The sequence below is a fragment of the Podarcis filfolensis genome, assembly GCF_964270895.1.
Source record: "Podarcis filfolensis genome assembly, chromosome: 6".
NCBI classification, from domain to species: Eukaryota; Metazoa; Chordata; class Lepidosauria; order Squamata; family Lacertidae; genus Podarcis; species Podarcis filfolensis.
This window is the reverse complement of record NC_139609.1, coordinates 98726865-98855438: the sequence shown is the minus strand read 5'-3', so window position 1 is coordinate 98855438 and position 128574 is coordinate 98726865. Positions and strand designations below refer to the sequence as shown.

At 52.7% G+C, this 128574-nt stretch overlaps 10 protein-coding genes and 1 long non-coding RNA gene across 15 annotated transcripts; 4 read left to right on the top strand and 7 right to left on the bottom strand.

Annotated features, from left to right (window-relative positions):
• Nucleotides 1-10850: 10850 nt before the first annotated feature.
• LOC310765242 (E3 ubiquitin-protein ligase RNF182-like) lies at nt 10851-15966 on the bottom strand. 2 transcript variants are annotated; one of them, XM_083620018.1, is made up of 2 exons: nt 15847-15966; nt 10851-13399 (listed from the first exon to the last, which is right to left on the bottom strand). In XM_083620018.1, the coding sequence occupies exon 2, from the start codon at nt 13371-13373 to the stop codon at nt 12606-12608; it is 768 nt and encodes a 255-aa protein (XP_083476144.1). In that variant the 5' UTR covers nt 13374-13399; nt 15847-15966; the 3' UTR covers nt 10851-12605. The 2 variants fall into 2 exon arrangements, with proteins under 2 accessions (XP_083476144.1, XP_083476143.1); XM_083620017.1 differs by lacking the exon at nt 15847-15966 and adding an exon at nt 15046-15773.
• A 6498-nt stretch (nt 15967-22464) lies between these two features.
• On the bottom strand, nt 22465-34573 carry PCIF1 (phosphorylated CTD interacting factor 1). 2 transcript variants are annotated; one of them, XM_083618600.1, is made up of 16 exons: nt 34437-34573; nt 31828-31966; nt 30463-30587; nt 30118-30312; nt 29073-29200; nt 28775-28929; nt 28524-28671; nt 28019-28102; nt 27571-27670; nt 27317-27479; nt 26815-26987; nt 26610-26696; nt 26187-26371; nt 25870-25963; nt 25505-25680; nt 22465-23551 (listed from the first exon to the last, which is right to left on the bottom strand). In XM_083618600.1, the coding sequence occupies exons 2-16, from the start codon at nt 31949-31951 to the stop codon at nt 23305-23307; spliced, it is 2184 nt and encodes a 727-aa protein (XP_083474726.1). In that variant the 5' UTR covers nt 31952-31966; nt 34437-34573; the 3' UTR covers nt 22465-23304. The 2 variants fall into 2 exon arrangements, with proteins under 2 accessions (XP_083474726.1, XP_083474727.1); XM_083618601.1 differs by having other exon boundaries at nt 34093-34509.
• Nucleotides 34574-47510: 12937 nt separating this feature from the next.
• PLTP (phospholipid transfer protein) lies at nt 47511-63550 on the top strand. 2 transcript variants are annotated; one of them, XM_083618726.1, is made up of 16 exons: nt 47511-47788; nt 51129-51259; nt 51515-51614; nt 51805-51933; nt 53477-53632; nt 54975-55038; nt 55209-55272; nt 56675-56766; nt 57608-57784; nt 57921-57980; nt 59574-59738; nt 60883-60950; nt 61046-61088; nt 61425-61488; nt 62844-62920; nt 63239-63550. In XM_083618726.1, exons 1-16 carry the CDS (start codon nt 47526-47528, stop codon nt 63344-63346), a joined length of 1761 nt encoding a protein of 586 aa, XP_083474852.1. In that variant the 5' UTR covers nt 47511-47525; the 3' UTR covers nt 63347-63550. The 2 variants fall into 2 exon arrangements, with proteins under 2 accessions (XP_083474852.1, XP_083474853.1); XM_083618727.1 differs by lacking the exon at nt 47511-47788 and adding an exon at nt 48899-49050.
• Nucleotides 63551-66189: 2639 nt separating this feature from the next.
• CTSA (cathepsin A) lies at nt 66190-77783 on the bottom strand. The gene is made up of 15 exons (XM_083618858.1): nt 77711-77783; nt 77414-77586; nt 76430-76544; nt 74694-74744; nt 74206-74292; nt 73965-74120; nt 72633-72724; nt 72069-72153; nt 71824-71915; nt 71479-71557; nt 70502-70650; nt 70303-70378; nt 70032-70121; nt 67191-67295; nt 66190-66756 (listed from the first exon to the last, which is right to left on the bottom strand). The coding sequence occupies exons 2-15, from the start codon at nt 77584-77586 to the stop codon at nt 66673-66675; spliced, it is 1434 nt and encodes a 477-aa protein (XP_083474984.1). The 5' UTR covers nt 77711-77783; the 3' UTR covers nt 66190-66672.
• A 6616-nt stretch (nt 77784-84399) lies between these two features.
• Nucleotides 84400-89442, top strand: NEURL2 (neuralized E3 ubiquitin protein ligase 2). Its single transcript, XM_083620173.1, has 2 exons — nt 84400-85122; nt 88519-89442. Exons 1-2 carry the CDS (start codon nt 84435-84437, stop codon nt 88632-88634), a joined length of 804 nt encoding a protein of 267 aa, XP_083476299.1. The 5' UTR covers nt 84400-84434; the 3' UTR covers nt 88635-89442.
• A 780-nt stretch (nt 89443-90222) lies between these two features.
• Nucleotides 90223-91964, top strand: SPATA25 (spermatogenesis associated 25). Its single transcript, XM_083620172.1, has 2 exons — nt 90223-90358; nt 91104-91964. The coding sequence occupies exons 1-2, from the start codon at nt 90238-90240 to the stop codon at nt 91898-91900; spliced, it is 918 nt and encodes a 305-aa protein (XP_083476298.1). The 5' UTR covers nt 90223-90237; the 3' UTR covers nt 91901-91964.
• A 401-nt stretch (nt 91965-92365) lies between these two features.
• ZSWIM1 (zinc finger SWIM-type containing 1) lies at nt 92366-96331 on the bottom strand. 2 transcript variants are annotated; one of them, XM_083620170.1, is made up of 2 exons: nt 96263-96331; nt 92366-94462 (listed from the first exon to the last, which is right to left on the bottom strand). In XM_083620170.1, exon 2 carries the CDS (start codon nt 94329-94331, stop codon nt 92802-92804), a length of 1530 nt encoding a protein of 509 aa, XP_083476296.1. In that variant the 5' UTR covers nt 94332-94462; nt 96263-96331; the 3' UTR covers nt 92366-92801. The 2 variants fall into 2 exon arrangements, with proteins under 2 accessions (XP_083476296.1, XP_083476297.1); XM_083620171.1 differs by lacking the exon at nt 96263-96331 and adding an exon at nt 94583-94891.
• A 6667-nt stretch (nt 96332-102998) lies between these two features.
• Nucleotides 102999-106481, bottom strand: ZSWIM3 (zinc finger SWIM-type containing 3). The gene is made up of 2 exons (XM_083618589.1): nt 106167-106481; nt 102999-105882 (listed from the first exon to the last, which is right to left on the bottom strand). Exons 1-2 carry the CDS (start codon nt 106319-106321, stop codon nt 103821-103823), a joined length of 2217 nt encoding a protein of 738 aa, XP_083474715.1. The 5' UTR covers nt 106322-106481; the 3' UTR covers nt 102999-103820.
• Nucleotides 106482-106777: 296 nt separating this feature from the next.
• LOC310764912 lies at nt 106778-107208 on the bottom strand. The gene is made up of 2 exons (XR_014549350.1): nt 106948-107208; nt 106778-106828 (listed from the first exon to the last, which is right to left on the bottom strand). It is a non-coding gene; the product is annotated as an uncharacterized lncRNA (long non-coding RNA).
• Nucleotides 107209-107317: 109 nt separating this feature from the next.
• Nucleotides 107318-112597, top strand: ACOT8 (acyl-CoA thioesterase 8). The gene is made up of 6 exons (XM_083619081.1): nt 107318-107608; nt 109260-109396; nt 110314-110539; nt 111312-111469; nt 111923-112114; nt 112234-112597. Exons 1-6 carry the CDS (start codon nt 107454-107456, stop codon nt 112350-112352), a joined length of 987 nt encoding a protein of 328 aa, XP_083475207.1. The 5' UTR covers nt 107318-107453; the 3' UTR covers nt 112353-112597.
• SNX21 (sorting nexin family member 21) lies at nt 112504-117050 on the bottom strand. The gene is made up of 3 exons (XM_083619039.1): nt 115820-117050; nt 114921-115075; nt 112504-113821 (listed from the first exon to the last, which is right to left on the bottom strand). The coding sequence occupies exons 1-3, from the start codon at nt 116094-116096 to the stop codon at nt 113150-113152; spliced, it is 1104 nt and encodes a 367-aa protein (XP_083475165.1). The 5' UTR covers nt 116097-117050; the 3' UTR covers nt 112504-113149.
• Between the last annotated feature and the right edge of the window lie 11524 nt (nt 117051-128574).

Sequence of the window (128574 nt, the reverse complement as noted above, 5' to 3'; positions counted from 1 at the left end):
CATTTCCAACATTTATTGTCAGGCACATGGTAAATCTTTGCAAGCTTGACTGGGGTTATGTACCACCTATATATCATTTTCATAATGTTTTCTCTTAAGGCATTACATGCCGTAAATTTTATCCCGGTGGTCCACAACTTTTCCCAATCAGCAAACAAAATATTATGACCAATGTCCTGAGCCCATTTAATCATGACCGATTTAACCGTTTCATCTTGTGTATTCCATTTCAGCAGCAAATTGTACATTTTGGACAAATTCTTAGTACTGGGTTCTAACAGTTCTGTCTCCAATTTTGATTTTTCCACCTGGAAGCCAATTTTACTGTCCAGTTTAAACGCTTCATTTATTTGATGGTAGTGGAACCAGTCTCTCACCTTCCCTTTTAATTTCTCAAAACTCTGCAATCTCAATTTGTCCCCTTCCTTTTCCAAAATTTCCCAGTATCTTGGCCACTTGGACTCCATATTTAACTTTTTAACTGCCTTAGCTTCCATTGGCGACAGCCACCTTGGAGTTTTATTTTCCAGCAAGTCTTTATATCTGTCCCAGACATTTAGTAGTGCTTTTCTGACAATATGATTTTTAAAACTTTTATGTGCTTTAACCTTGTCATACCACAAATATGCATGCCACCCAAAAATGTTATTAAAACCTTCCAAATCCAAAATGTCTGTGTTTTCAAGAAGTAGCCATTCTTTCAGCCAGCAGAAAGCTGCCGCTTCGTAGTAAAGTTTAAAGTCTGGCAGGGCAAACCCCCCTCTTTCCTTTGAATCCGTTAGTATCTTAAATTTAATTCTGGGCTTTTTGCCCTGCCAGACAAATTTAGATATGTCTTTTTGCCACCTCTTGAAACAATCCATTTTATCAATTATTTGCAATGCTTGGAACAAAAACAACATTCTTGGCAATACATTCATCTTTATAGCTGCAATACGGCCTAACAAGGAAAGCTTCAAGTTGGACCAAATCTCCAAATCTTTTTTCACTTCTCTCCAAGTTTTTTCATAATTATCTTTAAACAAATTCACATTTTTAGCTGTCATATTTATACCCAAATATTTCACTTTTTTAACCACAGTCAACCCTGTCTCATTCTGGAACCTTTCCTTTTCTATCTGTGTCAAATTTTTCTCCAAAACCTTTGTCTTAGACTTATTCAATTTAAATCCTGCCATTTGACCAAACTCTTGAATTATTTCCAAAACTCTTTTCGTGCTAGCTTCTGGCTCTTGCAATGTAAGTACTAAGTCATCTGCAAATGCTCTCAGTTTATATTGTTTAGCTCCGACCTGAATCCCTTTAACCAACTGGTCCCTCCTAATCATATTAAGCAAAACCTCCAGGACCGATATAAAAAGTAATGGGGAGATAGGGCACCCCTGGCGTGTCCCTTTTTCAATCTTGAACTCTTCTGTAACCACATTATTTACAATTAGTTTGGCTTTCTGTTCAGAGTATATTGCACCTATACCATTTTCAAACCCTTGGCCTACCCCCATCCCCCGGAGGTTCTTCAACATAAAACTCCAAGAAATGTTGTCAAAGGCTTTCTCGGCATCCACAAATATCAAAACAGCTTTAGTGTTTATGTTCACTTCCAGCTTTTCCAATATGTCAATTATATTCCTTACATTGTTCGACAAGTGCCTTTTTGGGAGAAAGCCCGCTTGGTCCCCGTGAATCTCCTCCATCAAAACTCTCTTCAGTCTTTTTGCCAAAATATCAGCAAAGATTTTGTAATCCACATTCAATAACGAGATGGGTCGGTAGTTTTTAAGTTGGGTCTTTTCAGTCTCTGTCTTTGGTATAAGTGTAATGTAGGCCTCTCTCCACGTATCGGGTGCCCTTTTCCCCTCCATAATCTCATTGCAGACTTCCTTCAAAGGTTGTATCAACCCTTCCTTCAAAACTTTGTAGTATTTGGAAGTCAGTCCATCCGGTCCAGGGGATTTGCCCAGCGTCATGCCTTGAATGGCATCTTCTATTTCTTGTGCTGATATCTCCTGGTTCAATATTATCTTACTTTCATGCGAAACCTTTTTCAGCCCATTTTCCTCGAGGAACTGTTGTATGTCCATTTCTTTTTGCGGCCCTTGTGTGTAAAGTTGTCTAAAGTAGTTCTGAAAACAATTCCTAATTTCCGCTGGGTTGCTTATGTTTTTTCCTTCCACTTCTATATTTGTTACCGTGTTGAGTTTTTGTCTCTTCTTTATTTGCCAAGCCAGTAACTTGCCACATTTATCAGCAGATTCAAAAGTCTTTTGTCTCATTTGTTTAATTTTCCACTCTAATTCTTGATTCATCAGTTCCATATATTGTGTTTGATGAAATTTGATTTCTCTTAGAATCTCTTGGGATTTTGGCTTCGATCTTAATTGTTTTTCCCCTTCTTTTATCTTTTCCAAAATTCTCTCCTTTTTCTCATTTTGCTTTCTCTTCTTTAAAGTATTTTGCTGAATCAAAAACCCTCTCATCACGGCTTTGCTTGCGTCCCATACTATTCTTTTTTCTACTTCAGACCTTAAGTTGATTTCAAAATAGTCTTTCAAGGTTTTTTGGGCCTTCTTGCAGATCTCCTCGTCTCTAAATAAGGTGTCATTCATTCTCCATCTGAAGGAACCAGTTGTTGTTTGCCTCATCACCATCTTTACAGCATTATGGTCGGAGAAAGTTTTTGGGCAGATTTCTACTTTTTTTATATTCGGAGCCATACTGCTAGTCACCCAGATTTGGTCAATCCTTGTCCATGTCATTTTGGCTTCAGAAAAGAAGGTTCCCTCTCTTTCTAATGGGTGTTTTGTTCTCCAAATATCAATCAAGTCCATATTGTCAGTCATTTCAAAAAAAGTCTTTGGGAGTCTTCCATCTTTTGTTATTACCTGTCTTTGTGCCTTGTCCATATTTGTTGAAACCACTCCATTCATATCTCCCATCAAAATTAAGTTGTAATCCATATGGTCCATCAAAATTTCATGCAACTTCTTAAAAAATTCAGCTTTCCCTTCGTTTGGTGCATAGATTCCCACTATCAAATACTTCTCTCCTTGAGATTGGATTTCAATTGCCAAATATCTTCCTTGATCATCTTTAAAGATTTGTTTCGGTTGCAATTTTTCTTTTGCATAGATCACCACTCCTCTCTTTTTTACTCTGTCTGAAGATATAAATTCCTCTCCCAGTCTTTTATTTATTAATAATTTTCTGTGTGCTCTTGTCACGTGGGTCTCTTGTAGGCAAATCAAGTCCAATTGGTCTTTCTTTAAGGCATGAAATATACTTTTTCTCTTCCTGGGAATATTTAAGCCATTACAATTCCAGGTTAGAAGTTGCAGAGCCATGATGGGATTATTTACTCCTTCCTCCTACAGCTCCCTGTTTTTGTTCCTCGTCTGTCGGTGGTACCGTGTTCGTGTCCAGTGATGGATGCCCTTGTCCTGGAAATGTCTCTTTCTGTAGGTCTTCTTCGTGTTCTCCCAAGAACTTGTCTTTATCACTTACAGTCTTTATTCTTCTCTTCTTTCCCTTATATTTAAAAGACAAGCCTTGGGGAAATTCCCACCTGAATGGTATGTAGTTCTTCTTCAGCAGTGTCACCAGGTCCTTATAATGTCCTCTTGCGTCCAAGATACTCTTAGGGATGTCTTTAAAGATCTCAATAAAAAAGTCTTCAATTCGAAGGGCTGTTTGGTAGTGCAGGTTCAATATTTTATCTCGCTCCTCCTTTGATCTTAAGGTAATAAGACAATCTCTGGGTCGATTTCTCTTCTGTCTTATTCCCAATCTAAATGCACTTTCTATCTTAAAATCTTCTTTCTTCAGCTCCTGCTTCCAAAAATCAGAAAATTCTTTTGTCAAATCATCCACCAAGTTCTCTCCTTCCTTTTCCGGCACAAGTCTGATCCTCAGGTTCCTCTCCTTGCGTTGCATATCCTGCATAGAGAGTGCCAGTTCATATTCATCCAATTTCTTGTAAACTGGTGGAAATTTTTCCTCCGCAGCAGTTGCAATTTCCTTAGCTTCCTCGGCTATCTTTCGTGTTATAGATGAATCTTCCAATAATTTCCCAATTGCTTCTGCATTTGAGTTCACTTTATTCCCTAGGTCAGTTATACTTTTAGTATTTAGGTCAATTTTCCCAGAGATTTCTTCAATTTTTTTATTTGTTTCAGCAACTTGTACTTTAGTTTCAGCAACTTGCAATTTAGTCTCCGCACCTTGCTTTTTTAGTTCCTCCAAAGAGTCATTTATCTTCTCCAATACCTTAGCAAATGATTCTTCTGTAGACATTGCTTTCACTTTTGGCTTTGCAGCCACTATAGTTCCAGAGGCTCCTGTTACAGAAGCCCTTCTTTGCATGTAAGTATCAATTTTGTATTGTCTGCCAGATCTCAAGGTTGTTTCTTGTAACTCCCCTTTCTCTTTACCATCTGCCATAACAAAGTCTTTTAGTCAAGGTCATTCCCAGACTTTGAAACTCACAAACAAAGTTCTCAAATTTTAAACTCCACTTGTTGCTGAAACAATTTGTAGGTCCTCTAGGGGGCGTAGAGTCAGTTCTATGCTTCTCAAAGTAATCCCACACTCTTCAAAAAGGATAAAAACAAAAGTTTCCTAGTCCCTTTCAATTTTTCTTTCCTTTTTCAAGGGGATCCCAGTCAATAGTGTCCTGTAAGTAACTTTGTAATACCACAGAAACAGTGTTTCAAATTGGAAGTAACCAAAGTCAATTTGAGATATTTTTTAGCTTCTTATAGCAACAGTCCTTAGCCGGTTCCTTTTCTCCGGCAGTCCGATCCCAGGTTAAAGAGCAGCGATACTTAATCCAATTCTTTTGAATTGGCAGGGAAACACTTTTAAAATCTTCTTCCCCCCCCCTCCTGCCTTCGGGGGGGGGAGTTCTTTGCTTTGGTGGTGGATTTCTTAAATCCCGCAAGTTTCCTCTCAAGCAGTTACAGCTAGAGTGCCTTTCGCTTTGATCTTGCTACAGAACGGAAAGCAGACTTCCTTTTTAGTGCTTATCCGTCTCGGTACCCAATTTCTTAATTTTAGAGTCCAATTTCTACTTTAGCAGTCAATCCTACTCACGGATAGTTGTTCTTTTAATCCAATTTCCCGGGAAGAAGTCAGCGCTCTCCGCTAATGGCGACGCGGCTTCGCTTCGCAGGCTGGGTGAAGACGACTCTCAGCACCGCTCCAAGACCCCTCCGCTCCTCCGGAGCCTTTAAAAAGGCTATTTCGCAGCGTCGGGGGGGCGCAAAGGTGCCCGCCGAGTCTCCAGTTCACAGGCAACGCGCCTGTGATTTTTAGGGGTCCCCGCTTCGCCGTAGCTGACAGGACCCGAACCCACGAAGCAGATCTCTCCCGGAGCTCCGGTTGAGATCCGCCATTAAGCGCCGGCGCTAACCGGAAGTCCCGGCGCTAACCGGAAGTCACGGTGCCCGCCTCTCGACCTCAGCAAAGGTGGCAGCGCCATCCGCAAAGCTCTGCCCGCCCCACTCAAGCAGGAGGGGCCCAGAGTGTGAATAACCGGAACTAACTGTGTCCTGGTAGAGCCAGGGTTGGTGCAGTGGTCAAAGCTGATGAAAGGACCCCAAGGTCCTTGAGGGCAGCTGCAGCCCCAGTGGCAAGGCTGGACCCAAGAGCACCCCACATCCTTTAGGGGGACAGATGGACCACCACTCAGGAGGGCAGAGAAAGCCTCCATTCATTTCCATCATGCCTTTTCTCTAAAATGTCCCACACGCCACAACCTTTCTCTGCCTGGCTTTGCTTTCAGGGTGGACCAGGTTCCCATTGCATGGACCACATTTCAAGCACGCTTCAATTTCTGTCTCTTTCTTCTGTGCAGGCTTCTGTCGTTGACTCAGCCTGCATCCACGCATGCTTCTTTCCTCCAGCAGGGACAAGTGTCCCGTTTTCAGCGGGGCATCCTGGATCACAGAAGCCAGTCTTGGCTTTGCCTTGGATCCCAGAATGTCCTGTTTAAGACGGGCACCCTGGCGCGAGTCAGCAGGGTTGTGCTAGTGAGCGCCAGAGAGCCTTCCGGGATCGCTTTGGGAATCATCAGGGTGGGACCAAAGCGCCTCCGGGAGGCTGCAGTGGCAGCGGCAGGAGGCAGCGGCGATGGGGGCAGAGGAGGCAGCAGGTGAAGGGGGCAGGCAGGCAAGGGAGGGGCTGGGTGGGCAGCGGTCTTGGGCGTGAGCAGGCGAGTGACAGGGGTGGCAGGATGGTGCGGGGTAGGGGTGCAGGTGTGCCCCAATTTGCCCTCCCGAAATGTTGGGGAGTATGCAGGGAGCCGGAGCAGACCGGAGGAGCCAACATTTCCCTGTTAACGGAGAAATCTGAGGGCTCCCTTGGACAAAAAACAAGGACACCAGCCAGGAATAGCAGAGCAAAACAGCAGCCAGTCAGCTTGGTCTTGATTGAAGACGGTCGCGACAGGACTCCCACCTGCCACCAGGTGGAACAAGATGGAAGCCCCCAACAAAAGAGACCCCAAACTTTTATTAGCTGCTAATCCCCATGTTGTGGGACGCGGGTGGCGCTGTGGGTTAAACCACAGAGCCTAGGACTTGCCAATCAGAAGGTCGGCGGTTCGAATCCCCGCGACGGGGTGAGCTCCCGTTGCTTGGTCCCAGCTCCTGCCAACTTAGCAGTTTGAAAGCACCTCAAAGTGCAAGTAGATAAATAGGTACCGCTCCGGCGGGAAGGTAAACGGTGTTTCCATGCGCTGCTCTGGTTCGCCAGAAGCGGCTTAGTCATGCTGGCCGCATGACCTGGAAGCTGTACGCCGGCTCCCTTGGCCAATAAAGTGAGATGAGCGCCGCAACCCCAGAGTCAGCCATGACTGGACCTAATGGTCAGGGGTCCCTTTACCTTTTTAATCCCCATGTTACACCGCCCCCCAGACTACATCACTCATACATCACGGTTACATCATGAAAGGGGAGGTCTGGTGGCAGTAATCTGAGCATCCTGGACCCTGCCCCATGGTTCTCCTTGCCCTCCACCAAACACCCATCAAGTGTAACAAAAGAGATATTTACATTTCCCTGTTTCCCAGCCAAGTTCATCCCACCCTTTTGTCTTCATCTGGGTTTGTTATTTCTGGAATGGCTACCTGTCTGGCACTCAGGTATCAGGATGCCAGGGATTATCACTCAGCTTCTGAGTAGCTGAGCTCATGTGTCTATATGAATTTCTGAAGTTTTCCCAGTGAGCCAGTGCATAGATACATTGATCAGTGAATTCTCACTTTTGGTATCGTGCAGCAAAGGCCCTTTGAATAGATAGGAAGAAACTGTGATGAAGTGTTTTGTGGGGACAAACCACAAAAGTTACAAAAGCGATGGTGCTGGTTTTGGTAGTGGGCTGCGTGTGCATGATATCTGCTGGAGGGGCAACCCCCCCAACCTATACATAAATTCCTGCAACACCAGGAGTTGTTTGGGGATCCTGTTTCTCACAGCTGCTCTTGCCTTTGTGTGCTCCAGGTCTCTGCCCCCTGCGAGCTGCCTGGCGGACCCCCCCTGCTGTGGCCGGCGCCCTTGCTCTACTCGCCCCTCCTGCGGCCAGGCACCCCCGAGGACCCGTCGCGGGGCAAGGCGGCCGCCTCCCGAGAGAGCACGACGGCCCTCAAGGCCTGGCTGGGCCAGCACCCCAAGAACCCCTACCCCAGCAAGGGAGAGAAGGTGCTGCTGGCCCTAGTCAGCCGGATGAGCCTGACGCAGGTCTCCACCTGGTTCGCCAACGCCCGCCGGAGGCTCAAGAAGGAGAACCGGGCTTGCTGGGCGCCCCGGGCCCCGAAGGCCGAGGGAGAGGCGGAGGAGGAAGAGGAGGACAGCGAGGGAGAGGCCGGCGCAGAAAGAGCAGCCCCCAGCACCCCTCCGCCGAGGACAAAGCTCCCCCAGAGTGGCTCTCTGGCAGAAACAGAGGCCCCTTGGCTGAAGGCCGGGCGGTGGCAAGGCTTACCTGCGTCTCCTCCACCCGCCACTGCTGAGGTGCAGGAGTTGCCCGCCAAGCCCAAGATCTGGTGTGTGGCTGAACTGGCCACCAGCGCCCAGCCTGGCAGGGGGGCTCTTTGAGAAGCTGCAGGGCATCCAAATGGGGTGAGAGGAGACCCCTTTGTCCAGCTAGGGAAGGAGGAGCCCTGGAAAGGCTTGTCTGGCTGGTGGGAAAGCAGAAGAGAAGAGCTGCTGCTGTTGTTCTTGTTCTTCACCTGTCCTTCAGCCTAAGGTCCCAGAGGGGCTTACAATAATTAAAACATCGTGTGAATACAGTTGAAAGTAGCTGGGATAGTCGACTCTCCTTTGTTTTTCAAGCAGAGTTTGGGTGGCCACCTGCCAGGGGTTTTTTAGCTGTGAGTCCTGCATTGCACAGGGTTGGACTGGATGACCCCTGGGATGCCTTCCAAGTTGAAATAAAAAAATTAAGGTCTTATATATATATATATATAATAAATGTTCATAAATGTACCAACCAAGCACTGACATAGATCAGCACAGGAAGACCGACCTGAAACCATTTTGACTCCCAAACTGACCAAATGTTTTCCCTGCAAGGAGGGAGGGGGTCAGGGAACCTTCCCATTGTCTCGGGAATTGGGAAATCACCATCTCAAAGGGTGACAGACTACCAGGAAAGGCAATCAGATAAGACGTTAGACAGGAAAAACAACAACACTCAAATTTCTGTTGTAGACCACCTTTTCTGTGATGAAGGTATGATGTTTGTGGACAGTGCTCTTGGGTTACACCCCTTCTGTGATGTATGTATGATGTATGGAGGGGTGGTCTTGAGCTCCAGGGCAGGGAATTTAAAATGTCTATATAAGGGCAGGCACACCTAGGTTCTGGGTCCTCCTCCTTCTCCTGTGTGAGAGGGGAGCACCCTGTTGCAACAGTTCAATAAAGATCAGGCTTACGAGCTGCTTTGCTTCTTAATATTCTCTGGTTGGCCTCTGTTATTTTCTCCAACCGATGCAGAACCTACAAAGGACTCTACATGGACTCTTGTGTCCCCCAGAAGGGAATGAGGGCAGATTATGTTTACAACGAAGTCTACAATCCTAGAATTACAGAAATAGGGGGGATCCCAAGGGTCAACTAGTCCAACCCCTGCAATGCAGGAATGACAGCTCAAGGAACCTTGAGAGATGACTGGCCAAACTCTACTTATAAACCTGCAACAAGGAGAACCCACCACCTTCCAAGAGAGTCCATTCCACTGCTGAACAACTTGCACTGTCGGAAAGTTATTCCTCATGTTCTGATGCAATCTCTTTTGTTGCAATTTGGATTCTATTAGTTTGGGACCAAGCCTGCTCCATCTTCCATAGGACAGACCTTGAGATATTTGAAGGTGGCTCTCAGATCTCCTCTCAGTCTCCTCATCTCCAGGCTAAACACGCCCAGCTCCTTCAACCGTTCCTCATCAGGCTCGGTTTCCGGCAGATTAATGGAAGAGGTGCAGATTTAGAGGAATGAGTTGCACACTTTTTCATCCTGAGGTGTGACGATGGAGGGGATCTGTTTTGACAGTTTGTGTTGGTGCTAAAAAGTGCCCTACATAGAGCAGCTTGTGAGGTTAAACCAAGAGGGAGGAAGTGAAAATTTGCAAACATCCCTGGGGAAAAAGAAAACCAGCTCTGCATGACCTCTGTTGGATGGAAGGGTCATGGCAGCTCCAGGTTCCTCTAAGCCATGGGTAGACAAACTAAGGCCCGGGGGCTGGATCCGGCCCAATCATCTTCTAAATCCAGCCCACAGACGGTCCGGGAATCAGCGTGCTTTTACATGAGTAGAATATGTGCTTTTATTTAAAATGCATCTCTGGGTTATTTGTGGGGCATAGGAATTGGTTCATTTTTTTTCTTCTCCAAAATATAGTCTGGCCCCCCACATGGTGCCACTGTATTCTGCTCTGGTCAGACCTCACCTGGAGTACTGTGTCCAGTTCTGGGCACCACAGTTCAAGAAGGACACTGACAAACTGGAACGTGTCCAGAGGAGGGCAACCAAAATGGTCAAAGGCCTGGAAACGATGCCTTATGAGGAACGGCTAAGGGAGCTGGGCATGTTTAGCCTGGAGAAGAGGAGGTTAAGGGGTGACATGATAGCCATGTTCAAATATATAAAAGGATGTCACATAGAGGAGGGAGAAAGGTTGTTTTCTGCTTCTCCAGAGAAGCGGACACGGAGCAATGGATCCAAACTACAAGAAAGAAGATTCCACCTAAACATTAGGAAGAACTTCCTGACAGTAAGAGCTGATCGACAGTGGAATTTGCTGCCAAGGAGTGTGGTGGAGTCTCCTTCTTTGGAGGTCTTTAAGCAGAGGCTTGACAACCATATGTCAGGAGTGCTCTGATGGTGTTTCCTGCTTGGCAGGGGGTTGGACTCGATGGCCCTTGTGGTCTCTTCCAACTCTATGATTCTATGATTCTATGATGGTCTGAGGGACAGTGGACCGGCCCCCTGCTGAAAAAGTTTGCTGACCCCTGAAAGCCTACTCTCCAACAGGATATCAGCTCCCTAAATCTCCCTCCGTTGCCCTGGCAATCCCCATTTAACTCTGGGAAGAAGCACTTCCTTTCTTATGTCCCCAAACTTTTCTCCATCCACTTTCCCCCTGCAAGGCATCATTGTAGAAACGTGTATCTCTCACTCGCCTTTTAAAGCCCCAAACACCGCCCCTCATAGGAGAGTCTCTCCACCCCCTTGATAATTTGGGCAGACTTTTCCCAAACCTTTCCCAGTGCTTTTGAGGTGAGCAAACGGAACTGCACACTTTCACTCCTCATGCGGTTGCGCCATAGATTTGCAGAATGGCATTACAATACTGGCAAGTTTCGTTTTATTTCATTTATTTCTGAACCAATGGAGGACACAGACAACAGGAGGTGCTGTTCTGCCAGTTTTCACCAGGCACCGGGACTTGCAAACCAAAATAAGCAGCTTTTCCTTTAACCCTTTGGTGAGTGTCACGAAAGGAGCAGACCAGGACTTGGCACTGAGCACTCAGGGGGAGGAGGATGTGATGAAGGCCAGGGGTCTGACTCCCCTAGGTGGGACACCCTTTCCCCTTTTGCCCCTTCAGGCTTGCCCCTTGAGCCCGCAGGTTGCTAAGGATGCTCTGCAGAACTTGCAGGGAGTCTCTCTGGCTTTTGAAATGACCTCCTCCCCTGTTTGTAAGAGGTCACCAGTCTCCCTGGACCCACTGGGTGTGGGGTGCTCTCCCCTCTGGGGAAATTGCCCATGTGCAAGGGGTTGGACTAGTGGACCTTTTAGGTGCCTTCCAACCATACAAGTCTAGGATTCTACGTCAAGGGGCTGGCAGGTTGCCACAGTAGGACATGCGATGAGCCAACGTGGTGCAGTGGTTCGAGTGCCGGACGAGAATCCGGAAGAGACCAGAGTTCAAATCCCCACTCCAGCCCTGAAGCCCACAGGGTGACCTTGGGGGCCAGTCGCACTTCCTCTCAGCCTGGCCTACCTCACAGGGTTGCTCTGGGGATTAAGTGACAATGGGGGTGGGGTGGGAACCATATATGCCCCCTTGACCCCCTTGGAGGAAAAACGTGGTCCCTAAAGGCAAGAAATAAAATAAAATAAATATATAAGATGCAGGGGCCAGCAGAAGACTGTTGGCTGTTCCCACGTCACCCCCAGGCCCAGTTGCTCATTGGGGTGGGGGCCGCATCCTGTCCCCCTGCCATTCCCAGTTCCACCAGAGACACGTGGCAGAGGGGGTTCCCCCCCAGGGTCCCCACCAACGAGGCAGCTTCTCAACAGGGCAGAATCTGTTTCCCAAAAGAGCAGCAGAGACAAAGACACCCCCCCTCCAGCTCAGAGTCCTCAAAGCGTGCTCAGGAAGCTGAAAGGGCGAGGCAGGGAGGCAATGGGCTTCTTCCAACTGCTGTTGACAGGAACACTGCCCTGGCACATGGAGGTTCTACTTAGCCGTGTGGCCAACAGCGCCTGAAAGGCCCCTCCCTCCTCTTCCTCCTCCACAGAACTGTCTGCTCCTTCCTGAAGGGGGCCGGTGAGCAATAAATTCGAACAACCTGCCAGCTATAAATCATCCGGCTGCCTCAATGTGGTTGTACTTGAGAACTCCTAATTTTGTCAGAATGAATCGGATTTGAAGATCTTATGATTTGTGGACCGAGATCTCTGACAAACAAACATCTATGTGTGAAATTATGGCATTCTTGCCTTTGCAAATATCTTTGGAGACAAATAAATTTCTCGGACAGCCAGGTTGCTACACAGTTCTCACGAACGCTTGGCCAGTCCTTCGCCATCCTAAGAGTCCATTGTCCATGTCTGAAGAAGCACATCATCGCCTTTCCAGCTCTGAAACACGGGAGGGCTCTCTTCCGAGGCTGGCACTGCCCTTGGTTCGGTTGGCGACCGGACCGCAACCAGGCCGTTGCAGGGAGAGGAGGGCAATGCTGCTGAAATCTGCTTCCAGGAAGGGCGGTTGGGATGGCACGAGATTCGGGGAGGACAAGGAGGGCGAGTTGTCTCTTGGGTGCTGGCAGGAGGCTCCGGGAGACCTGGCATTGGCCCCTGCCCTCCGGATCTCCCCCACTGCCCGACTCAAGAAGGCAAGTCGAAGATCTCGTGGCAGAAGCACTGGCAGAGGCTGTAGAAGACGCAGAGGATGAGGGTGGAGGGCACAAGACTCACCAGGACGATGCCCAGGTTGAGACGCTCCACCAGCAGGAGGTAGATGCCAAAGGGCAGAGAGCTGAAGTAGACCAGGCAGAGGACGCCCACCAGGAAGCGCGGGAAGGCGCGCCACGTGGCGCAGGGCTGGCACTTGCCCAGGGGGCCGTAGCAGGGCAGCGAGGTCAGGCTGGGCGGGCGGTAGAGGCGCATGACGTCCAGGACCCCCACCCCCTCGGGGGCCGCCATGTCCTCGGGCACCTCCAGGAGGGTGATGACCAGGCAGTCTGAGGAGGAGCTGTGCCCGCCCTCTGCAAAGGGCTCCAGGACGCTGGGGCACAGCAGCACCTCCGGGGAGGGAGCCGCCCCCCCGGCCCTGGCGCCCCCTCCTTGCTTCCGGGCCCTCTCGCGGCAGCTGAGCAAAGCCAGGACCTGCCCGTCGTCCTGCAGGCGCCCCACGTCCCTGTCTGGCGGCAGGGGCATCTCCTGGCGGCAGAAGGGGCAGCTGAGGGTCCCGGGCGGCTCGCCCACCTCCACCATCTTGCGCAGGCAGCGGGCGCAGACGCGATGGCGGCAGCTCAGCAGTTTGGGGCGGCGGCTGCGGCCATCAAATCGCTCGTAGCAGATCTTGCACTCCATCTCGTGGGCTGCGAAGACCAGCGGCTGGGGGGCCACCGCTTTGGCCTTGCCAGGGGACATGGCGGCCTTGGAGGAGGGGAGCCTGGCTGCGTGGGGGGCAGAGAGAGCACAACACAAGAAGGTTAGAAGAGCTCCGGTGGGTCAGGGCTCATCCAGCAACCTGCTCTCACCCTAAGAATCCAGATGAGATTCCCTGCCTTTTCCCCTCGTGAGATGCAGGTAGACTGTCTCTAGGCTTGGAGGTTCCATAAAAGTATAAAATGACGCCTGCTGGTTGCTGTGCATGCAGAAGGGCACAGGCTCAGCCCCTGGTGGTCCTGGCATCCACAGGCAGGCGTGGGGATGCCCTCTGCCTGGAATGCTGCTGCCAGCCTGTGTCTACAATACTACACTAGACTGCACAGGATAAAGCAGCTGCTGCCTGCACCCCTGTAAGACTTGGCAGGTCTCAGATGGTTACCATTAACCCTTAGGTCTAGGAATTTTGCAGCATTATTATATCAAAACACTGCTTTTTTAAAAAATGGAGGAAATGGCAGCATAAGATATTCTTTAAAAAAATAATAATAATAGTTACAGTGTCAGACTAAGATCAGGGTTCAAATCTCCCATTCGGAAATGAAGCTCACTGGGTGACCTTGGGGGCCAGTCGCTGCCTCAGCCTAACCTACCTCAGAGGGTTGTTGGGGGGATTAGACTAGGAGGCGGGGGGGGGAGCTGTGCGTCACCTTGACCTCCTTGGAGTGAAAGGTGGGGTGTCAATACACTACAATAAATAAATAAGAAGGAAAATGTCCCTTTTCTCCCCTTGAAGAAACTCTGGGAAGGTATGCATATTCTGAAGTGGAAATATATTATTCATTTCCCCGGTTTGTCTCTACTGCTGGGCCTTCCCATCGCTGGTTTGGCTGGGTCACATCCAGGCTCCTGCCTGGGCACCAGGGCGCTGTCTCAGGAGGCCATAAGAAGAGCCTGCAGGATCAGGCCAAAGCGGGGGCCCATCTAGTCCCCAGCCCTCTTCTCACTGGGGCCAACTAGATGGATTCCAATGCAAGAGCCCCATTCTCCCCTCCTGTGGCTTCCAGCAACTGGTATTCCGGCCTCCACTGGGGAGGCAAGGCAGAGCCATCCTGGCGAGGCGCCATCGAGAGCCCTCTCGTCTTCCTCCTCCTCCTCCCTGAATCCGCCTAACCCCCTTGGAAAGGGTGCTGAGCCCCACGGCCTCCTCCGGCTGGGCGTCCAGCAATGGCCAGAGCCCCCCCCCCGTCCCCCCGTCTTGGCTGGGCTGCTGAGCGGGACGCATCTGGCCTCTGGGCACACGCGCGCAATTGCGCGCAGGCTGGCTGAGAAGCAGAGCGCCTCACCTGATGCCAAGAACGGGGGGGGCACCTGTGGCCCTCCAGATGTGCCTGGGCTCCAGCTCCCATCCTCAGCCCCAGCCAGCGAGCTCAGGGAGGGTCACAGAGGACAGAGGACCCCCCCACACACAAAAAAACCACCATCCATGCAACCGTGTGAGAAGCTTGCGGCCCTTCCTCCCGGGGTTGGGGAGGGGGGATTCTCTCCTGCCTTGCCCAGCTGCTGGCTTCGGGCACCCCCTCGCCCAGATCGCGCCCCCCCCCGTCGGTACCGCTGCTGGGAGAGCCTGGCCGGGCCCCAGGCAGCACCGGGTGGAGTCCTTCCTCGCCCCCCTCCTTCCCCAGAGCTCAAGGTAACCCATCCCTCTCCCTACCTGGTGCGCGGAGGGGCGGGCGGGGGTCGTCCCGCCCGGGGGTGTCCCGCCGGCCTCCCAGAGAGGCGCTGCCCGCTCCGGCTCCGGCTCCTGCTGCAGCCCCGGGCAGACGCTCGCGCGGGCCGCCGGCAGCCACCGCCTGGCCGTTGCCATGGCAACAGAGCCGGGATGCAGGAGGAGGCGGAGGAGATGGAGAGGATGTTGATGGCTGGTCAGGCTCAGGCGCCCTCCCCGCTTCCCCCACCCCGGATGTACGGCCTGATTCCACCCCCAGCTCCGCGGATATGCGGGGATCAAGGCCCCCCCCACTCAGCAGCACAGCTGGGGGTCCCGCCGACCCAGCGCACCCCATCCTTTCCCCCAGAGGCCCCCAAGTTGCTTGGGGAGGGGAGAGGCGACGCAGACTGCCGCTGCCTTGCGCATCCTTCGCAGGGCGCTGCCCCGCTTCGCCGTGGTGACAATGGTGCCATGGTGGCGCTGCCCGCCGTTGTGCTCCTGGGGGGCCTTGGGCCACTCACTGCCTCTCTGCCCTACCTGGTCGGCTGGTGCAGAAAATATTGCAGGTCGGGGGAGCGAGCCACGGGCGCCCTCCTGTGCGCCTCAGAGGAAAGGTGGGAGACCCACTGAAAGGGGTTGGTTGGTGGAAGAGGACGCCTGAAGACGCCAGAGAAAATACTCCCCCAAAAAAACCCCAGCACCTTCTCTCATTATTATTCAAGATTGCACCTCCCCTCTCTAACCTCAGTCTTGGCCTCGCCAATTAAAGGGAGCATCTAAGGTTGCAAGCCACATGCTACTTACCTGAGATTAGGCCCCATTGAATTCAACAGGACTTGCTTCCTATCAGACCTCTTTCTGAGTGCACCCTCAACCTATTGAAGCCAATAGTCATGGCAACTTACATCCATTGGTTTCGAGGTACAGCGGTACCTCTGGTTACATACTTAATTCGTTCCAGAGGTCCGTTCTTAACCTGAAACTGTTCTTAACCTGAAGCACTGCTTTAGCTAATGGGGTCTCCTGCTGCCACTGCGCGATTTCTGTTCTCCTGAAGCAAAGTTCTTAACCCGAGGTACTATTTCTGGGTTAGCGGAGTCTGTATCCTGAAGCATATGTAACCCGAGGTACCACTGTACAATAGGTGCCACAATCTATTTGTCTGTACCTACAAGCACACACAGAGTAAATCAAAATAGAGATATGTGGGCGATTTGGTCTTGAGAGTTAGTGGGAAGTAGCAGTCAGGATGTGTTGGGTCAGGAAGACCAGAGTTACAAGTCCTCACTTGGGTGACCTTGGCCCTGTCCCCACCAGTCTCACAGCAGAGCCGGCCCACCGATTAGGCAGGGTGAAGCACCGGTCTCAGGCGGCAGAAGTGCAAGAGGCGGCACCCCAGCTCTTGCCAAATGCAGGGGGGCATTCCACCAGTGGCGGAAGGGGGGGCAAGGGGCAGCACATTTGTTTCACCTCCAGTAGCCAACAGGACGGGCCACCCCTCCTCGCAGGGTTGTCATGAGGAAAGGAAACTGGAGTGAGGAAGCATGCAAGGAACCTTGGAAGGGAAGCAGAAAATACCGTATTTTTCGCTCCATAAGACGCACCTGACCATAAGACGCACCTAGTTTTTAGAAGAGGAAAACAAGAAAAAAAATATTCTGAACGAAACAGCAGTGGATGTATGATTTTTGTGGTTCAAGCTGTGGCCACTGACATGTGATTTGACTGTGAGTTTGGGGTAACCCAATGCAAAAATCCTGAGGATCCATGTGGATCCGTGCTTTGTAACCACATTTTTGCGCCATTGGGGCCCACGAAACAGTGGATGTGTGATTTTTGTGGTGTAGGCTGTAGCCATGGACATGCTATGTGATCTGATGGTGAATTTGGGGTGACCCAATGCTGAAATCCTGATCCATGGGCATTTACCTCCTCCCTCTCAGGCAGCCTCCTTTATCGCTAGTGTCCCTTATCTCCCTCCTGATCACTTGCTGATCAGCTGCTTCCTTTCAACACCCCCTTCCTGCTTTCTAAAAAAAAGAAAAAGAAAGCACGATCTGCTTTTTGCCCCTGGGCAATTCGCCTCCAGGGACCACGCATTTGCTCCATAAGATGCACAGACATTTCCCCCTTACTTTTTAGGAGGAAAAAAGTGTGTCTTATGGAGTGAAAAATACGGTAAATGGAGAATAAATAACCAAACCAACAAGCCAGGAACTTCTCCACTACAGACTTGTGGGAGCAAATCTGTCCAGAAGTGCCCGAGAGATATAAAATTAAGGAAGGGTGGGTTCAGGGAGTTTTGCTCAAATGAAATTGGGAAGATGGCAACTCAGGCTAGACAAGAGGGAGTCCTTCACATACTCGAGGAATTTGCCAGAGAGACATAGCAAAGATGACGAGGTGCTTCTGGGCCTCCAGAGAAGGATAGAACAACTGTCAGCCAACCACCATTAGCTTTCTCAGTGAAAATGGGCCAGAGGCAGGTCTTGAGGTCACTTGCTTGCCCACTGACCAGGGAGCAAGGCAGCAACCCTGTGAAGGCAGACACTGCCTACCTCTCCATCCTCCATGTGCAGCAGCAAACCCATTGATGTTTCATGGAGGGCTGCGAGGACCCTTCGCAAAACAAACGAATTCTGCACTTGCGTCATTTCCCGCTTGCGTCATTTCTTATTTTCCATAATTTATTCCAGTTTCTGGCATTTGGTATACTTTGGTTAGTCATGGAGGAAGGATGCTGCACTACTCACTCTACCACCCCCAGTATTATTCAGGCACTTCTCTGGCTTCTGAAGCTCCCGCAGGTTTCACCACCCATCTGACATGTTTCTGCAGGCATACTAAGGACTAGTAACCTGCTTTAAAATAAAATGGAAGCAGAGATGCACATGAACTTACATTTCTGCAGCCTGTGGAATTAGGCCACACATATGCACAATCATGGTTGCATTCGGTTTACACCTTAGATAAAATTATTTCTGAAATATAGGCGATGTAAGAAAACAAAATTATTTTTTCCTATGTGGCCTGCAACCTCCACACCAAACAAAACTGGATGGCGACCCTTGCTTTTTATTTACTCGATTTATACCGAATTACACTTCAGACACACTCCGTGCTCCTCCCCATAGTGAAACCGACTCCCTCAGAAGCCGGTGGATTCTCCTTCCTTGGAGGTTTCTCAGCAGAGGTTGGGGGGCCACCTGATGGCGTTTCTTCAGCTGTGACGCCTGCATTCCAAGGGGTTGGGCTAGATGACCCTTGGGTGGCCTCAATCAATCCTAGGGGAAGAGGCAAGGGTGGCACAGGGGATGCAGAAGCTGGGCTCAGGCCCATCAGACACGGCCTTTGGTCAGACTCTCTCTCCCCCCCCCCCCCCCGCGCAGGTTCTCATGAAGTCAGAATAAGCCCAGACCATCGTGAGAAATGATGCAATAAGCAATTCAGTGAGATTCCACATGAAGGCACAGCTGGGCAGACCAAGGTTGCGCTAGAAGTGGTCTGGACTGCTCTGTTTGAAATCATACCAGCGCAAGTAGATAAATAGGTACCGCTCTGGCGGGAAGCTAAACAGCGTTTCTGGTTTCCCGTTGCACCAGAAGCAGTTTAGTTCTGCTGGCCACATGACCCAGAAACCTGTCTGTGGACTAACGCCGGCTCCCTTGGCCTGAAAGTGAGACGAGCGCCGCAACCCCATAGTCGCCTTGGACTGCACTTAACCATTCTGCCCTTGTCAGGCCCCCGTCCTCAGAGTTAAGAGCTGTCCTCTTAGAATGGTTAAGAGCTGGAAGGGACCCACTTCAGGGCAGCACAATTTAACAAGGATATTGAGAAGCTGGAATGTGTGCAGAGGAGGGCAAGCAAGATGGTAAAGGGGTCTGGAAAGTATGCTTGATAAGGAACAGTTGAGGGAGGTGGGCATGTTTAGCCTAGAAGACACTGAGAGGCATGAGGTTCACCTTCAAGTATCTTAAAGGCTGCCACACAGAGGAAGCACCACCGCCATAAACTCAACAGGAAATTACCGTATTTTTTGCACCATAACACTCACTTTTTTCCTCCTAGAAAGTAAGGGGAAATGTCTGTGCGTGTTATGGAGGGAATGCCTACGGGTGGCGGGGGGATCTGCTGCAGTCGTGAGCAGAGGATCCATGGTTCCCCTTCCTTCCCTCCTCCGTGGCTCGCTTTGAAAAAGCAAAGCGGGAGAAGAGCCGCTGAGTGGGGAGGAGAGTGGGACAGAGACCCTGCTTCTTTAAAGGAGCAAAGCGGGAGAGGAGAGGAGCCGCTTACACGAGTGCAGGCTCTCTGTCCCTCTCTCCTCCCCACTCAGCTCGCTAAATAGCAGCAAAGTTTTTCAGCTTGCTAAGCCGGGGATGAGCCGGGAGGAGGGAGAAAAGCAGAGCCTGCTTGCTTTAAAGGAGCAAAGTGGGAGAGGAGAGGAGCCTTCTCTCCTTATACCCCTCTTCTGCATTATTAGCAGCATCCTTCTCCACCCACCCCACGCATGCTCCTTGTCCCCTGAGTGCTTTTCCTTCCCTCCCCACTTAAAACGTGGTTACAAAGCACGGATCCACATGGATCCTCAGGATTTTTGCACTGGGTCACCCCAAATTCACCATCAGATCACATAGCATGTCCATGGCTACATCTTGCACCAAAAAAATCACGCACCCACTGTTGCCTGGGGCCGCAGTGGTGCAAAAACGTGGTTACAAAGCATGGATCCACATGGATCCTCAGGATTTTTGCATTGGGCTACTCCAAACTCACTGTCAGATCACATGTCTGTGGCCACAGCATGAACCACAAAAATCATACATCCACTGTTTCGTTTAGAATATTTTTTTTCTTGTTTTCCTCCTCTAAAAACTACGTGCGTGTTATGGTCAGGTGCATGTTATAGAGCGAAAAATATGGTACTTCCCGTATCTTCAGAAGACCTTGTGGCTCCTTTTCACAACCTCCCCAGCATCCCACATATGGAGCAAGCTTCTTCTCTTCTGCTCCGGAGGGGAGGACATGAACCACTGGCTTCAACTTACAAGAAAGGAGATTCCGACTCAACATCAGGAAGAACTTTCTGACAGTAAGAGCTGCTGGACAGTGGAATGGACTCCTTCGGATGGTGATCCTTCCTTGGAGGTTTTAAAGCTGAAGTTGGATGGCATGCGTATTTGTGGTATGACAAAGGGGAAGTACATGAAGGATTTTATAATCATATAGTTAGGAGATCACTTTTAAAGGTTGGGGAAGATATAAAGATCTATCGGAATAGAAGACCTCGTGGTGGGGGTGACCAATGGAAGCAACATCAATAAGGAAAGTAAGCAGGAAAGAAAAATGGCCTCCATATAGAGATATTTTAATAGAAACAGAAGGGAAATTAAAATTGGAAGAGCTTGAGGATATTCAAGAATATGTAAATGATTGTCTGCAGTATTATCAATTAAATTAGATATTTAAAGAAGATAGTAAGCAAGGGTTTGGCTATACTTTATCCAGATTTCAAAGAGAAATTATAGATGATAACACAAAAACATTGAAGAAGATGTATAGTCTACTGTTAGAGTGGGAAACCAAAGATGAAGAGGTTAACTGTGCAATGAATAAATGGGCTCAAGATTTAGTACATAACTTACAAATGGAAGATTGGGGGAAAGTATGGAAATTGAAGTTAAAATTCACTGATTGTATAGCTCTTAAAGAGAATTACATGAAAATGATGTATAGATGGTATATTACTCCTGTAAAAATGGCAAAAATGTATAGAACAAGCTCCAGTAAGTGTTGGAAGTGTAAAGAGAAGGAAGGCGCGTTTTATCACATGTGGTGGACTTGTAATCAAAAGCTATTGGGAAACGATTTACAATGAAATGAAAAAAATGTTTAAGGTAACTTTTGTTAAAAGACCAGAAGCTTTCTTGCTAGGCATTATGGGTCAAGACTTGCCAAAAGAGTGGAAGAAACCATTCACATACGCTACAACAACAGCTAGGATATTACTAGCCCCAAAATGGAAAGACGACAAGATACCAACGAAAGAAGAATGGCAAGTAAAACCGACGGATTATGCTGAAATGGCGAAGCTTACTAGAAAACAATAGACAAAGACAATAGAGGTTTTAAAAAAGATTGGGAACCATTTATGATGTACCTACAGAAACACTGTAAAGAAGTAGACTCACTAGCAGGGTTTGACTAAGCACTCACAATTAAGAAAACTAGCATAAAAGTTAAGAGGCAATAATTGGGAAAATAATAAAGCGTAAGATGTAACTTGGGAAATACGGTATAAAAATGATGTGAATGCAATAATATTTAGCTAAAAGATTACAAATTAAGGTAGAACAAAATAAGCAGAAGAAACAAATATTTAGAGAACCAGAAGAGGAAGTTGAGGGAAGTCAGGGGTTGGGGGAGACTGGGATTTGCATATGGTTTTTTGTAATAATGATGATTGTGTTGAATATAAAAATGTAAAGTTTAATAAAAACTATTAAGAAAAATAAAAATAAAGCAGAAGTTGGATGGCCATCTGTCTTGATGCTTTAGTTGAGATTCCTGCATTGCAGGGGGTTGGGCTAGATGACCCTCAGAGACCCAACTCCACGATTCTATGATACTATGGCTACACAAAAGTGACAGGGGTGGGAGGGGAGGCTTTAAATTCCCCCTGCCCTGAAGCACTTCTGGGGCAGCCAGGATGCTATTTCCAGCACTTGGGGTGGGGGGAGAGACAGGGTTCTTTCATATCCGGGGAGCAGCTGGCTGAAAAGAAGAATTGGCCGCCTTGCAAAAGCTCGCCAAGAGCCAGGGCATGCCTTCAGAGGGAAGCACCCGACTGCTCAAGACAGTCACAAAGCCCAGAGCTTGACATTTGCTCTCAAAATCATTGCAGGCCTGGATTATGTTTGCAGTCAACAAGTCTTCCGTCTAGCCATCGCCAAGCAGGGCTTGAGGGGCTGCCCACTAACAGGTTTCAATGGTTCAAGCAAAACACAGAACAAAACCTTCCCAAACTTATTGCTGCTGGGTGCAGCTGATGGTGCAGAAGCTGAGCTGAGGAGGAGACATGAACAACCTTTGCATGTGAAAGAGATGCTGGTCTCTGGACCGAAAGAGATGTTGTGTATCAAGCCACTTAGGATGTTAGTGTTGGTTACACCAACATCCACACACCCTTGTCTTTTCCACAGCATCAAAGCAATTCCCGCACGTCAGCTGAGCAGGAGGAGCAGGAAGAACAAGAGGTACCCCCCCTTTTACGCACACAAACACACAGCCTGTCCTCTCATCTAGCAGGCACAAGAGACACCTTTCCCTCTTCCAAGCTTCCCGTGGTTTCAACTCTACAGGATCAGCACCTTGTGAGCTGACTTTCCCGAACTCAACCTAACATAGGAAAAGCAGCCAAGGCCTGGGGGGCACCGTAATGCTGGTTTTAATGTTCCTAAGAACTGGGAAACAAAATCAAAAATAGACTTTTCCTTTGCTCTTTTGATAAAAGTAATAAAATGGTTAGCACTGTTAAATTAAAATCCTTTAAAAAACACAAAACCCCTCTGCTGGTCTCCAAGGAAGCCCGGAGCCTCGGATAAAAACTGCGATGACTAAAAAAATGGCAGCCAAGACCTCTGTACACACACAAAGGGGGGCGGCCTTGCCCCAGAGGTTACAGTAAACAGCTTCGGTGAAAACACGCAACTGGTACAGCTGGGGAGGAAGAGAGGGGAGGAGGCGGCATGGCCTTTCGGCGCGCGGAGTCGCCACACGGACAGGTATTTACAGTATAGACACACGGCTGGAGCAGCGCAAAGGACACCGCAGGGCACGGCGCCGCCAGCTTCCCTCTGTTCGTGCTTCTTTCCCCTCGTGGAAGACTGCCCACATCCGGCTGCAGCACTGGGCCACCCCTTGGCCTCCAACACGGCAGGCCGGGCAGCCAGACCCTCACCCCGCTGTCCGTCCCACCTGCCCCGTAGGATCCGTGGGGGAGCTACGACGTGGGCGGCAGGCACCTCCTCGCCCAGCACACCTCAAGGAGGCCAGGAGCCGGTCCTGCCGCTGCGTGGAGCATACAGGGGCAGGGGAACGCCCCCCAGGGAGGGAGGAGGAAGGGCCTGAGGGGCTGGAGAGGAAGGCAGACGTTGCGGAGGAGCTGATCCCCACCTCCAGCACTGTGGGGCCAGCCCCCTCCCTCTCCCTTGGGAGCAGAGTCCTCTCCCACCGCCGCTGCCCGTCAGCCCAGCCAGGAGTGCGCTAGTTCGGGGTGGTCTCCCGGCTGGTGCTCTGGTCCTGAACTGTCTCTCGCTCCTTCTCGGAAGCTGAAGAGGAAGACGAGGAGGAGGAGGAGGAGGCAGACGAAGCCAGGGTCCGCCCCGAGTGCTTATAGGCCGTGACGAGCTCCTGCAGTCTCTCGGCGTTGGGCTCCCACTTGGCGAAGCCGGAGTTGTTTTGCAGGAAGAGGACAGCGGTGTTGTGCACAGCTTTGTAGTACATCTCCTCCCTGGAACAGAAGACAGGCGGTCAAAGCTGCCCCTCGGAGGAGACGGGGGACCACCCTGGGACACAATGCAGCAACTGAACAGGGGCACAGAGCTGGATGGGAGATGCAGCTTCCGTTTTGCATGGAGAACATCCAGTTCAGTCCCTGAAACCTGCTGTGAAAGGGATCTCAGGTGACAAGGCTGGAGGAGAGATGGCCAGGCCAGACAGGGGGCTCCTCCTTCTGTCAGTGGCCACCGCCTTCACCTCAGGGAAGAGAAGCAGTGCTGGGTGAAGCACCCCTGAAAAGAGCCCATATTTGCTATAATAGCCCGAAGCTTGGAAGGGTACTCAAAATCCCCTGCTCTCCGCTTTCTGTGGGTTAACGGGTTCCTGATCCACGAGCTCACTTTGCCTGGTATTCCATGACTTCTAAGCCCTGTTTAGGGAAGTTTTTTAAATGTATGATGTTTTATTGTGCTTGTAATTCTGTTGGGAGCCGCCCAGAGTGGCTGGGGAAACCCAGCCAGATGGGCAGGGTATAAGTAAAATAATAATAATAATAATAATAATAATAATAATAATAATAATAATAATAATTGCTATTAGCAAAGAGGCACTTTGTCAAAAGCTTCCTCAAAGTGCAAGTACACTGTGCCAACTGGATCGCCTCTATTTAGAGGCCTGTTGACAGTTTTGAACGATTCCAATAGGTTAGTGAGAGAAGCCTTGCCTTGGAGAAGCCCTGCTCATTCTTCTTCAGCCAGGCTTGTTCTTCTGTATGCTTGGCAATTCTACCTTTAACGCTTTCCACCAGATTCTCCAGAACAGATGTAAAGCTAACTAGCCCCTAATTTACCAGATTCCCCCTCTTTGCAACCCCTTTAAAAAAGGTGTGGCATTGGTAACTCATTAGTCCTCGGCCACAGAGGCCAATCTTAGGGGACAAGTTACATAGTTGTTAGAAGAGCAGCGATTTCACACTTGAGGTAAGAACTCAATAGGAGTATAGCATCTAGATCAAGGGAAGTAATAGTGCCACTGTATTCTGCTCTGGTCAGACCTCACCTGGAGTACTGTGTCCAGTTCTGGGCACCACAGTTCAAGAAGGACACTGACAAACTGGAACGTGTCCAGAGGAGGGCAACCAAAATGGTCAAAGGCCTGGAAACGATGCCTTATGAGGAACGGCTAAGGGAGCTGGGCATGTTTAGCCTGGAGAAGAGGAGGTTAAGGGGTGATATGATAGCCATGTTCAAATATATAAAAGGATGTCACATAGAGGAGGGAGAAAGGTTGTTTTCTGCTGCTCCAGAGAAGTGGACACGGAGCAATGGTTCCAAACTACAAGAAAGAAGATTCCACCTAAACATTAGGAGGAACTTCCTGACAGTAAGAGCTGTTCGACAGTGGAATTTGCTGCCAAGGAGTGTGGTGGAGTCTCCTTCTTTGGAGGTCTTTAAGCAGAGGCTTGACAACCATATGTCAGGAGTGCTCTGATGGTGTTTCCTGCTTGGCAGGGGGTTGGACTCGATGGCCCTTGTGGTCTCTTCCAATTCTATGATTCTATGATTCTATAACTCTCTGCCACCATCCAGATCCTGCCTCACGACTCCCTTGCTGTGAAGGTTAGGCTCAGGCGCAGGAGTCGGGCCTGCAGATTCGGCAGAGAAGACAGGTGCAAAAAACGCTTCTCTGCAACCTACTTCTGCCCCCTTCAATGGCCTTTCTTCCAAAGGTCTAAACCGCCTCCTTGACGAGCCTCCTGCTACTAAGGTATTTAAAGGTTTGTTTTGTTGCTGGTCTTCTACGTTTTTAGCAATGCGCTCCTGGAATTCTTTTCAGATCCTCTACTGCCGGCTTGCATTTCTTCTGCTAAAGAGATTGCATTCCTTTTTGTTCTCTGATCGCTCACCGCATCTGGGTGACGGGGGCAGGGGAGAAAGAAGGGGCAGGCTTGGGATTCTCAGCTTACTTTTTGCAGACATGCTGGGAGCCGCTGCGATACTCGTGGTCGAAGGCGGGCAGGATGAGCTGGTGGCGCTTGAACCGGCTCTGCTCCATGCGCGTGAGGGCCGGCGTGGGAGGATCCCGCCACTCTGGGATGAAGACGATGAAGGACAGGGGCTCATTGGAGGCCTCCAGCAGCTTCTAAGGCAGTGGAGAAGAACAAGCACCCTCAGCCTCGTGGGCAAGGGGCGAGTGGCGCTCCAGATGTGTGGGGCAGGGCAGGGGGAGAAAGGAAGACCCCACCCGACAGTGAAGCAAGAAGGATGGACCAGGGAGGCGATGTGACCTTGTAGCAAAGCAACACCCCCAAGGGGGGAGAGGGGAGCATACCTCAAAGTGGGACACCATGGCATCCATCAGCTCCTCACAGAATGGAGGGTTTGCCTCAAACGAGCCACTGATGGGGAAGAAATCCAGGCAGGGACTGAAGGAGAAAGATGCAGCAGGGCCCATGAGGGAAGGGGAGGCAGAAAGAACTTGGGGGAAGGTATACCCAACCCCCGAACCCACAACCAAAGCCACGGGCGACCTCAGTCTAACACAGCAGGCAGGGGCCCCCATCTGTCCTTCCTCCTCCTCCTCCTCCTCTCCCCCTTAGGGCACCCCAAGCCTCTTTGGGCTCCCGCCAGCCCCCTTCTGGCACTCACCCCCTCGAGCCGAAATAGCCGTCTGTGTCCAGAAAGGCCGAGCAGTACTGCTTGAAGTAGCAGTTCAAGGGGGAGGCAAAGCACTCAAAACTCACGCCAAAGAGCTTGTGCAGGGCTTCGAAGATGTGCACCGGGAGCGCCCCCTGCAGGCCGGTCCCCTCGTAGAGCCCGGTGCCAAACATCATCTGGGGGGAGAGCAAAGGAGAGTGTTCATTACTGGATCGCCCTTAAAGTGAAACCCCGAGCCACCTGCTCCGAGCCCCTAAGCCCCGCAAGAGCCCAGGGCCCGGTGGTCTCGCCAGGGTCACAGGCATCTGCCCAGGGAAGCTCCTCAGCCGACTGAGGGGACACCTGGCCCACCAGCCTGGAGAGACAGCCCCCCACCTGCCCCCATCAGCCCAAGCTCAGCAGGGCAGGGCATACCTGATATCTGCGGAGGAGGCACCACACTCTCGGCAGGAAGCGCTCAAAGGCCGAGTCGTCGATGCAGCTGTACCGATAAAGCAGCCACTGAGGAAGAGCAGAGGGGGAGAAGGTGATGCCGGGGTGCAAGGGGTGTGGGTGGCCTGACCCTGACCCTGACCCTGCCCCCCCCCCGTCTCACTCTCCTCTCCCTGCTGCCACCTACCAGCTTGCTGAAGTAGCTGCGGCTGACTTTCACCATCTCTCCCTTGTAGCGGACGCACACCACGTTGTTCTCCACGTGGATCTCCACGTTTGGCAGCGGGGGGGAAGGGGCGGCCAGCCTCACCGGGTAGCAGTAGACGAGCCGGTCCTGCACCTCTGGAGTCTCTGCCTCCGCTGCAGGTTGAGGGGAGGAGTCAGGGACACCCAGGCCACGCCCACGCCGGCTGGCGGAAGCAGGGCAAGGGGCAGCTCCCATCCCAGTCCAAGTGCCCCTGACCCAGTTCTCCCCAACACAAAAAGCTGCCGGGAGTCTGCAGCCTCAGCCAGGGCAAGCGGCTGATTGATTTAGGACGGATTTGCTGTTATTGTTTATCCCACCAAGGAGAGGAAGGAGGCACACATGGCTCTCCCGGTGAGTTTCCCAGGGCCAAGTACAGGATTTGAATCCAAAGCTCTTGACGACAACACCACCCGGGCTCACGTTTCCTCTTGCTTGCGCCTACCAGAGATGTTGTGCTCCTTGAGGATGGCCAGGTGCTTCTCACGAATGCGCTTGACGTACTCCAGAGAGATGTGGTAGATCTTACTGCAAATGCCCTCCACAGAGTCCTTGGCTGCCGCCGACACGTGGGGCCCACACTGCTTACGCAGGTGCTCCAGGCGGTCCTGGGGGGGGGAGGGAGGGCTGTTACACATGCTGGAGCGCCCCCAGGTGCAGACAGGGGGACACGCTCTGCCCCTACAAAATGCAACTGACCATGTAGTCTTCCTTTGAGGCGGAGTGGTCCCGTCGCAGCCAGCTGAAGGTGTCCTCCACATTCCACTTCACCACCTTCCTGCTGTCTGGGGAGGCACTCCTGCAGCACACAGAGGGCAACATGGCTGAACCCGTGGCCAACAGAGCACCTAGCTCTTCTCCCCGCCTTTAAAACTGAACAAGGACTCAGCAACAGCTTTAAACACATCCTGCTCTCTCCCTCTCAGTGCTCCGCCTTTTGGCTACTTCCCTTTTCCTTGCGACCTTCCTCCACCGCACAGTTTCTGGTGAGTGCCTGACTCTCCTTCCTTTTAATCATGCTGCTTGCTTTCCTTCACACACACACACAGCCTCGCCCATTTTGCACTGATTTTTGCAAGCCCGCCAGACCCTGTTCAGCTTCATACTCTCCTAATGACAACAAGGACAGAAATGCCAAAGTTCCCACCTGGACTCAATGAGCCTCTTTGCAGCCTCAGCGTATTTGAAGAGCAGCCGCTTGGCTTCCTCCCGGAATTTGATGCGGGACAATCTGCAGGATACGTAAGAAGGTGGAATCACAGAATGGTAAAGTTGGAAGGGACCCCGAGGGTCATCTAGCCCAACCCCCTGCAATGCAGGAACAACAGCTAAAGAATCCCAGGCAGGGGCCACCCAACCTCTCCATGAAGACCTCCGAGGAAGGAGAGTCCATCGAAGTCCAACCCCAGAGAGACACTGCTGCGAAGACAGGGATAGGGAACCCCTGAGCACAAATGCCCTAAGGAGAGCTGACTGGATCAGGCCAAGGGCCCGCCTGGCCCAGCAGCCCAGAGGCAGGAGCTGAGCAAAACAGCAACTCTCCCCTCCTTCGATTTTCAGCAACTGGCCTCTGCGTAACAAAGAATTTGGAGGAGACTCCCAGGGACCCTCCTTCTCCCTCCCACCTTAGGAGCACCACCTGCCAGCAGTACCTGATGGGAATGTCATTCATGATTTCTCTGAACATGGAAGGAGACACGACCGGTTCACAGTTGCTCGGCAGCAAAGGATCCGTCCCTCTGTCCACCACTTTCCGCTCCAGCATCCAGCGGTTGAAGGATTCCCGCGGAGGTTCAATCCCTGGGGAAGGGAGGGAGGCAGGCTGTGGGCTCTGGGAAGAAGCGCCCAGCACGAGGCAGGCGTCTAGGGAAAAGGGGGCGGGAAGCTTGCAGGCAGAACTCACCCTCTCGCTGCTGGCAGAGCTCCCGATAATGCTGGCGCAGCTTCAGCATCAGCTGGGACCGGAGAAGCTCCACTTCTGGGTGGGGGCTCAGCACCTCCGAGGGCGCCCTCTGCTTGATCACGGCGTTGGTCTGGATGTCCAAGTCCCAGTACACTCTGCGGGGGGGGCGGGGGGGAGAACAACAGGTTGTGAACTGCCTGGTCGCTGTGGGTGGGGCTCAGCAGCACCCAAGTCCCTTGCCCAGAGCCCACCTCCACACCAGTCCCCTCCGGGGGCAGAGCAGGCGGACGCGACTCACTCGGTGGGTCGCAAAAGAGCCGCCTGCTTGTCTTCAGGAGAGACACCAAACATCTTCAGCAGAGCCGCCCCAGGGGCGTTGGAGGAGTTGGGTGTTGGCTGAGTAGGGGCGTTTGCCGGGACATCCACCTGAAAGTGAGAAACGCCAGGTCACCTTGGGAGAGGGCGCAGTGCCAAGGCCAGGCTGGCCAGGGCAACACCCATCTCTCCTCTTATTGCAAGGGACGGAACTGAATCAAAATTGCTACCAGAGATCTCTTGGTTCCTCCCACAAGGAATAAGATAAGGGCAGGACAATAAGGGAGCAGAAAGGCACCCGGCCAATTTGGATACCAATAAATATTAAGAAGAGGAGGTGCTCATGCCCCTGACGACTTCAACCCACAGGGAGACGTGTCTGCAGACAGCTGCTTCCTGCCAAGAAGTTGAACAGCCAGCCAGCCAGCCCCAGTTTCCGGGGAACATGCCACACCCATTTGGCCTGGTTCCCTCTGCTCTGAAAGGCTCTGCAAGTTTCTGCAAGAAAGTTTCTTCAGAAGTTTCTGCAAGAAACAGAAGCAGCCCTGCCTGCCACCTAGGGGAGAAACGCCGTTCAAGCTTCAGTTTGACTGGTGTGGAAATTCTGCCAAACCCATTATCAGGAGGCAGAAGTACGGTCTGGCCACAAAACTGGCAGGAACCGGTTTAGGAGGAGCCTAAGGCAGAGTGTTAGAAGCATGAAAAACAGCTCCAGATAAGATGCAAGGAGGGCTCTGCATGTACAGCGAAAAAGCTTGGGTTGAGTGAGTGTTTCCATGGACTTGAAAGGTTGCATGAGGGAAGGTCCTGGGGTGTCAGGAGGGGGCTGCCGGGAGTATCAACAGACTGGATGATGCCCTTTTCCTTTATAGGCTGTGTGTTACTGGAGGCCCTTGTGGACTCTGCCCGGTGATGGATTTCTGAAGAGAAGTCTGGCCAAGTGGGAATCTGCTTTAAGCCTCTGTACTGAATCCCCAAAGGCAAACTCCTCCCACACCTGGGGAGCCTTTGGTGCCCACCAGGCCTACCTTGGGCTTCTTCACGCTGTTGCCGCTGGGCTGAACCTCCTCAGAGAGTTTCCGCTTTCGCATCTTGTTTTCAGAAGTGGCGGCAGCAGCGGCGGCGGCGGCGGCAGCAGCAGCAGCAGCAGTAGCTGCAGCAGCCGCATCGCCAACTGCCCCTTCTGCAGGCATCGGGGTGGCGTTCAGGCCCAGAGGGTCAGACTAGAAAGCCCAGAAAGAGAAGAGTTAGGCCACCAGGAGCCCTCCACACCCCCCCAATGCAGGCAGCTCTCCTTTCTCGAAACCCTCCAGGCGGCCAGGCCTCCCGCTGGCTGCGGACTCCCCTCTCCGCCTGCTCAACAGCCAACTCACAATGACGTCGTGCTGCCCCAAAAGCGGCATCTCCCAGAGCGACTGGTTGGTGAAGCGGTTGAAGTAGTAGGGGCGGCTCTCCCGCTTGCTCCAGCACTTCTCCCAGCCGGCCTGCACCAGCTCATCTGAAGGACAGCAGAAGAAGAGCTGTTATCACTATTTGTTAGATATTCATTTATACCCCGGGACTCAAGGCTGCTTACAGTTAAAAAAACAAGAATCGCTAAAAACCAAAAAAGCAATAAATAAAAAACAATTAAATGTTAATAGAACTATATACGCGCATGAAATAATTGCGATAAAAACAGCATGGCACCAGGCCTTTCATTAAAAAGCAGGCAGTCCCCCAAAGCCTTTTGGAACAAGGAGGTCTTCACCTCCCAGCAGAAGGACAGCAAAGAGGAGGCTGGTCTGGCTTCTCCAGGGAGGGAGTCCCAGAATCTTGGCTCAGTCGCCATGGAGAAGGCCCCCTCCCGTGTCCCCACCCAGGGGGAACTGAGAGAAGCGGCCTCTCCTGAAGATCCTGAGTCCCAGGCAGGTTCATATGGGAGCATAAAGTCTCTCAGCCATGCAGGGCTTGACAGGTCATAAGGAGCACTTTGAATTGTGCCTGGAAACAGGCCCATGGTTCTGCTCTAGCAAGGGAGTCGTCTGCTCCCTATAACCAGCCCTGGCCAGCAATCTGCTTGCAGCTCTTTGAGCCGGTTGGAAGTTTCTGAGCCCTTTTCAAAGGCAGCCCCACATGGAGCGTGTTATAGCAATCCAAAAGGGACGCCACAAAGGCGTGTCTCACGGTGGCCAAATCAGGCACCTCAAGGAACAAGGGCAGCTGGCAGCCTGGCTTCAACTGTGCACATCCACTCCTAGCTGCAGCACAGACCTGAGGGCTCAATCCTGGAGCACGTCCAAGCGGCAAACTTGTGTCCTCGCGGGGAGTGCTACCCCATCCAGCACAGGCTGCATCCCTAGAGCCATGGGTCAGAAAAGCTTGGGGGAGAGGGGGCTGGGCACCCATATGCAGCTTCCTTCCTGCTTTCTGCCCCCCCTCCCCAACCCTGTGCCATGCGGGGCTCTCCTAACAGCCAACAAGAACCTGGCAAATCAGAGGCCACTGTAAACAGATGGAAACATGGACAGGATTTTGATTTCACTTGTAGCGTAACAATTATCATGGAAAATATGGATTGATATAAGAAAGTTTGGAGAAGATGAAGCGTTATATGATCAAAATGGGACTCCAGGGAAGGGGTGGGTGGAAGTCCCAAGATCTGAAGGAATCTCTTTATATGGATATGTAACTGGTGTTTTTTATAATGTTTTATTGTAAACAGCGAATGAGAATTAACTCAAAAACAAAGCAAGTACCTGGCAAATCCTGGACCTGCCGGACAGGTTTGGGGGAGCTGGGCTGGTTCTGGTGGGAGGTGCTGGGCGAGTGGCTCATCAGAGCAGCCTCTTCCCCAGAGCTGCCGTGGTTCTCATGGGCCATTTCTCACCATTTGCACTGGAGGAGACAGAAGGAAACGCTGTCACAAAATGCCCTGTTCGCACAGCCACTAGTCCAGACCGGAAGAGCTCTTCATGCGCAGCCCTCTGGGCCAGCCTGGCAAAGCAGGCAGACAGGGAACACCACAAAACCCACAGGAGCATTTATTTGCCCAGACACTGCAGACTAAGGTAGCTAAACTCTGGTCCTTTGGATGGCACCGCACTCCAGCTCCCATCAGCCCCAGCCAAGATGGCTGCCGGCACATCTGGAGGGCAGGAGGGTCATTCATGACCAATAGGGCAACGAGCACAAAAGGGAGGGGACACCCTAGTTATAGCTTCTGGGCCGCAAACCCCGCTGCCTGTAGGCTGGCTATTTGTGCACAAGTCAGGATGAGCCACCAAGAGGGTGGCTGTTGGGCACAATGAAGTGGTTCAGATCAAGAGGCGCCAGCCAGCCCTCCCCAGGCCATCTCCCTTGGGGATGCGCTTCCTGCCCATTCGCTCTCTGCTGCCGAATTCTGCTGGAGCAGGAGCTGCAGAGCCCTGTGTGCCACGCCAACCCTGACTCCTTTCCCTATTGTTAAGGCATCACCAAGATACCATCTTCTCCACGGAATCCTTTCTATGGAGTCCTGGGCTGGGGCCAACCCAATCTGGAGGCACACGGGAAAAGTTCTCTTGGAGCCTTGAGAGCTTTTGGTCGTTTTAAGCCACGCTCCAGGAACACCAGCCGGACTGTGGGCACACTGCAAGGCATGAGTGTGCACTGCAGGGCACGAGGGCAGGCGGGTGGGCTGTCTGCATCTGCCTTGCCTGTATGACACTAGGCTCAGTCTGAGAGGGAGCAGGAGTCCCTCAAGGGGGCAGCCCAGGGAGCCCGCTTTTGCTGTCCAAACAGCATCCAAAAGAAAATGACTCAGCATGGCTGCCAGCCTGGGCTCCCCTTTGAACTTGCCTGCTCTTGAAGCCTGGTTGTAGCAGAACAGAGTAGGAGTTCCACTACAGATCTCCAGGCAACCTCAATAGCTCTGCTTGGTTGCGCAAGACACCTGCTCGGGCAGCTAGGTGATTATTCAACTTAAGACACAGGCAAGCCTGTGTTGGGCAGGGAGCGGGGACAGCTTCATTAGGCTACCTGCACCATTGGTGACCTTATGCTCTCGTTTGCCCCCTCCCATCAACTCACTCCAAGTTTAACAGTCAGAACAGAGCACTGTGCATGAAGGGCTGAATCGGGGTGGAGAACCTGCTGCAGACTCCAACCCCCAGCAGCCTCAGGCAGCGAGCTCAGGAGTGACAGGAGCTGTGGCCAGAGGACACCCTTGGGCTACCTAAGCACATAAGGTTTCGTCTGATCACATATCTAATGCCAACCACATTCCGCCAGCCAGCACCCTTTGTGCCCAAGTCTGTTATACCCCTGGTCCCCAGGATACAGAGGGAATTATGCCAACGGACACACAGAACCCCCTGCTCCTTTAGCCCCCAAAGGGATTAGCATAACTCTGTATTTAAGAACTTGCCCGGCAGACAGAAGTGAAAAGGAACTGTATGTGGGCAAAGGAGTGTGGCAATCGAAGAGGGGCAAGGCCGGCACTCAGCCCTCCTTTGTGCCCAGCAAAGGAACCACGTGGGCTGCTAATGGATGAAAGCCTCCCTCTGCCCCCTGCACAGAAACACAGCAGAGAAATGCAGGTCTCAATCCCTCCTCTGCTACACCCCAGCAAGCCAGAATGTGTTTATTTAGAAAGCTCGTAACTTTTGTGGGCTTATTCACAAGGCTGAACTGCCACCAGGGCACAGCTACCTAGTATTGTACATGGCCCATAGTATGGTAAGAGTCTGAAATGTTTTGAAAATCCAGGCCGTGCCCCCAAGGAGCTTACAGCTTAGAAGCGGCAACCGCAGAGAAACATTCCTGCTTCCTGCTCTGTGGAGAAGCCATTTGGAGTGTGGAAATGGGCACTGGGAGCAGCAGCTTGGAGCCCGACCAGTCCAAGGAATTATTTGGGATGCAGAAGGATTCCTCCCAGAAACTGAGAAAACTGCTGTTTGGAGAGGGTGCTGGGAACACAGAGCTCCCAGCACCCTTCCCAAACCGGAGCACCCAGGATTCCTTGGGAGAAGCAGCAAAGGCACCTTGACTTGTGTGTCGGACGACTCTGTACACTGGGGGAAATCTGCAAGAGGCTTTAGTTGGGGGCAGCAAATGCCTCTGGACACCGGCTCCGGGGAGATCCCCAAAGTGGGGAGAGGGCTGCGTGGGGTGCTCAGCCGCCCCTTTGGGGCATCGAAGCCTCCATTCCTTGCGACTACAGCGGAGGGCACGGATCTGCCGGCCAGAAGGAAAAACAGAACACGGGAGGAGCTTCTGGAGGCCCCGTTTTAATGGGAGGGCGGCCGCCTGGGAGACACCGGGAAGGTCCATGGGCTGCAGAGCAGCAGCAGGAGGAGGAGGAGGAGGAGGAGGAGGAGATACCCACAGGGGGCGGCCTCCGCCAGGAACCAGAAGCTGCGGCGGCGAGGGCGACGATCCTGGGCTGCTGCTGCTGCCGGAGGAGGCTAGCGGCGGCTGGTGCGGGGCGCCGGGGCCAGGTCTCCTTGGGGCTCCGAGGGCCGCGGGCCGGCGGTGGGGCGCTGCGGGGCTGCAAGGCAAGAGGCGGCGGTGAGCGAGGGGCGGGCGGGGAGAAGCCATTGGCTCGGCGGCCGGCGGAGGGAGGATCGGGGGCTGGGCCGCCCAGCGCAGCTGCAGCCAGAGAGAGGCAGGCGGGCAGGACGGAGGACGCAGCACCGAGGGCGGCAGGCGCGCACGGAGAGGAGGCCGAGGCGGCTCCCGGGCGCTCCCTTCCCGGCCGGGCGGGCGAGAGGAGCCGCAGCCCCGCCGCTCTTCCGCCGAGGAGCCTCCGCCAGGGGGCGCTGCCGCTCCTGGCCCCGGATAAGAGGGGAGGGGGAGCCGCCGCACACAGACACCGGCGCGCTCCCGCCCCTCTCGGCCGCGCGCGCGTCTCCTTCCAAGATGGCGGCGGCGTCGCCCTGGGCGGCCCCTCCTCCCCGGCCCGCCGCGCCCCCGCCCCCCCGCGCGCGCGCCCCCGCCTCCCGGACCCGCGCCGCGCCGCCCTCACCTGGGGCCGGGGCGCCGGGCTGCTGGGGGCCTCTCCGCTCTCCGCCGCCCTCCCGCCGCCGCCTCGCCCGGGCAGCCGCCGCCGCCATCTTGTCTTCGGGACCCGCGGCCAGCCGCGCGCAGGCGCCGGACACACCCCGCCGGGAGCACTGCGCAGGCGCCGCTCGGGGGGCGCGGCGGGGCGGCGCAGGCGCACTAAGGGGCCGGCGGGGGGGGGAGAGAGAGAGAGACGCGCAGGCCGGAGCCGGGGTGGCGAGTTCGAATCCCGTCCGGGGGGCGCAGCTCAGAAAATAAGTTGATTCTAGAATGAGGTTGGAAATCCTCCCCCCCCCCCCCCGCGAAGAGTGCGCCCCTGGAGCCGCGGTGCTGACGGGGCCACAGCGCTGCCGGTTGCATCAGCTGCTGTTGCAAGTCTGGGTCAAGTTCAAGGTGTTGCAACTGGAAGCTGAAGCTCGGAGCGGTTTACCTGCGAGGGGGCCTGACTCACCGACGGTCCCTTGAGCGCCTCCTTCTGCAGAAGGGGCTCCTTAATTCCCCTTACGCCTGGGCAAGAACTTGACCTTTCAATACTACTACTACTACTACTACTACTAATAATAATAATAATTTATTTATACCCCACCCATCTGGTTGGGTTTCCCCAGCCACTCTGGGCAGCTTCCAACAGAACATTAAAATACACCAAGCTATTAAACATTAAAAGCTTCCCTGAACAGGGCTGCCTTCAGATGTCTTCTAAAAGTCTGGTAGTTGTTCTTCTCTTTAACATCTGGTGGGAGGGTGTTCCACAGGGCGGGTGCCACCACTGAGAAGGCCCTCTGCCTGGTTCCCTGTAACTTGGCTTCTCACAGTGAGGGAACTGCCAGAAGGTCCTCAGCACTGGACCTCAGTGTCCAGGCAGAACGGTGGGAGTGGAGACGCTCCTTCAGCTATACTGGGCCATTGAGGGCTTTAAAGGTCAGCACCAATACTTTGAATTGTGCTCGGAAACATACTGGGAGCCAATGCAGGTCTTTCAAGACCAGTGTTATGTGGTCTCAGCAGCCGCTCCCAGTCCCCAGTCTGGCTGCCGCATTCTGGATTAGTTGTAGTTTCCGGGTCACCTTCAAAGGTAGCCCCATGTAGAGCGCATTGCAGCAGTCCAAGCAGGAGATAACCAGAGCATGCACCACTCTGGCGAAACTGTGGGCAGGGAGGGTCTCATCCTGCATACCAGATGGAACTGGTAGACAGCTGCCCTGGACACAGAATTAACCTGTGCCTCCATGGACAGCTGTGAGTCCAGAATGACTCCCAGGCTACGCACCTGGTCCGGTAGCTGAAGCTCGGAGCGGTTTACCTGCACGGGGGGCCTGACCCACCAACGGTCCCTTGAGTACTGCCTCCTGCAGAAGGGGCTCCTTAATTCCCCTTACACCTGGGCAAGAACTCAACCTTTCAATAATAATAATAAGAATTTATTATTTATACCCCTAAACAGCAGCAGCAACTCCACTTTGGAACTCCCTGCCTCATGACACCAGACACTCAACTGCACTCCCTTTGACGCCTGCGAAAAGCATTTTTGTTTAGACATGCCTGCCCAAATATTTACAAAGCTAATGCAAGTTTTAATCTGTTTTAGTCCAGTGTTATTTTAACTTTTAGTAAGCCTTACATTAATGTTGTTAGTTTTTCAGGGATCAGTTTATGGTTTTTTTTATTATAGACTGCATTGAGGGGGGCTTTTACAATCAAGAGGTGCATAAATTTTATGAAATAATAAATAGATGAATACAGCTGAGCTTTTCCCTAGTGTTACCGGAATTTATGGAAAGGTGGGGTGGAAGTTTTTTTGCTTTTTTCAGGGATCATTTTATGGGTCCCTCCCAATAAACTGCTTTGAGGAGACTTTTTTACAATCAAAGAGGTGTATACATTTTATGAAATAATAAATAGATAAAGATGGCTGCACTTTTTCCTGCATCCAAATGGCAGTTTCATTTCATTGGGGGGCCCTGTTGATTTTAAAAATGAACACCTTATTTTTATATGCTGCATGTCCTTCGGTGGTCAGATGGGGCCATAAACATTTGCTGTGCAAAAGGAAATGGAGGGCAATAGGGCATTTTTACGGAACCCTTTGAAGAAGCTGCTCCTGATACCCAGGAGTGGGAACTGTTTTTCCTCCTCCTCCCTCAGAGGCAGGGCAGTCCCTTAGAAAAAACGGATTTGGAACTTGCTAACGGGAGCAAAAGTCTGGGTGGCTTTTAAATGTTGCAACCCTGGTCCTCCTCGAGGAAAGAACAGCTGCAGGCGGACTGGAAGTTGGCAGAAAAAGCGGAGCTTCCACAGTCTGTTTATATTTGGGTCAGTAAACAGTCCAGGAGTCACTGAGCTCTTGGTTTCCGTTTATTGACGAAAAGAAATCAAGAAACGAGATGTGGCTGGGGGTATCACGTAAAGCCTTTCCAGTACCCCGTCCATTGTCACGATAGCTTAAGGCAGGGGTCAGCAAACTTCTTCAGCAGGGGGCTGGTCCACTGTCCCTCAGACCTTGCGGGGGGCCGGACTATATTTTTTGGGGGGGGAATGAATTCCTATGCCCCACAAATAACCCAGAGATGCATTTTAAATAAAAGGACGCATTCTACTAATGTAAAAACAGACTGATTCCCGGACCATCCGTGGGCCATATTGAGAACGCAATTGAGCCGCATCCGGCCCCCGGGCCTTAGGTTGCCAACCCATGGCTTAAGGTTACCAGATTTTTTTCAATGAATCCAGGGACACTTTTCAACTTCCTACTAAATAGATAGATTTTGCCAGGGGGCTGATTTGTAAATCCAGGGACTGTCCCCAGGAAACAGGGACATCTGGTAACCTTATGATTGTTTGAAGAAGAAGAAGAAGAAGAAGAGTTTGGATTTGATATCCCGCCTTTCACTCCCCTTCAGGAGTCTCAAAGCGGCTAACATTCTCCTTTCCCTTCCTCCCCCACAACAAACCCTCTGTGAGGTGAGTGGGGCTGAGAGACTTCAGAGAAGTGTGACTGCCCAAGGTCACCCAGCAGCTGCATGTGGAGGAGTGGAGACGTGAACCCAGTTCCCCAGATTACGAGTCCACCGCTCTTAACCACTACACCACACTGGCTCTCACCTTGCCCTGTGTTGATAACCCTGCGTTTGCCCTTGCGTTTGACCTTGCCCTGCGTTGGTAACCTCATGGTTGAATTCCTGCACTGTGCTCTTTGTGGGGCTACCCTTGGGCTCGATTCCGAGGCTGCAGCTGGTGCAGAACGCAACAGTTAGCATGTGGGGGGGGGGGGGAATTACCGCCAGCATATTCTCCTTTGGCGATCACTCATAGCCAAGCAAGATTGTCTTCCATGAACACAAGTCTTAACAATGAGTCCTTAAGTGACTGTGGAGGCCAATTCTGGACCCACACGTCCTTCCACAGTGGGGACATTGGATTCCAGGCGGGACCTGATCATGGTGTGGATTTGCCAAGCGCGCCTTCCTCTCTGCATGTTTCTCCCTTGCGTCCTGAGTTTGAGTGTCTTCAAAGCCCGTGACACCTTTGGTGAAGGCTGTTCTCCAACTGCAGCGCTCGCAGGCCAGTGTTTCCCAGTTGTCAGTGTTTATACTACATTTTTAAAGATTTGCTTTGAGACAGTCTTTCAATCTCTTTTGTTGACCACCAGCATTACGCTTTCCATTTTTAAGTTCGGAATAGAGTAGTTGCTTTGGAAGAAAATAATCAGGCATCCGCACAACATGACCAGTCCAATGAAGTCGATGTTGAAGAATCATTGCTTCAACACTGGTGATCTTTGCTTCTTCCAGTACACTGGCATTAATTGGCCTGTCTTCCCAAGTGATGTGTAAAATTTTTCAGAGACACCGTTGATGGAATCTTTTGAGGCATATAACTCCCTACTTGCGGGATTTGCAATGGCTGTCAATGCACACTGCTTGTCATGTTCAAGTGCCTGTGCAGCTCAGGACCTGATTGCTGGGAGAGAGAGAGAAAGAGAGAGATACTGCCTTGTCCCATACACACCTAGTTGATCACTGCAGTCGGTCGGCAGGAGAGGCTTCCCTGCAGTGGCGTAGCGTGGGTTGTCAGCACCCGGGGCAAGGCAAGTAATTTGCGCCCCCTAACCCGTGGATTTGCGCCCCCTAACCCTAACCCCCAGATGTTGCGCCCCCTAACCCTAACCCCCAGATGTTGCGCCCGGTGCGGCCGGCCCCCCCTGCACCCCCCATGCTACGCCACTGCTTCCCTGCCAAATATGTCAGAAGCCCGTTCCTTAGCAGGGCTTGTAGTGCAGCTGCCCCTGTTCTGTGGAGCTTCCGGCATCCACAGCCTGCAGTTTCGGGAAACAATTGAAGACATTTTTCTTCCAAAAGGTTTCCCTGGCTGGATAAGCGGGTCCTCTGGCCAGGGTTTTAGTCTTGTTAGAAGCCTATTTATTGTTTGCATCTTACTTTATTTATAAAGGCGTTTGTATACTGTATCGCTCAATCACAAAACACATCAAAGCAGTTTACAACGTTACAAAAAATAAAAGCATGAAAAAATAAAAATAATTTAAAAGCAAAAGGGGTTTTGACTGGTTTTTGATGGATGCAAACTGCCTTGAGAGATGGGCGTTTAGAAGGAGATTAATGAATCAATGGTCATCCCCCAGTAGTTACTTTGGGAAGAGGGAGAAAATATTGACCCTTCTCAGCTGCTGCTGCTGCTGCTGCTGCTGCTGCTGCTGCTGCGTCTCTTCAGGGACACTGGACTCTGCTTTCACCTGAGTCAAACCCACTGACCCATCCAGCTCAGGATTGTCTGCATGGAGTGGCAGTTGCTCTCCAGGATTTCTTGCCCAGCCCTGTCGAGATGCCACGGACCGGGACCTTGGGCTGGCAGTGGATGCTTTGCCCCTGAGCTGTGAGGGCCCTTCTTTAAGGGGGCATTTTGAAAGCATCCAACTTGGGGGCTGCATCCCCTTGTGTGCGCTGCTCTGCAATCTGCTAAAGCTGTTTCCAAAAGAGCTGCAACATTGGATGTGACTTAGAAATGTCTCCCTATTGTTGTTGTTGTTATTCCTTGTGGGTTTTGAAATTTGCTTGGGGCAGCCATGAGGCAGAGAATCTGCTTAGCCCTCTGCCTAAAAGCTACATCCCCAAATTGTTATAGTAATAATACAGTCATACCTCGGGTTACAGACACTTCAGGTTGAGTTTTTTCAGGTTACGGACACTCCCAAACCCGGAAGTACCGGAACGGGTTACTTCCGGGTTTCGGAGGTCACGCATGCGCAGAAGCACTAAATCATGCTTTGTGCAGAAGTGCCAAATCGCAACCTGCATGTGTGCAGAAGCGCCGCTGCAGGTTGTGAACGTGCATCCCGCACGGATCATGTTCGCAACCCAAGCATCAATAATAATAATAATGGGAGCCCAGTATCTCTTCCACCACCTCCATGGGGTGGAAATAAGCTGGTGGGGATTTTGATGGGGGAAATGGCTTCTATTAATTCCCCACTCTTTTGCTCTTGGCTCAGCCTCATCCACAGTGGTTCCTCCCTCCCTGTTGCTACATCCAAATGAAGAAATTGAAGCCCACGGGGACCCACCTGCATCAAATCTGGCTCTTGTGGTCAGAGCAAGGCTGGTGAGAATGGGCTGTTCCCCCACTGGCCCTCCCAGAGTGAGTCATTTCGTCCACAGCTATTTTGGTTTGCAAAGCCTTTCATCTCTCTGCCCTGCTGTGGTCCCTGCACCCGCAGCCGGTTTGCCTTGGGCTCTCCTTTGCCTCCTGCATCTCTTCCAGCTGGAGGCCGTCTTGCAGAAGGGCAGCCCTCAAGAAAACGCTCCAGGCTTGGCCAGTAATTTCCAGGGCGGGGGCCTCTGGCACGCTCAGCCTTGTCCAAACCGTAGACCTCCTGGGCTAAATCTGCCACTGGCTGAGCAAAAGCCCCGAGGCGGAAAGGCCACTGGAAAGTTGGAGGGGACAAGGAGGAGTTTTGCTTCAACACAGTGCTGGGGATTTTTACTGTCTGCAATAAACTGTTGGTGGTGATGGTGTATTTTTGCGTGTAATGAATTAGCATCAGTGATTTCCAAGGTGCGCAGTTGTGCCTGGGGCGCGGGGGACACTAAGTGGCAGGGAGGCCTATCAGACTTGGAAAAATTCAAGCTCATCGATTTTCTTGAATTAATTAAATCCCTTTCACTGGATTTTGAATTAACGTGCAATTACTTGTTACTGTTTTGAATGTTATTGTCTTCCCTGGTGGGTCGTGCAAACCCCTCTTCTGAATAATGTTTTTAATAGGGTAGGGGGCACTAGGGATGAGTTTAACCAAGGGGGTGAGGCCAGATAAAGTTTGGGAATCCTTGAATGAGTTGAGCAGACAGTTCGGATGCAGAGAAGCAAGCACACAGGCCTTGCTCAAAGCAAAGAACACCTGAGCAGCACCTGCAAGCTCTGCTGGCTGAGGCTGATCGGAGCCCAAAACTGCTGGGGGAGGCCACTTTTCACTTTGACATTTTTTAACGTGCCATTTCAGCTTTGTACTAAAAGGAAGCAAACATTTGTCAGCCCCGACATCTCGTTTGTCTGCATTATTCTTAACACGTTGGCTGACCCATATACCGTAATTGCTGGAGAATCATCTGGCTACCATTTCAAAAAGCTTTTCACCTGTGATAGGGCTGTCGTCAAATGTTTTGGAGGCGTGTCCCCCCCCCCCGATATTTACTCTGATATTACAAGCCCCATCCAAGGCAGGGCCTCCCCCAGACATTTTGGCACTTGAGGTTAACCACAAAATGACACATTCCCACGCCCACCAGGGAAGATGATCTGTTTTGGGAACAAGGTGTGTGGAATCAATTCAATCCTGTGGGTCTTCCCTAGAGGTAGGAGGAGTCCAGCAGTGCGGCAATGCAGGGGGGGGGGGACTGCCAGGAGGCCGCAGATTCAGCCTCCAAGAGGGGCAGCACGGCTGTTTCTGCCGCCGCAAGCAATGACCTGGCCTCTAGGCTTCTTGATGCAGCCTAGAATAGCATTAGCCTTTTTTTTTTTTTTGCTAATGCTTAGTTAGTTGTTTCAGAAGAGCCTGCTGGATGAGGCCAGTCTATTACCTATTATTCTTTTATAAAAGTATATACCGCTCAATCACAAAACGTATCAAAGTGGTTTACAACGTTATAAATGTTAAAACCATACAATAAAAGTATTAAAAACAATTTTAAGAAGCAAAGCGGTTAAAAGCATCAATAAACCAATTGTGGGAGATGTGCTCTTAGTCAACTACATGGACCTGGAGAAATAGGAGTTTTCTTTTCTTTTTTGAAGATAATCTTTATTAATTTTATGATTATACATATACACATTACTTTGCATTTACATTTACTCCTAAGAGTTGACTTCCCTCCTTCCTTCTTCGGGCTTTTTTATGTCGTCTGGCATAGTTTTTCACATTGTCTTTATCAATTTTGTATATTGTTCTTCTTCTTTCAACTTTATCCGTACAGTGTCTGTATACAAATAAATCTTCCTGTATATACACGTCTTGTTGTTTGTCTATATTCATTTACAGATACAATTAGTTACATTGATTGTATTTTACATTTTAATTCATATTGTCCTTAATAGGAGTTTTCAGCAAGCATTTAAAAGTTGGCACAGAAGGTGACGGCTGAATCTCACAGGGGCCAGCAGAAGCCCACATGGGAAGCGCACAAGCAGTGGGATTCAGAAACATCTCTGCCTCTGACTGTGGAGAAAGGAGCATGGCCATTCTCTCCTGCTCCATTGTTTTGTCCAACCCTCTTTTAAAGTCATCCAAGTTAGCAGGCATCCCTGCCTCCCATTTCTCTTCAAAACTTAGTGAAAGGAGCTGGAGAAGAAGAGTTTGGATTTGATATCCTGCCTTTCACTCCCTTCAAGGAGTCTCAAAGCGGCTCACATTCTCCTTTCCCTTCCTCCCCCACAACAAACACTCTGTGAGGTGAGTGGGGCTGAGAGACTTCAAGAAGTGTGACTGGCCCAAGGTCACCCAGCAGCTGCATGGGGAGGAGCGAGGAAGCGAACCCGGTTCACCAGATTACGAGTCCACTGCTCTTAACCACTACACCACACTGGCTCTCCACACTGGAGACGTAAAGTGGCAAAGGAGCCCCTTCCAGCCCCCACTGGAGATGCCATTGGGGACTGAACCGGGGACCACCTGCCTGCGAACCCCACACACTCTGCGGCTGAAGCGTTGCATAACAGCCCTTGCAAGAACAAATTCCAGGGTTGCTTAAAGTACTAGCAGAGATTAGCTGATTAGTTGCGGATGGAGCCGCGGCCAGTCAGAGGCACAGAGAGGAAGAAGGGGCAATTGCCCGGCCAGGCCAGGCTGCTTTCCTGCTGCCACGGAGCCACAGTCCCAAAAACACTTAAGAAAGGGATTCCCAGCATTAACCCTTCTTCACGTTCTCCCCCCCCCCCCCCCAGGCTCATTGGGAGGGTCCCTGAGGGATGGGGCAGGAGACAAAGGCAGAGCCATAGTGCCATGAGGGCAGGATGAAACTGGGACTAGGGACTGTCATTCCTGCATTGCAGGGAGCGGGCTAGATAATAATTATTAATATTATTAATATTTATTATTATTTGTACCCTGCCCATCTAGCTGGGTTTCTCCAGCCACTCTGGGCGGCTTCCAACAAAGATTAAAAATACATAAAAATGTCACACATTAAAAACTTCCCTGAACAGGGCTGCCTTCAGATGTTTTTTAAATGTCAGGTTGTTGTTTATCTCTTTGACATCTGGTGGGAGGGAGTTCCACAGGGCAGGTGCTACTGCCAAGAAGGCCCTCTGCCTGGTTCCCTGTAACTTGGCTTCTCGCAGGAAGGGAACTGCCAGAAGGCCCTCGGCGCTGGACCTCAGTGTTCCAGCTGAACAATGGGGGTGGAGACGCTCCTTCAGGGATACTGGACCGAGGCCATTTAGGGCTTTCAAGGTCAGCACCAACAATCTGAATTGTGCCCAGAAACGTACTGGGAGCCAATGCAGATCTCTCAGAACCGGTGTTATGTGGTCCCAGCGGCCGCTCCCAGTCACCAGTCTAGCTGCCGCATTCTGGATTAGTTGTAGTTTCCGGGTCCCCTTCAAAGGTAGCCCCACATAGAGCGCATTGCAGTAGTCCAAGCGGAAGATAACCAGAGCATGCACCACTCTGGCAAGACAGTGCGCAGGCAGGGAGGGTCTCAGCCTGCGTACCAGATGGAGCTGGGAGACAGCTGACCTGGACACAGATGTCTCTTGGGGTTCCCTTCCAACTCCATGATTGGATCTGGCAGATAGGCATTTTAATTACCCACTTGGCCTCGGTTCCCCAGGTATAAAATGGGAATAATGGTGACCTACAAGAGCCCTCAAAGGAGGCTCTATTCTTTCTTATTTTGTCCCTGGCTGCAAAAAAAGAAAGAAAAGAGGGATAAGATAAGCCCTGATTTCCCACCCCATTGCCTCCCCCGCAGTGAATCATAGGAAAGGTGTGTCGCTCCTGCAAGGACCTGCACTGGCATTTGGGTGCCAAGCAGAAAGGCGGGCATCGGAGGCTGAGCCCGGGAGCATTTCAGAGGCACCGGATTTCAGCACAGAAAACTCCAAAGTGGTATCTCTGGAATGCAGAGCCGCACAGTGACGCCTTTCGCCCCAACCTCCAGTCTGGGAGGGATGATGGGGTTGTCTCTTAAGGTTAGCAGCAAAATGAGGAAGAAGCAGAACAGGGAGAGATGCTCTTTCCAGTGCCTGGGGAGCTGGCCTGCTTTCTTGCTCTCATTCATTTCCCGCTGGGTGTGATTCGGAGATGGTGTTGGAGCCAGAAAGATGCCCTTCGTGTTTCCCAGCCCGGTTTGCCCCCATGACATCTCCCTCCCTCCCTTTCAGGTGGACTATCGTGCAGTGGTATGCGGTGAATATTTTCGTAGGGGATCAGTTAGGGCCAGAGGCGCCAGCTTGCGAGGGCAATGGGGGCGGCGATGTTGTGCCTGTGACGGTGCGCGCGTGAGCATCACGCCTCCCTCCCTAAGCCAGCCAGAAGCTTCCCAGGCAATGGGAAGGAGGCGCCAGGCTTTAATACTTTAAGACAGTGGTACCTCAGGTTAAGTACTTAATTCATTCCGGAGGTCCGTACTTAACCTGAAACTGCTCTTAACCTGAAGCACCACTTTAGCTAATGGGGCCTTCTGCTCCTGCTGTGCCACCGGAGCACGATTTCTGTTCTCATCCTGAAGCAAAGTTCTTAACCTGAAGCACTATTTCTGGGTTAGCAGAGTCTGTAACCTGAAGTGTATGTAACCTGAAGCGTATGTAACCTGAGGTACCACTGTACTCTAATTTACTGGGAACATTTAGGGGGCTGGCCTAGTCCCCCAGTCCACTGACCACACACCACTGCCATAATGGAACCAGCAAAGTCTCTGTTTAAACTCTCCTGCTCCCTTTGCTTCGGCTAACTTCACGAGACCGACACCAGCCCAAACATATCATGGGCAGTGGCAGCACGGAAGAGAAACTTATTTTTAAAAGCGAAACATACCAGTTTTGCACCTAGGAAAAGAGACAGCCTTGGCCTCCATGAATTTGTCTGTCAATGGCAACTCCTTGGTTGTTTGCACCTTTATCTCCATGGAAATTAATACGGTGTATGTGGTTCCTCCTCTCCACATTTAATCCCCACAACAACCTTGTGAGGCAGGCTAGGCTGAGGGGCAATGACAGGCCCCCAGTGAGCTTCGTGGCCAAGTGGGAATTTGAACTCTAGTCTCTGCTGACCTGAGCCCTGGCCTGACACTCTAACCACGACGCCAGGCTGGTTTCTAGAAGTAGATGGGCCTTTGGTCTGATCCAGCCTTATGTGCTGACTTGCTGCTGGTAGGCAGAGAGCCGGCATTTTGCGGCTTCCTCCATGCCGGGAGACGTGCTTGCAGTCACATCAGAAGCCTGGGAGGCGACAGGAAGGAAGGAAGGCTCCATGAAGAAGCTGCTTTGATAAGTGGTTTCAATGGCAGGAGGGAAGCAACCTGCTGTGGAAACACACAGGGCTCCCCCCTTTCAGTGTGGCATTCATCAAAGCGCAGGAGGGCCAAGCCCAGCTAGCGGCAGGGTGGGGGGGCACTGCTGAGGTCCCCCTCCTCCCCCAGGAGCAAAACCTGTGGGATCCAGCTTGGAAGCAGGAAAAGGGGTGGGTGGGCAGGAAGCACAGGGACTCAACCCACAAGGACCCCGGCCCTTCAGTGTCCTCTCTCATGCCCTTCCCATGCTGTAGTCCGGCTACTCCTAAGTAACACCCTCCCACACCTCGTGTCTGGAACTCCCCAGGGCTCCAGGGACCCTTCAAGGCCTTCCTCTGTGGGTCGGCCAGGTCACCTGGGGAGCTGAGCGCCCTGGGAAGATGGGGCCAGGAGAGGAGTCTGCTGTTTTCTCTGAATCCAGAGAAGGCTATGGACCTCGTCAGGATGGCTGAGTCACACTGATGTCCCAATGTCCGAGCAGTTAGGCCACTCCAGCCCACAAAGGGAAAGACAGCCAGGCCAGCCTTACAACCCGATTCAGAAGGTGCAATTGAACGGGAGGGAGGGAGGTGAAAATGAAGGCAGGAATTGGTGTCCAGATGGTGCAAGCTGAACTGGAGAAGCTCAATGGTTGACCCCGCAAGAGGCTCCAGATTAAATCTCAAGCACCTCCAGATTGGGAGAGCAAGAGAAAGACCCCTGCCTCAATTCCTCTGTGGGTGGGGGCCTGATTCTCTGCCACGTGACTTCCTGTGCTCTAAATTGTTGCCTCTTTGGGCTCTGCTTCTCCGGGCATCACAAGTGAGACCCGGATTAGGTCCTGGAAGAGGCCTGGGTTCAAATCCGCCCTCGGCCATGAAGCTCACTGGCCAACCACTGCCTCTCAGCCTAGCCTACCTCACAGGGCTGTTGTGAGGACTGAATGAGGAGGGGAAGAAGAATCATGTAGACTGCCTGGAAGAAAAAGTTAGGATAGGAATGCAAGAAGCAACTCATTTTTCACACAGCAAATCTGGTTTCTTTCTTTTGTGCAAACAAGGGCTCTCCTGATGCAGCCTCGGGGTGGGGCAGAGCAAGGGCCGGTTCCCTGCTCCGTGGGCGACGTTGGCTCAGGCTGACCCAGCCTACAGGGTTGTTGTGAAGATAACCCAGTCAGAGAAACCCCCAAGGCGCTTGGGGAAGGGAATGGAAGGGGCAAGAAGGTCATTGCTCCAGCTCCAGCAGGCAGGAGGGCCAGGCGGTGGAGAGGAGGCCCTTCTGGGACTGAGAGCTGCTGCCGGCCAGAGCTGACAACGCTGGCCTCCCAGCGCTCATTCCGGGGCGAAGCAGGCGCCGGTGGGGCAAGCCAGGCGCGGTCCGGAGAGCCTCCAGGCCAGCTCCTCGGGGCGCGGCGAGGGATGCGCGCAGCGAGGCTCCTGTTCTGCACACCCCGGGGCGCCAACCCCGGAGCAACTGCGCCCCGTTCCCTCGCCTGCCTGCCTGCCTGCCCGGCCCCGAGTGGCCTCGCCTCTCCCGCCCGGGCTGTCCCCTCCTCCGCTGGGGCGGGCGAGGAAGCGCCAGGAGGGAGTATAAAGGCGCCGGGCGGGCGCGCAGGCGGGCAAGCCGGGACGCGGGGCGAGGAGAGGCCGGAGCAGACGCCGCCGAGGGACCAGCGCAGCCGGCAAGTGCGCGGCGCCGCGCGGGGCGGAGGTGCCGCTCTCCCGGTTTGCAGAGAAGGGCTGGAGAGGGGGGCTGCTTCTCCCGCTTGCAGGACCCTCCTTCGCTAGCCTCCCGGGGAACCCCTCGTTGGGTGGGGGGCAGGCGAGGACCCCCCGGCCCCAGCTGGTCCTGCAAGCAAGCTCCCCTCTCCGTTTTCCGCCGGGATTCCGGTTGCGGGGGGTGGAAGCATCGGCTGGGAAGCGACCACCCCCATCTCCCCTCTCTCCGTCGCGCGCGCGCGGTGATGCGCCGGGAGGCTGCTGGCTTGGCCAGGGCTTCGGGGGGACGGAGGGGAGTTAGCGGGCTTCGTCCGCAAGTCACGAGATCTCTGCAGCGGGAGGGGGCGGGGGAGAAAGGAGCGTTGGGTCCCCGCCGCCTTCACACGGTCGCGGGCAACACGCGTGTGCGGGGGAGAGCCTTCCCCTTCCCCGCGAGGAGGAGACAAAGCGCGGCGTCGCCCGCCAAGCTGCTGAAAAGGAGAAGCGCGGAGCCAGGGCTCGTGATGCGCGTCTGGCGAGGAGCCTCCGGGCGTCTGCAGCGGGCACGACCGGCCCAGACCTGCCCGCGATGGGGGGAAGGAGGAGGCGGCGGCGCGTTTCCAGAGGCCCCTTCCCAGCAGGGGGCATGGAGAGTGGGGGGGGGGGGGTCGTCGAGGGGTGCGGGAAACTGGCACCCCACCCACAGCGCCCCGGGGTCTCGGGGACGGGGGCAGTTGCGAGGGGCTGGGTAGGGGGCAAGGGCCAGGCTCGTCTGCGCCCCCAGGTCCGGGTCCGGCTTGGGGGGTGTGTGTGCTCCGGCTCAGGGACCAGACAGCCCCAGGTGGGGTTGGGGAAGCTCAGGGGGCTGCTGGAGAGAGCTGCCCCTCATCCCCGGGACTGCCCGGTGGAGCTCCTCTTTCTTGGGGGGCTGTATCACCCCCAAACCCCCAGTCCCGCTCCCGCGCAGTGCGCAGCGAGCGGCCGGCGGGGCTGCGCCCGATGCTGCGCCCAAGTGGAGGAGAAGCGAACCCGAAGGGAGCCGCTGGAAAACTCTGGCCCCAGCCTGACCTCAAACTCCTGATCTTCCAGCAGCTCGCCAGATCCCCCCCCCCCCCCCGCCACACACACAAAGGACAAGCATAAGAAAGAGGAGAGTCCGCAGGCTGGACTCCCCCCTCCCTCGCAGAGCCCTCTGGGCCAGCGGCCAGATCTCCACAGCCCCGTTGGCCAGACGTTTGCGTCCCTGGTGTGTCTTGCCCGTCCTCTGGAACTTAGGGGATAGCTGCCTCTGAACATGGAGGCTCTGCTGAGCGCTCAGGGTAGCAGCTGCTAGAGGAGGACCCTCCCCATTCCTTAGAAGAGAAAGGTGGGCTTGGTGGGGTCCCGTCTAGAAGCTCCGGCTGAGGTCAAGAGAGGATCCTTCTTCCTTCCCAGCAAGGACCCCTCTGATCCTCACCCCCTGTGATCCCTCACTGGGTCTGGCCTCCTGTCAGTCTTTAAAAAGCTTAGAATTTTAGAACTGTGACGTTGGAGGGGACCCCAAAGGTCATGTAGTCCAACCCCTGCAATGCAGGAGTGTGACCATCTGAAACAACGTAAGCCGTGCTCTGAAGAAAATGCCCACCAGCTCTGACCCAAAGGCCCGTCTTCTCCAGCCCTCTCAGCGTGGCCCATCGGACGGGCGCTCTGGGCAAAAGGAGCTTTGGGTCTTTCTTCACTTGTGGAGTGACTGGTGTCCCTCCAGCACTTTCCGAAAAATTGTTGCAAAAACAAGCCTCCTCCTAGAGAAGGAGTGGGAGACAAAACCCCTAGAATGGTAGAGTCAGAAGGGAACCCAAGGGTCATCCAGTCCCACCCCCTGCGATGCAGGAATCTCAGCTGAAGCCTCCAGGACAGACGGCCATCTGACCTCTTCAAGGAAGGAGATAAATTCAATAAATACTGTCCTTTTCTGTGTATAAGACTAGGTTTTTTTACTCTAAAATAATGTTAAAAAACAGGGGCCGTCTTATACGTAGGGGTCATCCATTTTCATAAATTTGAGTCCCCCAAAAGAGGGGTCGTGTTATACATGGAAAAATATGGTAAACAATTTCAAAAAATAAATCCTGTAAAAGTGTAATGTGCAATAATAATAATAAATTTTATTTATACCCTGCCCTCCCCGGCCAGAGCCAGGCTCAGGGCACCTAACACCAGTAAAAATTACAGTAAAAACATAATGGGGGGGGAGACCTGTTAAAATACAGGTTAACCTGTTAAAATACAGGTTAAAATGCAATTTAAAGTGCAGTCTCATTTTAAAAGTAGCCCATAGATCACATAAAGACATAGAAATATTCAAATTACCATGCCCCATAAAGAACATCATCCGCACACCAGCCTTTAAGAACATGAGAAAAAAGTTCTTTTTTAAATCAGGCACCTAAAAGAAGATAAGGTTGGGAGGAGAAGCACTTCAGTGGGGAGGTCATTTGACAGGCACAGAGCCCCCGCCAAAAAGGCTCTGTCCCACAGGCCCCACCCGCAGTTTAGTATGGAGACCCCCAGAAGAGTCCCAGCTGGGGATCACAGCGCCTGGGCAGGTGGGGGCGGGAGGCGGCATTCTCTCGGGAATTGGGGCCCCAGGTCATTCAGGGACTTTCACTTCCAGCTGAGCACCTTGAATTGGGCCCAGGAAGTTCTCGTCTTAGCCTGGCACAGAGCCAGTTGCATCGAGATCCCCCCCTGCCCCCCCCAGCGCCGAGGAGCTGAGGTTTCTGTTGCTCTGCCTGAAATGTGGAGGAGGGTTCCCTCAGAGGACTGTGTGCAGTGAATAGCGCTCAAGATGGCCAAGTGCCCATCAAATCACTGGCCCTCAGCACTGTGGGAGGGACTGGTGCCACTTCTGTGTCCCGCGCAGCCCCTGGCACACATCCCTTGCCAGAGGGGGGGGCGGGGAAGGAGAGGGAGCTGCTGCCCACGGACCTGCAGCTGGATCAGGCCAAAGAGGGCCCATCTAGTCCAGCCCCCTGTCCTCACAGTACCCAATGCGAAACCCACAAGTGGGATTTGAGCACAAGGGAATGGATACTGATGTTTTAGACCTTGAAGGTCACACCAGTAGTTTTGGCTGGCATGCATCAAAGATGAAATGTAGCCCCAGAATCTACAACGTATTTGTGGTATGAAACGGTTAAAGCACATAGAGCTTTCTTGAATCGTGTCGTAAGAAAATCGGTTTTGTCCAGTCCTGTGGGAGGGAGTTCCACAGTTTAACGATGTGCTCCTGCATGAACTATGTTCTGGGGCCAACGACTTGCTCTCCTCTGCCACCTCTTGCAGGGCAAGTGCCACCATGGTCCTGTGCCACTCTCTTCTCCTCTCCCTCCTCCTGCTGCCCTTCTTGGGCACAGCGGCTGCCGCTGCCACTCCAGGCTTCAAGATCAGGATGACAGCCAAGGGCTTGGACCTGGGTAAGGAGGCGGGGGGCAAGGGGAGGGGATCCTGCAAAGCGGTTCTCTTTGGGGTACCTGCCTGGTCCTCAGCACTGCTCTTGCCAAGGACACCTCTGGACTTGGGTCCTGCCCCATTCTGCCTGCCAAAGGGGTCTTGGCGGGTCTCTTGGCCAGCACCTCCTGGCCCCAAGGGATGTGGGGGGCTGCTTGACCCCCCTCCTGGGTTTGCGAGGGGAGCAGCTGGCGGTGACACCCCTCTGGGGGCTTTTGCAGTGAAGCAGGAGGGGCTCCGCTTTGTGGAACAGGAGTTGGAGAACATCACCATCGCTGATTTCCACGGCAAGGAGGGCCAGTTCCACTACAACATCAGCAAGTGAGTTTATTTGGGGGGGGCTGCCCCACAGGGGCTTTGCTTCCTAGCTTAGATGATGCTGTGCTTGGCCAGGGACCAATCGCCCACCCTGGGTTGGTGGTCGCCTCCTGTGGCAAGGAGTTCCATAGTTTAGTTGCAGGCTGTAACTCTGCAATTCAGTACCAGGCTGCGTCTCTCCCTCTCCCCGCAGAGTGAGAGTGACCCATCTCCACCTGTCCGCCTCCGACCTGCGCTTTGAGCCCAAGCAACACCTGGCCTTCAACATCAACAACGGGTCCATCAGCCTGCGCTTCCGCCGCCAGCTGCTCTACTGGTTCTTGTGAGTCACTCGCACTCCACTCTCGCCCCAGCCCAGCCTCTGGCACCAGCCCAAACAGGGAGCCTTGGAGGAGGCCGGCTTGGGGAGGGGGGTAACTAAGCCTCGGTCCAGTATACCTGAAGGAGCGTCTCCGCCCCCCCCCCCCATCGTTCTGCCCGGACACTGAGGTCCAGCGCCAAGGGCCTTCTGGAGGTTCCCTCACTGCGAGAAGCAAAGCTACAGGGAACCAGGCAGAGGGCCTTCTCGGTAGTGGCACCCGCCCTGTGGAACACCCTCCCACCAGATGTCAAAGAGAACAACTACCCCACTTTTAGAAGACATCCAAAGGCAGCCCTGTTTAGGGAAGCTTTTAATGTTTGATAGACTATTGTATTTTAATATTTTATTGGAAGCCGCCCAGAGTGGCTGGGGAAACCCAGCCAGATGGGTGGGGTATAAATAAGTTATTATTATTATTAAGCCCCCGGGGAGCCAGCTCCTTCCCACCACAGGCAGAGGGTCCTTGCAAGGGAGCTGTGAGCCCTGAAGTGGCAAGACCTCTTTTTAACTGGGATTCATGCATTGCAAAGCGTTGGACTAGCTGGCCTTGCAGCTCTACAGTTTGATGAGTCTGCCTGGATAGCATGTATCATGCATGGGAATGAGGCAAATATGAATCCCTGTGACCCACGTGTGTGGGGTAAATAACAAAAGAATTGAGTGGGTGCCTGGAATCAAAAGTGTGGGGCTAAGCTCACCTTCCAGCAAGGGAGAGCCCCCAGTTCCAGAGTTTAAACTCACAAAGTCAAGCAGCTCAGTGAAGCGAGAGGAATATAAGCGGCTTGCATATCTCGTTTAGTCTGTTTGCAAAGCACTCCCCTCTTTCTACCCCTTTGCAATGAACAGACCACACACTGTTAAGTAAGTTTAAAATGCTTTACTTACAAAATGTTCCAAAAGTCGGATTAATGCATTTATCCAAGCAGCGGCAAAGAGAGCACAGGCAGAATACTGTTGGGTAGAAAATGCAGAAAGGTCACTTCAAACACATGGGCTCTAAGCTTGGAGTCTGCTTAGGCACGTCTTCCTTGATCAGTTATATGGCACAGAGAGAGAGGGAACAGGAAGAGAAGGCTTAACTTCCTCCCTCTTCAGAGAAGAGGAGGCGTGACCTAGCTGAGTCTAGGAAAAGGACTCTGTAGTCTTAACCCCTTCATGCACTAACTAGTATTTATGCATTATTATATTTGACTGCAATCTCCCACAGAAACCTCTGTCTAATGGGCCAATAGTGCCCTCCCAGCCTGGTCCTCAGCGCTCTCTCTGCAGAGACCCTGGCCTGATCCTGGCATCAAAGGCTGGGCCTGGGCTTCCAAGTGCCCTGTGGTGGGCTCCCTTTGTGGCTGAATTGTGTGGCTGCTGGCCTAATCATCATCATCATCATTTAATTCTTTATGCCCCAGCCACTCTGGGCGGCTTCCAGCAAAATACTACGACTTGGGGGTTGGCCTCCTGTGGGACGCCTTCCCACCCCCATGCCTACTTTTAACCCTTTCCGCCCCAGCTATGACATCGGCTCCATTAACACTTCGGCCGAGGGGGTCCACATCCACACTCAGCTGGAGCTCTCCAAGGACAACAGCGGCCGCCTCAAGATCTCCAACTTCAGCTGCAATGCCTCCATCGCCCGCATGCATGCTGGATTCAGCGGCACGCTCAGGTACGCCTGACTCCTGCTTGGCCCCTGACTCCTCCTTGGTTGCTGCTTTGGGGGGAGTCCCCAGGGGTGCCTCTGAGCAGGGCTGAGAGAGGTGGCGAGCTGCTTCAGGGACCAGGCTGGACTGCCAAAGGGTGCTGGCAACTAAGTTGGCATCGTGGTGGCATGGTTGGAAGGGGAGGGAGCCCATGGCAGCAATAGAGGAGCCCATGGTGGCTGAGGATGCTTTGGGGGCAGTGGCTGGAAGGTCCAGCAAGGAGTTAGGCTGGCTCATTCCCACCGGGCAGAATAGATAAGAAGGGCTGGCTGGATCAGGCCAATGGCCCGTCTAATTTAGCATCCTGTTCTCACAGTGACCAAGCAGATGCCTCAATGGGAAACCAGTAAGCAGGATCTGACCACAAGAGCAACTCTCCCCCTTCCTGTGGTTTCCAGGGGAAGGCAGAGCACAGCCGTCCTGGCTAGCAGCCTTTGATAGCTCTTCACAATCTTCTTTTAAGGCTTCTAGGGTGGTGGCCACCTACTGTGGGAGGGAGTTCCACAGTTTAACTATGTGCTGAAGGACTTTCTCTCATCTGTCCCGAGTCTTCCGACATTCAGCATTCTTGAAGGTCCACAAAGCCTTGTGTTAGGAGATGCTGCGACAGGGAGGGGCATTCTGGGACTCCCCCTTAGAAAGGATCAAGGGGCTCCACCAAGGTGGATTTGATTTAAATCAAATCGATTTAAATCACTAGTCAGTAGGACTCAAATTATTATTATTATTATTATTATTATTATTATTATTATTATTATACAGAAAGACTCATTCTTGTTTGTATACTCTTAATATATACAACCAGATGAAGGTTTCATTTTTGGAATAATACATTTTTCAGAGTAGTTTTACGGTTATATCAAAAATTACTGATTTGGTTATACTATTAGAAATACAAAGACAGGTAATTATGAAATTATTGTTTATATTTGGACAACTTTTCTGCTGTACTTTATCGGAAGGAGAAGAACAATTATTTCCTTAATAACAATTTAAACTATTTAACACAAAAACGTTATAGCATACGTATCCATGTTTGTTAACTGATGTGGTTAAACAATTAAAAACAAACAAAAAACTTAGACTGAGTTCTAGCATACATGAAAAACTTAAAACAAATCCTTATTTCCTGATGAATAGCCTTTGAACTATAATGTAACAAATAGAAAACTATCTTTAGAAAGATTTTTCCTCCAAAAGCATTTTATTATAAATATTTCCGATTTAAATAGAATTTTTTTTTTTAAAGAAAACCATTGATTTTTATCCCTTCTGGGCTCCACTCTCACGCTTTTGCGTTCTCTCCAGAAAGGTGTATGAATTCCTCGGCACTTTCCTCACCACGGGGATGCGCTACCTTCTCAACCAGCAGGTAAGAACCACCAAGCCAGAGGTAGGTGGGGCAGGGGACCTTGCCGACAGGGGGCAGGAAGAGGTCCCAAAGAGGAGAGTGGGAGAGACCCTCCCTGCCCTCCGCGTTGCACTGGGGGCTGTTGCTTCCTGCTCCCCGCAGACTCCCCCCATTCCCTTTCTCGCTTTCAGATCTGCCCGGTGCTGAACCACGCAGGGCTCGTGCTGCTCAACTCTTTGCTGGACACGGTGCCAGGTGAGGAAGGGCAGGGCAAGGCGACCCACACTCTGCCCCTGCAGCCTGCCTGAGCTCGAGGGTCAATAGTGGGGGGACGTAGGAGAAGGCCAGTGGCCCATCAAGTCCAGCAGCCTCTTCTTTTTTATATATAATATTTTTTATTAGGAATTTCAACAAAACATTTTACCAAAAAACATATCATCCTTAATTCCCCTTAATGTTATTCTCTGCATGTTACAAAATTATATAGATCCTTAATTTATCTGATTGGCTATTATCAATGAAAAGTTTGTGAGTGTTTATTCAAAACCTGCCAAGGAGTCCAGTTCATGTTGTTATTTCTTTATGTACTTTGTAAAGGGTTCCCATTCTTCCTTAAAATCACAGTTGTCCTTCTCACGTAGTTTACCGTATTTTTCGCTCCATAGGGCGCACCAGACCATAGGGCGCTCCTAGTTTTTAGGGGGGGGAATAAAGAAAAAAAATTATTTCCCCCCCCCCAGCCCCAAAGAGCAAAGAAGCCAAGACAGCCAGCGGGATCCATCCCGCTGTCTGTCTTGGCTTCCTCTTTAGCCACGCGCAACCTCTCCAGCCGGGAGAAGCTGCGCGTGCCTTTGTTTATAGCCACAGGGCTGGGACAGGGGAAGCCCGAGCTTGCCCCGACACCAGCCACCAGAACAGGCTGCTATCTGCAAGCCTTCGGAGCCCGGTGGGAACTCCCGCCGGGCTCAGAAGGCTTGCGGGTAGCTGCTTGAAGCCCAGGGAGCGCAGCGGGGTTCAGGCTGCAGGCTGCTATCCGCAAGCCTTCGGAGCGCTCTGAAGGCTTGCGGATAGCTGCCTGAAGCCTGGAGAGCGAGAAGGGTCGGTGCACACCAACCCCTCTCGCTCTCCAGGCTTCAGCGAAAGCCTGTATTCGCCCCATAGGACGCACACACATTTCCCCTTCATTTTTGGAGGGGAAAAAGTGCGTCCTATAGGGCGAAAAATACGGTATATGTCACTTTCGTGAATTCCACATAGTCCAGCAGTTTCTCTTGCCACAGTTCTTTAGTTGGGATTTCTTCATTCTTCCATCCCTGTGCTATTAAGACTCTTGACACCATTGTCACATACATGAAAATGCTTTTCAGTTTCCTTGGCAGGTCTTTTCCTACAATCCCTAACAGAAAGGCTTCAGGTTTTTTTTACAAATGTTAATTGGAACATTTTCAAATCCAGCAGCCTGTTCTTACAGGTGCCGACCAGAGGCCTGTGGGAAACCTGCAAGCAGGATTCGAACACAATTCCCAGCAACTGGGGTTCAGAGGCATCTTCACTCTGACGGTGGAGGTGGAACATAGCCATGTGGCTCAGGCAGGCAGGCAAGGGACGCTGTGGCCATCAGCTGCGCTCACTCACTCTCTCTCCCCCTGCCCTGCAGTGCGGAACCCGGTGGATGACCACATTGGGATAGACTACTCCCTGCTGAAGAATCCCGTTGTCACGTCTGACACCATGGACCTGGATTTTGAGGTGCCTCCTGCAGCAGAGCCCAGGGCTGGGGAACACCGGGACTTGGGTGGGGGTCCCGGGCAGGGAAGAGGGCTGAAGACTGTTGGGATACTGCCGGGGAGACGGGGGCATTTGGCAGGCCCCCAGCTGTCTCCAGCCACCGGCCGGCAGCCGGGCGACACTCCGGTTCCTGGTCAGCATCAATCAGCGACACGAGCCTCAGATACATTTAGAGACTCGTGCACACTCTATCAGCAGAGTGAATAAATTTTCTCACAACGGAAGAGGCAGACAGAGACATGTGTAAGCAGTAGTTACAGCATTTTATTCAGCATAGTTCAGGAACAAAGGAAAACATGTCTGCTTCCCTTCGTGTCCAGCAAAACAGCAGAAAACACAAAAGCTATATACAAACGGAAGTTCCCAGCAAGTGCTGGAAGTAAACTGGCATGTGACACACAAGTCATGCCTGTACCCTTTTAAGGTGGAACGGAACTATATCCTAACAAAAACATGGGGTGGAGCAGCTGAACAGGCTGTGCCCAACATCTGCCCAAGGGGACAGGAGAAGTCTTTGCTCTCTGGGATTGGTGGCAGGCAGAGCCCAAGCAACCGGGGGCTGATGTGCGCTCTGGCTGGACTCCCGGAAGAAGCCTTTGCCAATATTTAAATCCTAGAGGTTTGGTACGTGGAGGTATCCAGCTTGCGTCAGAAGGAGCAGCAAGATGCGGGCAAGGGATTGAATATTTGGGGAGCCAAAACCCACCCTGTGGTCCCAGGCAGGCGTGATTGGGGCACGGGCGAGCTGCGAGCGGGTGGCTCCTGGCAGTTGGGTCTGACCAGGGTCGTCACCCCCCCACAGGGCAAATTCTTCTACTTGGGGGACGAGAACAAGACCCTCCCCAACCTGGCCGTGGAGCCTGTCGTGCTGGAGACGGAGCGCATGGTCTACCTGGCCGTCTCCGAGTACTTCTTCGATTCCGCCCTCTTCTCCTACTTCCAGGCTGGCGTTCTGAGCATGGAGATTGCCGACGAAAAGGTTTGTTGGGCAGAGAAGCCACGGGGCTGGGGAGGGGGGAGGGGGAGAGATGGTCAAAAGCCGTGCCAAGCGGGCAGAGGCCAGGGAGCCCACAGCCGCTGCTCTGACCCACTGGAACGCTTTGCTCTCGTTCCAGGTGCCAAAGGATTTGGAGGTTCTGCTGAGAGCCACGTTTTTCGGGAGCATCGTCATGATGGTGAGTGGCGGCAGCAGGGAAGGAGCTTGCCCTGGGCCAGCTCCTTCCTTCCTTCATCCAGACTCCATGCTTCTCGCCCACCAGAGAGGCAGCAGAGCTCTGGGAGAGAAGCTGAGGTGTGGGCAGAGGGGCACAGCAGAGGTTTCCACCTCTCTCTCTGTGTGTGTGATCTGATAGTCTCCCTCAGCTCCGCCCCAGGAACTTCTTGTTGTTGTTTAGTCGTGTCCGCCTCTTCGTGACCCCCTGGACCAGAGCACGCCAGGCACTCCTGTCTTCCACTGCCTCCCGCAGTTTGGTCAAACTCATGCTGGTAGCTTCGAGAACACTGTCCCACCATCTCGTCCTCTGTCGTCCCCTTCTCCTTGTGCCCTCCATCTTTCCCAACATCAGGGTCTTTTCCAGGGAGTCTTCTCTTCTCATGAGGTGGCCAAAGTCTTGGATCTGTCCTTCCAGTGAGCACTCAGGACCAATTTCCTTCAGAATGGATAGGTCTGATCTTCTTGCAGTCCATGGGACTCTCAAGAGTCTCCTCCAGCACCAGAATTCAAAAGCATCCATTCTTCGGAGATCAGCCTTCTTTATGGTCCAGCTCTCACTTCCATACATCACTACTGGGAAAACCAGAGCTTTAACTATACGGACCTTTGTTGGCAAGGTGATCTCTAGGTTTGCCATCGCCTTTCTCCCAAGGAGCAGGCGTCTTTTAATTTCGTGGCTGCTGTCACCATCTGCAGTGATCATGGAGCCCAAGAAAGTAAAGTCTCTCACTGTCTCCATTTCTTCCCCTTCTATTTGCCAGGAGGTGATGGGACCAGTGGCCATGATCTTCATTTTTTTGATGTTGAGCTTCAGACCATATTTTGCGCTCTCCTCTTTCACCCTCAATAAAAGGTTCTTTAATTCCTCCTCACTTTCTGCCAGCAAGGTTGTGTCATCTGCATATCTGAGGTTGTTGATATTTCTTCTGGCAAACTTAATTCCAGCTTGGGATTCATCCAGCCCAGCCTTTCGCATGATGAATTCTGCATATGAGTTAAATAAGCAGGGAGACAATATACAGCCTTGTCGTACTCCCAAGTTTGAACCAAGCAGTTGTTCCATATCCAGTTCTAACTGTAGCTTCTTGTCCCATATAGAGATTTCTCCAGGAACTAGCTGGAGTCAAAGGGGTCTCCCTCAGCCTCATTGTCGCAAGAAGGGTGCCTGGGCTCCAGGCCAGGGCTGGATAGAGTTGGGTGGGCTCATGCACAAGAAGGACTGTGCCCCCAGGGCTGAAGTCCAGAGGGATGAGGGTCCCCAGCTGGAAAAGCACATGGCACCCCCAAGCCCGTTCCCTGGTCCTCCTTGGCTGAAACGAAATCCCTTCTTCATGCAGTGCACAGCTAAACTGTGGAACTTCCTCCCACTGGAAGCAGTGATGGCCACAGACCTAGATGGCTCCTGAATCCCAGGAGGGGCAGAGGGCTCTTGGTTCGAATCCTGCTTGCAGGTTTCCCATAGGCAACAGTCCAGCTCTTGTGAGGAAGATGCTGCCCTAGATTTGGCCTGATCCTGCAGGCTCTCCTCATCGGAGTCCCTCCTTCTCTCCTCCAGAACCCCTCCGTGGTGGATGCTCCTCTGATGCTGAGGCTGCGGGTCTCCTCACCGCCCAGCTGCGCCATCAAGGCCTCGGGGATGTCCATTTCCGTCACAGCCACCCTCAACATCTTCTTGGCCCCCGTGGATCAGCCCCTGGTCCAGCTTTCCAGCATGACCATGGTGAGTGGTGCAGGCGAGGCCGGAGGTTGGGGAAACCGGCCCCCGCCAGGGACACAGCTCCTGGGGGGGCACAAAAACCAGACTGGGGGGTGTAGGGCAGAGATGTTTGTGGCAACGGGCCGCCACTGTCGCAGCAAGATAAAACCCAAGAGAAGTTTCCTCTCCTTCTCACACCACAGCACAAGGGGGTGCAATTCTTCTGGGGAAGCCCAGTCAGATGGGTGGGGTATAAATAAATAGATTATAATTATAATTATTATACCCTTCCTCTCTACGGACCCTTTGATAATAATAATAATAATAATAATAATAAAATTTATTTATTTATTTATACCCAACCCATCTGGCTGAGTTTCCCTAGCCACTCTGGGCGGCTCCCAATCGAGTGTTAAAAACAATACAGCATTAAATATTTAAAACTTCCCTAAACAGGGCTGCCTTCAGATGTCTTTTAAAGATAAGATAGCTGCTCATTTCCTTCACATCTGGTGGGAGGGCATTCCACAGGGCGGGTGCCACTACCGAGAAGGCCCTCTGCCCGGTTCCCTGTGACCTCACTTCTCGCAGTGAGGGAACCGCCAGAAGGCCCTCGGTGCTAGACCTCAGTGTCCAGGTAGAATGATGGAGGTGGAGACGCTCCTTCAGGTATACAGGCTGGGAGCAGTGCTGTTGGGGTGGGGGTCTGCTGTCATAGGATTAGGGCCCTGAGGGTCCCAGTTCATGGTCAAAGAGCTCTTATATGAGGCTGTGACAGTTCTTGGCCTCCAAGTGCTGCTTCTGTCTCTGTTGGAAAGCCAAAGGGTGGCAGTCGCCCCCTTCCCAGGCAGGATGTCGGGCTCCTTTGAAACTGACCTGCCCCTTTTGGACTCCTTGGCAGGTTTTGAATAAACATGCACAATTTATTTGTTAACATAATAGATGGGAAATTTAGAGATTCTTACACTTTTGTAACATGCAGAGAACAATATATGCAAATAAATCAGAAAGAGGAACTGTGGGAAGTCGTGGGGGGAGGGGGCATGTGAGGGGGGGAAATGGGGGGAAAATACAATTGTTGAAATAATTTGTTATATGAAAATAACCAATAAAAAACTTTAAAAAAAGAAAAAATGAGAAACTGAGCTGCCCCTCATCTCCTTTCCAGGAAGCTCGGCTGAGCACAAAGGTGCTTCTGCGCAAGAAAGCTTTGCAGGTGCTGATGGACCTGAGAAGGTACCGGAAGATGTCGCAGGATGGGGAGAAGGAGCAGCCATGGCCCAGTACGGACGGCTGTCACTCACTTCTTCCTCTCTCTTTACCTTGTTCAGGTTCCGGATCTACTCCAACCAGTCGGCGCTGGAATCCCTGGCCGTAAGTGCTGGGGCTGGGCCTGGGGGAGAGGCAAGGCAGGGCTGCAGCTCAGAATGGGGTCACCCCCCATGCCTTGCCAGGAGTGCTGGGCTCCGTTTCCCGTGTCTCCCCCCAAAAGGACCTGGAAAGAGCTCCCTGCTCCTGCCATCCTGAAGAGCCAGAGGGGAAACTGAGGCTGGTGTCTCTCCTTCACTGTTTAAGCAGAGGCCGGGTGACCACCTGTCAGGAACTCTTTAGTGGCGATTTCTGCGTTGTAGGGGTTGGGCTAGAGGACCTTTGGGGGTCCCTTCTGACCCTACGATTCTTCTATGGCTCTCTCTCTCCCTCCCTCCCCAGCTGATCCCTCTGCAAGGGCCCCTGAAGACTCTGCTGCAGCTGACCATCATGCCCATCATCAACGGTAAGAGGCGTCGCATGCCTCTGCACCTGGGAAAAGGAGAAGCATCCTTGTGCAGAGGCCCTGGACCGACTTCGGACTCAGCCACCGCAGCCATGAACGAGAGCTTTCCTCTCTTCTCTGTTGAACTGGGGCAGCGGGGGGGGGGGACGGGACACAATGCTGAGCATCAGGGAGGTCACTCTGTGCCCCCCCACCAATTGCAGCTGGGTGGCAATTCCCCCCGTCACTTTTGGCCACGGGGGCCTCTGGGAGCCCAGAGACATCTCAAAGGCCACTCCTTCAGCACAAAGGCAGCAACTGTTCCTTGGCCCCAGATTTCAGCCTGGGTTCAGATCAAGCTGAATGTGAGAAGAGCCTGGCTGCTGGATCAGGGCATGGGGGGGGGTCTAGTCCAGCACCCTTTTTTCACAGCGGCCAATCAGATGCCTGTGGATCTGAACCCAAGAGCCCTCTTCTCTCCTGCTGTTTCCAGCAACTGGTATTTCAGAAGCATTGCTGCCCCCAACTGTGGAGACAGAGTAGAGCCATTGCGGTGTTAAGGGAGAAATCTGCGGGCTCCCTTGGACAAAAAACAAGGACCCCAGCCAGGAATACCAGAGCAAAACAGCAGCCAAGAGGCTTGGTCTTTCTTGAAGACTGTCGCGACAGGACTCCCACCTGACACCAGGTGGAACAAGATGGAAGCCCCAAACAAAAGAGAACCCAAACTTTTATTAGCTGCTCATCCCCATGTTACACTCCCCCCAAACTACATCACTCATACATCATGGTTACATCAGGAAAGGGGAGGTCTGGTGGCAGTAATCTGAGCATCCTGGACCCTGTCCCATGGTTCCCCTTGCCCTCCACCAAACACCCATCAAGTGTAACAAAAGAGATCTTTACATTTCCCTGTTTCCCAGCCAAGTTCATCCCACCCTTTTGTCTTCATCTGGGTTTGGTATTTCTGGAATGGCTACCTCTCTGGCACTCAGGTATCAGGATGCCAGGGATTATCCCTCAGGCAGAGGGGCTGCTGAGGAGCTGAGCTCACGTGTCTATAGGAATTTCTGAAGTTTTCCCAGGGAGCCAGTACAGAGATACATTGATCAGTGAATTCTTACATTTGGTATTGTGCAGCAGAGGCCCTTTGAATAGATAGGAAGAAACTGTGGTGAAGCGTTTTGTGGGGACAAATCACAAAAGTCACAGAAATGATTGTGCTGGTTTTGGTAGTGGGCTGCATGTGCATGATATCTGCTGGAGGGGCAACCCCCCCAACTTATACATAAATTCCTGCAGCAGCATCTCGTGGCCCCCGAGAGCCCTCTCCTCCCTAACTCTTGCCTCAACTCTTTCTTTTCCTTTTCTTGCAGAGAGAACCAAGAAGGGGGTGCAGATCCCACTCCCCGAAGGCATGGATTTCATGAAGGAAGTGGTCACCTACCACAAGGTAGGCACAAGGATATGAGCAGGATCTGAGCCCTCCCCTCGTGGGGCTTCCGGAAGCATTCGCTGTTTCCAACCCCAGAGGCAGAGACCGAGTCAGCTGCCCCACAGTCCTCGACAGCCTTTTTCCGCCATGCATTTTCGAGCCTCCTTTTGCAAAAAGAGCAAGAGTCCAACTTCTCTGGCAGGATGCGGCCGTGCTGCTGCTGTCACCGCCTCCCCTTTCCAGGACCTCCAGCGTCTTCCCTCCCCTGGGAAGTGGCAGCAGCCGAAGCTCCAGTCCTGCCCCAACTTTGCCCACCTCTCTCTCCTTCCTTTGCAGGGCTACCTGACCATTGGCGCAGACCTCCATTTCTCCAAAGGCCTGAGAGAGGTGGTAGAGAAGTACAGGACCCCGCAGGGCCCACCGCCGACCTCCGTGGCTGCCTGAGGGGCTTCACCAGCAGCCCCTCCTCTGGCCTCCCCCCCTCTGAAGGGCAGAGCGCCTGCCTGCCCTGGTTTGCCCTCCGCCAGCTCACGGCAGGACCAAGCAGGCAGCAGCATCACCAGCAGGGCAGAACAAGGCGGCGGCAGCCGCTGCTGCCGCTTTGGGAACCTGAACCAATAAAACAGGTCAAAACCACTCATCTTTGGACACCTGCCTGCTGTCTTCTGTGGGGACGGGGCTGCTCCATTCCCAGTGTGCCAGTCTGCGGAGGTGCTTTGCCCGCTCTGTGGCTCAGCCCAGGACTGCTGAGGGCCTTGTGCCAAGGGGCAGCGTCTGGCAGGAAGGCGGCAGGCCTCGAGGGGGGCCCAAACAGCGTGGCAACATCCTGGGGGGCTGAATTCCCCTCTTTGGAAAGGCAAAGCCACGGAGATGGATAGCCCTTATTATTTCCATATGTGGGTTGATATGCAGGGGAGAAAAATCAGTCCAGAGTGGAAGGGCAAGCAGTGCCCCACTCCATGCCCACAGGCCTGTAACAACTGCTACCCACTTGGCACCTGCGCAGCCCAGCGCATCACCTGCATCCGCACCATCATGGTGCAAGTTACGACGACCCTAGAAGGTAGGCCAGGATCATTATCTCCATACTACAGATGGGGGCAGTGGGCCTGAGAGAATGTGGCTCCCCCAAGGCCAGCTGAGGAGGAGTTTGGAATGAGTTTCAGAGCAGCAGCAGATCCAGCCCTCTCTCTTTGCAGCTGCACTTAGATTAAAACATTTAGTAACAGACCCTAATCATTTACGGCATTTTCTCCAAAGGCTTCCACCTTTCCAATCTGAAAAGCCACTTTCACCTTCCCAGGGGTGTTCGAGGTGCGTATCAATTGTAGATCTAAGGCAAGGTAATCTTGTGTGTTTGCAGGAGGAGCGTGTCCCAGCCCCTTCTTCAGTCACGTGACACCCCCCCCCCCCAATAATAAAAAGCCTCTATGGAAGTGGAAGGACTTCTCCTGGGATGGGAAGCGAGAAGAGAGATTTTCTTCCATAAACTTCCTTACACAAACAGGTCTTAGAATCCAAATCCTTGTCTGCTTAGGCAGATGGATTCCTTTTTCAGAGCTGCAGAGTCCCTCTGTGCCCAGACCTTATATACCAGTCTGGCACCCCCCCTAATATTCTGGGCTGCCATCCCCATCAGACCCAGCCAGGGGGGTCTGGGACACTGGGGGTTGTAGCCCAGAAGATTGGCCAGGGGAAGGCAGAACGCCGGCTGCTTATTTTTAAATCCCCTTCCTCATTAATCCTGTCTTGGTTACTTGGGGCTGCGGCAGTCCAGTCTCCGTGGGCTTTATTGCTGCCAAGGGAGCCACAGGAACGTGCTTTGTGCCAAGTCAGTCAATGGGCCATCGAGCTCAGCCACTGACCCAGGCCGGCAGCAGGAGCCGCCCCCAAGGCCTCCCTAGCAAACCCAGGGCTGGCACTTTAGACCTTAGGAATGCCAGATCTCTTCTGCCACAGGGCCTCTCCTGGCCCCACCCAGGGCAGACTCTCCTCGCTCCACAGGAGGAAGTGGGCCTGGACTGAGCCATGATTTAATGGGGAATAAAGAAGCATTTCGGAGTTTAGGCGCTTTTCTGCATTGTTATGGCTTGCTTGCAGAAACGGGTGATTTCTGCAAACGTAATGTCACTCGCTTACCAATGGATTCAAGTTACAAGAAGGGAGATTCTGGCTAAACATCAGGAGGAACTTTCTGGCGGCAGGAGCTGTTCAACAGTGGACCAGACTCTCTGGGAAGGAGGTGGTCTCTCCTTCACTGGGGGGCTATCTGTCAGGGCTTCTTTAGCAGAGTTCCCCATGTTGCAGGGGGGCTGGATCAGATGACCCTTAGGAGTCCCCTCCTAACTCTACAGTTCTGATTCTATGGCACAACCAGTAGGTTAAATATAGCAGTGGCCGCCCCAACAATTTAGAGATTCACTTCCTTCTTTATGCTGTTACTATGCCCTTAGACATCTAGCGGAAGACTTTTGATGTGTGACTAAAAATGAAGCTGTTTTGTTTCTGAGCTTCAACGTTTGGTGAACGACCCAAAAGTGTGTTGAGAGGACAAAAACAGAAGGCAGGCAGATTCACCGCATTGGATTCAGGATGCCAGGCATTTTCCAGGGCCTGTGGACAGGTGAGATTGGGAGACACAGGTAGCTGGTGCGAATGCTCCGCCCCCCCACCAGGTAAAAGACACACCTGCAGCCACCTCTGCCGAGATGCATGCTTGAGCATGTCAGCCCCACCCAAGGCAGCTCTTGGAAGGCAAAGTTCGGGAGCCAGAGCTCAGGGAAAATGGGCCCAACCTGCCCCCGCTACAAAAGCCATCCCATAATGAGCCTCGGCTGAGTCATCACCTCCTCCAGCATCTAGAAATGGCCAAGGAGCAAGAAGGGAAGGAAGAGAAAGCACGCGAATGCGCTTCCTCCTGTTGCGTTTTCGACTAAGGCCATTTAAAAACAGCATCGCCACAGAGGCCTGTAGGAAACCCACAAACAGGATCCGGCCGCAAGAGAAATCTCCCTTCCTTTGGTTTCGAGCAAGCGCTATTCGGAAGCATTGCTGGCTGAAGCTGTGGGGAAGGGGCTTGGCTATCATTGCTGGCAGCCGTCAATCACTCTCCCCTCCAGGTTCTGCCATTTGGGGCAGGGAAGAGAAGGGCAGGCAGAGTCATCTAGCCCCCATCCCTCCTCCCAAAACGCAGAGGATAGCAAGAGGGGGAGGAAAGAGGGAGGGAAGCCCCAGAGCCAGGTGGCCCCCCCCCTTCAGGTGCTCCAGAGACAGACACAGAACTCCAGTCCCCTTAGAAAAATAAGTTTTAATCGACGTGGGTGCAGCCCAAGAGTGGCTTTTCTTTCACCAGTGATTCAGATCCCTTCGTCAAGACTGACCGAGAACTAAGGCCGACAGAGGTGGTCCCGTTAGGGGTGCAAAGGGGGAGAGGGAGGCAGGTCTCACCCTGCTCCCCAAAGGCAGTGCAAAAACCCCACAGGCAGTGCTGGGGAGGGAGGGGAGGGCTGCCCCAGGAGGAGAGGAGGAAGAGGGGGCCCCGGCGGACCCCACCCCAACCCCCGGGGCAGCCTGGAAGCCCAGGAGAGCGGCCGGAAGGCGGAGGGCCGGGAGAGTCCTTGTGTCTCCCCAGCGCCTGGCAACGGGGGGCAAGCGGTCCTGCAGGAGGTCCCAGCTGCCACCTTGGCACAGGGGGTGCGGGCGGAAGGGCCCACCGAGCACGGAGGACGCAGTTCCCCTCGGAGGCGGAAGAGGGCGCCACGAGGCGAGGGCTAGAAGGGCTGCCCCGTGATGAAGCGCTGGAACATGTTGAAGGCGGGTCTTGGGCGGTCCGAAGGCACCATGTGACCTGCTCCCTGTGGGTCGGAGATGGGAGAACATGGCAGGGTTATGATAAATAAATAAAGAATAATAATAAATTTTTATTTACACCCCACCTCCCCAGCCAAGACCAGGCTCAGGGCAGCTAACACCCAATATAAAAACAATTGATTGAAATTCAGCTTTAAAAAACAAGATTAACATTAAAATATTAAAATGCAGCCTCGTTTCAGTGGAAACTCAATCAAAAACTTTTGGGGATGAAAACGTCAAGTCTTCACCGAGGCTAACTATCCAGACTGGTCCTACATGAGCCAGAAGAAAGCCAGGGAAGTCCCCAAATAGGAGTTCCATCACAAAAGGAGAAAGGAAAAAGGAAAGAGGGGGTTGGGGTGGCCGAAGGGTTTCCAGGGGGCAGAAATGATGCCCTGGCCAGGAGTCCAGCCACAGACCCACCTGGACCACTTACCTTGACGGTGAGGAAGGAGATGTTGGTGTACTCCTTCACGAAGCCGCCAATCTGGTCCTGCCCATTCTCATCGGTATAGATCCAGGGCCGCCGGGCCACTTGCACCTGCCAAGCAGAGACCCTGTTCGTAGAACCAGAAGGGACCCCCAGAGACCATCTAGTCCAACCCCCTGCAAGGCAGGAATCGCACCTCAGGAATCCCTGGCAGATGCCCACCCAACCTCTGCTTTAATAATAATAAATAATTTTTTATTTATACCCTGCCCTTCCCGGTTCAGAAAACCGGGCTCAGGGCGGCTAACAACAAAGTTAAAACACTTAATTGATGCAACAAAAAAACAGCATAAAATACCATATAAAACGTGAACAACAATAAATTCAGAATTCAAAATCAATTTATGGGGAAAATCCATCCAATAAACATGAGATGATCACTAGGGCTAGCTGGCTAAATTAGTCCTATTTGGGCCAGCGAGGAGACCAGGGGAGAATTAGATGTGGGATCCCAGAGCGGGGAGATCTCCATAAAAAGGGGAGGGGGAAGGAAGGGGAATAAAAGATCAGGCTGAATTCAAATTAAAGGCCAGGCGGAATAGCTCTTTCTTACAGAGAAGGAAGGAGGCTAAATCCTGCAGGGCCCTGGTCTCATGGGACAGAGCATTCCACCAGGTCGGAGCCATCACTGAGAAGGCCCTGGCTCTGCTGGAGGATACTCTGACTTCCTTAGGGCCCGGGACCTCTAAACTAGGGTTATTCATGGACCTTAAAATCCTCCAAGGAAGGCGAGTCCTCAGACCACCACCTGAGGGAGTCCACTCTTACTGTCTTAGGCAAAAAGCTGGCTGGGGGTTAAGAGAGGTTCTTGCCAGCTTCTTGGTGGTGCTGAGGTTAAATTAAAACCAGCTGGCTTCCTCAAAACATGCAAGGAGGGGCTCAGCATTTCGCGGCTCACTTCTCCCGTGTCGGAAAGCAGAACCGAAAGAGAAAACGTGGAACAGAAAGCAAGTGCAAAGCCTCTCGCCCCTCCGTCCCTGGAAACAGACTGGGCTAGAGCAACATTTGAACGTTTGGGTTAACAGGAGGAAAGAGGAACGAAGTATTTCCCCCCAAAAAAATATGGGAGCTGGCAGTCCCCAACTTTCCAAGTTCTTCCATTCCTGGTTTCCTAGTTAGGGTCCGTAAGAACCTGAGAAGAGCCTGCAGGATCAGACCAATGGGGCCCCACCCAGTCCAGCACCCTGTTCTCGCCGTGGGACGTAGGCGCCAACTATAGGGGGCCCTGGAGGCCCCCAGGCACCCACAGCGCAGGGTGGGAGTCATGTTGGAGGTCTCGCGGGGCCTCGGGGACCAAGTCCAAGGCCCTGCCAGGCACCGTGAAGCCATGACGTCACCTTAAGGCGCAGGTGGTGCCATTGGGCACCCATAACCTGGGGCCCAAGTTGGTGCCCCTGCTGTGGGAAACCAGCAAAAGGAGGATCCGAGCACAAGAGGCCCCCTTCCCTCCCGTGGTGTCCAGCATCTGCCTGGAGGCGGTTGGAGGATGGATGGCAGCTAATGGATTGAGGCTGAAACCTGACAAGACAGAAGTACAGTTTTGGGGGGACAGGGGGCGGGCAGGTGTGGAGGACTCCCTGGTCCTGAATGGGGTAACTGTTCCCCTGAAGGACCAGGTGTGCAGCCTGGGAGTCATTCTGGACTCACAGCTCTCCATGGAGACGCAGGTCAATTCTGTGTCCAGGGCAGCTTACCAGCTCCATCTGGGACGCAGAATGAGACCCTACCTGCCCGCAGACTGTCTCGCCAGAGTGGTGCATGCTCTGGTTATCTTCCACTTGGACTACTGGAATGCGCTCTACGTGGGGCTACCTTTGAAGGTGACCCAGAAACTGCAATTAATCCAGAACGCAGCAGCTAGACTGGTGACTGGGAGTGGCTGCTGAGACCACATAACAACGGTCCTGAAAAACCTACATTGGCTCCCAGGATGTTTCTGAGCAGAATTCAAAGTGTTGGTGCTGACCTTGAAAGCCCTAAATGGCCTCGGCCCAGTATACCTGAAGGAGCGTCTCCACCCCCATCGTTCTGCCCGGACGCTGAGGTCCAGCGCCGAGGGCCTTCTGGTGGTTCCCTCCCTGCGAGAAGCCAAGTTACAGGGAACCAGGCAGAGGGCCTTCTCGGTGGTGGCGCCTGCCCTGTGGAATGCCCTCCCTTCAGGTGTCAAGGAAATAAGCAGCTATCTTATCTTTAAAAGACATCTGAAGGCAGCCCTGTTTAGGGAAGTTTTTAATATTTAAAGCTGTATTGTTTTTAACACTTGATTGGGAGCCGCCCAGAGTGGCTGGGAAAACTCAGCCAGATGGGCGGAGTATAAATAATAAATTATTATTATTATTAAGATATCTAATCCTTGTTTAACGCCGTCCAGGTTGGTGTCCTGTGGCGGTGAGTTCCACAGTGTGACAAGGCTCTGTGGGAAGGACATCGTGGTTCACTGCAGAAGCGGCTGAGGCATTTCCCAGGAGGCACACACCTGACTCAGCCTCAGTCTGACCCAGTCTCCAGGGAGCAGTGGCCAGACGTCACCCCCCCACCCTCCAGAAAGATGGGGAGTTTACACCACGGGAACTCCAGCCCTGCAAACTGGCTCCCTCCTTTTCAAAGGCTCTGGATGCCTAGTTTTCAGCAGAACCTGCAGGTGAAGGGGAGGAAGCGCCCCAGGACCTTCTGATCTTCTTCTGTCCTTCAGCGGTCCTCGAGGGAAGGGGTCCCGCTGAAAGGCACAGGGGCCCGTGGGTGGCACCCTCCTCCAAGCCGCCCCCCACGGCTCCTGGCTCAACCCACCTTCTGGCGCAAGGAGTCCACGAACCACTCGTCCCCCAGGAAGTTGCAGGCCATGTCTACGTCGCCATTGTAGATCAGGATGCGGTATTTCTGCGGGCGGGAGGGCCAGTCTGGAGTTAGTGGAGCCCACTGGTGCCCTCTGGGGCAGCCCACCCATGTCTCCCCCGTCCCCCCAGGTCCTGAGGAGGGGTCCCAGGGGCCTAGTAGTCCAACCCCCTGCAATGGAGAAATCCCCACAGGGGGCTCCCTCCCTCCACCTCTGTGGACTCACCATGGTGCCAAGCAGTTTCAGGTACTGGTCGTTCATCGTCATGTAGATGCGCTTGTAACCCCGGCTGACGGGGAAGCTGGAAGGGGGGGCAAGGAGCGTTAGGAGGGGTGGGGTGAAGCTGCGCAGTCCCAGGCCAGGTCAAGGCCTCCTCCCCTCCAGGGGCCACCTTTGTGTCGTCCCCCCACCTGTCCTCTCTCACCTGCACATCTGCCATTCCGGGGCGTTGTTCTTAATGTGCAAGGCCTTGCGCACCTGGGGGTCGTTCATGTAGGTGGTGGGGGACGAGGTGTTGATGCAGGGGGGGTCCAGGCGAGCCTTGTTGCTTGCGACCGGCAAGGTGAGCAGGAACTGGGGCAGAGGGGGGGCGAACACATTTCAAAGTAAGTATGCTGAAGGTGCCAGCAGCTGCTCTGGCTGCTAGGAGAAGCCCTTTGACAAGGAGTCAGCAAACTTTTTCAGCAGGGGGCCAGTCCACTGTCCCTCAGACCTTGTGGGGGGCCGGACTATATTTTGGAGAAAAAAATTAACAAATTCCTATGCCCCACAAATAACCCAGAGGTGCCTTTTAAATAAAAGGACACATTCTACTCAACCTTTCTTTTTTCTTTCTCCTCCTGTGATGAGGCTGCATTTTAATATTTTAATGTTTCAATATTTTAATGTTGTATTTTAATCTTGTTTTTAAGTTGTACTCATTCAACTTGTTTTTATTATTGCTTGTTAGCCGCCCTGAGCCCGGCCTTGGCTGGGAAGGGCGGGGTATAAATAAAAATTATTATTATTATTATTTAAAAACACACTGATTCCCGGACCACCCGCAGACCGGATTTAGAAGGCGATTGGGCCGGATCCGGCCCCCGGGCCTTAGTTTGCCTACCCATGCCTTTGACCCTCCCCGCCAAGACAACATAAGTCTTTCCATGCTCAGGTCTGCTAGGCCACTGGCGGAAGCGACGGCTGAGGGAGGGGGGCGATTTTGTGGTGGTAACGGATACAGGTGTCCTCTCACAAGCCCCCCCCCCCCCAGTTCTCTCTCTCTCTTCCGGGTCTGCCCAGCTGGAAAGCATTGGGCTGGGCCTATTGCCCCCTCTGCCTCTACACTCGAGGGGAGAGCCTGACGCCAAGCAGAACTGGAGACGGAATGCCCCCCCCCAACCTCTAGAGAGCTGCTCTCACCTCCCTCCAAGAGGAACGAAGCGGCTGCCGAATGAAGTTGTTGCCCAGGTCGTAGCTGACCAGCATCCCATCATTGTACCTGGAAGCCAAAGAAGGGTCCCGCTTAGTCTCACCTCACTGGAGAGCCAGAAGGGTTCCCCAAGGGTCATCTAGCCCAACCCCCTCCCATGCAGGGACCACCGCTGAAGAATCCCGGAGCTTCAACTCCTGCCTGACGTTCTGGCACCTCCTGCCACTCTCACCCACCCAGGGCAGGGCAGCGGGCGCTGGAGTTGGGTGTGGCTTATAAGGCAGTCCCCCCCCCCCATCTCACTGGGGAGCGAACCTGCCAGCAGCCGAGCCTACCTGTAGCTTCCCGGCACTCCGCCAGCACACGGGGCATACAGGTTGTAGATGTTGAGGCCGGACTCGTCCACAATACGGATCACCTCCGCCATCTGCAATGAGACGTGGGGAAATGCAAGGCTCCAGCCGGGAGGAAATGGAGAGAGAGAAAGAGAGGGCCCAGCCCCACTCCTCTGCCCAGGCAGTGCCCCACAAGTGGGTTCGGGGGCAGGGGGAGACGCCCTGGCCAGCTGCCCTCCACTCACCCCAAGAGTGCAGTTCAGGTTCTTGTTGTCGTGGAAGTTGCACTTCCCGCCAGAGCAGCACGAGGCCTGCAAGTCCGACCAGAGCCTGCAGGGAGAGGGAGGACCAGAACCATCGTCACACCAAAGCCCTGGGCTTTGCCACGGCCCCCCCCCCCAGCCAAAGCAGACCCCCGTTTCTCCCCTTCCACTCCCTCCCCACTGCCCATCTTCTCTGTCAAAGAACTTAATTCTATCGATTTTTCACAATGCAGAAACATAAACTGTTGTCCTTCCGGCATCACATATTCGTATTGCGCATTCGCCATGACTAAAATGTTCCAAGTGTGCTCTTATCTCTTCATTTAGGAACTTAATTGCTGAGCTAGCCTCTCTGAAGATCTGTTTGTGCAGCAGGCAATGGGAAATCGCTTCCACGTTCCCCGATGTAAGAAACACGAGGGAGTTCCTTTTGCAACCTTCGCGTGGCAAGCAAGTCTTTTTGATAAGGCCCAATTGAACAGTAATTCAGACTGCCATCTTCTGCCCCTAAGGACGCAGCCCCCCCCCAAGCCAGCGGATTCTCACCTGCTCCCCAAGAGGCCGTGGTAGTAGGCGAAGTAAACCAGGGAGTTGTCGTTGGTCTCGTAGGAGGAGAGTCCGTTGCCCACTGCGATTCCCTGGAAAACACAGGCACAGCCCCATCAGCGAGGAAGACCCCTTGGCACCCGAGCGAGAAGGGGCTGCCGTCACAGAATGTGGCATGTTTCTCTGACATTTGGAAAGCTGAGCTCTCCTTTGGTCTGCTGCCGTGGAAAACGTGTTGATGTATATTCACCAACAGAGAGCTGATAGTGTTAAAACCACAGAATCATAGCGTTGGAAGGGAGCCGAGGGTCATCTAGTCCAACCCCTGGAAAATGCCCCCCCCCAACCTCTGTTTATGAACCTCCAGGGCAGGAGAGTCCACTGTCTTCCCAGGGAGTCGGTTCCACTGCCCAACAACTCTTCCCATCAGAAAGTTCTCCAGAAAGCAGGAGAAAACAAGCTTGCTCCCTGGGCTGTTGTGAAAGGAGCCACAAGGTCTTAGGAAGACGCGAGTGAAGTAATTTCCCGCTGAGTTTCTGGCCCTGACGCTTCTTCCTCTGAGCCTGGGATCTCCCTTCTTGCTTGCCCAACCAGGCTGTTGCTTAGCTACCTGATGGCAACTCTGCCTTCTTTGTGACTTAATTTCCACAGGCGTGTCAAGCTAAGGCGAGAAAATGCCTCTGCGATTTACAGACCTGCCGTCTCCACTTTTTGTGGCTTCCCCAGAGGCTGCTATGGCTCTGACCCGGCAAAAGCTGCCTTAAACATCACAACCGTTGCCGTGAACTGAACCGCCCAGAGATTCCACTAGGTACCCTCAAATGCGGTCTGAGAGAGAGTCAAACCATGTGCGCTTCTCTCCGTCCTCTTCCCCAAAGCTAAAGCAGCTTCTAGAATTAAAATCACGTGACTTTAGGGTTGGAAGGGACTCCCCCAAGGTCATCTAGCCCAACCCCCCTGCGATGCAGGGATCTCAGCTCAAGCATCCCTGACAGATGGCCCTCCAAGCTCTGCTTAAAAACCTCCGAGGAAGGCGAGGCTGCCGCCTTCCGAGGGAGTCAGTTCTTGTTCCTCTGGAAGGAGCTGCCAGCTGAGACTGGTTCCTCTGGAGCTCCTGGCACAGGTGAAGCAGGCGGGCTCTGAGGAGCCTCTGCACGCAGCTGCCACCCACGGCTCTTTCGAGCGCAGGCTCAGCGCCAGGATCTTGAAATCCTCCAGAGCAGGTGAGTGGCAGCCGCCTCCTTCGTCAAGCGGAGGTTGCAGAGGCCCCGATCCCCAGCCCAGCCCTTGGTCCTCCTCCTCCTCCCTCTAGAGGACCCCGCAGACACACACCTTCAAGTTGAGGCTGCGGTCCTGCATGACCCACTGCGCCAACGTGGGGATGTAGATCCCGCCGTAGCTCTCCCCGGTGAGGAAGAGGTCCTTGCTGCTGTATTCCGGGTAGAGGCGCAAGAACTCCTTCAAGGCCAGGTAGTTCACGCGAGCCACCTGCCGGGGGGAGAGGCAAAGTGAGCGCACGGCAGGTAAGGGAACGGAAGCCCCCAGAGCCCACCTCCCCGTCCACCATACACACCTCGGTGTCGTTGGTCCGGTAGTCTTGGCTATCGGAGTAGGAGTAGCCCACCCCAACGGGGGACTCCAAGTACAGGATGTGCGCCAGCTGAAAGAGACGGTGACAGCGAGTCACTTTTCACCCACAAGGGGGCGACATACACCTGGTGCCCTCAAGCGCTTGTTTCATTCATTTCACTGCACCTTGTTCCTCCAAAGAGCTCAAGGCAGTGTCCAGGATTCTCCCCCTCCTCCTTTATTCCCACAACGACCCTGTGAGGCGGCCACTGACCGGTCACAGCCAATGGAACCCTGGTCTGCCAGATCCTGTTCCGACACTCCAGCCACCACACCAGACTGGCTCTCTAGCTGCCCAGAGGCAGGCAACGGGATCCTTTGCTGCAACTGTCCTTTCAGAAATTAAAACCCAAGAGCCAGGAATTCTATTTTGATTCCCAGCAAGCATTTCTTGGGACCCTCTTGAGGGATGGGGGAGGAAGGAGGCCTCACCTTGTTCCAGGCATAGTTGTTGTATCCCAGAGTGGATCCATCAGGCTGAATCTGCCGAGGGAGGGAGAAGGGGCTGTTATTGCAACACAAGGCAAGGGGATTCCCTCTCCTGTGACCCAAATCGCAGCAGATCCTTATTTCAAGGCTCTGTGCGGAGCAGGAATGGGCACATCAGGAGGCAGCCGGCCTCACGGTGAGAAAGTTCACACATTCAGGTTTCGAATCTGAGTCACCTCCTGGTGCATCATCCCAATTAACTTCCAATTGAGATTATTTATTTTGCAAAGGGAGCTGACAAGCCATTATTTGCGATGAGTGATACTGGAAAACAATTGCACTTCCAGGCTCTCAAGAGATTATCATCTTCGTCAAGAGCGCAGGCGGGTGGCTGATCTCATAAATGCTGATTGAGTTCTCGTCACCCACGGCTGGCTTGCACCTTCCCACCCCGAAAGCGCCACAGCTTGGAGAACAAGGAACCGCTAGGCCACTTGTGGCATCAGCCTCAAAGATGCAGCCATGGCCACAAACTTGGACAGCTTTAAGAGAGGGTTGGAGAAATTCTTAAGAGGCGAATAAGGCCAGCGATGGCTACTAGTCAGGATAGCTATACGGAATCTCCTTTGTGCGTTTCAAATGAGCCTGCCTGACGCCATCCAGGGATCCTTGGATCGGGACCAATTAAACACATTCTTACCCCACTCTGTGGAATTCGATCCTTTATATTTTAGCTATACAAACATTCAGGAACCAAACTGCTTTTTCGGTGCAGCCCAAGCAGGAACAGTCACCATTCAGAGATAGAGCTCAGAACAGGCCAATATTTGGGTGTCTCTGGATCAAGCGACTTTTCTTTTTTCGGTTCTCAGAGTTCTTAGCCTGGCTCAAGACTGTCCTCTGAACTAGCCGGATGTTTAACTGAGAATCACAAGTCAGTCCATCATTTGAAAAACGAGACTTTAGAGCCGCCTTGGCCCCTAATGGCAACTAGACATTCCGGTGGGGCAACGACAACCTTGGTTTAAGGAGCCATTTCGGGCCAACTTATATATATATATATATATATATATATATATATATATATATATATCTGAATTTCTAACTCTGGTCAGGAACAACAGGCCTCTGCAAACCAGACGCTGGAGGCTGTGTTGCACTGTGGCCCTGCTTGCGGACTTCTCAGGGGGGCCCCGGTTGGCCCCTAGGAAAACTGGATGCTGGGCTCTGGCCCCCCCCCTTTGGCCTGATCCACCTGAACTCTTCTAAATTATTGCTATTGAGAAAGATGTTAATCGGCCAAGTAAATTTTATGTGAAAATAGTTTTGGAAAACTGCTACAATGATTTATATGGAAACTCAGCCAGGGGGACTCAAGGAAGGCACCCGACAATGTTAACAAAAGTGCAATTCTTACAGTTAGGATGTTTTCTTTCTATTTGTTTGCTATAAATTTGGATGGCTAATAATTTTTTTTGGAAATAAATAAATAATTTATTGCCATCGACTGTATCAAATCCATATGCTGCTGTTCTCCGCTCCCCCCCCCCCAAAAAAAAGGAACTCAGGGCAGCAATCACATCTCCAAAACCAATTGCAACAGAAATGCAGATTTCCATGCCTGGCTCTCTCCCACCTTGGCATAGCAAATGCCCAGAGCTTCCCCATTTGCTCCAGGGGAAAGGGATCCCCTGGCTCACCAGATCCCGCCCCCCCCTCCATCAGTCCTGGATACTGACCGTGAAAGGCCCATGCTCTGTCAGGAGGCCGGCGATGGAGCTGCAGCCGGGCCCGCCGTTCAGCCACAGCACAAGGGGCTTGTCTGCGGCGCCGTTGCCCTGCGCCTCCACGAACCTGCAAGGGAGGCGGAAGGAGGTGAGCAGCCCCACACAGAGCTCTCAACCTCCCATTTTTTGTGGGAAATCCCCTTAGTCCAGCACCGTTTCCCGCTGCTATCCCGGATTGTTAGACACAGTGGTACCTCGGGTTAAGTACTTAATTCGTTCCGGAGGTCCGTTCTTAACCTGAAACTGTTCTTAACCTGAAGCACCACTTTAGCTAATGGGGCCTCCTGCTGCCACCGCGCCGCCGGAGCACGATTTCTGTTCTCATCCTGAAGCAAAGTTCTTAACCTGAAGCACTATTTCTGGGTTAGCAGAGTCTGTAACCTGAAGCGTCTGTAACCTGAGGTACCACTGTATCCCACTGACTGTCCCCGGGACAGGTGAGGCTGCTGATCCCCTATTTTTGAGGCTGCTGATCTGATCCCTTATTTTTGAGGCTGCGGATCCCTTATTTTTAGGCTGTAGATCCCTTAATTTCGAGGCTGCGGATCCCTTATTTTTAGGCTGTAGATCCCTTAATTTCGAGGCTGCGGATCCCTTATTTTTAGGCTGTAGATCCCTTAATTTCGAGGCTGCAGATCCCTTATTTTTAGGCTGCAGATCCCTTAATTTCGAGGCTGCAGATCCCTTATTTTTAGGCTGCAGATCCCTTAATTTCGAGGCTGCAGATGCCTTATTTTCAAGGCTGCGGATCCCTTATTTTCGAGGCTGCGGATCCCTTATTTTTACGCTGCAGATCCCTTATTTTCAGGCTGCTGATCCCTTAATTTCGAGGCTGCGGATCCCTTCTTTCCAAATCTGAAAGTTGACAGCTCTGGCCCGGTGGGACCCAGGCGCCAGCCCCCCCGGACCTGCCGCCCCCCTCCCCGCCGCCCCTACCAGTAGTGCAGGTGCTTGTCGCTCTCGGCGTCCAGGTAGCCCGAGTAGTGCTTGAAGGCGGGCTGCTTGGCCAGCCCGGGCAGGTAGCTGACCTCGTGGCCGGCGGGCGCCGCTTGGCCAGCGCGGCAGAAGAGCAGCAGCAGCAGAGAGGCGGCAGCGAGAAGAGGCGGCATCTGCAAGGAGAGAGAGAGAGATGGGCGGCGCCCCGTCAGAGCCGGCAAGCGGGACCCCTCGAGGGCATCCAGCCTGACCCGCCCGCCTCCCCCCCGCTTGCCTCGGCGCGGCAGCAGCTCCGGCGGCTCGAGTGGGGCCGCGCGCGCGTGACCGGCGCTCATATGGCCCGGGCGGGTCACCTGACCCTCGGGAAGAGAGGGGCGGGGCCCCGGGGACGGGCGGCCAATCGGAGACGCGCAGCGCCCCCCCCTCTTCCCCGCCCCGTCGCGGGGCCGTATTCACCCTAAGCGACGCGCCCTCGCTACCGTAATCTCCTGCGCGGAGCAGCGCGCGAGAGAAACAGGAAGAAGAAGAAGAAGAAGGTTTATTATTTACAAAATTATTATTATTATTATGATTAGCTACATCGCCGACCTCTTGACAGAGCAAGGGCCCTTCACGGTCAGTATTATTATTATTAGCTTAATTATTATTCGTTACATTATAATTTTTTAAAAAAAGTATTTATTATTAAAATAATTCAGCATTAATACACACATATTGCCAATATACAAACATACATTTCATACAATCCTTAAAAATGTTCAAACACACCTGCACTCAATCCCACAGATAATTATAATTTTTTTAATTACTTATTATTATTATCAGTGCTTTTTTCTGGGGGGACGCAGGGGGACACATACCCCTAAACGTTTTATAAATCTTTGTACTTTTGTCCATTTACTGTACTTACCGGTACTTATTTATTTATTTTTATTTTTTCTTTACATCATAGTCCACAACAACTCGTACAGACAAACAAACAAACAAACAAGCCCACCCACCACCACTGACAATTTCATTCTCAAAATTACGGTAAACTCCTATCCCCTTACACAAGGAAAGCATAACCTAAAAATACAAGACTTCCTTTATCCTCTCAATGGCCTCCTTGTTTACTTCTTGTGTACTGTTTCTTTTATTTCTGATTACTAGAATTTTTCCTAATTATGACTTTAAAAACCTCAGTCTCCTGTATTCCCTTTCCCCCGATTTGAACTGTAAAATGATGATTTTCTAGACTCAAAATGAAAGCATCCCTAAACATTTATATATATATATATATATATATATATATATAGAAAAAAACACTATTATTATTATTATTTATTCAACTTATACGCCACCCTATACCCGGAGGTCTCAGGGTGATCACAACATATAAAATCAAACCGAAAGCAGTAACCCCGTGTTGGCCAAACTTGGGTGCACATGCCCATCATCTGAATGGCAATGCCCATCAACTTGGGGTGGGGCTCAAATATTTTATTGGGGCCCCTGAAGGGACCTCAGCCCCTTGGAGTTGGCTCCTATGGTCGATGGAATCCGACTCAGCCGAAGGCAGCTTCCTGCATGTTCCTAATATGCTGGGATGGCAGGGTGAGCAACACAGGGGGGGCTGTTGCCCTCCTTCCTCCTTGGGGGGCATCTGGGTGGCTCCTAGGAGATGCAGGCTATGGGACCTGCTATAGGGCCACTTGTCTGATGCAGCACAGCTCTTACGGGTAGCTTGTTTCCTTTTTAGTAATATATATGAAACAACTGATTGGTTCAAACTTGGGAGAGGAGGACCACAAGGCTGTATATTGTCTCCCTGCTTATTTAACTCATATGCAGAATTCATCTTGCGAAAGACTGGGCGGGATGAATCCCAAGCTGGAATTAAGTTTGCCGGAAGAAATATCAACAACCTCAGATATGCAGATGACACAACCTTGATGGCAGAAAGTGAGGAGGAATTAAAGAACCTTTTAATGAGGGTGAAAGAGGAGAGCGCAAAATATGGTCTGAAGCTCAACATCAAGAAAACGAAGATCATGGCCACTGGGCCCATCACCTCCTGGCAAATAGAAGGGGAAGAAATGGAGGCAGTGAGAGACTTTACTTTCTTGGGCTCCATGATCACTGCAGATGGTGACAGCAGTCACGAAATTAAAAGACGCCTGCTTCTTGGGAGAAAAGCAATGACAAACCTAGACAGCATCTTAAAAAGCAGAGACATCACCTTGCCGACAAAGGTCCGTCTAGTTCAAGCTATGGTTTTCCCAGTAGTGATGTATGGAAGTGAGAGCTGGACCATAGAGAAGGCTGATCGCCAAAGAATGGATGCTTTGGAATTCTGGTGCTGGAGGAGACTCTTGAGAGTCCCATGGACTGCAAGAAGATCAGACCTATCCATTCTGAAGGAAATTGGTCCTCGTGACCCCATGGACCGGAGCACGCCAGGCCCTCCTGTCTTCCTCTTGCCTCCCGCAGTTTGGTCAAACTCATGTTCATAGCTTCGAGAACACTGTCCCACCATCTCCTCCTCTGTCGTCCCCTTCTCCTTGTGCCCTCCATCTTTCCCAACATCAGGGTCTTTTCCAGGGAGTCTTCTCTTCCCATGAGGTGGCCAAAGTCTTGGAGCCTCAGCTTCAGGATCTGTCCTTCCAGTGAGCACTCAGGGCTGATTTCCTTCAGAATGGAGAGGTTTGATCTTCTTGCAGTCCATGGGACTCTCAAGAGTCTCCTCCAGCACCATAATTCAAAAGCATCAATTCTTCGGCCATCAGCCTTCTTTATGGTCCAGCTCTCACTTCCATACATCACTACTGGGAAAACCATAGCTTTAACTATACGGACCTTTGTCGGCAAGGTGATGTCTCTGCCAAGGATCTACAGGTATTTTAATATTTTGTTGGAAGCCGCCCAGAGTGGCTGGGGAAGCCCAGCCAGATGGGCGGAGTATAAATTATTATTATTATTATTATTATTATTATTATTATTATTATTATTATTATTTATTATCTACTGGTGGGACAAGCCTGAACAGAATGGCTGAGGATTCAAGAAAATGGCCAGACCTTCCTTGGGGAGCAGGCCAGCCATCTCAACTGACTTCAGCTGTCTGAGAGCAGGTGGAAGGAAGGTAGGTTTTTAGGGAAGGACGTTTGTGGCTTAAACCCCGAGTGTGACGTCAGTTTCCCCGTTGGGTCACAAGCAGCTGATCCCTGTTGTGCAAGCTTCACTCTCCAGATGCAAATGTCGCCATTTCAGGGAGCCTCTTCTCCACCCACACAAGAAACACCTGCTGTTCTTTCTCTTTGAAGAGTCACTTCCTCCTCTGGGCACAGAACTCAAGTCACAAGGTCCCCCAGGGAGGGGACACGGGATCGTGATGGGGAGACTGGCCAGGCCAGTTGGGGTGGCCAAAGGCTTGCTGGGCAAATGGCCCATTGCCTCAGGCCGTCTGCTGAAAGGACACTCTTGCTTGCAGATGTTCATCACCATCATGACGAAGCCTGTCAGTTTATCGGGTTCCTCAGCTCTTTGCCCCCCAACTCTGAATCATCCATGGCTGATTCTGGGGAGAGTGGCTCATGGACTGCTCACCGGGCGCCTGGTGCGCCAGAGAATTGGCGTAAGAACTGGAGGGCATCAGAAGAGACTGCTGGATCAGGCCAGGGGCCCATCCAGTCCAGCACCCTCTTCTCGCAGGGGCCGGCCAGATGTCTATTATCGGAAGCCCGCAAGCAGGATCCGAGCACAAGAGCGAAAGGAAAAGAAGTTTTTGAGCTATTTTTAAGGAAATACGGCAGAATCTGGCCAGACGCTGTCTCTGGTGGCTGAATCCCAGAAATGTAGGGGAAGTCCTTTCGTGGGGCAACTCTTCCTCAAGGGTCATCTAGCCCAACCCCCTGCAATGCCAGAACCACAGGGAGAGCATCCCTGGCAGATGGCCACCCAACCCCTGCTTAAAAATCAGGGACCCCCACCTCTTGTTTAACTTGTGGTCTCCAAAGAAACCCCCCCCCACACACAAATTCTTTCCTGCTACTTGAAACAGGTGCCCCCCCAGCCTGTATTTGTGCATCAGAGGATTCCTGAGCGCAGAACCTGAGCTTTGATTGTCCCTATCGAAATTCATTTTCTTCATTTTAGTCTTCCTTCCCTCCCTCCTGAGCTCTTCAGGCAGCATGATAAGCCGGGCTTTGGCGAGGGACTCCGAGGGAGGAGGGAGGAGGATCCCTTGCAAGCCGGACTCTTGTGAAACCACTCGAACTCAGGACACAAGGGAGAAACGTGTTTAGACGAAGGCATGCTTGGCAAATCCACAGCGTGATCAGCCTCCTGCCTGGAAACCAATGTCCTCACTGTGGAAGGACATGTGGATCCAGAATTGGCCTCCACAGTCACTTACAGACTTAAGGCCGTGTTCATGGAAGACAATCTTACTCGGCTACGAGGGATCGCCAAAGAAGAATGTGTTCCTACTATACCTCTCCCCTCCAGCAACGGCTGCTGGCTGCTGCTGTTATATGATACGATAATCTTTATTGTCATTGTCCCATACAGAACAATGAAATTGAAAAAAAATCCACATAAGACATTCAAAAACCAACAAGCCTGCTAGCCCAGCTATCCCAGCCTGGTTAGCCCCTAAAAACTCTGATACCCCATTTTAAAATACAATATACTCCCATAGAGACTCCTTACACTGCGTTTAAAACCAAAATTGCATTTGGATAGAAACTGTTTCTCAGGCGGCTAGTCCTAGTCTTTATAACCCTATACCTTCTTCCAGAAGGCAGAAGCTGAAAAAGATCCTTTCCGGGGCGCGCACTATCCTGCGCTATCTCTGCAGCTTTCTTATGGCACCTGGAAGCATAGATTTGATCCAAGGTGGGAAGAGTGCACCCAGTTATTCTCTCCACAGTCTTGACATCCCTGGACAGCATTGCTTTCTCCCTGACCGTGCAGCTCCCAAACCACACACACAGACCATAAGTTAATACACTCTCCAGAGTGCAATGGTAAAATGCCATCAACAGGTCCTTTGTTGGGTTCATTTATGAGCAACTTCCTGGGATGCACCTCTGGGCGATGTGGCAATTGTTGCGTCACCGGCTGCCTCCCTGGCCTGCCCCAAGGCAACCTCATCGCGCCTGGCAAGTTCCTGGGCAGTGCAAAGTACTTCATGGAGAGCTGGAAGGGAGCCAAAGGCTCATCAAGTCCAACCCCGGGCAGTGCAGGAATCACAGCTCATCACGCTGGCAGCTTTCTTCACGCACAATAATTTTTCTCAGCCTCTCTTGCTTGTGTGTCCTCACAACCAAACGGTGCATTAGGAAGAAGACTTCGGAGCCCCCCGGTTGGATCAGTCCAAAAGTCCTGCCTGTGCTTCCATGAAGCCCACAAACGGCCATAAAGGCAACAAGCTCTCCCCGTAGTAGCTTCCAAGCAAGTGGATCCGCTGATAGACTGCCCCTGAACATGGAAGTTCTGTATAGCTGCCATGGCTAGCTGCTGTTACATCAGCAGAGTCTTCTGGATCAGGCCAATGAGGGCCCATCTAGCCCAACATCCTGTTCTCACAGGGGCCAAGCAGATGCCCAAAGGGAAACCCACAAGCAGGATCCGAGCACAAGAGCCTTCTCTCCTGCTGCTGTTTCCTGCAGTTGGTATTCAAAAGCCTTGCTGCCTCTGGCCAGGAGCCATGGAGAGCCTCTCCTTCAGGAATTTAGCCAATCCACTAAGGCTGGTGGCCGGTCACTGGCACCTGCAAGAGGGAGTTCCATGTTTAAGGAGGAGCTGCTCCTGAAACTTCAGCTGGTGGTTAGTTTCCGGGCCCAATTCAAAGTGCTGCTCTTGACCTGTAAAGCCTTAAACAGCTCAGGATATGATCCTTCCCAGACCCTGAGATCATCCTCCGAGGCCCTTCTTTGGGTGTCTCCTTCATGAGAAGTCCAGGGGGCGGAAGCATGAGAAAGGGCCTTTTCTGTGGTGGCTCCCTGCTTGTGCAATGCTCTCCCCACGGAGTCCCGCCTGGTGCCTTCGTTACATCTCTTTAGGTGCCAGGCAGAAACATTCCTCTTTTCTCAGGCCTTAGGCTGGTTAAACCACCTATGGCTTTTAAAGGAGGGAGTAAGTGGTTGTTTCTGTTTGTTATTATATTACATGTTTCTGTGTTTTTATACTGTCAACTGCCCTGTGATCCTCGGATGAAGGGCGGTATACAAATCTAACAAATTCATTAAATAAATAAAATCTGCTCCGTGTTGATCCTCCTCTTCCATCATTAATTTGTCTGTCCCCCTCCACCCCGTCTAAGCTAGTGCCCATTACCTCCTTTAATTTATTAATTTGATTTATCCTCCTTCCTTCAGGCCTGTAAGACAGAGCTATTCCACCTGGCCTTTAATTTGAATTCAGCCTGATCTTTTATTTCCCTTCTCTTCCCTCCCCCTCCCCTTTTTTGAGAGCCCACAGTTAATTCTCCCCTGGCCTCCTAGCTGGCCCAAGTAGGACTAATTCAGCCAGCTAGCCCTGGGGATTATCTAACACTTATTAGATGGATTTCCACTAAATTGATTTCTGAACTTTCAATTTTATTGTTATTCATGTTTTTATACTGTATTTTATGCTGCCTTTACAATTAGGTGTTTTAAATCTGTTGTTAGCTGCCCTGAGCCCGGTTTTTGAACCGGGAAGGGCAGGGTATAAATAAAAATTTATTATTATTATTACCACACCTCATAGCATTGCCGTCCATCAAATAATTATACACTGGGTGAAGCAAGCTGGCATTGCCCACACCCAAAAGCAGCACATTGCCCTCCGTTGTGCCACCCTGATGCCCAGGGCTTCCATTCTGTCGCAGGCCAGGCTGCCCTTTCCTTGCAACTCACAGGGCATTAGGACCTGGCCGGCTCCTATCAGCCCACACCGTTCCCTATTTGGAGACCTTGTGTGTCCCGCGACAGCAGCTGCCCTGACTCGGAGCCCCCTTAAAATAGCCTCAGTCCTGCCCGCGAGAAGCCCAGGGATGAGTGCTGCAGGCCACCCGCCCACCCGCTTCCACCGAATCCACGGGGCCAATGTCTGCGTTGACCCTTCGGGCACCCAGGCCACCCGCGTGGAGAGCTTCGCCAACGGCGTCTGCTTCAGCCGGGAGCCCCTGGCGCCCGGGCAGATCTTCCTGGTGGAGATTGAGGAGAAGGAGCTGGGCTGGTGCGGCCACCTGCGGGTGGGGCTGACCGCCCATGACCCTCGCAGCCTGGAGACAGTGCCCGAATACTCCCTGCCAGACCTGGTCAACCTGGGCGACAGCTGGGTCTTCGCCATCACCCGCAACCACAACCGGGTCGCCCCGGACACTGCCGGGGAAGAGGCCTCCGCCCGGGTGAGGGGCTTCCTCTCTGACCCCTACTTGCTCATCGAGAAGGTCAGGATCCCTCGGGACAAGCTGGTGGGCCGCAGCAGGCCAGGCCGCTACAGCCACCTCCTGGACGACCTGTACAGGACCAACGTGCTCCCTGCCACCGCCCGGAGGAGCAGGATCGGGGTGCTGTTCGCCCCGCAGCCGGACGGGACAGCCGACATGCACATTGTCATCAACGGCGAGGACATGGGTCCCAGCGCCAGGGGCCTCCCGGGCTCCCGGCCCCTTTACGCCGTGGTCGACATCTTTGCTTCCACCAAGAGCGTCCGCCTCATCCAGGTGGAATACGGATGTAGGTATCCCCAGCTCCCAAACTGGCATGGCCCCCGGACCATGGGGCAAAGGGCCGTAGCTCAAAGGTGGAGCAGCCTCATGGCAGCCTCTCGCGGTGGGGCTGGGAGAGACGACTCCTGCCTGGAATCCTGGAGGGGCATTGCTGCCAGCCAGTGTAGGCCGTACTAAGCTAGATAGACCAATGGGCAGACTGCATGACGCAGCTTCCTAGGCAGATCAAAGCTGGTGGCTGGCATTGTCACAAGAAGGGAGACTTTCTGGAGGTTTGGATCCTGATGGCCCCAAGGCAACAGCTGGGTGGGCTACTCGGGTGAAAGGGAGAGGGAGAGAGAAGGAGGTCAAGCCCAGAAGCAGGCAGCCGGCTGCTGGGTCGTCTTAGGAAGGGTGGGGGGCGATGGACAGAGAAAGCGAGCATTGCTCCAAAGGGGTCTGCAGCTGATATAAGAAGGCAGGAGGAGAGGGAGGGTTAACGCTGTCCCTTCAAATAAGGAACTTTGAAGAGCAGCTGGCAGGAGAATCCTAGAGTTGTGGACTTGGGAGGGGTCCCAAGGGGTCATCTGACCCCACCCCCTGCCATGCAGGAATCACAGCAGGTTGGTCTAGCATAGTGGCAGGAATGGAGCGATAACTCTGAATGTTCCAGATGCGATTCTTGTCACTGGGAGACCTAAGCCCCTGCTCCCTAAGTCTGCATCAGAGGAATGATACTGATTCAATTGCCAAAGCTATTCTAAGTATTATGAGAAGACGACAAAGTGCCTTGAACGCTCTGAAACACGCTGTCTGAATGTCAAGCCCAATCGCTTGGGAGCAGAGAGACCAGGAGGAAGTGGAGCCATAGAGGCAGGGATCCAGGAGGGAGCCTGACAAAGAGGATCACAGAATCCTAGGCATGCGAGGGACCCCAAAGGGTCATCTAGCCCAGCCCCTTGCAAGGCCGGAAGGCAACAGCTCTTGCCGCCAGAAAGATCTTCCTAAGGATTAGTCAGGCTCTCCTTTCTCGTAATCTGAATTCTGGCTGCATTATCTGTTGGCAAACAGAGCAGGGGTATAATTAGCAAGCATCCCGCGCTGGCTGCTCTGTTCCGTCCTGTGTGCGCAAGGGATCTATTTTCAGGGAAGGTTTGTTTACTCTGCAGCAATGGCAAAGTCCTTGCCTCTTTGCTTGCCTGCCTTCGTGGCCAGGGGCAAGGAGGAAGGTGGTGGGCCGGGTGTGAGGTTCAGGGAGGCCATGGAATGCAGCCACCCCACGGGGCTTGCTGTGGCTTAGCTGCATGTGGCATTCAGTAGTTAACCTACGGAACTCCCTTCCACAGGAGGCAGCGATGGCCATCAACTTAATAATAATAATTATTATTAGTATTATTATTTTATTTATATCCTGCCCTTCCCAGCCAAAGCCAGGCTCAGAGCGGCTAACAACAATAAAAGTAACACAGAATTCTAAAATAAATTCATTCTAAAATAAATTCAAAATCAAATTAATGGCAACCATTGGGCTAGAGTTCTGAGAGGATTACACCAAAACACGCTGAGAGCTGGGTCTAGTTCCGCAAAGGCCTTTTTGTTTGTTTGTTTGTTTGTTTTGTTTCTGGGATGTCAGGCTGTGAACAGACCTCCTTGGAGAGGTGTGCCAATTTCCTCTTTGGCCTGCATGCAAATTCCTCCCCCCTTGGCTTCCTGGTAACCTGGGAAAGGCATGCAAGAAGCATTAAGCCCAAGGCAGGGTTGATGCCCCACCTCAGTTCGCCCCCCCCCCCCACCTCTGGATGAGACCTGTCCAAACAAGAAGGCTTCTGTGGCTGCAGAGACCAATATGGGAGAGACATGTTTTGCTGCAGCTGGGGCAAAGGAAGGCGTCCGGTTGTGCTGCTACAGCTGCGCCAGGGCGGTTTTTTCCTTTCTGTGCTTCTCCCAGTGGCCGTTCCTTCTCTGCTTCCTGCTATAAATGTCTGCCTCCGGGCACCGCGGTCGTCTGCAAAGGATTCCCACACAATGGGGTTGACGTTGCCAGCTTCGTGTTACAATTGATACAGCAGACCTTATGTTAACCAAACGACAGAGTCTTGCATTGCTAGAGGACTCAGCCTGCACTTCGAAAGCAGTCCAAGTGTATTAGCAGAGTGACAGGCCGCTTGGTGTTTTCCAGTCTTCAGGAGCCTTTAGGGCGTGGAAAGGGAGGCAGCAGCGTTGGCCAAACAAGCCCGGTTGTTGTGTTAGGAACATGGAAGTTATGTCTGGAAGCTCCAGGAGGTGAAGAGAGATGCTGCCTCTGACAGGGAGCCAAAGGGAGGTTTTCACCCAAGGTGTGAGCGCAGCTTGTCTTTGGCATGTACATACTGGCAAAGTGGGTGAGGAATGAAGGGGGAAGTTGGTTCCCCATGCCAAAGTGGCGTGGTGCCACCCCAAGGGCTGGCCCTCCATGGGCTTATAAGTATCAAGCCTTCATCTTAACAAAAACATTCACAAGCCCAGGGCCGTCTTAACCATAAGCGCCAGGGGTGCAGGGCACTGAAGGAGCCCAAACAAGAGCTTTAGGACAGGAATCTGCTGCAAGAACGAGGCCCGAAAATGCTGCCCGGGTGAATCTGTTGGGCAAAAGGCCAGGCGAACCACCAAGGCAGGAAAGCTCATTACAAACAGGCAGACAGGAAGAGGAACGGTCTCCTCACATTGCCCAGCAAGGGCGCAGTCAAAAGGGGGCTTCCATTCCCTCTTGGGTCACTTGGCTCTGGGGGATTTGCAGATGGAGACTCGCAGGGGAAGGAGGTCTTGCCAGGAGAGCAAACTGGGGCACACTCATTAAGATGTGTTGCCAGGCTGAACTACCTGCCTTTCCAAACAACGGCATTGCAGCAGCCCAGGCCCAGCAGCTGCTCCTCTGCCCTCAGTGGGAGCTGGCAAGGCAGCCAGGCTCTTGGTGGTGCTCCTTCCTCCTCATGTGCAAGGAGGAAACATGTCACTCTCACTGAGCCTCAGCTGGAAGGTCTCTCCAGAGCTGTAGGGATGCTGCCTCCTGCCTAATGCCCCAGCCTAGGAGTACTTCTAAGGGCTCTCGCAACAGCCACTGTGTTCCCTGGAGCTGTTCAGGCATTGAGGGAGCTCTTTGGTCAGTGTCATCGAATGATGAATTGTAGAGTTGGATTGGGCCCCTGGCAAGGCAAGAATCGCAGCTAAAGGATCCCCTACAGATGGCTATCCAACCTGCTTTAAATACCTCCATCACCTTCTGAGGTCATCAGTTCCACAGCTGAACAGCTCTTACCTACAGAAGGTTTCTTGTCTTGCTAGGACTGGGGTGGGTGCTCTCTCCAGACAAGAGGAACGGGTCCCAATCCTCATGCTGAGATTGTCTCACAGCCAAGTCCCCTTCTTTCTCTTCTTTTCCTCCCAGTCCCCTCCCTGCAGACCCTCTGCCGGCTGGCCATCCAGAAGCACATTGCCCACCGGCTAGACATTGATGGGCTTGACCTCCCGCCATCGCTGAAGAACTTCTGCAAATACGAGTGAAGTGACCAAGGCTTCTTCTTCGCCTGCACGAGTCGCCCGCCCAAGAGACTTGATGGAGGGTCCGCAAGAACGAGCCGAGAGCAGTGAAGCCGCGCTTCGTCCTTGCTCTGTCCCCAGAATGCCAGCCTTATGGGCCTCACTTCCCACATAGCCACTGGGGAGCCACGTATATGGCGAGAGACTCACTGAAGGGGCAAGACCACCAGCAGCAGCCCTCCAAACAACAGCAGGACCCTGAAATAGCAGGAACAGTCCAAGGGAGGATTTGATTTTCAGATGGTAAGATGTAGCGATGAACTGGAAGCACCGGCCAACTGCCCTGTTTCTTGGTATACTGGGAACTACAGAATATTCTCTGACAGACAGCCTACATGCGAAGAGATTTTTTTTAAACAGATCACTAAGGGAATCTGCTTACTCGGAACATGCTAAGAATGTTTCTGCAGGAAAAATTCAGCCTTGAGCGAGTTTGGTAAGCGAGGAAGTGCCCTATTTTTCTCGCTGATCCAGCTCTCAGAACAAAGGCATGTTTTCCCTCTGAGAAGGTGACTTAACTTCTACACCCGTGTAAAGCTAAGGCGAGGGAACAGCTCTACGCAAGCTTGTAGGACCACGGGCTCCACTTTTGTGGGTTCCCCAGCGGCCCACTGTTGTTCTGACCTGACATCACAGTGGTGCGTTTGTGGAAGAAATGCACTATGTAGACCCGTGAGGCCCAGAGGGTGTTGCTGCTATGGGGAAAGGGGGGCACACTAGGCTTCGTGGAAGTCATGCCAGTTCAATAAAAGCTGCCTTAGAACAGCAACAAGTCCTGGGAGTGTCCCTTTCCGGCAACCTCAGCTCCCTTTCCCTCCTGGTTATGCAGCAGAGGGCTCCCAAGCGAGGTTTTATTGCCCTGATACTGCAGTACATAAATAGCAATGAAACAATCAAAGGGTGGAGAGCGGCTGCAGTGTTTGGGACTTTTGCAGTGGTTCTCAACCTGTGGGTCCCCAGATGTTGTTGGACTACAACTCCCATCATCCCTGAGCTCTGGCCTTGCTAGCTAGGGGTGATGGGAGTTGTAGTTCAACATCATCTGGGGACCCACAGGTTGAGAAAGGGTGGTTTAGAGAAAACGCAGGGAAGAGGCATTGTGCATGGAGAAAAGGAGAGAAAAGGTTTTCCCCATCTCTGCTAACACTAGAATCTGTGGGCATCCCATGAAGGCTCAGGGAAGGGAAAATAAGCAATTTCTTCACACAGCACATAACCCAAGGAACTCGCTCCCACAGGAGGCAGCGTTGCTTGACTGCCAGCTGCTGGAAACCGCAAGAGGGGAGAATCGCTCTTGTGCTCGGATCCTGCTTCTGGGATTCCCATAATGGGCATCTGGTTGGCTGCTGTGAGAAGAGGAGGCTGGACTCGATGGGCCCTTGGCCTGCTCCAGCAGGCTCTCCTTATGGGGGGGGCAAATGTTGGGGGCCGGAAGAGGCTTAGCAACCTGCCGGCTTCACCAGACTTCCCTCCTCCTCTGCCATTGAGCCAAGTGGCCCCAACTCCTTGGAGCTGCCCAGGGGCTCTGTGTGAGGTAAGGGCCGAGCCCTGTGACGCTGGTTCTAGAATGGGGAGAGTTCAGGACAGGCACAGCACTGAGGCAGCCACAGGCCAGCTCTCAGCCGACACCATGTCCTATTATGGGATGGGGAAACCTTCCACAGGCTTCTTTCCACCTCCAAGTCCAGGTAACGACTCCCCTTTCATCCCCCAAGGCGTTTTGTGCAGACAACGCCCTCCTCTGTGCGGCCCCACACATTTTCCTTCCCCCCCCCAGCTGAATTGGTGTATGGAGGGAGCTCTTCACGTCACCCCAGAGATGGGTGGCTGTCTTCTTAGACTCACAGAAGTGGAGTTGGGACCCCCAACGGTCATCTGGACCACCCCCAGCAATGCAGGAATCACAGCCCAATATTCCCTGGCAGATGGACAGGGATGAAAACCTCCAATGGACAAGAGTCCAGCACCTTCTGAGGTGGTCCATTCCGCTGCCCAACCCCTTTGACAAGGCCAAAGAAGAGGCCCCAGCGCTACAGGGAGGAGGCCCGAGGGAGAGGCAGGCCTGGGGGGGGCAGCTGATCTGGGACACACGGAACCATCTCCTAAGCTCTCTGATTGCTTCTGGGGCGGAGTGGGAAGCAGAGAACCCATGGAATGAAAATTGCAGCTGCAGCTCGACTCTCGCTCCAGTTTATCTTCCTCTTGGGAAACAAGATTACTCAGCACCAGGAGGCAAGTGAGTGTGTGGGCAATGGAAACTGGTATCGAGGGCATGGAAGGAATTTAGCACCCTCAATTCACCCCGCCTTCAATCTAGCCCCGGAACCAGAGCCCCCAAGTTGTCCTCCTCACACACCCTCCCTGCCAATCCACCTCTGCCCCAGACACTCCAGTTGGTGCCCCCCCCAACACACACGCCTTTATTTTGGACAGGAGAATCGGGCAGCAGAGAGGTTGAAATGGCACCGAGTGGCCCGTCGAGCCTCTACCCTGGGATGCCGAGGGAGACCCCGGCTTCGGGGGGCCTCTCCTCTGCCATCGGGCTCCTGAGGAGGAAGCTGCAAGCCAAGCAGGGGGCTCCGCACCAGCTCAGCGGCCCCCAGCTGCTCCAGGATCCAGACGCCAAGCCGCCTTGCGGAGGAGCCTGCTGGTCACCGGGCACATCTGGGCAAGGGGCGCCAGAAAGGTGGGAGCCACACCGAGGCCTCTGCTGCAGGAAGCTGTGCCCTCAGGGACCGGACAGGGAATATGCCGCTGAGCCGACGGGCGACCGGTGGCTCTTCCTCTCCTCTGTGCCGCAGCCCCTTCCTCTCAGCCAGCCCCCCAAGGACTTTGCCAGCTCCGGCGGAGACTTTGCGCTGGCCAGGTGGGGATTCTTGCCCAGCGGGGTCTTCCTGATGTCGGCCAAGTTTGGCAAGGACAGAGAGGCCCAGCCCCCGCTGCACCTGCCCCCCAACATCTGCATCCTGACCCTGGCCATGATGATCGCCGGCATTCCCACGGTCCCCGTGCCGGGCGTGCGGGAGGAAGACATGGTCCACGCTGCCCAGTGCTTTGTGGCAGAGAACCTGGAGCCTGGCAACGGGCAAGGGGAGGCAGCACAGAGGAGGAGGAGGAGGTGGGCTGCCATGCAGCGCCTGGGGCCTTCCTGCAAGAGGGGGGACAAGCAGAGGAAGAGGGCCACCCACAGGAGCCTCCTGCCCCTGTTCCTGGCGCAGCTGGAGAAGTGAGAGCAGGCGGGGAGAAACGCTTAATTCTGCTTTGAAAAGCCAACATAAAGGGTTTGTCAAAAGCGAGGCTCTTTGCTTATGTCCGTGCTTCTGCTTCTGTAGGCAGGTTGTTGGCCAGATCCTCTGCCCAAGCCTCCAAACACCTGTCTGGATTGGACCCCAGGCAGCCCTTCCTTCCCATTCCCACACCACCACAGGGGTTACCCAGCCAGGCTCCTTGGGACCAAGCGGAAGGGGTAACCCCACTCTCTGCATAACAGCCCAAACGGCAGCTGCTTCCTGGAGCTCTTGCCCCTCTCCCCTCATGTCCTTCTGTCACCAGTGTTTCCAGTCTGACACAACGCCCACAGAGCGCTTCCACTGAGCCCGGTACCAGCTGCCTGGCAGAGCCACAGCAGAGAAGCCCTGCCCTGTTTCTTAATGAGATACTGAATGGTATTTAAAGGCCGATGTTGAGAAACGACAAACAGGAAAGACTTGTTTATTGACATTTACGAAAGAGAAGTCCTGCTCTCGCTGGGTGCAGGGGGCCCTGTTTCAATAATCAAGGGGGGGGGAGAGGAAGAGGAAAAAAGGACTCAGGGGACACACCTGGTCCCCTTTGACATGGAGAACCAGACATGCTGGTGGGGTTAAAACCAACTGACTTAGAAGAACAGTAATGCAGAGAGACGAGGGGGTGGACTTCACGGGACTGTAGGTCATGTCAGGCACCTCTGAGCTGCCGGCAAAGTCTCAGAGAAGAGCACAGGTTTGCAGTTGTGTGCACAGTCTTGGGTTGCTCATCAAAGCTCCCCCCACAAAGGAGGAGCCCCACAGACACTCGGAGCTGAATGAAATGTTAACCCCAAGTCTCCAGCCGAGCCCAAGGGTCTGCTCCCAGTAGCGCCCCTGAGCTCAGTTACAACTTCACCTGCACGTAAGGCCCAATCCAGCTGTCGGCCAGCTCACGGAGGGTGCTGTACCTGCGATCAAACTCCTCGTGACTGCACTGGCTCAGAAGCCGGCTGATCTCCGCAGTGAGAAACGACACAGCCAGGTACTTGTCCAACAACTTGTCCCACGAGCAACTCAGGACCTCCAGCAGCCCGTCGGTGCTGCTCTGTCCCTCTTGGGATGTGCTGTTTCCCTTGCGCCACCGCGCTGGGATCCTGCCGGGCTCGAAATCCTTCCCTTCGGAGTTCAGCACAGCCAGGACGTGCCGGCAGGGCAGCTGGAAGGTCTGGCTGAAGTGGCAAGTGCAGCTGCTGAGGCCCTTGTGGCGCACGGCCTGGGCGTCTTCCAGGATCTGTATGCTGGCAACCTCTCCGTTGTTTCCCATCAACTGCGCAGAGCTCTGGACAACCGCAAACTCGTTCAAGCACAGCCTGGCCGCCGGCTCTGTGCAGATGTCGCTCAAGGACTGCTTGATCCGCTCCTCAGCCTCTCTGGAAGTCGCCTCTGCCTCCTCCTCGCGAGCCGACTCTTCAGCAGCAACCCCTGCCGCCGGCTTCAGGGGAGTCGGCGCGGCGGTCGGAGCAGAATCCCTTGGAAGCAGAAACCTCTGAGAGTGTGCAGCAGAGGAGCGAAGCACCAGCAGGTTCTGAATGGAGGAGCTGTTCTCCCCGAGCAAAGGGCCTGGGCCTGGCGCAGACTCCGCGGAGCTCTTCTGGACAACCTTCTGGTAGGTCTTTGCTATTTTGGTGATGCAGGTCTCCAGGGATGGTCCTATGCAGAAGATCTGGCTTAAGCTGTGTGTGAGCATCTCCAGATCTTTGAAATACTGGCTGCACTGGCCCCAGGTCCGCCAGCGGTGAAAGGCCCAGATCTTCTCGTTGAGCAGCCACTCTTTGTGGAGCTGGGGCAAGCGGTTGGGCTTCACAAAGCCACACAGGATGGTGTACAGCTTCCTCAAGTTGCTCTCGCTGGGGGCACACATGGCGTTCCTCAAGGCGCTCAGAACCAGCCTTTCCGTGTGGGCTTCCAGGGAGACCTGCTGGATCTTGTGCTGCAAGTGTTTGCATATGTGGAAGACAGACAGCTGGACGTCCACAGAGGGGAACGCTTCCGACAGCGCCGGCAGCCACCGGAAGCGCGGGTCAACCAGGAAGGTCTTGATCTGCTTCCATTCGGGGTTGAAGGCCTTGAAGGTGCGGTACATTTGAGCCAGGCCTTCCGCCGACTCCCTGGTGGGGACTGCGAAGTGGATCACCTTGGTCACCTCCCCTTCCAGCTGCATGAAAGGCTGGTCCACCATGAAGGTGTAGAGGGCCTTGCCCCATGGGTTGTGGGTTCGATGAATGAGCACAACCTCAGGGTGCTGTAAGAAGACGTCCCTCATTTGGCTGGTCTGAAAGCTGATGGACTCCAGCTGGGAGCTTTTGTACACCTGGTAAGCCACCAGCAAGCCGCAGTCAAAGCTCAAGAGCTCCTTCACAGTTTCCAGGGCCATCGTGCACTCTCTTCCTGAACGGCTGCCTTGGAGAGCTTTCCCCAGGGATTCCTGCCAGGCAAAGAGTTCAAGTTTCTGCTGCTCTTACACCGGGGTCAAGAGTGACCAAGGTTTGTCTCAGACCGAAGGACCTAGAGAGAAAGAAAAGGGTGAAGCCAAGTCAGTTCTCCTGATTGGTGATTCTGTTTTGGTGTGTAAAGGGATCTTCTTATGAGATCTAGAAGGTGACAAATTCAACATTTTTAACCCACCAAAGAGAGTGAAGATGCTGTACCAGTAGCAATGGAAAAGGCACATTGTGTGGTTTTTTAAAATGGAGTCCATTGTGTTTCCCATCGTTTTTTTAAAAATGTATTTTTAGAGTCAAGCTTCACATCTATATTTTTCAGTGTGTTCTACAAACACTTACAAAGAGTTTTGGTTTACGCAAAGCAGTTGGATCTGGTTAACAAAAAAACCACACAGAGCCAGGAGAAGGCCCAGTTAGGTCAACTCGTTCTGCCAATGACATCAGAGGCACTGAGGTGCAACGGGAAGGTGGAGAAAATGTCACCAGGGCCTCATCTGCCATCAATTTGATTTTAATTTGATTTTAATTGATTTTATAATGAATGTTTTTAGAATGTTGGATTATTTTGATTGTTGTTAGCCGCCCTGAGCCCAGTTTCGGCTGGGGAGGGTGGGATATAAATAAAATTTATTATTATTATTATTATCATTATCTATTTCTCCTACTGAAATACAAAGCTGCTTAGGCAGTCCCTTCAGTTAGGCTATTTATCTGTTTATTTGCAGGGCTAAGTGTTTTTTTATTTTACATATATGAAAGTTTGGGAGCTATACAGAAGAGAGCGTAGCCTCCTGCACAGAAACTGAACCAAACAGTGGCATCACACGACTGTATTCTACGAAGCAGCACCACACAGGATTCACACATCCTCCTGTGCCACAAACGGCAGCCAAGTGCCTTCTGCCACGACACGAGGGCAATGTGCACAAGGGGCTTCGCTGCAGCCCAGTGGGAAGAGCGGGTGTGCAGGAGGCCCTGGGCATGAGCCCAGGGAGGGCTGGGTGGGGATAAAGCCCCCCCCCCCGGAAGGCCAGCTTCCTAGGCTCCTACTTAGAACATGATCTTTACTACTCTCTGGATTTGCCTGTGACTTCATCTTGCCCAGGACAAGCCAAAGCAACTTCGGATGTATGGCCCACCAGTCAGAACACTGCTGCCGCTGCAGAGGCATTAAAAGCATGGGGGGGGGAACCGGGGGGTGTTTTTAAGCTGCTGCCCTTTCCTCTTGGAGTTGATTTCTCTAGGTGGGCATCCCCAGCAGCGAGCAGAGGAGAAATGGCTGCAGGGAGGAGCGCAGAGAGGAGGAGGAGGAGAAGCAGAAAAAGAAGGAAGAAGCAGCAGAGAAAAGAAGCAGCAGAAGCAGGAGGAGGAGAAGCAGAATACAGTGGTACCTCGGGTTAAGAACTTAATTTGTTCCGGAGGTCCGTTCTTAACCTGAAACTGTCCTTAACCTGAAGCACCACTTTAGCTAATGGGGCCTCCTGCTGCTGCCAGAGCACGATTTCTGTTCTCATCCTGAAGCAAAGTTCTTAACCCGAGGTAATATTTCTGGGCTAGCAGAGTCTGTAACCTGAAGCGTCTGTAACCCGAGGCACCATGGTAAGAAGAAGGAAAATGCAGAAGAAGCAACAGAAGGAGGAGAAGGAGGAGGAGAAACCGAAGCAGCCTCTCCCCGGCGCCCCCGTCCCTGCGAAGCCGGGCTCCTCCTCCTCCTCCTCCCTCCGTCCCTCCCTCTCCTTCCCCGGCTGCAGCGGAGCCTGTCTCTCCCCGGCCGGCCTCCGCAGCCCCACTGGCGGGAGAGGCGGGCGGACTCCCCGAAGCCCCTCCGTCCCGCGGGAGACCCCCCAGCGGAGCCCCTCACCGTCCCCGGCCGCCGCCATCTTGCCGCCGCCGCCTCCTCCGTCGCTCTCGCCAGGCCCCGCCCCTCGCCGTCGCCAAGGAAACGCGTGACGTTCGGGGCTCTGCCGGGCGAGGGGCGGGCCCTCGTCGCTCACGTGACCCTCCGCCATTCCCGGCAGAGGGCGCTGTGGCGGCGCTCCTTGAGTTCTTGGTCATGGCAGGCGGAGGCCGACTCGGCCCTCCTGCTGGTTTGGGACAACAACTCCCAGCATCCCTAGCGAACAGGACCAGTGCTCAGGGGTGATGGGAGTTGTAGTCCCAAAACAGCTGGAGGGCCGGGTTGGCCTGTGTCTGATCCATGGCTTTCTTTATGGAATGGGCATCGAAAATGCAGGGGGGAAGCAAGGGTGAGAGCAAGCTCCCCAACACTCTCAGAGGGATCAAATGGGATCTTGCCCCCCCCATCCCAGAGGGATGGCCTCTGGGCACAGAGACGCCTGCATTGCGCGGGTTGGACTAGATGACCCTGGGACCCTCCCGACTCCTCCAGGCAAGGATTCTGCAAGTCCTCCTTCACACAGTGCATAGTTAACTCGTGGAACTCTCTGCTGCAGGAGTCTGAGTCGTCCATCATCTTGGGACGCCTTAAAAAGAGGGTCTGGCGGGCGAGGAGGAGGAGACAGCTGCATGCCTCTGAAGACCAGCTGCTGGAACCCCTGGGAGGGGAGAGTCGCTTGTGGGCATCCCCCGGGGGCATCCATCTCTGCCTTCAATCAGCTTGACACCAAGACGTAAGGAATTACACAGGGAGTAGATGACATATCCTAAGGAACTGAAAAAGCCATAAATCCGTGAGATCTTTCCAGGCAAAATAATGTTAATGCTTTTTGGACCTCTTCATCCAGCCTGGTTTTATCAGTTCTTTAATGACCATTCACAATCTCTCACCTCTGTGTGTTACAAACAGGGCATCCTCTTGGTTTTCTATTCAGTCTTAATTAAAATAATTCTAGGAATGAGTAGTTGACTCTAAGTCTACAACAGTTTGGAGCTGATTTCTGTCCCCAATCTGAGCATCCTTGGGTCTTTCTGGTGGGCTTAGTCTCCCCCCAATTGCTCTAGGAGACAGACGCTTCTTCAGAACTTTTGTGGTTTGCTCTTCAACCCTTTCTTATTGAAAGAAAAGGAAATTAGCCACCAGATTGTAGTCTATATGCTTTGACATCACTGCTTCACCGCCTAAGAGGACAGAGGTCAGCAAAAGACGTCTTCAGCCAGCCATCACTCTCCGGAAACACCTCCAAGTGAGATTTTTCTTGTGCCTGAAGCTCTTTCCACATTCCTGAAGTTCTGTTCACCCTCTTGACACTGAAAATGTTTCTTCCCTCTGTAAATTCTCTGAGGTTGGTGGAAGTGTGAGCCTGTGGAAAATCTCTTCCCGCATTCCAAGCACCAATATGGTTTCTCCCCTTTCTGAAATCTTTCATGGGAAGTGAGACTTTCCTTTGTTACGGAAATTGCGGGGGGGGGGGGCACATCTTTAAAGTTGTTAAATGTTACAAATATTATGCCTGAATGTATCCTTTCAACTTGACAGCTCAGGGAAGTTACCTAGCTTTAAAAATAATATAAAAGCAACTCCTTTGCCAGTTTCCTCCTGTAGCAGGAACCCCCCCCAATCATTCAGTTTGTACAAACTCCACACACACATGACATACTCTACACTTCTGTTATAAATTCATAGAAAATCAACCGTACATCAGATCTGCACCGTTCCACTTTTATTTTACTCCATGAAGGAAGGACCACAAAATGGGGAAGGTTTGATACAGGGCAGCCATAATCCCTTGAGCATACCAGCACATCCACAGGAGCCCTGCCCAGTTGCTATGCCAACCCTGATGGTCCTAGACAGAAGACCATCAAGTTACAGATAGGTAGCCGTGTTGGTCTGCCATAGTCAAAACAAAAAAATTTTTTTCCTTCCAGTAGCACCTTAAAGACCAACTAAGTTAGTTCTTGGTATGAGCTTTCATGTGCATGCACACTTCTTCAGATACCATATGGGAGTGGATTCAGCATGGACTGAAACAAAGGACAATGATCAGCTCTTCCCTCTGGGGGCAGGAAACTGCAAAGTCCCCTCTGTCACCTGGAAAGTACTTGTGGGGAGGGGGAAAGGGGGAACCAGCCAGGTGACAGGACACTCAGGTTACCTCCACAACTCCTCCCTCTAGGGGTGTAGTTTGGGGGATTAGTAACTAATAAAAGTTGGGGTCTTCTTTTGTTTGGGGCTTCCATCTTGTTCCACCTGGTGGCAGGTGGGAGTCCTGATTGAAGGCTTGGTCTTCAATCAAGACCAAGCCTACTGGCTGCTGTTTTGCTCTGGTATTCCTGGCTGGGGTCCTTGTTTTTTTGCCCTCAGATTTCTCCGTTAACACCCTATGCCCTAAGCCGGCAGAGTCCTCCTCTCTGGGGGATGCACAACCCCTTCCCCAAAGCCCCTCCCTCCCCGTGGGGGTCCCTCACACCACCCATCACTCACAAGAATGGCTTGGGCCGTCTCCTGCTTGGAGCACTTCAGGGTTTGGAAACCGCTGAGCTCAGCTGCCTGGCACCCTTGCATCACCCCCAGGAGGTACCGCTGTCCGTCCTCCAGCAGCTTAAATACAAAAATCAGGCTGTCAGTCTTTGATGGGTGGGGTGGGGGCTTCTCTGCATCTGAGAGGGGAGAGTTTGGGGCAAAATAGCCCAGGCTGTGGGGAGGGGGAGGGCAGGTCTGAGGGATCCACTCCCTGCTCTTGTTTTCTCCAGTACTCACCCCTGGGGCAGGGATGTGGAACCTCAGCAGAACTGCAAAGAGAAGGGCATGGGAAGAGGTGAGTTTGTCCCTGAGCCCCTGGCAAGGCTATTCCAAGAGTTTTCTCCTGGTTCCAAGTCCTACTAAATGGGAGGGACACCCCAGGCCTCGGGGGCCAATCCCAGCCTCCTTCCCCCAGAACGTGGCTTCCCAAGGAAGGTGCCCCTCCAGCTGACAACTGCCCCCCAGCCCAGCCCCCTGCTTCCTTCATGTAAGAGCGACGACATGTTTCTTTGTCCTGATTTATGATTAATAAATCTGTAGTTCTACTTCTACAAGCTAGGGGCAGCCCTGATCCCCGAAGCAGGAGACCACGTCCACAGCAAGCCTTCTGCCTGGGTGAGAATCGCTGCCATCCTGGTCTCTGAGGGCCAGACAGGTTGCCATCTCAAGGACAAGAGTGGACCCAACCTCCAGGGACTGGGGACTTGGCCAGGACAAGAGCGGGGACTCAACTGGGCTGGGAAACAGGAGCATGTCTCTCTTTCCCTTTGATTTAGTCAATGGGTGGAAGGTGGAGGTCAAGGCGGGGACAGGGGCACACCTGAGACTCGGGTTTCCGCCAGAAAAACCCTCCTAGTTTGTGACACAGATGTGATGCACGGAGGACGTTGTGGGTAAAATGGGCTTCTTTCTGCTTCTTCCATGTGGCCGCTGGAAGTCCTGTTGCAACAGTTCATTGCATAAAGACCAGAGAGCCAAGACTCTGCGGGGGACCCCAGGACTCACCCCCCCAGGAGTCGAAGAGAAAGGAAGGAATGCTACTTACAGCCTGCCCATTTCCTCCACGAAAAAGCCCCCCACCCTCCTCTCTAAACTAGTTAACTATCTAAAATGCCCACCCAAGCCTAACTCTCACCCCAACCCAACCCCAGCCCTAAGCCTAACCCTAACTGCTCCTCTACAAACAAAATAAATATATACAAAATAGGCACAGATGTGCACTAAATAAAAACAAAAAACAAAAATAAAAATCGTAAAATAAAGAAGAAAAAGTAAAGTAAAAAAGTGTTAAAATAAAGGAGTAAAATAATAAATCAACGGATTATTAAAAACGCGTGAGGTAAACGGTGGAAGTCTTTTTTGAAAAAAAACCACTTTATTTACGGTAGATAAGGACAAGATGAAATTATACAATTGAATATAAATATAGATGGGAAACGGCTATGTATTGTGAGTACTTATCTACTTTTTAAAATTTTCACCTATGATCTTTTTCTTTTACTATTTATTCTTTCTTTGCTCTTTTTTTCTTTTTTCTGATATCTTTCATTTCACTGCTTTATTGTGAATAGCATTTTATAGAAGTATAAATAACTGTAAATATGAAAAGAGACAAAATATTCTCTAATTTTTTCCCCTTGGTTAGATGTATTTTCTTTTTCTTTCGTATTTTCTTTTGTTGTGAATATGTATGTTTTCTAATTTGTACTTAATAAAAATATTATTGTAAAATAATAATAATAATAAATCAAATCAAAATAAAATGAATCAAATGAATCAAATAAAAGTCATAAATCAAATCAAAATCAAAATAACAATCCAAACTCCTCTCCTAATCGCCACCAACTGCCACTAACTCCTGTCTCTCTCCTTGCCTCACTGCTAACCCACAATGCCACCTGCAAGAGGTTGGCTTTTAGAGAAGCAAGAGAGGTCACAAAGGAGGGCGGGTCCTGGTCACCATGGCAACCCACCTGGCCCCTCCCAAGAGGGGAGGCTCCTCTCTCAGATCTCAGCTGGGCTGCATCTTCCTTTCACCTCCTTACTCCCCAAGGGAGACCATCCCCACATCCTTCCAGGCAGGCTAGGGGTCTCCATAGAGCAGGACTGGACCATCGGCTTGGCATGCAGGTCTCCAAGATGGCGGTGCGTGCAGATGCTGCAGCTGAGAGCTCCCTGGAGGGCAGTCAGGGTTTGTTAGGACAAATTATTTATTTTAAAATGGGGTATCAGAGTTTTTAGGGGGCTAACCAGGTTGGGATAGACGGGGTAGCAGGCTTGTTGGTTTTTGAATGTCTGATGTAGATTTTTCAATTTCGTTGTTCTGTATGGGACAATGACAATAAAGACTATCGTATCGTAAGTGTGTGTGTGTCTCAGCAAACTCCAAAGAGCCTTCTGGCGCTCGTGATTCTGAGCCAAACAGCCCTTCCTTTCAAGCAGCTCAAAGGAGCTTCCTCACAGCCTTCGAGCAACAAAGCCGCTTCTGTGTGTGTCACTCTTCAGAGTCACGCCATGGACCCCCAGCACGAAGCTGCAATTTGCGGAGCACAATTTGGGCACCTCTGGCACGCACCAACTGGCAGTGGCTGTCCAGGATTTCAGACGGGTGTGGGGCGTGTGTGTTTGTCTCCCAGCTCTGTGTCTAGATACTGTGGGTTCCTTTGGGAGGGGTATAAATTAGAGAAATAACACTGAACCAGCCTGTGCTCTGCCAACCATTTATAGCCCTTCGCCATTAAGGCGGAAACGTCCTGGAAGGTGTGCAGAGGGCGACCAAGGTGGTCAAGGGTCTGGAAACCAAGCCTGATGAGGAACGGTTGAGGCAGTTGGGTGTGCTTAGGCTAGAGATGACCGAGGGGAGATGTGGTAGCCACCTTCAAAGGTCTCGAGGGCTGTCACGTGGAAGAGGGAGCACAATCAATTGGTATAAGGGGCAACCTCTAAAAGTCCAGGAGGCCTGAAATTAGCAACTGTGATGTCCAGAACTGAACTCCCAAGAAGGGCTGAACTGCTGCTGAGCAGAGAGGAAGGCTCTCAGCACAAGGTGTGAGGACAGTCTCCTCTATTCACAGAGCCAGTGTGGTGTAGTGGTTAGAGTGGTGGACTCGTAATCTGGTGAACCGGGTTCAATTTCGCACTCCTCCACATGCAGCTGCTGAGTGACCTTGGGCTAATCACACTTCTTTGAAGTCTCTCAGCCCCCCTCACCTCACAGAGTGTTTGCTGTGGGGGAGGAAGGAAAAGGGGAATGTTAGCCGCTTTGAGACTCCTTTGGGTAGTGATAAAGCGGGATATCAAATCCAAACTCTTCTTCACTTGCCTATTCTTCAGGCGTTCCTTTACGTCACTTGAGAAGAGGGGGCTTATCTATTTCCCCACACCTCTGCTCTACATTGGGTGCCCCAACCACCTTCCCCTAGCAAACACAAGTGGAAACCCAAGGTGGGTGGGAGAAATATAGCTCTTAAAGGTGCACTTCAGAGCAGAGAAGCTGCGAGTGGGGAAAAGTATTGTGTACAACCACACATTCTCATCACCATCTCCCAAAACCTTTTCTATCATTCTGGCAAATCAAATGCCGCTGGGTTTGCACACAGTAAAGGGACCCCTGACCATTAGGTCCAGTCATGGCTAACTCTGGGGTTGCGACGCTCATCTTGGTTTATTGGCCAAGGGAGCCGGCGTAGTTTCCAGGTCATGTGGCCAGCATGACTAAGCTGCTTCTGGCGAACCAGAGCAGCGCACGGAAACGCCGTTTACCTTCCCGCTGGAGCGGTACCTATTTATCTCCTTGCACTTTGACATGCTTTCGAACTGCTAGGTTGGCAGGAGCAGGGACCGAGCAACGGGAGCTCACCCCATCACGGGGATTTGAACCGCCGACCTTCCGATCGGCAAGTCCTAGGCTCTGTGGTTTAACGCACAGCGCAGTAGTTTAGGCCTTTAGCTGGACTGTGAGTCTTAAATGAAAAGCCTTTGCTCTGTTGCACCAGCTTTCTGAACTAATTACCTTCCCAAAAGGCATAGAGAGAAACAGTGCGCTTCACAAACCCACTTTTGGAGTTCTGCTCGGAGTATTGGCTTCAAAGATATCCTGGCCACCTGGTCTTTTGTTTTGCTTTTTAACAGCAATCAGAGAGGAGAGAATTGAAACACAAGGCAAACTGAAAAGTATGTTCAGGTACCAAAGGAGGACGGTCAGACTTTTATTTCCAACAATAAATTTGGTCTAAGTACATAGCAGCAAAACTAGTCCCTGCTGGGAGAGGCTTCAGGACAAACAAAGAAAGCAACAACTCAGCATCACTTTTCCCTGCCGCTGAAGCCAGGCGGGGGGGAGGCCCAGCCTCCACCCCAGAAGCATTACAGTAAAAATACAGCTAGAACCAAGACAGCAATTCTTTGCATGCATCAGGCCCAGAGAGTCGCGTCACGTTGAAGCAGCCAAACACGACTACCCCTGGAAGGTGGGCTCTCCTTCCTCAGAGGTCTTCAGCAGAGGTTGGACGGCCATCTGCCCTGGAGCTGAGATTCCTGCATAGCAGGAGGTAGGAGGTGATGGCCCTCGGCCTGCGTTAAAGAAGAAGAAAAAACAAGGGAGACGGCAAAGAGGAAACAAGACGTGTGAGTCAAGAGCGACGGACAAAGGTTTGGCAAGGAAGATGCCCTGGAGAAGGCCCCCCGTGGGAAGGAGACCTTCCCTGATTGTCAAGCCTGCAGCCGTGGGCTGCAAAACCTGGAGAATGCGTGTGTGCGTCAGTCAGTCAAGGGGGACCTTTGTAGCATACAGGTCAGGAGAAATAGTTGTGCCCACCACCTGCACGCCAAGTTCTCATAAAGAGCAGCCACCAAAGGAGGACCAGAAGAAAGTCTGCTTTCTTGCTGCAAAACTGAACAGCAACCCTGAGTTTCTTTAGCTAGGAAAAACCACGGTGGGCTTGGAACACAGTCAAGGTTGCCACCAGTTGCTCACGACTCCACGCTGGCGTGGATTTCAAGCCAGGGAAGTCTGGACGTCTTCAACGGCTGGGCTGGGCATTCCTGAAGCCACCTCAACTTCTTCCATCTCTTCCTTTTTCACCCAGAGAAAGGGGAGGTCTCCTACGTTCCGGACGTTGAGGGGCTTCTTCTCCGGCCCCTCCCCGCCCTGCAGCTCGCAACACTTAGTCCAGATGTTAACGATCATCTTGAGGGTGGAGGTGCGCTCCTCCAGCTCCTCCCCCTCGCTCTGCAGCAAGAGGTTCCCAAGTTCCTTGCTGAGAGACTGGATCTTGTCCCCCCGCTCCCCTGAGGCCGCCCCCACTGCCCCCAGCGGGCCTGCGGAGGGCTCTGTAAACTCAAGAAGGTTCTCCCCCAAGACGGAAAGGTGCTGGTATTCCTTCTGCCAGCGCTTGCCCACCATGGCTTCCCCCACCACCTCCCCGTTGGCCAGCAGCATGGACAAGATGTGCCGGCAGGGCAGCTGATAGCGGCAGTGGAAGTAGCAGCTGCAGCTCTTGCCATCCCTGCTGACCTGGTGGGTGTCCTCCAGCAGCTGCACCGTGGTCTTGAACCTGGCGCAGCTCAGGAGCTGGACCGACTTCTGCACCACGTCCCACTCGTTGAGACACAGCTGGTAGGCAACGTCCGTGCAGCTGTCCCGCAGGGCCGACAGCATGGTGGCAACAGGCTTGGCTGGGCTGTATTTGGTTAACTGCTTCGGAGGCTCCTCTGCTGCGTTCCCGGGCAATGGCTGCTGCTGCTGCGAGGCGGTACTGGAGCTGCGTCTCACGGCGGGCCGGGCCAGGACTTTCAGCTCCTGCATGAGGCCGCTGCGGCTGTCCTCCGCCAGGCCCTGGGTCAGGTTCTCCAGGCCTTTGGTGTTGAAGCTGTCGGCGTACTCCACGAAGCGAAGGATGCTGGTCTCCAGCGACGGCTGGGTGCCGAAAAGCTGGGACAGCTTTTGAGCGACGAAGTCCAAGCTGTCGATGTAGGTGCTGCAGGAATGGAGGCCCTTTTTGGCGTGCATGTACCAGAGCATCTCGCAGGAGAACCAGTTAGTCCGCAGGTACTTGTACAAGTCCTGGTCCACCACGTGCCTCACCTGCTGGGACAACGCGTCCAGGTTTGAGGTGGAGGTGGAGAAGACGGCGTCCTTCAGGGCCAGCTTGAAGTTGTACTTGAAGGAGAAAGAAGCGTGGGACTCCTTCAGCTTCTTCTCCAGGAGCCGCACGGTGTGGTAGACGGAGAGGAGGACCTGTGCCGAAGGGAAGAGCTCCTGCAAACTAGCCCGGTGGAGGAAGGACATGTCCATGAAGACCACCTTGACCTTCTGCCACTCGGGGTTGAACTCTTTGAAGACGGAGAACATCTTCCGCGTGTTCTCCTGCGTGTCCTCCTTCAAGATGGCAAGGTGGACCAACTTCCCCACCCTCTCCTTGCTCTCCACGAGGAAAGCGTACAGGATGTGGCCCTTCTTGCTCTGGACCCGGTGCAGCAGAAGGCTCTCGGGGAACTTGACGAAGAGGCTCCTCATCTTGCTGGTCTGGAAGTTCAGCCTCTCCAGGTCCTGGTCTCTGCCAACGCTGATGGAGGCCAAGGAGCCCATGTCAACCCGCAGGAAGTTTTTCATCACTTCGGCGACTTGGAGGAAAGCAGAGCTGGAGGAGCCATCTTCCCCGGCCTGAGGAGGAACCTCGGCTTCCTTGCGAGGGGAGGGCGGGAGCAGCGAAGGCTCGTCAGAGTCCACTTCGACCTCCACGCTCACGTCGCTGTCCCTTTCACAGGCTTCGACCTCCGCTGGCTCCTCCCTGCGCAGCTTAGCTGGGGGGCTGCCGGGAGCTTTGGGGGGGCCAGGCAGCTTCGTTGCCATCCTGGTCCCAGGTGGGGCATTGGAGCTGACCAAGGAAGCCTTGGACTCTGTGTGGACGTGGTTGCCATTCAGCTCGCTGATCACCAGTCGGTCGATTTCCTCGTTGTATTGCAGGACGAAATACGCCGGGCACAAGCTGGTCTGCTGCCTCCTCTTCTTGCTGGAGTCTCTCGACCGGGAGCAGCCAAACTTCACCTGCATAAACCTGGCGAATGGAAGAGGAAAGGGGACGTTAAGAGGGCCAGGCATTGCCCCGGCAGCCCAACTAATGGGATTATCAGGAGAATCAATGAGATAATGCCACAGTTCCCTGAGATTATCATTCTAGGATTACTATACGTGATTAGCGGTAGAATAAACCTACTGGACCATCAGACCAAGCCCTCATAACCGCAGCAGAAGTCCCTCCAAAAGGTATCTTAGATGCGGCAATTCTAAAAACGGCACCCCCCCTTCCCGCCCGAGAGGCTGAAGCGCCGGCCTCCTTACGTGACGTCCTCGCGGATGTTGGTCCCATTCTTGCGGTTGTGGAAGCGGATGGAGACGCAGCTCCTCAAGCCGTACTGGAGCCGGTTCTCCTTCTTGTAGGTGCTGAAGCACTCCCGGAAGTCCTCGTAGTTCTTGAAGCAGGAGCCCAGCTCCATGGCTGCCCAGGGCAAAGGGTCAGGATGCTACCCAGAGGCCCGGAGGAGCACCCCTGCCCTGGAGCATCTCCCCTCAGGATAACGGGGGTGTGCGGGGTCCCCCCCCCCGAGGCCCCTTTCCCAACCCACCCAAAGGGAACAATGGTTTTGAATGAGGAGGGGTTAACCCCTTCCTGCCTAGAAGCTCCCAAAATCCACCCAAAGGGAAAAATTATTTCTCTCTTCTTCGTGTGGGGAGAGGGGAAATAATGGGGTTTTTTTGGGGGGGGGCTTAACCCCTCCCTGCCTGGAAGCTCCCAAAATCCACCCAGTCTCACCCAAAGCGAATAATGATTTCTCTCTTCTTCGTGTGGGAAGAGGGGAAATAATGTTTTTTTTTTGGGAGGGGGGGCTTAACCCCTCCCTGTCTGGAAGCTCCCAAAATCCACCCAAAGGGAAAAATGATTTCTCTCTTCCTCGTGTGGGGAGAGGGGAAATAATGGGGTTTTTTGGGGGGGGGCTTAACCCCTCCCTGCCTGGAAGCTCCCAAAATCCACCCAGTCTCACCCAAAGCGAATAAGGATTTCTCTCTTTTACGTGTGGGAAGAGGGGAAATAATGGTTTTTTTTTGGGAGGGGGGGCTTAACCCCTTCCTGCCTGGCCTCCCTCTGCCCTGAGCGTGTGGCCCATTAACCCTTCCCGCGCTAGAGCCCTCTCCCTCGGCTCTCCCCTCCTCCGCTCTCCCGCCCGGGCGGCCCCCCGCTCCGCCCCGCTCTCTCTCTCCCTCCGGCTCCTTCCCTCCAGGCCGCCCTGCAGAAGGAGACCTGCTCGGCCCGCCGGCATCCCACAGGGGACGGAGCCCGCCCCTCGCCCGAGACCCACCAATCAGGGGCCGCGCCGCAGGATGGGCAGCCTCTCGGCCAACGGGAAGGCCACGAGACCAGGGACCGGCGAGCGGATTGGCCAATCGCGAGGCAGGCCCCGCCTCCGCCTCCGGAGAGGGAGCTTCCGCTTTCTGGACGCCGCGTCAGGAAGCGAGTGGGCGGGGCGACGCCTGCCCCCCTCGCAGCCAATGGGAGAGAGCGAGGGAGAGAGCGCTTCCGGGTTCGGCCGCGCGGACTTCCGGCGGCCTCCTGTCAGGTGACGGTTCAAGATGGCGTCGCCTGCGGACACCGGCCGGCCTGAGGCTCCCGAGCGGAATGCGAAGGGCGAGCGGGGCGGGGAGGAGGCCTCGCAGGAGGGCGACCTGCGCAGCGTCCTGGTCACCAGCGTCCTCAACCTGGAGCCGCTGGACTTGGACCTCTTTCGGTCAGCGGGGGCGGAGGAGGCCGGCCGGGAAGTGGGGAGGGAGCCACCCAGGCCGGGCCCTTCGTGTTGGGGGAACTGTAGGGGTGGGAGGGACCCCCAGGATCATTAATAATAATTATTATTATTATTATTATTATTATTTATTACTTATACCCCTTCCATCTGGCTGGGCTTCCCCAGCCACTCTGGGCGGCTTCCAACAAAATATTAAAATACAGTAATCCACCAAACATTAAAAGCTTCCCTGAACAGGCCTGTCTTCAGATGTCTTCTAAAAGTCTGGTAGTTGTTTTCCTCTTTGACATCTGATGGGACTGTGTTCCACAGGGCGGGTGCCACCACCAAGAAGGCCCTCTGCCTGGTTCCCTGTAACTTGGCTTCTCGCAGGGAGGGAACCGCCAGAAGGCCCTTGGCGCTGGACCTCAGTGTCCAGGTAGAACGATGGGGGTGGAGACGTTCCTTCAGGTATACTGGACCGAAGCCCAACCCCCTCCGATGCAGGAATCTCAGCTGGCAGGGGGCTGTCCAATGTCTGTTTCAAAACCTATAATAATAATAATTATTACTATTTATACCCCGCCCATCAGGCTGGGTTTCCCCAGCCACGCTGGGCGGCTCCCAACCGAATATTAAAAACACAATACAGCATTAAACATAAACAACCTCCCTAAACAGAGCTCTCCAAGGAAGGAGAGCACACAACCTTCCCAAGGGAGATCCTGCCAGTGCCGGAAAGTTTTTCCTGAGGTTTATTCAGAATCTTCTTTCATGCAATTTGAATCACTCGGTTCCTCCCCTGCAGAAAGCAAGTTTGCTCCATCTTCCATGAGACAGCCCTTCAGATAGTTGAAGATGGCTATCGTATTGAGATCTCAATCTTCTCTTCTCCAAGTTTCTGGAAGGTTTCTTCCCGTCTTGCAGCACCAAATGGCACTGAAGCTCTTATGTTTTTGGTTGTTTGATTTAAAAAAAGCCCCCCTTTAATTTTTTGTCTGCAATTAGGATCATAAGACAGCTGCTTATTGGTGCTTCTGCCCGTGGGGGTCGTTGTGAGAACAGGACAGTGAGCTAGATGGGCCTTCTTTCGCCTGATCCAGCAGCCAGGCTGTGCTTCTATTTCCACAGCATTAAGAAAAAACAAAGGCAACAATGTAATAAAAGTCTTGCTGATGAATTCATATATGTCTTGCAAACAAATGAAACAAAAACGGTCACCTCACATGAAGTGCCAAAGCCCAAGTATGTCTCTGACGGGTGACAACTTGAGTGGGTGGCTTTGCCCTTTGAAAGACAGGCCCTTGGTCTGGAATAACACAAGAAACAAAATGGGCTCTCTTGCTTCCCCGTCTTTTCTGAAAACAAGCCAAGCTTCGTGCTGGGAATTGCTTTGGGGGAAAATTCAAATGTCCTGGGCCCTGACCCCAGATAGTTTTGAGAGTGGGCTGCAAGGCTCTGATTTGCAATGCTATCAGAACTATGCAAGAACTATTGCAAGAACTATGTGGGCCTGAGTTGACTGCACACTATCCACCTTGTCCCCACAGGCCACCCTACAGCATGCTAAAAAAACAACAACAAAAAGCAGGAATCAGGGCCGACAGAAAGGTGCCATATTTTGGGGAATAACCTCACTTTGTTGTCTTTCTCCTAGTGGGAGGCACTACTGGGTGCCAGTCACACAGCGACTCTTCGGTGGGCAGATAGTGGGCCAGGCCTTGGTGGCAGCTGCAAAGGCTGTGAGTGAGGATGTACAAGTCCATTCATTGCATTGCTACTTCGTGAGAGCAGGTAATAACAGGTTCTGGGAAAGGAGGGGGTGGGAAGGGTGGAGTTCTTGAGCAGCGTCTTATAAGCAGACCCCGGTAAGCTGCAGAACTGGCAGTGGAAGGTGATGACTCACACAACCACACCCAAAGTGTTAGCAGTGGCCAGGTAAAGGTTCAAAGGAAGCTCACAGGCAAGGTGTGATGGACGGAGATGGCCATTTGTGGCTACTGGGCCTCCACATCTAATCACCCAAGGGAGGCTGTTTCTGGTCACACAGATTCCACTGCTGGAGTAGATGGACCACTGGCCTGATCCAGCAGGCTCGTCTTACGTTCTTACTCTCTCTCTCCTTTCAGTATCCCCCCAAAACCAGTAAATACAATTACTCATTGTAGCTGTGATTCCCATTAATTCCTCAGTGCAGCATCTAAGTACTACCTACTTTTTTTTGCCTTAAGCCTGCTGCTTTTAGTGGATGGTTGTTTGTGTGTTGTTGGCCACTGGGGGACGCTCCTGCTTCTCCTTCGAGGCCCAGACAGGCCACATCTTAGCAGGCAGAGTGTCCCAGGAAGCTGCAACAGCAGCTGTAAGGGTGGTGGCATCAGACCCAGTTCATCACCACTTTTGGTCTGACTGGGACTGAAAACAACAGAGGGAGGAAATCCTGAACTTTGTCCCCTCGCGCTTCAGAAGCTGCTGCTGCTCCCACCAGCCCAGCCGTGCCCACCCCCGTTTCACTGTCATGCTCCTACTGTTATTCCGGGGCACAGCCCAGACGCTGCCTGAGCACTGCTCTTGATCTCTGGCATGGGGGAAAAAAGGAGATAGAGAAGAAACCAAGAGAGCGAGTGCTTGCTTGCACAGCAGCCATAATGCTCCCATCCCTCTCCCTTTCTGGGGCGGCAAGTGAGCTGACCGAAGGCTCTTCCTGTTTCCAGGGGACCCCACGGTGCCGGTTCTGTACCAGGTGGAGCGCACTCGCACAGGGAAGAGCTTCTCGGTGCGGTCGGTCAAGGCCATCCAGCATGGGCAGCCCATCCTCATTTGCCAGGCCTCCTTCCAGCAGGACCAGCCCAGCCCCGTCAAGCACCAGTTCCACATGCCGGATGTGCCCCTTCCAGAGGAACTGCTGACCCAGGAAGAGCTCATCCAGAAGTACCTGCAGTGAGTGGCACGGGGCTCCACCTCTCTTCCAGAAGACAGTCCGCTTGGCGATATGCAGAGAGAAGCTGAAGGCTTCCTGAGGCCGAAGTTAGCAGCCTTGTCCTTGGCTCCTGCCTGGCCCAGGGAGCCAGCTGTGATGTGGGAAAAGTGTGTCCTCCAGGAGGGCAATGGGCTTTCCTGGAGCAGCTGCACTGACCTCAGCTCTGGGTTTGCTCGCAGTTCAGAACTCTCCCCTGGACCTGCCGCAGCTCCAGCAAACTTGGGTTGGCCAGGCTAGTCTGTGGAACCCCTTCACCACAAGAGGGAGTGGTGGCCACCAACTTGGGTGGCTTGGAAAGAGGATCAGGAAGTGAGGCTCTCAATGGCGACTAGCCAGGATGGAAACTGCAGGAGGGGAGAGGGCTCTGCCTTTAGCCCATGACAGCTTCTACCCAGTGCTATTTTTCTGGTGCCAGAGCTCACCATGAACACCTCCCTTGTTCTCTTGTAAGAAGGCTCCAGTGAGTTCTGGTGGAAAAAAAGCCCTGCTTCTACCAGTGTTGGTTGGTATGCCTGGCTGAGCAAGTGAGAATGAGGCCCGACATTTTCCTCCAGACCCTCCCCGTCCCCATTTTCCTCCAGACCCTCCCAGTGATGTTGGGGCTGCAGCTCCATCCCTGGACATTGCCCAGGCTGCCTGGGACCCATGGGCAAAGGCTGCCTGCTCGCCTGCAATGGTGCCCCCTTTCTGCCTTCAACCAGCTCACTGCTCGTGTCTGCTCTTTTTTCAAAGGGACCCAAACCTTCTGGACAGATACAGGCAAGGGCTCAACAAGATGCTGGCCCAAGAAGTTCCCATTGAGATTAAGCCAGTGAACCCCCCAGACTTCTTCCACCGGAGACCGCAGGAACCCAAGCAGCTCTTGTGGGTGAGAGCCAGGGGCCACATAGGTAAGCTCTTTGGCACCTGCCCCCCCCCCCCCCCCCGTTAGCATCCCAGGAATTGGTTTGAGGCCCAGAAAAGTCCTCTAAATCAGGTATCAATGTGAATCTGCATCCTTTCACTTAAATCGGTATTCAATTTACAGAACCTTAAAAAGAAAAAAAAACCCAAACACACATTTTGGGGTAAGGGAGGAGAATTATGGGGTGGGGAGGGATGTCTGGAACACGCAGGCTCCTGCCCGGGGACTTGGTCTCTGGAGAGATTGCTGCACAATGCTGAGGCCTAGGAACTTGCTTTGGGAGATCATTTGGGTCTTTCAAGTTTGCCTAGGGCTGCACCGCCTCCTCTCCAGCTCGTACAGGGGCACCTGGCACCCATCTTGCCCCCTCAGCAGGCTCTCTGCTACCCGCCCCTCTGCGCCTTGCTCTCTCCTCCAGCCAGTGATGTCTGTTTTGCAGGCGCATGTGACATGAAGCTGCATTGCTGCGTGGCCGCCTACATCTCGGATTACGCCTTCCTGCAGACGGCCCTCTTCCCCCACCAGCACTACAGGGTCAGCTTCATGGTCTCCCTGGACCACTCCATGTGGTTCCACGCCCCCTTCAGGGCTGACCACTGGATGCTGTATGAGTGCGAGAGCCCCTGGGCAGGTAGGTGCCAGGCAGGGAGCATGGGGGGGCTGTGCGGGGAAGAGACGCCCGAGGGCTGTACTGCGTCACAGCAGACAGTCCTCAGCCGCCACCCTCCTCCTCCTCTCTCTCACACGCAGGGGGGTCCCGGGGCCTCGTGCACGGGCGCCTGTGGCGCAGGGACGGCGTCTTGGCTGCCAGCTGCGCCCAGGAAGGCGTCATCCGCGTGAAGGAGCAGCCTTCCGGCAGCAAGCTGTAGCGAGGAAGAGAGCGGTTCTGCTCGGAGGCGCGGCCCCTGTGGACTTGGGCAGGCCCTGCAGGCCTCATGCTGGAACGGCAGCAACTCTCCAGCCAGATGGAAGCCAGCTGGTCTGGGCGGCTTTTGCACAGAGACCCACAAACAGAAGCACTGACAAGCGTCCTTTTTATTGGGTGAAGGGATTACAAGACTGGCCCTTGGCTTTCCCTGTCGCTAATAAAGAGGCGGCAGCCCCTCCCTCCAAGGCTCTGGTCTCCTGAGGCTGCAAGGGGAGGGAGGGAGGGAGGGACCTGGTTTCCACCCGATTTCCCTTTGACGCCCTGCCCCATTGCAAGAGGCGGGAGCAGGCAGCCCCTCTTCCCTGGAAACCACTCTAAAATCTTCCCTCTTTCAGCCTGGGGGCTGGAACCTCAGCTCCCCTCTCCCCAGTAGGCTGGAACCCCAACTAGCAGCAACAGCACCACCCACCTCTGGAGACCCCCAGGCTTCCCCTGGGGGGGAGGAGCTGTGCCCCTCTGCCTACCGTAACAGCTATTAGTGTCAGACAAACATGGCAGGCGGATGCTGCTATCCCTTTCCTCCTAGAGGCATTCAAGCATTACAAAGAAGTCCCTTTCAGAAGCCAGGGAGGCATCTAATTCCTGTACGGAGCCCCAAATAAACAGCCCCAGCAGCTGTTCCTCGCGGGAGCACGGTAGTCCTCAGGAGGGACGAGTTCACTGTGCCCTAAAACAATGGTCCAGTTTCTGCCTGGGCTGCTCCACTCCCACGATCCAAAGTGAAGCCAGCCGGCCTCCTCAGGGCAGGGGCTGTTTGATGAGCAGTTCCTTCAGGGTGGGTGGGTGCATCTCTGCCCCACCGGCCTCCTGCAGTCGCTGCAGCCGGGCCTCTGCCTGGCGCTTGTCCCTGCCCAGCACCCAGGAGAGGCGGATGTGGGCCTGCAGGAAGGGGGCCAGCAGCGGGTGGCTGTCCTGCGCCTCCAGGAGACACAGGGCCCGTTCGCAGGCCGCGTGCGCCTCCCCGGCCTGGCCCAGCTCCTGGTGGCAGACAGCCAGGCCGGCCAGCGTCAGCAGGAAGTGGCCCGAGCGGCAGGCGCCCAGCCTCTCCTGCAGCTGGTGGGCGTTGGCCCAGGTGGCCAGGGCCTCCGGGTACCTCCCAGAGCACGTCAGGCTCTGCGCCGCCTGCAGGTCGCGCAGGAAGAAGAACTCCAGGTAGTCAGCCGAGCGCCGGATCTCCGGCAGCGAGTGCAGGTGGGACAGGAACTGCTCGAAGGCGCGGCTGCGCTTGGCGATGGTCTCGGCCGCAAAGTTGCGCCGCAGCCGCTTCCGGGGGAAGGAGACGCCCGCCATGTCGCCGCAGAAGCGCCGGCGCAGGTGCCGGTTCAGCCGCTCGAAGTCAGAGTAGCGGCGGGAGATGCAGGCGGGCGCTTTGTCGAACTGCCCCGCGCGGATCAAGTAGATGGTGTAGAGCTGTGGGGTGGGACGGGGAGGGGGCAGTGGTGAGAGGGGCTGCCCGGAAAGGGACAGAATCCAGTAACCCCCTCCCCACCCCGCAGCAAGACAAACAGGGAGGCATGCCCCTCTCCCTGGCTTCCCGCTGCGTGAGCCTACCTCCCCCCTTCCGCAGACAGATCCCCAAGCAGCAAGGAAAGGGCTGGGAAAGTCAGGCAGGTGAAACAGCAGCAGCAGCCATGGGGAAGTTACCTGAGGCTCTTCTGCCCAAACCGTGGCAGCACAAGGAAAAAGAGAAAATAGTCAGGGCCAGGCACCCTACAAGACACGCCCCCCCCCCAATAAAGCATGGCGGGTACGAGAAGAGGCAACTCCAGTCTTCCTCAGAATAATAATAATAATAATAATAATATTTACAGTATACCCCACCCATCTGGCTGGGTTTCCCCAGCCACTCTGGGCGGCTCCCAACAGAATATTAAAAACACGATAAAACATCAAACGTTAAAAACTTCCCTAAACAAGGCTGCCTTCAGATGTCTTCTAAAAGTCAGATACAGTCATATCTCGGGATGAATACGCTTCAGCTTAAATATTTTCGGGTTGTGCTCTGCAGTGACCCGGAAGTAACGGAGCACGTTACTTCCAGGTTTCGCCACTTGCGCATGCGCAGATGCTCAAAACGGCATCATGTGCAGAAGCAGCGAAACGCGATCCACGCGTCTTTTGTTCGCTTCAGGATGCGAATGGGGCTCCGGAATGGATCCCGTTCGCATCCAGAGGTACCACTGTAGTTGTTTATTTCCTTGACATCCGATGGGAGAGCGTTCCACAGGGCGGGTGCCACCACCGAGAAGGCAGAGGAGGGTGGGGCAGGCAAAGTCTGACCGCCCCCTTTTTTCTCCAGGTCGTAGAGTTGGAACTTCTTCAGGGGCAGAGGGGACCCCAAGAACACTGGCTTAAGGCCAGAAGAGGCAGCTTCTCTCTACAATATCCCTCCCTCTAGATGTTGGGCCCTTGTCCCGTCTTGTTTTTGCTGCCCCTCCAATCCCAGGTTCTTTCCCAGGCTCGGGGGAGGTGTGTTTCCTTCCTTTGCCCCCACCGCCACCTCACTCACCACGTACTTGGAGTTCCGCTCGCTGACCACGTTGGCGCTGGTGACCTCGAACAGGAGGCGCTGGGGCACGAAGCTGCCCCGCGATTTCCTCCAGAGCTCTTGCAGCTGCCGGGTGAGCAGGTTGCTGCCCCTGCGCTCCGTCGGGGGGCTGTGCTCTGCAGCGGGGGGGGGGGGGGGCAGAAAAGGAAGAAAGCAGATGTCAAGCTCTGGTGGGGGGGGGGCGGTCCCTGCTTCCTGGTCTGCAAGAGCTCGAGCTGAAGATTTGGTGACTCCTATTTCTGGCATGGAGAAGAGCTGGGACCAAACACAGAAGAAGAACCTGCAGGATCAGGCCATTTTCTTCTCCCAGTGGCCAACCAGATGCCCGTTTTAGGAAACCCACAGGCAGGATCTGAGCACAACAGCCACACTCTCCACTCCTGGGATTCAGAAGCAATTCTTTCTCCTCCCTGAATTTGTCCAATCCACTTTTAAAGCCCCCTGAGAGGAAGGCAAACTCTTCTCTATCCGATTTCCCTGCTCTGTATCACTTCCACAAACTTCCGTCATGTTACCCCTTGCTCGCCTTCTCTCTAAAAAGCCCCTTCCTAGGGGAGTCCCTCCATCCTCCGGATCCTCTTGGTTGCCCTTCTCTGAACCTTTTCAGAGGCGACCAGAACCGTACACAGTGTTCCGTAGCGTCACACCTGGGAGTGATCATCCTGCCAGTGGGCTAGTTGCTTCTGAAGGGGCTGAACATTGGCTGGCATCACAGGATGGGCACTGCCCCCTTTCCCCTCGTTTCGGGTGCAGGCAATTCCCTTAACTGCAAGCCCCTGCCCAACGTGCTCTCCTATGCACCTGCACACTGACCATGTGCCCGCAAACCACCCTCCCTGCTGCCGGCTCCAGGGCCCTACCGGCGTCCTCCGTGTCTTCGCCCAGCAGGTCTGGCTCTGGGGGTTGCCCTTGCCCAGCCACGCCAATGTCCTCGTCCTCCTCTTCCTCTCCCTCCTCCTCATCGTTGCTGGTGAAGCTCAGTGTCCCGCTGAGCCGTGTGGAGAGGCCCTCGGTGTCATCCTCCAGCTCAGAGCTTTCTGGGAACTCTTCCGCTTCTGAGCTGCAGCCTGCCAGCCCGTCCCGCTCGCCCTCTCCGGTCAGTGCATGCCGCAGGCGGTGCAGGATGCGGGAGGCCATGGAGATGCCGCGGGGGGGGGGGGGAGCCCTGCAGGGAAGAAGAGGCAGTTGGGTCACTCTCAGCAGGCCTCCCCCCCCACGCCATGGGGCAGGGGTTTCCCCAGTGGAGCGCAGTTTCTCTGCTTCCCTCTTTAGCACTTCCTTATATATACTATTGGCTTCTCAACACACACAAAAAGTGAAAATGTAACAAAAAGAAAACAAAGATTTAAACCCATAAAGCGTCACACCCAAAAAGGACAAAGTACAGAGACCCAACACAGCTTCAAAGGGGGGTAGTAAAAGTATTGACTCGTACAAAGATTCCCTTCGCAAATAATAAAGATGCATGAAAATAAAATTATTCTCTGCCTGCGACTTCCATCATTATTGGGTATGAAGGTTCTACATAGTCCTAAATGAGCCAGGCATATGCACGTTCTGATGGCACTGAGCTTCCACATGCTGCAATATCTCTGTAAGAAGTAAGACAATGCCATACATTTCACAAACGGTGATCCAAACTCTGCCTTTTAGATACTCAAGAAGGGCCGTTTGCCAAACTCTTGAATACCAGCAATTCAAACTATTAAGATTAAAGATCTGCCCAGCCTGCTGTTAAGATGCAAAGTAAGTCCTTTTCGAATCCCGTTCTGTTTCCACATGCAGGCTCCAAAGCGCCAGGTGGAAAGATGGGAGTAATAGTTTGTTTCGTTATCCAAGAGAAATTGGCAAACACCTCTTTCCAAAATTCAGCCACATTTGAGCAGCCCCACCACATGTGCTTCTAGGTACCAACTACATGGCTGCCCCTCCAACACGGTGAAGATGTACCTGGAAGCGCAAATTGTGGAATAAGGCACCAGCCGTGAAGGAACTTCAGAGACAGCTCTCCAGGTTGGACTGACAAAGACCTGTATAGAGTCTTGGCCCACAGGCCATTTTGTGGCAGTTCCTTTGTGACCCACCTCTTGCTCTCTGGGCCTGGAGGCTGCTGTGGTGGCCAGCAGCTAAGGAAGGAACCCTAACAGATTCCTCAAGCTGCTCCCACAAAGCTTAAGAGGCACCCCTTATGAAGGTAAAGACAGCGCAAAATCTCAAAATAAACATATTGAGTAGAAGAAGAGGAGTTTGGTTTTGATATCCCGCCTTTCACTCCCCTTCAGGAGTCTCAAAGCGGCTAACAATCTCCTTTCCCTTCCTCCCTCTGTGAGGTGAGTGGGGCTGAGAGACTTCAGAGAAGTGTGACTAGCCCAAGGTCACCCAGCAGCTGCAGGTGGAAGAGCGGGGAAGCGAACCCAGTTCCCCAGATTACGAGTCCACCGCTCTTAACCACTACACCACACTGGCTAAGGGAAGACTGAAGCTGCTTTTGTCTTGGGACAAATTTAGTTCAATTGATTCAACAAAACTGATGAACTTGATCCAGGGAGATCAGCTTTTCAAAGTCTGACAGAGATTAAGAGTCTTAGATTCCACACAGAGTAACGACTTCACTGTTCAGTAAATTCTTAATGTGGTGGATGGCCTTGATGACGGGGTCGCAGGTTCCCAATGTCTGGTTTCAAGGCTCTTAGCAGGCAGGCGTCTTAAATCGCCACCTCCCGTGCCTGCTCCCTCGCCTCCTGGCACCCCTAGATAACCCCCCAGCGGGCAGTATCATCCACTTTGGGAGCTGGTGACCTATAGGAAACGGCTGAGTGAGTCATCTGGAGGTCTGCTGGGCTGCGGTGTCACCTGTCAGCAAGTGACAAGCAGCTCCACTTGTTTCTGCCGTTAAGTCAGGGAGGCGACAGAAGTTCAGAACAAGAAGTTTCTGGAGCTGTTTGGGGATGGATTTGGGTGGGGAAACCCACTGATGTGGGTGCACTGATCTGGATGGAGTTGTGCAACCTGTCTTACAAGGGAGTTGCATAGGGGGGTGTTACATGGTTTGGGAGTGGTCCTGGATTTGGTACTCTCAGGGCAGGAATCAGTGGCCAGGGATGCTTTTTAGAAGCTTCTGGAGAAAACAGGGCTCTCTGTGATACCTGCTCTGTCTGCATCCAGGCTGGGTGACTGTAATGCAGAGCTAGGCAGACTTCCGGCATGTGGGATCTGCTCCGTGGTTTTGCTGGAACTCCACAATCCACCAACCAGAGCCGGCTGCAAAAAGGTCTCTCGGGGAATGGATCCCGTTAGCCACTGTTCTCCATAAACCATGCACTGGAATTATCTGCGCAGAGAACTGCCAATCTTGCACCTGCTCAGGGATTTACAAAACTCTCAAGACAAGGCAGCCAATTGGCACCCATATTTTACGGGAAAGAAACACGGGGTGAAAAGTGAATGGCCCTCATATAGTTTTTACTTGCTATGCTTATATTATTAGAAGTCAGTTAATCCCTCAAAGGTCCACAAGCAGATCCTGATTTACCTTGTGCCCACTCCGGACACTACGATGCCCACTCTGCCTTGGAAGACAGTTTGGAAACACCAACATCACAGATTCATCAGATCTCAGAATTGCAGAGCTGGAAGGGAACCCCAATGGTCATCTAGTCCACAGCAGGAATATGGCAGCGAGTGCTGGTTGGGGCCAAGCGCCCCTCCGATTCTCTACCGTTACATGGACTGCCTCCTTCGTTTGGAGACTCAGTTTAAAGCTCGAATTTTGGCTTCTAAAGCACTAAACTCAGAGGCGAGGCTCCTGTGGCCCTGCAGATGTTCTTTGGGCTCCCACGCCCATCAAGCCCAGCCAACATCTGGAGGGCTGCAGCTTGCCCTGTCCCACCCTGCGCCCCCTACAAGCCTGCCTGGGCTTTTGCATTCGGCCAAGGAGGTCCTGTGCTCCGGCCTGCCTGTAGGAGAAAGAAAGCTGCCAGATGTGAGGGTCAGGGACTGGGGGGGGGGCATGGGGGTGGCAGCAGCTGCCCTGCACTTAATGGTGCTCTTGCGCAAGCCTCCCCGCCGGCCTTGTTTTGGAAGTTTTTGACAAGAATATGCAAACCATTTTCATTTCAGTCTGCTCTGCATTAACTGCTGCTTTATTAATAATGGCTGTTAATTGCTGCTCCATTTTAAGGGGGTGTGACATGGTCTTAACTGGACAATTGCTTAATTTTTAATATTTTGTGACCATTGTGTTTCTCCTGGTGCCTTGTGCACTATTTTGGAGGGGTAACTGTGCCCTGAAAAGTGGTTTCGAAAGCCCATAATAATTAGAGCCAGTGCAGTGTCCCGGTTAGGGTGTTGGACTAGGACTTGGGAGAGCCCAGGGCTCAAAGCCCAATACAGCCATGAAGCTCACCTTGGGGGCCAGTCACTGCGTCCCAGCCTGACCCGCCTCACCGGGTTGTTGCAGGGATTAAACAGGGAAGAGGGGAGGACCACGCACATCCCCTTGAGCTCCTTGGAGATATAAATGCAATGCAACAAAATGAAACAAGATGATGAATCTTTAGTTTCTGGGGCTATATATATATATATATATATATACATTATAATTTCTGTTTGACAATTTAAAATACTAATTTTTACATCCTTAAGATATCAATGATTTCTTCTCTTTCCATGTACAGGTAGGTAGCCATGTTGGTCTGCCGTAGTCTAAACAAAATAAAAAAAAATCCTTCCAGTAGCAGCTTAGAGACCAACTAAGTTTGTTATTGGTATGAGCTTTCGTGTGCATGCGAAGTGTATCTGAAGAAGTGTGCAAGCACACGAAAGCTCATACCAATAACAAACTTAGTTGGTCTCTAAGGTGCTACTGGAAGGTATTTCTTTATTTTGTTTCTCTTTCCATGGTTCATTTTACATATCATAAATCCCTGTGTTTTTACAAAAACTAAAACATTCAGTATTATTGCATCCATCAAAACTTATTTACACTGTTTAATTTCTCTTCATGCTGCCAACCCAGTTGCGGGGCTTTTCTGCCCTTTGTTTTGAAAGCCAGAGAGACGGTCTCTCTGCAGAGGGTACTGGATATAGAAGGAAGGGAGAGAAGAGGCAGCAGCTGCATGCCAGAGGTAGCCTGAGGCATCCTGCCTGGCATGGGAGAATGCCCGCCCCATGCGCACCCAGCGAGGAAGAGCAAAACAATGCCGGCACTCAGCACCCTCCCGTCCCCAGAGGTTTTGCGGTTCTTGTCCCAAGGGAGCAGCTGGGAGCTGAGCAGCCACAGGGGCAACCTGGGGCCTCGACGTGATGCCAAGGTGCCTCAGCCCCGGGGCACCCGCAGGTGAGGCAGGGCACGCCCGGCTCTTCCAGCCCACCATCTTCGTTTCATTTGCATGCCGCCTTTCCATGGTTAAAACAAGGCTCAAGGCGGCTGACGGCATGACAAGATTTACATAATTGGCAACGTAACAAAAGTCATAAACAGTAAATAAAACACATGAAAGCCCAGCCCATCTTGCTCTGGGGCGGCAGGTGCCAGGGCGGGCCTTGCCCTCTCTCCCCCACCAGGTACAAGGAAGCAGGAGGGGGGCGCAAGCAACCCCCGCCCCACATTCTTTGGAGGGCAGCTCGGGGCATTGCCAAAGACGCAGGGGCGCAGCCCTGCCCTGGAAACCCTCCGCCCCAGAGAGCGCGCGCGGTCAGTCGGCAGGGGGCACTCTGCACATGCCCCGGGGCCCCTTTCTCGCAGCCCCACCCATGGCAGGCCCGAAGCCGCGGCCCCGTCCGGGAAAAGGTCCGGGGGCTTGGCGGGCGAGGACTCCCCAGCGGCGAGGAAGACTGCGCGCAAAGGGATGCGCGCTCTGCACATGCCCGGAGGAAGCGCTCTTGCAGCTCGCCTTGCCGAGGATGAAGCCCGGCTGGGGGGGCCAGGCTGGGGGACCTCCGTCCGACCCCCCCAGGCTCTTGGCGAGCAGGGGGTGGCCGCTCACCTGGAGGCAAAGGCGGCTGGGGGCGCCGGCGTCTCCGTCCTCCTCCTCCTCCTCCTCCTCCTCCTGCGATGGCCGCTCGGGCTGCGGCTCCTCCTCCTCCTCCTCCTCCAGCCGCCGCCTCCCGGCTCTCCGTGGCCGGCCTCTCCCTCGGCTCCCCCCGCGCGCCGGGAAGGAAGCGCCGCCCCCGCCGCCCGCGCCCGGGAGCCGGAGAGGCGTGCGCCCCGGCGGGCTCCCTTTCCCGAGGCGCCCCTTGGAGACGGGGCGAAGAAATCCCAGGCGCGCCCTGAGATTTGGAGAGGGCGCAGCGCAAAGGCAGCAAAGGAATTCCGTGGCGCGGAGCCGCAGGGCTGGAAGCGCAGGCGGCGATTCCCCGGGTGCCCCCAGCACCCACCCAATTCCCCACCAAGGGGCCGGGCACCCACAAAAATTCAGTGCCAGGGCCGTGCGCGCCGCCTGGCGCTCCTGATGGGAAGAAGGGACCCCCGGGGCTCGAGATGCGTTTGCTCACCTTCCGTGACTTACCTGCCTTTTCTCCCCAAGATCAGTCACTCTCTCGTGACGCCTGGAAAACAGAAACAGAAGCTTCCTTATGGCAGGAGGGCAGGAAGCTGGTGAGCCGGACCGTCGTCCACAAAAACCTACGCAGCAAGAAATGGGTTTTTCGAAGTGCCCTGAACCTTGGATTGTTTCTCTCTAAATTTATCAGATTGCATTTATATGTCATCTTTTTCTCCAAGCAGCTCCAGGAGGCTCTCGCCCTCCTCGTTGAATCCGCACAAGAACCCTGTGAAGTAGGTTAGGCTGAAAGGGAGGGACGGGCCCAAGGTCACCCCTGATGAGCTATTATTATTATTATTATTATTATTATCATTATTATTATTATTATTATTATTTAGTATTTATACCCGGTTCATCTGGCTGGGTTTCCCCAGCCACTCTGGGCGGCTTCCAGCAAAATGATTAAATACAATGATTCATCAAATATTAAAAGCTTCATGGCCAGGTGGAGGCTCCGACCCTGGTCTCCCAGGTCTTAGTCTGACACTCTAACCACTACACAGCGCTGCCTCACCACACTTCAGCAGGGTACCTCCCTTTCTCCTGTGTACACCAGTGAGCCTCTATAGATAATATTGTGCTTGGAGAATAGTTTTTCTCCTCCCAGCACTTGAACTCGTGGCCACCCAATGAAGCTGACCATTGGAAGATTCAGGACAGAGAAAAGAAAGTGATTGCTCACACAGCTCCTAGTTAACCCATGGAACTTCAATAGGAGGTGTTGATGGCCCACTTGATGGCTTAAAAGAGAAGTGGACAAATTCACAGAGGACGATAAGGCTCCCTAGTGGCTACTAGCTAGGGGAGCTCTTTTCTCCCTTCCCTTTCAGTTGTCATGTGCATTGAAATAAAAACAATTAAGGTCTTATATATATAATAAATGTTCATAAATGTACCAAGCAAACACGCACAAAAATATATAACCCACATGTCTGAAACAGCGCAGGAAAACAGCCATGAAGCCATTTTGGCTCCCAAACTGACCAAATGTTTTCTCTGCAAGGTCAAGGGAAACTGGAAGAGCCTCTCCATTGCATTTTCCTTCACAAATCCTGTCTTAAGGGTATGTCTGTGTATGAATAGGGTGAGCCTGTGATCTGGCTCAGGAACTAAGTATTTATCATTGCAAAAGACTGGCCAGGCTCCCCAGGGTATCAATCCAGTAAGCATTAACAGGTAACCTGCCAGACAGGAGGTAAACAAGGCACTCAGATTTCTGTTGTAGACCACCCCTTTCTGTGATGTAGGTATGATGTTTCTGGGGGTGGTCTGGGACTCCAAGGCGGGCAATTTAAAATGTCTATATAAGGGCGGACACACCTTGGTTCTGGGTCCTCCTCCTTCTCCTGCGTGTGAGGGGAGCACCCTGTTGCAACGGATCAATAAAGATCAAGCTTACGAGCTGCTTTGCTTCTCAATATTCTCTGGTTGGCCTCTGTTATTCTCTCCAACCGATGGAGGACCTACAAAGGACTCTATAAGGGCTCTTGTGTCCCCCATAAGGGAATAAGGGCAGATTTCCATTTATTACAGCATCTGGAATAACATAGACGAAGAGTTGGCTGCTGTGAGACCAGAGGGCTGGCCAGAAGGGGCTTTGGCCTGATCCAGCAGGCTCTTACACTCGTCAGTGACAATGATCTGACTCGCCTGGTACAGCTTCCTTTGTGAATGTTGAGGTTCACTGTTGGTTAAACAACCTTGTCCCTGAGTGGCCTCCTCCTGCCTCCACCCTCCCTGTCAGGTGTCACTCAGCTGGTTCCTCCTTCCCTCCTTAACTTCTGCCTCCTTTTTGGGTGCACTTAGGATGGCTGTGGAAAGGCCAGAAACGCCGTGAGAGAATATTTGGCCAATAGGGGTTCAGTGGACCCATGCAAATCAGCGCATGTTAAGAGGTTTTCGGGTGCCCTTCAAGAAACATCTGCCTGAAGATGAGCCTCTGGAGGGGGCGCAGACTTAGAGGACCCCCACAACGGCCATCTTGCCAAGGGCTCCTCCAACCTGGAGTTGGCCCTGTGGAAAATGGTCTCCATTTTAAAAAAGTTTATTTTATTAACAATATCAACATATCAAAATATCAAAACATATTATATTCATTATTTTACCCCCTTTTTCTTTCCCACCTCCCTATCAAGTCCCCCCCCCCCGACTTCCCTCAGCTTGATTTTGTCATGTACTGAGTTGAATAGGATCCAAACTGCAGCAGTGTATTTCAGCTTTCTCATCACATATTGTTCTCTGCATACTGTAAAAATGTATAAAACCTTATATTATCTATCTAATATATTAACAATCAATAAATTTGTGTATGTTTATTCAAAAGCTGCCAATGTAGCCCAATTCATTTTGTTGTCTTTTTAGGTAATTTGTAAAAAAGTTCCCGTTGTTCTTTGAAGCCACAGTTGTCCTTGTCTCGCAGTTTGTATGTCAGTTTAGCCAGTTCTGCATAGTTCATCAATTTCTCTTGCCACTGTTCTCTTGTTGGGATTTCCTCGTTCTTCCATCCTTGTGCTATCAAGACTCCATTTCCCATAAAGACCTGTCCTCCCCCCCCCAAATCTTTCTGTGCTGAATAAGGGGGACGGAGTGGCTCTTCTTTGCAGAAAGGTTGCTATGTTGGGACTTTTTTGTTCAGGGAAACGGTGAGCCAGAGGCCGCATGATAGAAGTTTCAAATTCCTGCCGTGGACAGAGAAAAGTTTCCCTCCCTCTCTCCTAACACGGGAACTGAGGGGGGCCCAATGAATGTCGGGAGATTCAGGACAGGGAAAAGCAATGACTTCTTCGCGCAGCACAGAGCTAAACTAGGGGATTTGCTTCCACAAGGAAGTCATCAGGGTGTAATAAATGGAAATCTGCCTTTATTCCCTTCTGGGGGACACAAGAGCCCTTATAGAGTCCTTTGCAGGTTCTCCATCGGTCGGAGAAAAGAACAGAGGCCAACCAGAGAATATTGAGAAGCAAAGCAGCTAGTAAGCCTGATCTTTATCGATCTGTTGCAACAGGGTGCTCCCCTCACACGCAGGAAAGGAGGAGGAACCCAGAACCAAGGTGTGTCCGCCCTTATATAGACATTTTAAATTGCCCGCCCTGGAGCTCCAGACCACCCCTCCATACATCATACCTACATCACAGAAAGGGCGATCTACAGCAGAAATCTGAGTGGGTTGTTTACCTCCTGTCTTGCAGGTTACCAGTTAATGCTCACTTGATTGGATACCCTGGGGAGCCTGGCCAGTCTTTTGTAATGATAAATACTTAGTTCCTGAGCCAGATCACAGGCTCACCCTATTCATACACAGACATACCCTTAAGACAGGATTTGTGAAGGAAAAGACAATGGGGAGGCTTTTCCATTTTCCTTTGACCTTGCAGAGAAAACATTTGGTCAGTTTGGGAGTCAAAATGGTTCCAGGGCTGTTTTCCTGTGCTGCTTCAGACATGTGGTTTATATATTTATGTACGTGTTTGCTTGGTGCATTTATGAACATTTAGTAAGACCTTATTTTTTATTTATTTCAAGGGCCACCAACTTGGATGGCTTTGAAAGAGGATCAGGCAAATTCGTGGAGGGGGAGAGGGCTCTTGAGGGCTCCCGGCCAGGGTGGCTCTGCTGTGCCTCCGCAGTTGGTGAGCTGGAAATGGGAGGAAGGGAGAGGGATCTTGTGCTCGATTCCTGTTTGCAGGTTTCCCAGAAATAACATCTAGGCCACCGTGAGAAGAGGATGCAGCCAGGAGCTTCTAACATTCTTACATAAATCTGTAAAACTCCTCATACTGGAGAGACATCATAGAATCGTAAGAGTTGGAAGGGACCCCCAAAGGTCATCTAGGCAACCCCCTGCAATGCAGGAATCTCAGCTGAAGCATCCCTGACAGATGCCCATCCAACCTCTGCTTAAAAACCTCCAAGGAAGGAAAGAGGGGTGTTTCCAGCTCCCCTCACCCGCTGCCCTTAGAAGCCTTGCAAATTGCTGCAGGGGAGGGGCTGTGAGTGACAGCATGGCAGCGGCTGTCTCCAGACCAAGGGGAAACTGTCAAGCTCCCTTGCTATTTTTGTTACCGGATGCTGCATGTTGTTTATGCAATCTTGTTCTATTTAGAGTTCTGAAATATTGTTTTCCCCCATGTTATTATATTTGCTGTTGAGTTGTTTTGATATGTTATTAGGAAATTCTTTTTGCACTGTTTGGTGTTGAAATGCATTTCGGTTTTCTTTGCTGCGTGTCTCTTTGAGCATTTTTTTTTTTGCGAGTGGAAAAATAGCAAAGAAATGAAATAAGTATTACCGCATTTTTCCGTGTATAAGACGCCCCCTATTTTTTGGGACTCAAACTTAAGAAAACGCACTGCACTCTCCACGTATAAGACGACCCCTTCTTTTAAACTTCCAAAGTTTAGGAAAAAATATAGTCTTATACACGGAAAAATACGGCATACGCTTGACTGCACTTTGACAAGAACCTCTCGCCCGCGTTTGGGAAGAACTCTGAGTTGTGTGCAAGTTCCGGTTATGGAAACATAATGTTCCCTGCACATTCTGACCTGATTTCCCTGGTGCGCAAGACATGAGCCCTTCTGCGAGGCCAAGGAGCCACCTTCTTCATCAAACTCGCTTGACTGCCTGATTTCCTTTGGCGCTTGTCTGGCTTGTTCAAAACACACCTGCAGCCAAGGAGGTCAGGGGGTGTGACCCAAATTCCAGGCAAGAGGAAGATTCCTTCCCTCCTGTGGAAAAGAAGCAGTGGGGAGAAGATTGGGGCGTGAGCAATGCACAGTAAGAGAGCTGGGGGTTAACTCCCTGTGGAAGATTCCTTTCCTCCTGTGGAACATTCCTGTGCACCATCCCACAGGTCATTTACGATACAATAATCTTTATTGTCATTTGTCCCATACAGAACAACGAAATTGAAAAATCTACATAAGACATTCAAAGCCCAACCAGCCTGCTATCCAAGCTATCCCAACCTGGTTAGCCCCCTAAAAACTCTGATAAAGTAAAGGTAAAGGGACCCCTGACCATTAGGTCCAGTTGTGGCCGACTCTGGGGTTGCGGCGCTCATCTCGCTTTACTGGCCGAGGGAGCCGGCGTACAGCTTCCGGGTCATGTGGCCAGCATGACTAAGCCGCTTCTGGAGAACCAGAGCAGCGCACGGAAACACTGTTTACCTTCCCGCCGGAGCGGTACCTGCTTATCTACTTGCACTTGGACGTGCTTTCGAACTGCTAGGTTGGCAGGAGCAGGGACTGAGCAACGGGAGCTCACCCCGTCGGGGGGATTCGAACCGCCAACCTTCTGATCGGCAAGTCCTAGGCTCTGTGGTTTAACCCACAGCGCCACCTGCGTCCCTTAAATAACAAACAAACAAAAAACAACTCTGATACCCCGTTTTTAAATACAATATACTCCCATAGAGACTCCTTACACTGCGTATTTCTTTTCCAGGAGGAGGATGAGCCGTTGGAGAACACTCTTTGGGTTACTGTTATTATTATTTATTAGATTTGCATACCGCCCTTCATGGGCATAGCCAAGGGGGGCAGGGGGGGCAGCTGCTGCCCCCCCAATCAACTGAAACAATATAAATGCTTCACTAACTGACTGATCACGTTGGTTCTGCCCCGCCCTAACTAAAGTTCTGCCCCCCCCCCCCGAACAAAAATCCTGGCTACGCCCATTCCGCCCTTTATCCAGAGACCCCAGGGCTGTTCACAACAGAAATTTTTTATAAATATGGGAACACAAAGTACATAATAAAACAAAAACAAACCAATGAGCTGCCTCCCACAAACACATTTAAAAGGCCATGACATGTTAATCAGCCAAATACTTTGTTGATGGAGAAGTCGAGCTGAGTGTCATCTGCATATTGCTGACAATGTTCTCCCAAACTCCGAACTGATGCTTTAATGAAATAAATGGGTGTTACTTTCCCCCTAGCTGTGTGTGTGCTTCCTTGGCCTTGAGGCTTTGGCAGTTGGGTCTCCCTGTAGGCTGTGGAGGTAAAGGTGGTGGGAAAGCAAGACTGTCCTTCTGAATGCAAGGAATACCGCATTTTTCACTCCATAAGACGTGCCTGACCATAAGACGCACCTAGTTTTTAGAGGAGGAAAACAAGAAAATAAATATTCTGAACGAAACAGTGGATGTATGATTTTTGTGGATCATGTTGTGGCCACAGATGTGAGATGATGGTTTGATTTGATGGTGAGTTTGGGGTAGCCCAATGCAAAAATCCTGAGAATCCATGTGGATCTGTGCTTTGTAACCACGTTTTTGCCCCATTGCGGCCCCACAAAACAGTGGGTGCGTGATTTTTTTGGTGTAGGCTGTAGCCATGGACATGCTATGTGATCTGATGGAGAATTTGGGGTGACCCAATGCAAAAATCCTGAGGATCCATGTGCTTTTATCTCCCCCTCCCAGGCAGCCTCCTTTATCGCTAGTGTCCCTTATCTCCCTCTGATCGCTTGCTGCTCAGCTGCTCAGATGCTTGGTTTCAACACCCCCTTCCTTCTTTCTAAAATTGCCCCTGGGCAATTCGGCTCCAGGGACCACACATTCCTGCTGTAAGACGCACAGACATTTCCCCTTACTTTTTAGGAGGAAAAAAGTGCTGGAGGGAGTCATCAACGAAGTAGCTGCTTCTAGGTACTGGGCTGCAGTCCTGAGCACCCGGACTATTCTGGGAGCACCACCTTCCTTCTGCACAAAGCTCCTTTCCGTTTTGCTTTTAGTCCTGTTACTTCTGCGAATTTCTGCAGCAAATTGCTCTATGTACTACTAGAGGACGCTGGAAAATGAAATAGTGAATTGGTTCTGGGAACCTAATAGTAAGAAGACGAGGTTTTAGATTGGATAGCAAGTGTGACGCCTGCTCTGCCTGTGACTTTGGGCCTTTGGGGCCAGAAGTAGTTCTGCGCCTGGTTTTGTCTCTGATGCAGCTTTGCTGAGGTCTTACTGGCCTCCAGGAAGGCTGAGGCCAGCAGGTCAGATCCTGTTTCACTGTGGACACAGACCTCTTTGCACGGGTTTGCAGGATGAGGCCTGGGTTAGCCCTGACGTGGATG

Coding starts and splice junctions, on each gene's coding strand:
- LOC310765242 (XM_083620017.1), bottom strand. CDS start 15,397: ATGGGGTGCGCTGGGTCGGCGGGACCCCCAGCTGTGCTGCTGAGTGGG. Junction 13,400..15,045: donor CCCGCCCCTCCGCGCACCAG/GTAGGGAGAGGG, acceptor CCCCCCACGCAG/CCAGGCTCCCCTCCTCCAAG.
- PCIF1 (XM_083618600.1), bottom strand. CDS start 31,951: ATGGCCCATGAGAACCACGGCAGCTCTGGGGAAGAGGCTGCTCTGATG. Junction 26,988..27,316: donor CAAGGAGCACAACATCTCTG/GTAGGCGCAAGC, acceptor CTCAACCTGCAG/CGGAGGCAGAGACTCCAGAG. Junction 26,372..26,609: donor GCCTCCTCCGCAGATATCAG/GTATGCCCTGCC, acceptor CTCTCCCCCCAG/ATGATGTTTGGCACCGGGCT.
- PLTP (XM_083618726.1), top strand. CDS start 47,526: ATGCGCGCAGCGAGGCTCCTGTTCTGCACACCCCGGGGCGCCAACCCC. Junction 51,615..51,804: donor TTCCACTACAACATCAGCAA/GTGAGTTTATTT, acceptor CTCTCCCCGCAG/AGTGAGAGTGACCCATCTCC. Junction 56,767..57,607: donor CCATGGACCTGGATTTTGAG/GTGCCTCCTGCA, acceptor ACCCCCCCACAG/GGCAAATTCTTCTACTTGGG.
- CTSA (XM_083618858.1), bottom strand. CDS start 77,586: ATGCCGCCTCTTCTCGCTGCCGCCTCTCTGCTGCTGCTGCTCTTCTGC. Junction 71,916..72,068: donor ACCTGAACTGCACTCTTGGG/GTGAGTGGAGGG, acceptor GTCTCATTGCAG/ATGGCGGAGGTGATCCGTAT. Junction 70,122..70,302: donor TGAAACTGCTTGGCACCATG/GTGAGTCCACAG, acceptor TCCCGCCCGCAG/AAATACCGCATCCTGATCTA.
- NEURL2 (XM_083620173.1), top strand. CDS start 84,435: ATGAGTGCTGCAGGCCACCCGCCCACCCGCTTCCACCGAATCCACGGG. Junction 85,123..88,518: donor CATCCAGGTGGAATACGGAT/GTAGGTATCCCC, acceptor TTTTCCTCCCAG/TCCCCTCCCTGCAGACCCTC.
- SPATA25 (XM_083620172.1), top strand. CDS start 90,238: ATGGGGAGAGTTCAGGACAGGCACAGCACTGAGGCAGCCACAGGCCAG. Junction 90,359..91,103: donor CTTTCCACCTCCAAGTCCAG/GTAACGACTCCC, acceptor TATTTTGGACAG/GAGAATCGGGCAGCAGAGAG.
- ZSWIM1 (XM_083620170.1), bottom strand. CDS start 94,331: ATGGCCCTGGAAACTGTGAAGGAGCTCTTGAGCTTTGACTGCGGCTTG.
- ZSWIM3 (XM_083618589.1), bottom strand. CDS start 106,321: ATGGAGCTGGGCTCCTGCTTCAAGAACTACGAGGACTTCCGGGAGTGC. Junction 105,883..106,166: donor AACATCCGCGAGGACGTCAC/GTAAGGAGGCCG, acceptor TCCATTCGCCAG/GTTTATGCAGGTGAAGTTTG.
- ACOT8 (XM_083619081.1), top strand. CDS start 107,454: ATGGCGTCGCCTGCGGACACCGGCCGGCCTGAGGCTCCCGAGCGGAAT. Junction 107,609..109,259: donor CTGGACTTGGACCTCTTTCG/GTCAGCGGGGGC, acceptor TCTTTCTCCTAG/TGGGAGGCACTACTGGGTGC. Junction 111,470..111,922: donor GAGAGCCAGGGGCCACATAG/GTAAGCTCTTTG, acceptor TCTGTTTTGCAG/GCGCATGTGACATGAAGCTG.
- SNX21 (XM_083619039.1), bottom strand. CDS start 116,096: ATGGCCTCCCGCATCCTGCACCGCCTGCGGCATGCACTGACCGGAGAG. Junction 115,076..115,819: donor CGAAGACACGGAGGACGCCG/GTAGGGCCCTGG, acceptor CCCCCGCTGCAG/AGCACAGCCCCCCGACGGAG. Junction 113,822..114,920: donor AGCGGAACTCCAAGTACGTG/GTGAGTGAGGTG, acceptor CCCACCCCACAG/CTCTACACCATCTACTTGAT.